Source organism: Pinus tabuliformis, chromosome 4_2 (assembly GCF_031772625.1).
Source record: "Pinus tabuliformis cultivar Carrire ecotype Pingquan chromosome 4_2, CPIR1, whole genome shotgun sequence".
NCBI classification, from domain to species: domain Eukaryota; kingdom Viridiplantae; phylum Streptophyta; class Pinopsida; order Pinales; family Pinaceae; genus Pinus; species Pinus tabuliformis.
This window is the reverse complement of record NC_142304.1, coordinates 1,017,414,099-1,017,558,277: the sequence shown is the minus strand read 5'-3', so window position 1 is coordinate 1,017,558,277 and position 144,179 is coordinate 1,017,414,099.

The following is a 144,179-nucleotide window of genomic DNA, read 5'->3' as shown; positions in this document are numbered from 1 at the left end:
TTCCACATTTTTACCACTTCCCATTTTTCAAAGACATAAAAGATTTCAGTTTGGGGGAGTGTTACATTCATTCATTTATTTATCATAGCCATGCCATTAATATTCTTTATCATCCATAGATATCCTTATTCATTCTCAACACCTCCCTTATTCCATGTTGTTTTACACCAAGCATAGATTTCAACAGATTGTAGCAACCACTTCAATTTTTTTTCTAGTATTACATGAGGGCATGCTAATTCTCGAGTTTGGGGGAGGAATTGCTACACATGATGGATATTTTCTACTTTCTTTCTCGTTTGGGGCATACAATTTCTTTTGTATACAATGCAGAAATTGATTTGTGTATATCTTTAAAACTATGAACTGAATTCTTGTGATTTTTGGACAGCAAAGAGATATCATTAAAATACACAAATCCAGAAAATTTCAGGTTAAATTAATTTGTAAAATTTCAGAAATCATGCACTATCACCTACAGCCATTTTTCTTATATCTCACAATCCATGCATCAAAACGATTTGATTTTTGGATTAGAGAAGCATTAATATAGTAGAAATCTGCTTGCAAAATTTCAGCAAAATGTGATTTGCAGTTTTTGAGAAAATTGTTAATGAAGTTTGTCATTACTTATATCATATTTTGTTGCAACTTTATATACATATAGTTGAAAGTTTGTGAAAATTGTTACTCCTTCATCAACATTGCTAAAATTGAATATTTATTATTCGAGGAAGAAATTATTTGTTCCATCAATTTCATGACTTGGGATGAACATTTTTGTATTATAGCGTGGTTAATACAGAGGCTTTAGGTTGCATGAGGACATGCAACATATTCAATTTGGGGGTATGTTGGGCCACCAATTTGTCATTATTATTATTACTTTTTAATGCCTATTTCATCCATTTCTACCCTTCTTTATCACGTCATTTATCATAATTTATAATATAATTCCATTTTTATAATTATTTATGTTCTTATGGATAAATACTATTTTTCTCCTTTACTTTTAATAAATTGATGATTATTATGCATGATTTTACCAATGATGGTTTATTAATGAATTTGTTGTAACATCATTCACAATTCTAGCCTCCAAGATCTTTTCCAGATTGCAAATTTGATCTGCAGCTCATAATTAACTATTCAAACTCAGAAATTCAATGGAATAAGAAATTACAGTTTTTAATTGGACGTTTCGGACAAACGAAAGAGAATCTAGAAAATCCGAAACATGGGTTTTGTCTAGAACAGACCGAATTAGTTTTGGTTGAGAAGTTTTCCAAAATTTTGTCTGTATTAAGAGAAACATAAGGTTCTTTGAAGACAATTTTCTCAGATTTGTTGTTGCGGTTGTTTTCCAAATTCTTCCAATTGCAATACCAAATTCGACTTGTTCATGTTGAATGTTGATGAAAAGATCTTTTAGATATGATATTGTTGATAAATTTGTTTTGTACAATCCAAATTTGTAATGAAAATCATTTTGTAATCAACTTTGTTGTAATTTCCCTTTGCTCTTTGTGTATTTAAATGAAAACAGAAATCAAAGAGTAGAGGATAATTGAGAGGATAATAGGGGGAAAATGGGGGGATAATTAGGAGATAGGAAATAGACAATTCTTAGATAGTATGTAGGAGAAGAGATAAGAGATGATAGATGGGAGATGAATAATTGTTGAATTTGAGGCAAAGCTAAGAGCTTCATTATGCTGTAATTATTTCTCTCATATGTTTTAATGAAGGAAGTTATCCATTGAGTTATACATCTCTTATTTGTAATATGATCTGAGTTATTTCTCAAGGCAGAACTGAGTCTTAGGCAGTTGGGCCCACTACCTTGGACAAGGTGTTGCCTTGAACATATACAGTGGTTTAGTTGTGTGCTTGTTTCTTTGAATTTCAATTGTTGTTCCTTAAAGTAGATTTCCTTTCTTTTAACTAATTTGTTGTTTGCTACATTTTCCAGATTCATTATTTCATCCAGTTTCTAGATTTCATTTAATTCACTGCTCTAGATTAGCATTTGAATTATGTTGGGTGAAATAGATTAAATTTCCAATTTAGCAATGTGTGGTTTAATATAGCAATGATTCAAGTTGTGTGATTAGCATAATTATTTTTCTTGTCATTTACTTTCTTCTTTTTAATTTTATTTTTATTATTCAAGTCTTACATTTTATTTCTTGTTGAGTGAGCTTGATAGTATAGAACACAATCATATAGAACTAATGTTAGCGGTTGGTATTTGTTCTGCATATTTTTTTCTGATTGTCTTGAAATAAAAATACATTCCTCGGGTTGATAATTAATGTCCAGGTAATTAGTTGTTTTTATTAAGTAAATAATTTTCCCCAACAGTAGCCAGTCGCAGTATTCGAGTACGAAATGCCACTCAGAATCCTTGATACCCAACTTTGTGCGAAGGGTATGAAAAATATTGGTAAGCTCTGACATGTCTTGGTCCCTTCCCTGCCACAACATTGTCCACTTTATGTATTTATCCTCATAGCTCTCGACAGGGTAGTACTGCTCCTTGATGGTGTCCCGAAATGAATTCCAAGTGGGTGTGGCTGAAAACAGTGAGGTACTTTCATCCTTCTCCTCCCAGTATGTTTGCCATGAGTCTTTGACGTGGGGGGAGGCTTTGAGAAGAGAAAAACTAATCTTTTCCTGAATGGAAAAATCATGTACAAAAAAATACCCTTATAGCAGATTTAACCATTTATCTACGACATTTGCATCTATCTGACCCTCGAATATGGGGATTTCAAAGTTAACTTGTACCTTAAAGGGTGTGGCATTTCCAAAGTAACTGTTGAAAGTAAGTATGTCGCCCCTGGGTAGTCGCTGAAGGATTTGGGTAAAGTTGTCCATCATTGCGTTCCTTTGTCTCTTGAGGGCTTCTTTGAGCAAGATTTTGATAGGATCTCCTGCCCCCTCTTCTTTGTTTTCATTTTCTATGGGAGGTCGTTGGGATTTGCGAGGCTAGTCTTACAAAGGTTCAAGCAGTACAAGCCCTAACTCCTTATATCCTAACCTCGTTGGGGAAATGCAAAGAAAAACAGAGAAATAGCAGACCGCTCTGATACCACTAATCCAAATTTAATCAGGAATGCAACAAATTATAGATATAGCCATAAATATACAGATGCATCAGAAATAATACTTCATTTCATTAATGTAAAATACTGAAATATGCTTACAACCAAAAATGGAAATAAACTAGCTCGGACGATGGTAGTTTATCTCTGAGGAGAGATGTGGCAGCTACATGCCTTTGAATTGTGTTACAATGAGGCTCGAAGGCCTATTTGTTTTTGAGAAACAATGGAAAATGTTAAACATCCAAAAACCTAACCCTAGGAGATGAAGCACCAAACTATGGGCCTTGTTTGGGTAAATTTATACATCAAGTTCCTGGGGTCGTAACTTTTGCATATGATCTCCATTTGACGCACACAGTACCTCATTAGAAATATCTATTCGAGGACAACAAATTTTAAGTGACCAACATGGGTCATGGTTCCATGACCCATATTGGTGTTAGTTTTCCCAAAAAAACGTCATTTAGGGCCTCAAAACAGCTCCGAAAGTTCAGGACCTGAAAAACTACCAAAAATAGTAAATTGTGCTACAAGTAAGGAAATTGAAAAACTGAAAGAAACAATGGTGGGGGTCCAAGTTGAATAGGCGGGTGGCCACCAATATCCACCCGAATCATTCATCCCCCCTTAGGAAGTAATGGTCCCCTTTGCATTGAGTTCCTCCATGAGATGAGGAAACTTTTGCTGAACTTGGTCCCTAGTGAGCCACTTTCCCTGGTGAAGGAGTTGACCTGCTTTGACAACTCGATATCATTGGATTCTTTGTTGTCAGGTGTTCTTGATCTCTATGTCCATGCTCCGATCAGTTGTGTCTTGTTTCATGAAATCTACATTTAACTCTGTAGGTGTGAGTTGTTCTGCAATGTCTAATGTGTCCAAAAATGGTGGGAAGTATGGTCGAAGGTGGTGCACATTAAACATTAGGTGCAGGCCAAGGAATGGGGGAATGTTAAGCTCAAATGCATTGTCTCCCACAACCTTGGTAATGGTGTAAGGACCATATCAGAGTGGTCTGAGCTTCCAATGGGCTCTTGTAAGTCGTTCTTTCTGTAGATGCAAACAGACATTGACGCCCAATTAAAACTTGTGTGGCACTTGACGTTGATCATGTCACTGCTTCTACTTGGCATTTCTGGTTGGCCTAATAATACATCAAAAACATCAAGACATGCAACATCACAAAATACCTCATATGTGAAGGGCTTGATGTTGTAGGGAAGGTGACACTGCTGGCGGACTCGGAGATCTCGTCCTTGGTGAAGCCACCCAACGTTTTACGGTTGCGGGTGTGGTATGGTCAGTAGGCCCAGGCACTTCACAACATCTGATGAAATGAGGTTCTTTTGCTTGCCACTCTTGAGAATGAATTGTAGCTGCAAAACCTTCACCCACATTTGTGAGTGGAAAAGACGTTCTCCCTCTTCTGGATTTTCGGGCTCATTCTTCTAGATCTTGTTGGTGGCAACAGTGGCGTTGGGCTTCGCATCAATGATCTGCTTCACTTTTTAATTCCTCTTGTCAAGTTCTGACTCAGGGTTAGAACATCTATTTGATTCTAAAGCCTTCAACTTGACCACCAGCAACTGCTTGGCCCGACACTCACTTGTGTTATGAGGGGCTCTTATGGAACTCACACCACTTTCCTGTGTCCTTTTTTTACTTCATGGTGTTGTTCCTTTCTTTACGGCTTCGATGAGTTGTCTTAGGTAACACCATCTCAGCTTTGTTCCTGGTTCTGTGGTTTGGGGAAGCCTTTCCCTTGCTTCGGATTCGCGAATCCAGAGTCTCGCTTCTTTTGTTTAAACTTTTGCTCTATCTTGACAGCGTATCAGTATGCCATGCTAAGTGAGGAGATGTCCAGGAACTCCATCTTGTCCTGGATGTACCTGTGTGGGCAGCCATGGTATTTGAGTACCAAATACGCTTAGAATCGTTGATACCCAACTTTATGTGAAGGGTATGAAAAATATTGGTAATCTCCAACACGTCTTGGTCCCTTCCCTAATGTAGTGTGGTCCACTTTGTGTATTTATCCTCATAGCTCCCGAGAGGGTAGTATTGCTCTTTGATGGCATCCAGGAATGAATTCCAAGTGGATGTGGCTAAAAATAGTTTGGCCATACTTTTGTCGTTCTGCTCGTAGTAGGTTTCCCACTAGTCCTTGACGTCAAGGCGGCTTTGAGAAGAGAAAAATTAATCTTTTCCTAGCTGGAATAATCATGAATAGAAAAATACCCTTCTAATAGATCTAACCATTTATTTATGACATCTACATGTATCTAACCCTCAAATATGGGGATTTCAAAGTTAACTTGTACCTTAAAGGGTGTGTCGTTTCCAGAGTAGCTGCTAGGAGTAAGTGTGTTGCCCCTGGGTAGTCACTAAAGGATTTGGGAAAAGTTTTCCATCATCGCATTCCTCTCTCACTTAAGGGCTTCTTTGAGCAATATTTTGATAGGATCTCCTGCCCCCTTGTCTTTGTTTTCATCTGCCATGAGAGGCTGTCAAGATTTGTGAGGCTGGTCTTACAAAGCTTTAACCATTTCAAGCCCTAACTCCTTATATCTTGACCTTGTTGGGGAGAAAAACAAAGAAAGAGTAGACTGTGCTAACACCACTGATCTGGATTTAAACGGGAACACAACAAATTATAGATATAACCATAAATACAGAGATGCAGTAGAAATAATACTTCATTTAATTAATGTAAAATACTGAAATATGCTTACAACCAGAAATGGAAATAAACTAGCTTGGGCGATGGTAGCTTATCTCTAAGGAGAGATGTGGCAGCTACATGCCTTTGAACTATGTTACAATGAGGCTCGAAGGCATATTTATTATTGAGAAACAATGGAAAACCCTAAACATCCAAAAATCTAACCCTAGGAGATGAAGCACCAAACTATGGGCCCTGTTTGGGTAAATTGGTAGATCAACTTCTCGAGGTCGTAACTTTGGCATACGATCTCTATTTGACGCACATAGTACCTTGTTAGAAAGATCTATCTGAGGACTACAACTTTTGAATGAACAACCCATGACCCATGTTGTTCCAAGTTTTCCCAAAAAAACGTCATTTAGGACCTCAGAACGGCTCTCGAAGTTCAGGACCCGAAAAGTTGCCAAAAATAGTAAATTGTGCTACAAATAAGGAAATTGAATAGGCGGTTGGCCACCAATATACAATTGGATCAACATGAAGCAACCAAAAATCTTTGCGGTGAAGGGTAAGAAATAACTAGTATCTGGGCTAAAAATATCTTTATATGATTTGAAAAAACCATTAACAATGTGGTATCAAAAATTGATACATATATGGGGACTTCACTTCACAAGGAGAAAAACGGATCGTTGTGTGTATTTTAAAATAATTGGTGATCGTTTTAATTAATTGGGTTGAAAATAACAAAAACATTATCTAGGATTTGAAGGCCCAATTGTCCTCTAAATTTGACATGAAGGATCTTAGTGCTGCAAACTATATTTTTGGCATGGAAATTAAACAAGATTAGGAAAAGAGGAAGCTTTGGTTAAACTAGAGGAAGTATGTTGAGACAATACTGTAGAGGTTTAATATGTAGGATAGCAAACTGATGAAGGTTCCTATTCATGTAGGTGTAAAGTTATCTGTTGAAAAGTGTCGCAAGACACATGAAAAGCATGCCATGCCCTGTGTTTCATATGTGAGTGTCGCTGATAGCTTTGATGTATGCAATGGTCTATACTACACTAGAAATTACACATGCAGTGGGAGCATTCAACAACAATGAAGCGGGTTTTCAGTTATTCCTGTGGCACTCGTGATTATGGTTTGTGCTTGTAATGTTTCCTTCTTTCACATCTACCCACTTTCACTGGCTTACCTGAGGTAAACATGAGATTATGGGTTACTATGATATGAATCAACCTCCTAGATGAAAACAAGGAAATGGAGTCGACACAACTATACCTTACTGACTTCCCTTAGGTTCCATAAGACCTACAGGAATAACCCAACCCCTTGAAGTGTCTAACCCCTAAGACAAATAACCCTTCCCTTGGCCTATATCCCTAGTATCTCCATTTCTAAGGCCTCCATGTGACTATGGGTTCCCATTCACTCCCACAGGCCTCCATCAGTGCGACTGTGGCTTTTTTCAGCCAGTGTTGTTCCAACGACTACAAGAATTAAGTCTACTTTCCAAGGATAGGGCTTAGCCTCTGGCCAGAAAGATATGAAACTTCCAGAACTCATAAAATACATGAAGACAATGCTTATAAAACAAAACTAGAACTAGGACTTGACCTAATCATCCCCAATCAGGACTAATATTCTTTCAAACACTTGGTATATATGCCACCTAGAGGTCATGAATGCAAGTCTGAAAATAAGGGACTAAAAGCTTATTTGTGGTTTAACAAGAAGGGTCACTACCTTCTCTCATTAGCTGTATTAAGAACAATTAGGTCTTGCATTCATTATTTGTTCAGTTATGAGCAAAAACATGAAAATATACATGACTAAGATCTTTCATAAAACCATGCTTATATTCAGTATATAACCAGATGAATAAGAATGAGAGAACAACCATTAAAGCCACACAATAACCAATACATTTCCTTACCAAAAACAAGAGAAACTTAGCTTTTATTAACCATAGGAAATTACAACTGGGTTCATGAATTCTACATTCCACTTGACGATAGATTGGTTGAACCAGAGATTTCAATCAACCAATAACCCCCATTATTCCAAGCATGAATGTGGGATCTCATGGGATAAAACAATCCAAGACAACCAAGGGAATCTAGAGGTTAAACTACCTCCACCCTCTCCATCCCGTGATCACACCTAAACTGGTGCTAAGTTCACAAAAATGATTGAGGAATTTTCCTTTCTCCTCCCTTGGGCTTTACCGTGTATCCTACCATTATCGGTCAAGGGATTCTTAGGCCTTTGGGAATTTTCTTGACACCACCTCACCCTGGATTCCAAAATGATATGGCAATCTAAAGATCAAATCAAGCACAATCCCATCACACTATGGCTATCCAAAAATAGAAACGCTAGGCTAAAATACATTGTCAAATCTAGAAAATATCAATGCCAATGACAAAAAAATAACCATATACCAATATACACATACCATGCATGTCAAAACTAGCTAGGAAATCACACATGCAATCTGTTACCTGAAAGTATTCCCACTAAAGATGCTTCATCCTTGTCTTCCTTTTCTTTCCTTGTCCTTCTTTGGTTTGCCTTTCCTTTCCTTGTTTTTCCTTTCCTTTCATTGTTTTTACTTTCCTTTCCTTGCTTGCTTAGTTTCCTTTTCCTCTTGGTGCTTTCTCCTCTCTAAGACAAATTCTAACACTAAACTGAAAAAAGGCTGAAAAAAATCTACCAACTGGTGCTCTGAGGTACTTTTATTGATGAGTCCTCTATTTTCTTCAATTTTCCATTATTTTCCTTCATTTTCCTCCTCACATGCAACATGTGACCTTTCACCTTCCTTTTCTCCTAATTTTGATTATTTTCATAAATAAAATGGCAAAAATACCTTTTTTCCTTTTCAAATCCTTTGCCATTTCCTTTTCCAATTTCCCCTTAGCCATAAACAAAACAAGTGATGCCCACTAGAATATGTTTCCAATATTTAGCCTAGAATGAGTGTCCCTTTCCCGTGGTCTTATTTTACCTTTATTAAATTTTATTACATGGAATTTTAACTCGAAGATGTTACAGACCCCTCCCCCTTAAGGGAACCCTATGCTCAGTGTTAAACCACACTTAGACCCAGCAAAACCACTAAAGATCAAAAAAATTCCCAAGGAGCTTTATAACCTAGCTCATTGTAGTATTTACAATAACATCTCGCTCAAAACAAAAAACAATCATCTAAAACATGAAAACCATACCTCTTATTAGAGCTTTATAACTTAGCTCATTATGGTACATAGAATAGAAACCATGCATAAACATGTACAAATACCAAGACTCATTTTCCTTCATCGACAAACAATGAAGGATACATAGCCAACATCTAATCAATCATCTCCCATGTAGCTTTATTGGGCCCAAAGTTATTCCACTGCACTTTAACCTACTCGAGTGCTCTTTTCCAGAGCACGAAATGTTTCTGATGTAATATGCATTGACATTTTGGCTGGAAATATCCTTCTTTCTCAACATGAAATACAAAGCAACCAAAGACATGATAAACATCTTATACATATCTTTTAAGCAATGAAACATGAAAAAAATTGTAGACTTTCACTATCGGAGGCAGTGCAAGTTTGTAGGCCACTAGTCCAATCCTCTCAAACATCTCAAAAGGCTCGCAATTTTGTAGTAACAACTTAGCATATGATCCAATCCTTAAAGAGCTCTTCTTGGCTTCATTCGCAGATACAAATGCTCCCCAACCTGAAAATCTTTAAATTCCCTATGTTGGTTTGCATAAATTTTTTGCCTGTCCTAAGTTGCCTTTATATTCCTATATAATCTGCATTTCTTGTTCCATTTCAACCAACATGTCTGGTCCAATAAGTACCCTATTCACTGGATCACCCTAGCTAATGGGAGTGTTACAAATCCACCCATACAGTCCCTCAAACATACTCATCCCCAATGACTCCTTATAATCATTCTTGTATGCAAACTCAACCAATGGAAGGTACTCCTCCTATTAGCACCTAAATCTGCCTCAGGCTGAAGGAAGGCAAAAATTAGGGTAACCACAAACCACGCTCAACCTGGTAGCTAGCCCTACCAGAGCAGGAGAGGGCTCTCTCCGAGTCATGCTCAGTGAATGGATAAGCAAAAATGGTCTGAGATGACTTACAATGCAATATTTACCTTAGGCTAGTAAGTGAAAAGGGATTCTGAAAACAATTTTATGAATGACCGAGCTTCTGGGATGTATATGGGACTGGCGCTCAGCAAAGAACAGAGAATTGAATATGAAGGCACAGATTATTCTGTGAGGCAAGGTAGGCGGAAAGAGTAGCTATTTAGGTTTAAGGTAACGCAAAATGGAAAGATTACTGAAGAATGTGAAAAGGGCATAGTCGCATGAATCCTTTTCAACAGAAGAATAACACTGTACATGAAATTTTCCCACAGGCAGAGCAATATAAATTGAATTCTACCTAATCTCACTTAGAAAACTTCACTGAAATGAAACGTGAATTAAATTATGAAACATAACAAGATACATATGGAACATAAGAACACATTTTCTACACTCACAACCACAATAATCTCATGAAACAGAGGCGCTGCCTTTCATTAATTCTCTGTAAAAAATACACAGTGCAGAAACAAAGTTTCTTTCCCACAGTCTCCCAGAAGTTACAAGCCAGCCAACCCTTTGCAAATAACTTGCATACAATATATAGAATGTGTGAGGAAGAGATAGAATGCCCAGGGGTGGGGAAGTTACTCGAATCATTGCGCAGTGGAGATGGAGAGCCAACCGTCAGCTACAGGTGCAGCGTTGCAAACATGACATTTGGCATTGGGTGACCGTTTGCCTTCCTTCGCCACTTGGATAGAAGCCAATCTAGAGAAAGACTCTTTAAATTCTGCCTTTTGTGCCAAAAAACTGAAGTGTATATGAGCGGGCCCACTTGGAGAAGTCGCGAACCGAAATTTCGCGAAACGGGAGAAAAATTGGCAATTTTTCCTCTGTGCATCGTGCCATTTTCTCTATGCATCATGCTACTTTGGGGCCTGTTTTGGAGCAGTTGTAGGTGTCCAAAATGTGCCCAAGTGGGCTTGTTGGAAAGCCTATCCTGTCTGCTTTCTAACCCCACTAGAATTTTTGAATTTGGTGCTCATTTTCCCCTCCAAATATTCATTCTCCCAAGACTGCTTCTTGTGTGTCAAAAAAGTGGCAGAGAGGCCATTTTTGGGTGTTTTTCGACCTTTTGGAGACTCATACCTTGCCAAAATTTCTTGCCCGAACACCAGTAGTCGTAATTTTCCATGCTGAATCCAGAACTACAAGCCATTCCTCATTTGGAGCTCTAGAATTTTAGCGTCGCGCCAGTGGCACGACGCACAAGGAGAAAATCCCCATTTTTTGCCCAAAAAATTACCATGTGACCAAAAATTCCCCAAATTTTTTGAAATTTTGGGTTGGAGGTTCCCTATGGGGTGCTATGCTGAGCCAAGGAAGCCTCAGCCAAGATTCTAAGCCTATCTTGCTCTTTTGCCTCTTTTGCCCTCCTTGTTGCTTTCCTCAATTTTGCTTTTAAACTCTTTATTCGGGCCTTGGTGCTCATGTTTCGTGCCCTGTAATGAAATGCCATGTGTCTCGACAGAGCAAGGTCTTTGTCGGCCTTGTCTAGCAGCCTCTCCAAATGCATATTGACCCTCTCAAGGTTGGCCTCCCTACCTCTGTTTTAGGAGAAAACACAATCCTTCTGCCTCTTTGATATGTATTGGTCACCTTAGTCCTAGGTGTCTTGGAACCTCATCATTCTTTCTTGATGACCCAACCTCCATTGACTGTGCTGACATAGTTTGGTGCTGGCTTGGTGAAGTAGTTATATGCATGTTCAAATCTGCCTCAATGAAAGTGTCCCATGTCATGTTATTTTTTGTCAACTGATGGAGAACCATAACCTTTATCAAGCTATGATTAAAGAGACTGGGATAATGCACTTTTCCTTTCAATTTCACCTTTTTAGACATCTTGGTTAAGCTCCTATACAAGTAACTACTCAAATTAAGTGACTTGGTTGCTGTAAAGTGCATGAGCAACCTTATGTGATATTGATGCAACCTGGAAAATTTTCCCTCACATGTGAAGAATTTCATGACAGCCTTCATTAATGGTGCATATATCTCCAAAAAATATATGAATGGGAAAACATGTGAGTGAGTTTCTTTATATTATGATTTTAGTTAGGGTTTGTACTCTTCTAGGTCTAGGTTCATGTCTTTGAACCAATTTTCACCATGGTTTGGTATGCCTGTAGCTTGAGAGATGGAATCCACTGAAAACATGAAATCATTCCCTGCAATGGTGATTTTGTCTTCAATCAAGGTGAGGGAAATATACATCTGAGATGCTCATGGTGAAAAACTTGTTCTTGGCCTTTTTCTTGCCACGTGTTCTTCATGGTGCTCAATGTTATCATGGTGCACCAATTCCTTTCCCTTCATCTCTTGTTTCTTGACTTTGAATTGTTCTTTCTCCATCGGTAGATGTTGTGCTTTAAGCTGACTGTTTTCTTGACCAAGGCATGAAATGATAAATTTGGCCCTTATCAAATTGTCCTTGACCTACATGATCTGATAATACTTCTCTTTGATGACTTGTTGTATGGATTTATGCTCATCTTGTGCCTCCAAGTCAACTAGGTCAAAATCATGCTCAATGAGCTCCTGATCATGCAAAGAAGCCTCATGATGTGATGGTGATCCCTGTTCTTGTTTGCTTTCGCCAATAGCTTCTCTAAGTGGATGTGGATCCTCTTGAGCCAAATCTCTCAATCAGCCTCTATCTCCTGCTGAATAGGTGTCTTCTTGTGGTTGTCTTTATGAAATTTGTTGCATTCAATCATAGGAATATAACCACCATATAACTCATAAAATTTGATAAAAAGGTGATGTTATAGAGCCTACCTTGCAATTTTATGGGCTTCACAAGACATTTGAGGCAAAATGGCACAATTTCAGGCCTTTTTTTCCCTGTGCGCCTCGCGAGTGTAAATTTACACTGGAACTTTCCTCCCAGTGCGCCGCGCTCCCTCTGTGCGCTGTGCTCTTTTCCAGGCAACTTTTGGAGGCTTTCCCGGTGTCCAAATTGGGTGCAGGATAGCTTGTTAGAACGGTATTTGAGTCTAATTTCCAACCCAAGTGGAATTTTGGAATTTGGAGTTCATTTTCCCTATCAAAAGTCAAACCTCCCATGACTGGTCAAAATGTTCCCAGTGAGGCTGCCTCAAGGCAGAGTGCTATTACAGTCAACGTTTGAATGCCTTCCTCAACTCCAAATTGAGCTCATTGGAAATATCTTTGTGTCTAATTATCATTTGACTCATCCACCAAGTCATTTGGCCAACTTAGCTAGGAGAAAATTTGATTTTCCCAAGGTCACTTCAAAGGTGCATCAATTCTCCCGAGGCAATTGTTTTTTTTGACATTTCTCCAAAACCATGACACTTGTGTAAAACGTGAAGGAGGTTTTTCTTCCTTGGCATGTTTTTGACAAAAAACTATTTAAGTTTTCAAAAATTCATCTTTTATTTCTCAAAAACATCATTTGAGTGAAACCTATCCTGATGTGTGGAACAAGGGATTTGTCGAAATGAAGCGAAATGAAGGGGATAGGGAGCTTCTAAATTCTTGAGAAAATTTTGGGAAGTGGGGAGGAATGTTAGAAAGTAGGGGAAAGTTGAATCTCAGAAATTGAGTGAGGGGAAGGGGTCCAAAAAGGCAAAACACAGGTCCAACCTAGAAAATTGCTAGGTTGTAGTAAGAAACTAGGGTTTGTGCGAAAATGAGGAATTTGGGGGATCTCAGTGATGGGAAGTGTTTGATAAGGTACTTTAAGGATAGGGGAAGGTGTATGAACATCAGGATACAAGTTTTGCCGATGATTTGGCCGTCCAAGAGAAATTGCCTTCAAAACCCTAGGAGAGGGAAATGACCTTACCTAGGCACAACTGAAGCATGAACAAGGTGTAAAATGACCCAGTGGGACTTGACATGATAATGAAAACTCTCTGAATGATGGTACACTCAGCTGAACGGTGACATGGACCGACATTTGGACAACTTTGACAAGGGTAAAATCAAACCCTAGACCTAATGCCTAGTGACCAAATTTTGCTTGAAGACTCACTGAAATGACAAAATTTGACCTTGACACCTTAAAATCACTTTGTAAGAGAATGTTTGATCACTAGAGGAAGGCTGAAAAGACTGACACTAACACCTCCCATCTCCTTTTCTTATGCATGACATACATCCTGAACATATCCTTCAATATCATGTTAACCCTCTATGTTTGTGGATGATAAGTTGTGCTGAAAGCCAACTCTGTCCTCAATCCTACAAGCAACACCTTCTAAAAATTAGAAGTGAACTTGGCATCCCTTTCTGACACAATCTTCTTTGGAACACCATCCAATCTCACGATCTCCCTCATGAAGACCCGTGGTACCTCACTAGTTGAATATATAGTCTTCACTGTAATGGATTGAGCTACATTGCTAAAACTATCTACCACAACCATGATATAATCATGCCACCTCTATATCCTCGAAATAACTGTAATGAAATCCATGGAAATGACCTCCCTTTTCCACTCTGGAATCAGAATCGACTGAAGCAACCTACTTGGATTATTACACTATGCTTTAACCCACTGGTAGTCCAAACATCTCGCCACGAACTCTACCACTTCATTCTAAAGATTTGGCTAGTAGTAGAACTTCCTCATTATTGTCAATGTATTCAGGTATCTTGGGTGACCTGAATATGGTTTTACATGAAACTACCTATAGATAATCTTCTTGAGCTCACTTTCATCTGACACATAGATCTTATCCCTAAATCTCTCCAAGCCATCTGATCTAAGATGGTAATCCACATCTTGATCACCTGTACCTTGTTGTAACCTGAGCATAAGCTGCATGTACCTATCATCCTGTTATCCTACATGTAAGATCTAATCCTGTAAATATGTCCCATATGAACTCACTGCTGCAGCATGGTTCAACTACACTTTTTTGCTGAGAGCATCTACAACCCTCTTCTCATTTCCCTTAATGTACATGATATAAAAATCAAACTCACTAAGGGTAGCCGACCATCTAGATTTCTTGACATTCAAATTTAGCTGGTCAAATAAATATGTCAACCCATTATGATCGCTCATAAATAAAACCTCCTGCCAAGAAGATACTGTCTCCACATATTGAAGGCATGAATAATAGTTATCAACTTAATATCACTGATTCATGTAGTTCGGTTCATTCTTATTTAGTTTCCTAGACTAATAGCATATCACTTGTCCCTCCCACATAAGGACTCCACAAAGCCCTCTCTTGCAAGCATCTATACATACTACAAACTCTTTATCCAAATCTGTAATCTTTAACATTGGATGATGTAATAGGATATGCAATGTGTGAGAAGTTCCTGATAAACCTCCTCTAGAAACCTACTAAGCCAATGAATGATCTGACTTCCTCCATATTTCTAGGAGCTACCCACTCCATGATAGCCTTTATCTTTTCCAGGTCTACTACTATGTTATTCTTGGAAACAAGATGTCCCAAGTAGCATACCTCTGTCTAAAAGAAACTACACTTTCTAATCTTAGCATACAACTAATGCTCTCTTAGCAATATCAACAATGCTGCTAAATGTTAGGTGTGCTCTTCATGATTCTTAGAATATACCAATATGTCAACAATGAATACAATAACAAAATTGTCGATATAAGGACGCAACACACTATTCATCAAAAACATAAAAGTAGATGGAGCATTAGTCAAACTGAATGGAACTACAACAAATTCATAATGCCCATACCTAGTCTTGAAGGAAGTCTTGTAGATGTATTCTTCTTTGATGCATACGTGATGGTAACTTGATCATAGATCAAGCTTTGAGAACACTATTGCTCCCGTCAAATGATCAAACAAGTGGTAAATCCTCGGAAATGGATACTTGTTCTTGATCTTCACCTTATTCAACTTCCTGTAGTCAATGCATACCAAGAGAGTACCATCTTTCCTCTTTAAGAAAAATATTGGTGCAACCCAAGGAAACACACTTGGCCTAATGTATCCCTTGTTAAGCATTTTCTTCAGCTGCAACTTTGACTCTACTAATTTTTGAGTGCTCATCCTATAAGGTGACTTTTATGTCGGTGTTGCCCCTCGTGCCAACTCAATAGAAAAGTCTAGTTCCTTGTGTGGATGCAACTCAGGAATCTCTATTGGTAACAAATCCTGAAACTGTTGCAATACCTGGTACCTCTTGAATATTTATACACCCTCAACATCCTTACCCTTGTCGCTTGAAATATGAAATACAAACATCACACACTCTTTTTTGCAACAATGCTTAGCCTGCATAGTTGTGACCATCCTCACTGATGTAGGCTTCTTCTTCCCCTACAATATTCTCTTCTCTCAATTATTATCTAGTCACTAAATAGCCCTCTCATAGCAATCTACTTTGGTCCTATGAAGATACAACCAACCCATACCCGAAAGCATACTATACGATCCCAATGGTAGTAAATTCAAATGTGTTGTTGTATGCATACCAACCAACTCAAATGCACAATATCTTACCGAGTGATGAACTCTCCTCTTCATACCTGTGGCCAACTACACCAACCAAGACTCTACATCCACTTCTTTTCTCAAGCCACACTTATCCACTAGGTCAAGATTAACATAAGTATAATTCGATCAGGGATCAATCTAATTAGAAATACCTTGATCGCAAAGATTACCGTCTATCTCAATGTTAAATTCCTGGTGATTCGTCTACCTGTTGTCCATGACCGCATAACTCAGAGGAATACTATGACCAACATCCCCATCTTTCTGCGTCTCCTGAGCACTATATATCTAAGGCCTACCTCCCTGGTGCCATGGAAAATCCTTCTTATGATGATCTTTTCCACATATCCAACACTTCGACATTGCTCTACTATCACCTCTAGTTGGCTGCTCTCCAAGATGTGACACATGTCACTTCACAATTGCATTGAACTTCTTGTAAGGAGCAACATTTTATTTCTCACCTACATCCTAAGTTCTTACCCGCTTCGGTGGCCATTTTCCTTTGAATTTCTCATTTCCTTTCAAGTTATGCTTAGGCTCAAATTTTCACTTTGACTACTCATAACAATGCCTCAATGTCCGGATGGATTCCTCTAATGATCTAGGCTCATCAAACTCAATCTGGTCTCTATATTATACCAGAAATCGACTAATGAATCTTTGAGTCTTAGCCTTCTCCTCCTTGAGATATGACACATACCTCAACAACTCCAAAAATATGCTAGTGTATTCATAATCTTTCATAGAACACATCTATAACTCATAAACATCCTTAGCTCTATCATCATAGTACCTTTTCGATAAGTACTTCTTCTTGAAGAGACTCTCAAACTAATCCCAAATCAAAACATCCTCCTAAATAACTTTGATATTATTCACATCCTCCCACCAAATACCTTCTTTCCCTTTAAGACTGGAAGTGGATAACTTATATTTCATGTTCTTTGAATCGTTGTGCAATCTGAAGAATTTCTCCATCCTATGAAACCATGTCTCTGCATCTTCTGGATTTTTCATCTCTCCATCAAATGTAGGAGGCTTGAATGTCTTGAACTTGTTAGGGAAATAGTCACCCCTCCTATAAGGATGATGATGGTGATAGTTGTAATGATGTCTCCTGGATGAGGAACTAGAATGATGCCCATACATACTAGTCCTCCTATTAGGTGTATCCAATGATCTTCCACCTCGAACTATGTCGCCTTTATCCAACCTGTACCTAGACTGAGACCTTCTACCATAGGCATCATTAGTTTTCTCTTCCTTCTATTAATTGATCCTCAGTTGTCCCTATATCTATAACTCTAGCAAGCTCAGAAGGATTGCTGCATTAACCTCTACTTGCTTCTCGTGATCCATTGTAAGTCTTTCCTGAGCCTCGACCAACCTCTCATTGTCTACTTTGCAGCTTCTTATATATGCCCTCAACCTCCTTAATATATCTTCGATTCCATGAAAATACTCTTCTCCTTGCTTCCCACCTAATCTATAGGGAGAGTCACTGGAACTGTAGTCTACCATTTTTCTTGTCATCTTCAATTATCTTCTTCTTGCAAGTATACCATGTCATATAAACCAAATAGATCCCAAAAAGAAGTGCATACTTTAGTGATGTTTAGGGGAGGCTTATATCATTTGCAATATCAGTCCACAATAGCATGTACATGTATTATCATAAACATATATGTATAATAATATAACATCACAACAACATCATGCATGATCATACCAATTATATATCCTGATCCCATGGATGAAAACCATTACCTTGAAAACATAAAACTTACCTAAAGAGAGTGAAACAATTCTCTGACTCCACCTTGTGGTATCAATGACCCAAAGAGAGTGCAACCCACTCTGATACCACCCTATAACATTGCCTCCTCTCACATATATCCACTTTCACCAGCTTACCCGAGGTAAACATGAGATGAGGGGTTACTATGATTTGACTCAACCTCCTAGATGAACTTAAGGAAATGGATTTGACATAAATATACCTTACTGAGTTCCCTCATGTGCAATAGGACCTCTAGGAGTAACCCAACCCCTCCAAGTGTCAGAACTTAGAGACAACTCACCTTTTCACTAACCTAGAGCCCCAATCACTCCCTTGACAAGGCCTCCATGCAACTATGTTTCCCAATCGCTCCCATAGGACTACATTAGTGTGATTGTGGCCTTTTTTTGCTAGTGTTGTGCTAGTGATTGCGAGAATTATGTCTACTTTACAAGGCTGGGGCTTAGCCTCTGCCCAAAAAGCTATGAAACTTCCCAAACTCATAAAAGACATGAAGACAATGCCTGTAAACCAAAATTGCAACCAAGACTTGACCCGAACATCCCAAACTAGGACTAACATTCTGTCAAACACTTGGTATATATGCAACGTATAGGTCATGATCACAATTCTGAACATAAGGCACTAAAAAATTATCCGATGTTTAACAAGAAGGGTCAATACCTTCTCTCATTAGTTGTCTTAGCACCAATTAGGTGTTGCATTCATTATTTATTTAGTTATGAGTGAAAACATGAAAAGAGCCATGACTGAGATCTGTCATAAAACCATGCTTATAACCAACATATAACCAGATAAATAACAATGAGAGAAAAACCATTAAATCCACATAATAACCAACACATTTCCTTACCAAAAGCAAGAGAAACTTAGCTTTTATCAACCATAGGCAATTACTACTTGGGTTCAAGACTTACACATTCCACCTGACCATAGATTGGCTGAACAAGATATTTCTTTGAGCCAATCATCACTCTGCCATATTCCAAGCATGAGTGTGGGATTTCATGGGATAAACCAATCCAAGACAACTAAGGGAATCCAGAGATTAAACCACCTCCACCCTCCGCATAACGTGATCACACCTAAACCATTGTCAAGATCACAAAACCAAATCGAGCTTGGATGCCTTAGAAATTATTCACCATCCTTGATGAATTTTCTTGTCTCCACCCTCGAGCTTTAGTATGTCCCCCCCCCCCCCCCCCCCCATTACCAGTTAAAGGTTTCCTAGGCCTTTGCAGATTTTTCTGAGACCACCTCATCTTGGATTCCAAAACCATTTGGCAATCCAAAGATCAAACTGAGAACAATCCCATCACACCATGACTATCCAGAAATGACAAGGCTAGGCTAAAATCCACTGTAGAATCCTGAAAAAATCCATGCGAATGAAAAAAAGATAACCATATACCAGCATGAACATACCATGCATGTCAAAACCAGCTAGGAAATCACACATGCAATTTATTACCTGCAAGTATTCTTGTTGAATGTAACAACCCTGACAAAAATATCCATGTAAAAATATATAAGACCACAGTGATGCGACATGTATTCCAAGCTAGATGGTGGGTAAAACATCCTACTGGGTGTTGATTCGGTTTATTATGGCTAAGGAAATTGGCAAAGGCAATGGCATAGGCTTTGGAAAGGCATGAGGCATTATTTGGCATTTATTTATAAAAATTAGAAGAAAAGGAAGTTGAAAGGTCACAAGTTTCAAGTGAGTAGGAAATTGAAGGCAAATAATGTATAATGAAGAAAATAAATGCCTCATTAATAAAAACGCTTCTGAGGATAAGTGGGTAGGCTTGGTTAGTGTAAGCTTGGTTAGTGTAGTTTTGGCGGAGCTCTCTTATATTCTCTCTCATACTCTTGGATACTTAGAGTTTTATTGGAGCACTCTTGGAGAGGGTGGCACACTTGGATTTTTAGAGCAAGAAGGAAAAGGAAGAGTAGGAAAGTGCGTGGGGACATAGGGATCAACATCTACAATGGGTTTTTCTTACAGGTACCGAGTTGCATGTATGTTTTCCTCACTAGTTTTGGCATGCATGTGGTTTCTTGGTTATGATTTGTCAGTGGCATGGAGGATTGCCTTGATTGACAATGTATTTCCTATCCTTTCCATTTCCTGGATAGCCATGGAGATTGTGGGTTTATTTCCTTCTTTTATTTTGGTTGGTTCTCATCTTTCCTTAGCTTGGGTTGAGTTATTAGTTCTTGGGAGCCCTGGTTGGACAAACACTCTAGAAGCACTGTAACAACTTGGGTTGAGTTACTAATCTTGGAAGCCTTTGTTTGAAAAAATATCTAGAAGCCCTTGGTGGGTTGAGTTACTAGTCTTGGAATCCCTGGTTAGACAAACGCTCTGGAAGCTTGACGACTGTTGTGGGTTGAGTTACTAGTCTTCGAAGCCTTGGCTGGAAGAAACACTCTGGAGCCTTGGAAGGCTTGGGTGGAGACCAATATGATGATGGTTTTTTTTATGTTTGACCATGAGGTGGAATCACTATTTGATGGGTTGAGGTGGTTTGGCCTCTGGAAGCCCTGAATGGTTTTTGATTGATGCATTCTATGAGATCCCACATTCATGCTTGGAATATGGCACAGGGGTGAATGGATGAAGAGAGATTTGGCTCATCCATTCTACTCTTGGGTGGAACGTGGAACTCCCATCTCGGGTTTGGATTTTGCATCATTGGTATGAGGTTATTTATCCATGTACTTCTATTAGCAATAGTAGTTATATGTGGATTATATGGCTATTGTATCCGTGGTATTTTTGTTGTTATTATGTTGGTTATGAATATGTATCATGACAGTGGCTATGTATGCTTCCCAACATGTTTTTAGTTGTATATGAATGAACAATGTGTCTATGTCCTAATGGATGAAACTACAACTAAAGTGACAACGAAACAATGCCTCATAGTGAATCTCATATGAGACCCCTATGCTCAGATATGTTATTTACACCTGTACATTACATATTCGTGATATGTTTGACGAAAATATTGCCATGGCTAGTAGGGGTCCAGTCAAGGTATTATTCAAGTAATTTCATTAATACTATGAATTACACGCTATATTAATGTTCTAAAGTGTTGAAAATATAAACAAGAAATGTTAAAAATAGAATCCAAAAATTCCAATTTAATTTTTCCTTGAATTCAATTGTGACTTGAAATTGTAATAATATTTCCATAACAACTTGTAAATAGTGAATTAAGTTTAATTAACTTAATTATCTTAGGAATTTTTATTTGGAAGTATTTTGCAAGACATGTAAGTATACTCCCTAAATTTTAGGGGTCTAGAATGAGTTTAGATAGAGTTGTAACTAGATAACTCTGTTTATTGAGCTATAGTTAGTTAAAATAGTTATAATAGTTTGTTGAACTGGTAGAGGATTAACAATCAATTCGTGCACCGGTACATCCATAGGTGCTACTCCATATAACTGAAGATTATCTCATCAGAAATTCATGCATGTTAGTTCTCAGAAAGACCCAATTGAGACTAGAGTGTAGGGATGGTGTACTATAAATTGTATGGTTTACTGAGTTGTAAATATCATGAATGCAATCAGGAAGAGGACCTAATTAGGATTGTGCAGTTTTGGAAGAATAAATTCCCTTTAAATATGGTCTATTCATCCTAGTAATTGTGCAAGGAAATAGGTATTGGAGAGCTACAAATTGAGCTAAGGATTTGGCTTGAGCTAGCTTGTGGCCTGAGACTTGAGTATACTTGTGCCGGGATTGTTCTTATGAGAACAAGAATTGTATTCTCATCTTGGATTTATGATTAATGTAAAGATAGTAGGGGTTTTGAGCTGTGGCTTTCCCCAAATACATGTTGTGTTATATGCCATTGATTGTCTTCCTCTTGTCGATTACTATTTTCATTGATCTTTATGGGCTTATGTTGTAAAGAGTAGAGTAGATTCTTGTCTTTTGTTTTAGGAAATTACTTGAGATGTGAATCTACATGAAAATCTACATGGTATCAGAGCTAATTACAGTATAGTAGAGGAGATTTCAAAGTTTTTGAGTTTAGGGTTATAGGTGAAATTCGAATTTGCAATACATGCTTTAGGATTGGCAGATGGCATTCTACGATTTGCGGCTTGAGTATGCCTTGGATGGAAACTAGAATTAGATAGCCTGGAAGGATAGGATGAAGGTCATGCTTAAGGATAATGGCCTCAAGGAATTCATTGATCAAGAACTTCCTAAGCCGCCAGCATCAGATGCAAAAGATCTAGCCAAATGGAAGAAGTGTGTGGCAAGAGCGAGGTGAATTATCCTTGAGGTAGTTCGAGACCACATTGTCTCGAGTCTCCATGGAAAGGAAACTCCACATGTTATGTGGAAAGAATTGCCAAACCTGTTTCAGAACAAAAATGTCCATAGGAACTTGGTACTGAAGGACAAACTTCGAAAAATCAAGATGGAGGGAGGCAACTCAATTCCAAATTACTTGACCAGGTTCACTCATTATCAAGATGAGCTTGGAAGTGTTGGAATCAGTGTTGCCAAGGATGATATGGTGAACCTAGCTCTTCTAGGACTCCCCAAGGGTTTTCATAGCTATCAGGACTCTATCAATGGGATGGAGACGCTACAATATTGGGAACAACTGTCGTTAGATTTGGTACAAGAGAAGTTTTGACGAAACACCAGGGATGGCACCTCTTCCAAGGTAGTGGAAGAGGATTTTTCCTTAGTGAGTAAGGAAAATAAGGCCAAGGGAAAGAAGTCCCAAGGCAAGGCAAGCAACAAGAAGATGTAATTGTCGAAAGTCAAGTGTTTTCACTGTCATGAGCACGCGCACTATGCCACAAATTTCCCATAAAAGAAAGCAAGCAAGAAGGATCTTGCAATAGCTGCAGTAGGTGAAGCTCTAGCTTCACAATTCGAATTTTATTTCACTCCAATTGCAAGCATGGCCAACACTATCAGGGGAGGTGTGTGGTATCTTGACAACAGTGCCTCGTTCCATATGATGGGGAATAAAGATCTCTTTAGATATTTTGAGGAGAAAAACCTCAAGAAGAACATAGAGTTTGGCGATGACGAGAGGTATAGTGCTACCAGGTTGGGTACACTTACCTTTTAGAGGGAGTCTGGCTCCCCTCTTTGGATCACAGATGTGATGTATGTTCCAGGACTAAATACAAATATTGTTTGAGTCGGGGTATTGGAACATCGTGGATATGATGTGAGGTTTAGTAAGGGAAAGGTTTTCCTTAGACACATCACCACAGAATAGGTGAAACAAGTTAGTGTGTGGGTCAAGAAACAATATTCTCCTCAGGTACAAGATGAATGTAAAGCCTTGAGAAGCAAGCCAAAGGTTAGAGATTTGGTGGTTAAGAGGGAGAGTGAATTACCTCTCAACATTTAGCCCTAGAAGAAGCCTCAGAAACAACTTCAGGAAATTCTGGAGCAACCACAATTAGAGAAGCTGAGAGGAGACCAAGTGGAGAGATCCACTCAAGTAAATAAGAAGCAGTCTCAAACAATTGTGGAGCAAACACAATTGGAGAAGCAGAGAGGAGACCGAGTGGAGGAATCCACTCATGTAGAGACCTCTAGTAGGGGGAATTTTGAGCCAAGTGGGTAGAGGGATCACATGCATCCATACCTCCAGATATGAGGTGGGGTGATGTGAAGTGATAGTCCCAAGACGGTTGAAACTGGGCAGGATCCATTGAGAGGTTTTATCTCATGGAGCGTACCTTGTTGCGGGAGCCCAAAGCACATAATAGCGGGAGTAATCAATGGTGATTGATGTAGTCAAAGATCAAAGTGATAGAGGCTAGAGAAGTTAGATACTAAAGAGTGTAGAGAATATTTGACAATAATGCAGAAAGGGAGAGTCAGCAGAAGCAAAAAGTTTTTAGTTGACAGAGATAGTAGTAGTCAGAGACTTTGATGACATATGCATCATACTAATTAAGGTTGGATGTTTTTTTTTTGTTTCTCGAGTTGTTATAGCAACATCATTAGAGAGTGTTGGGTGTGGAGCTTGATTATCTTCTTTATTCAAAGGTATCACTGCATTGGACCCTAGTTCGTAATGGGGTGGCAACACCGACCATTTTTGCGCGCTGCCCCCGAAGCTAAAAATAGATGTAAACTTGCCTTGTAAAATGTTGTAATTTCGTAGTCAATCTAGGTCGTTCATTAGGCAGAAATCTGACGATAGAAGTTGTTATGCTTCTATACCAATAGGTGTCATATTTCATGATTGACTTGATTATCTCTACAATATGTACATATCTTTTCTTGTTGCAAAGGTTTTCCATATTCTTAAAGAATCAAAAAAATTTAAAAATGAAAAGAGGGTATACCCTAAAAGAAAAATCAAAAGGTAAAAAGAATAATATGGTCAAAAAAAAGAAAAGAAATGAACCCCAAATGAAAAGGACCAAGAAAGTGTGCAAGTCCAAAATGCCACTACCATCCTATTTTTGCAATAATCTGATGGTTTGCAGCTTGTTGACCTATGTCACCATTGAGGAATGGCCAAATAGCTCAATTTTGGCTAGTTCATGTCTAAATTTACTTGTTTTAGTGATAGAGAATAAAATCTGTCCAAACTGTTTAATCTTGGCAGATAAGTAGTTAGGTAGAGAAGCAAAGGAGCTCAACAGTTAAATCTGAGCCCTTGGAGGTTACAAGTGTTGACTTAGGTAGGCCTACCATGAAAATAAAGAAGATTGAAAAGGGTTTGCCAGTCTAAGTGAACCCAATAAAGAAGAAAAATGTTCGGCAAAGTAGGCTGGGTAGGTAGATTGATGTTGCTGAATGTGACTTATGATGATTGTGTGAATATGCCAAACTTTCACTCCCATCACAAGTACAAGGCAGATAGTTTTGATGTAGTTCAAACAAAGCATGACTAACTCCCCTTCTTTCTTTTCCCCAAATCATTTACTAATTCCCCCCAGAGATATTAAGATCTGCTTAATATCACCGAGAAACTCCTTCCATCCATCTCATTTCATAAAAAGCCTAAGTAAAACCCCTTTTACTTAGGAAAATGCACAAATATCACAAAAACCCCTCTTTTCCCTATAGCCTAAGTTTATCGCTTAGCGCTTCCCATTTCATAAATCATATTAATTAAACTCTAACTTGATTATATAAATCCCTTGTGAAATAGTACCCTTCCCCGTAAATATGTATATATAACAAAAACCCTCATATTTTAATACTCCCGCCCCGGTTTATTATAAAGATAACACTATTAAATCATTATTTAAAAATGGATTAGTGGGTTTATTTGAAGCCTATTAAGAACCATAACCCACCGTGCACAAACCATTGGATTAATTGACCCCACATTAGTTAATAATAAATCACCTCGATAACCAATAAGCATAGCCCCGATATGTTTTATTAATGTTTATTATATCGGGCCCCGCGCATTAACTCTCCACTATCTTCGCAGAGCATCGACCGTCCAATCTCGGCCCTCGCATCCGACGGTCAATATGCATGTCACGACCCCCTACGCCGCTGCATTTTAACACCCGAGAGACTAGCGGTATTGCGCCCGTACCATGGACACGTGTCAACCGCCCGCACTGCTCGTGCCCCCCCGTCCGAAACCACTTTAACCCATAAGCGGTCCGAGGTAAACCACTTACCGCCCTCCCGCTGACCCCTCGCTGACGTCATCTCTCCACATCACCATCTCGTACTCTCCACTAAACGACAAATTGTCATGTCATGCTGATGTCATCCGTCAATAAATTCCAAAAAATTACCCACCAACCCGAAATTTTGTTAAAAAGTGACGAAATGTCATTTTCGCTGTAAAATCTCTGTGTTCACACTCCCATGAAAAATAACAACTAAAGCCATTGTACCTGCTTTCAATCGCCACTCGGCTGAGGAAACAACTAGCAACGTGCTCTGAACTCCGTTATTCGACCTACAGTTGCTCAATTTGCGTCCTTAATCCAGGTATTTACTCGTTTTACCGGCAACCCTGTAAATTCTTCTTTTTCACTAAAAATTCCACCTGTGAAAACCAAATTCAAGTTGAGAACAATCTGTTTAGCGCACAAAAAGACTCCCAGACCTGCTGTTTAGTCCAATTTACCACAGAAAGCCCAAATTCCCATTTGAAAACACAAGAACCAAACATGAAAGCCCCCATAGCCCTGAATGTCGCGCTCGTGAATGCACCTCATAAAATTCCGAATTATCTACCTTTGGTTGACAGAGATTTCCAAATAAAAGACCCATCTGGTGACGGGAATCATCTTCAGATTTTCTGCCAGATAAGGGATAGCTATTTAAGCAACTCTGACATTTTTGGACTATGGGAATCAAACCTTCCCATGTATTTCCTTCCCTCAGTCCATGTTTTCCCAGACATCATTCACCAGTGTTGTGCCAATTATGACCTTGTTCATAGAGCTGTTATGTCTCCTTCCAACACTGTCCTTTTTTACATAATTGTTGAATCCATTAATGAGATGATACATTTCCATTCCACTGAACCCCTCGCTTGTCTTTCTATGGGATTTTTTCTTGAAAAGGCCTCTCAATTGCCCAGCTCAGAAATAACTCATATTGCCCAGATGTTCATGAAACGAAACTGTCAACCCCAAGGCCCACCTCCCTATTTGCATGTCTGGTTCACTGAGACTGGAAAACTAATTCTTGACATGATATCTTTGATCTTGGGATTTAGGTCCAGTGAATATGTGGATGATATCACCCTGGTTCTGTTATCTATATTTACTCCAAGACAGCCCCCTACTATCAAGTATGACTATGCCACTTTCATTGCTGACAAAATCCATGCTCAATTCATGAATTTGGAAAGGGAATGAGTGTTTAAATATACATCTTTCATATACCATCTATTGTTATATTATCACTTAGACAGTTTCCCATTTCCCATCAGGGAATTAGACTCAAAAGGAAATCGGAAGTCTGTGATTTTTTGGATCTCAGTCTGCCATAAATATGACTCCCCTTATACCTATAGTGAATTCATTGATTTGTTTGTACACCCAGCCTCCACTCTGTTGACAGGAGCTCCTCCTCCTAGAATTACTGGTGATATGAAGAAAATTTTACAGCTATCCAAACAGTACAGGATAGGTGACTGGTACCTCTACCAGAATCACACTGAAATCAGAATATATGGATGTGAATTCCGCCCATTCAAGTTGCCTAGGTATGTGCCTATGAGGTTATTTGCATTAGAATATTTCAGGCAGCTCATCTGTTCAGACTTAACCCACTTTTGTAATGTAAAGAAGAAGGCTCAGCTGAGAATCAAAAACCAGTTGGGCCCTTATGTCATCCATTCTAGAGATGCATGAAAAGATGCTGAGAACATATTAGAAAACCACCTTAAATTCAAGAAGAGTTTTGAGTGGGTACCATATGACCCTTGTAGTTTCATAAGTGATAGAAGGGAGAGAAATAGGTTATCAGTGTATGTACATCATAAAATCCTAGGAATTGAGCAGTATGCAAATCAGGAAGAATGGGTAGAAGGGACATTAATAGAGGAAATTAGTGAACAGGAAAAAATGGAAAAAGCTATGAAAAATCTTGAAAAAACCCTTGACCTGCACTCTTTTGGACAAGTATCTTTCAAATGGCCTCAACAATCAGGAGTTGGGACATCCTCTACTGGAACTTCTTAGCTGCCTACACAGAAAACCAGTGCATCAGTCACAGGGACTTCAAAGGGAAAAGAGGTAGAAATTACAGAGTAGCCAATAATGACTGATTAGCTAGGGGGGTCTAGGGAGCAGGGACAAGTACAAATTCCTCCTACCCAATCTAAAGCACCAGAAATTCCAGCACTACAAACCCCTCTAAATGAGGAAAAAAGCAAGAAGAGAGACAGAGAAGAGGCCACACCTATCAGTGGACCTGCTGAACAACCAGGAGCAAAAAGACAAAGATTGGATCCTCTGTCAGAAGAGGAAATCATTGAGGAAACAACAGACAGCCTAAGAGGTGAGAGGTTAGTCAGCTAGCAGACTTCCCCAGTGGTAGATACATCAACTAGCTCACATAGGCAGGAGCTAGAAAGGCAGCACAGTGTTGAAGTATCATCTACCAGGCCACAAAGCAAACAAGCCTCTGACATTAAAAAGACTTTCACAGAAATTAAGGCTAAAAATGAGCCTGTAAGGATTCAAATGTACAATCAGTACTTGAAGATGGCCCCTTCAAACCAGCAAAGATTCATGTCTGCATAAGACATTAAAGAGGGTAAAACGATAATGAGTTATTTTAAACCAAAGGTACAACAACCCCAGTCATCAACAGATTTCATCAGAACAAACTTAGAGGTCCTAGGAAAAGATATTCATCCAATGGACCAAATTGAACTCCACAAGAAGACTGGAGAAATGGTTTATTCTACACTCGCTGACAAAGCAATGTTGGCCCACCAGTTGCAAAGTTCCTTAGACAACACAACAGCTCAATTAGATTGGGAAAAAGCTTCTTCTTTGGCCAAAGACAATAGAATCAAATCATTGGAAGATATTATCATGGAACTGGGACATGACCCCAAAGATGCTAAAGGCATAAAAGCACTAATCAAGAAAAAGGAAGAGGACATTGCTGCCTTGAGGAAACAATTGAAGCTACCTCCTTCAAGACACCCTCAGACTGCAGAAATCATAGAGCAAAAATCAGAGGAGGACATGATGGACCTGCTCATGAAACTCAATGAAAGATTAACTGATACAGAGCAGGCACTTGAAAAAGCATTAAAAGAGAAGTAGGGAGAGTCAACCTCCCAACTACCTGAAGTAATTCCTATAGTTACAAGTGTAGTCCCCTCAACAACTGGATCAGAATTGGCCCCAAATGTCCCAATAGCTACAACTCAAGTAATCACAGGTACAACATCAGCAGGAGCAACACCAGGGAGCAATACTGTTATGAGCACAGAAGAATTGATACAAGCCATGGAAGAATTGAAACTCCAAGTGTCAGAGATGAAGCAAGTAAAGGATAAATTGGCAAAAGTAGAGCAGAGTTATGATAAATCCAAAATTAATTCGGCATCCCAGACAGGACATGCACCATTTTGGATATCAAAAGAGTTCTAACCAAGAAAACTCTAATTCAGAATTTAGAAAAAAGATGCAAGGATATGCAAGTAGAAATCAATACTTTCATGCAAAGATTTACGATTTTGCAGGATAAAGGACTGTCAAGTCTTTTAGGAAATAATGACAGGCTAATGAGACACACAGATTATGTACATAAGTTAAATACATATGCTGTTGATTAGGTTAATTCATCAACAAGTGCTTCAGGAGAGAAAGCACTTCCCTCAGGCCAAAGTCTCTATGATAATTTGGAGAAGGTATTTTATATTGAACATGAAGTAAAACATATGTTTCAGCTCCAGCCTAATTTTGTTAGATATATAGAAGTTGATGAAACACTGAGGAAACTTCAGAGGCATAAATTGCCAGATCAACAATGGTGGGAAGACATGTTGGGAATTTTGTAAAATTCTCTCGGATACAATGGAGATTTCAGGCTATTTTCCATCATAAGATAAACAGAGTTAAATGAGGCTCAAGCAGGTCAAAGCATATCTGATCAAATTCAAAGAATGTCCCGCCAAGGCGGAACAGACAGCACAGAGTAACAGTAGCAGACGGCCATAAACCGACTCGCAACACCTACCTCTGGTACATCCAATAAAGATAGAACGGCCAGCACAGCTTCAATTTATTGTTTTTCTATTTTCGAGACTGTTTGTCTCTATCTTTTGTAAAAGAAGAAATTAGTCATCACTAGATATTATTTCTATCAGATATTTTGTAAGATATTTTCACATTTTATATAAATACCCCCCCCAGACGAAGTATTTGCGGTTGGTGGGTATTCATAGTTACTGACTGTAATACTGAAATTTTCTGGAATAAAAGGCTGTTGGAACCATTTTTGTTTGGCCTACTGGATGAGGAATTAATGCTGAGGACTTGTTACAGAATTCTTGAATCATCTTATGGATCAATAAGTCCCTTCTAACTTGTGTTTTACAGTTTCTACCTTTATTATATCATCTATGTTTCATGATCTAAATAATAAAGAAAAAGAATAATTCAGAATTTTCTTGACTGCACTCTGTTTTCAATCTTTATTATTTTATGTGTTTTCTTCAGAATTAGAATAAACAGTGAATTCTTAATTTCTCCTGTTTCCCCTGATTTTTCCATGTTGAGTATTTGCTGAGGAATTCTTAATTGCTCCTTAACAGTAATCAGCCATTTTCCCTCTGTCAAATATGATGAAGGATTCTTAACTGCCCTTCACCCATTTGACTCCATTCCATCGGATTTTAGCCTTTTAGTTGTTCCATGTTTGAATACCTTGCTCTGTGATGCTATCCTCTATTTAGAAACCAAATCCAGGAAGTTATCCTTCTTTAACTCCTTCATGCCCAATGGACTGAAACTTTTCAATTCTACCTCACTATTCTATTAAATCCTTCCAACCAAACTCAAAACAAAACCCTTGTACTTTATAGCTAGCCTAACACATTTCAAAACAAAGCTAAATCATAAAGAGAGAGCCCTCTCTGGATGCAGATTGGCTAGAATCTGTATCTAAAAGGTTGGGATGTGGTTACCTCGGCTGTATTCCCTTTCTTACAACTTTGGGGAACAACCTGAGTGATAACATCATTGGCGACTCCACTGGGGAACTGAATAGTTTGTTTATTGCAGCTATCTATTTCAAACATGCTTCAAATTCTTGATCAGTCCCTTTTTTACAAAAATCTTTAGGAAAGTTTAAAAGTTTCAATATCTAAAAAATTTCCTAGAAGATACTGTCAAAGTTGTATTGTTAAAACATTCCAAGAAAAAGCCAAAAATATAACCTAGAAACTGGCTCCAAAGAAAAAGATCCGTTACACCAGATCAAATCCTGATCCAAATCCCCCACCTGTGTTTGAGAATCCTAATCTCATTCCTAAAATCCTTAGAAGCCAAGAGAGCCAAGAACATTCTGCTAGTTCACACCTTGACACACATCAGCAGAACCCTATCCAATCTGAGCTTACTTCTGGAAAAGCACCAATCCTTTCTGTCATTACTGTAGCTTCTCCTAGTTCACCATCAGTACCCCAAACCATCCTTCCCACTCCTCCATCCACAGCTTACATTTCCACTGTTATCCCTGCTCTTCCAGCTGTCACACTTATCTCTGCAAATATGGCAAACCGATATGCTCCCCTGCAATTACCTGCAAATCCAGGGGCCATGCCCCAAGATTATCAAAGAAAAATCACCTATTTTGACGATACTGGCACTTACAGAGTTCAACAACACACTAAGAAAATGACAGATTATTTTTAAAATTATGAGATTGATGATGATGATGTCAGAATGAAAGTCTTTGTTCAAAGCTTAACCGGAGACGTTAAGACCTAGTTTAGAGCACTCCCTGCAAGCAATATCAATGACCCAGAAGCTCTTTATCAGACCTTCTTGAACAGATGGGAAAAGAAGAAAGATCCTCTCCACATTTTATCAGAATATGAAAACTTGAAGAGAGGCCCACAAGAAACTGTTCAAGATTACTGTACCAGATTTAATAATGTATACAATGCTATTCCTCAGAATCTCAGACCTCCTCTAGATTTGGCCTTGATAAAATTCCCTGATGCATTTGACTCTGATATGGCATATCAGCTTAGGGAAAGAGCTCCTCGAAGCTTAGAAGACATGCAAAGTATAGATGTTAGTGTTGAGGCCAACCTGATTTCTAAATGAGCTCGAGCTAGAGCTGAAAGGAGGACACCTTTCGAAGAAGAACCTTATGCATTCAAACAAGAATTAGATGCCATAATCAAAGGAATGGATAGACTTGGTGATAGAGTAGAAACAATTGAGAGGAAATCCCCTTGGGATGGTCAACCGAGAAACACTGGAAGTAATCCAAATTTCAGAAAAAACCAAAATCCTAATACTGGAAAGGTTGGGCCTGACCAAAACATTAGGCCCCCATTCCAGGAAAATTATGTTGAAGCTTAAACTTCTAGTGAGCCAACAAAAGATACTCAAATTAACTTAATGGGTCTCAATAGTGAACAACAAATTTTCTTGACCCAAGAAGACTAAGAGGCTCACACTCTTAATCAATTCCAAATTCAATCAGGTGAATCATTTGATTTTAGGGAGGGATATGATACAACCATCTATGAAGTTCAAAAGCAGTACAATCTCAGGAGGAGGAGGATAGATGTCCCTGAAAACAATAAATAGAAAGATACCAAGCAATCAAACAAATCTAAGATCAAGAACCCCCTTGTACAAACCCTTCCTAGAACAAGTCCTAACCCAAATAATCCAACAATTGAAGATGTATCAGACAATCAACAACCTTCAACTTCCACTCCTCCCAAAGGAAAGGTGGAAGAACCTCCAAAAATTGACATAGAAGCAACTTCAGCCCATAACAACACTCCTATAAAAGAGAAAGAAACAGAAAATACAGCAGAAAAAGAAAATCTCAAGGTCCCAAATACAAAATTTCAAACTAAAAATCCTTTCAATCTTGAGACTGAAATAGACAAATTAAAGATAGCCATTCCATTGATAGAATTGGCTAAACATGATGTCTATAGACAACAAATTAACAGATCACTCCAAATTTCCGAGAACAAAGATTTAGTAAATCTCTTTGATGACCAACCAGAATTAATTTTTGGCCCTGAGGTAAACGGAAAATCAGTAGATGGAGGGGTTCCTCCTTTTTATGTAAGTCTAAACGTTTATGATAAAATACTTCATAATGCCATGTTTGATTCCGGTGCTTCTCATAACTTAATGCCTAAATCTGTAATGGAGAAATTGGACCTAGATATTACCAGGCCATATAAAGACGTATTCTCTTTTTTATTCAAGCCAGGTCAGATGTCTAGGATTGATCAAAGATTTATGTGTATCATTAGTTCAATACCCTGCCAAGACCATCTTAATGGATGTGGTGGTAGCTGACATCCCACCAAAATATGGCATGTTGTTGTCTAGATCTTGGGGTGCAAAGCTCCAAGGATCTTTACAATTGGACATGTCCTATGCTACCATTTCAGTATTTGGTCAGCCAAAGAGATTGTATCGAGAAACTCTAATGAAATATGTGGTAAGTAGCCAGGAAAAACCCCAGAATTTTCCCATCTACTCCATGCATTCTGACATGGACTCCTTCATTCTATACAATGCTGAAGTTAATCCTGCAAATAATGTCAAGGTTTTAGCACTTGAACAAGAAAAAGTTATAAACGAAAAGTCTAGTCTTCAAATTCAAGAAATTGTTGAGAACAATGATATATTAGACACTCAGGAGAAATTAGATGAAATTAAAGAAACCTGTCTTCCTATCAAGCAGATTACTGAAACTCTTGATACCAATTATAAACATGAAATTCTCTGGTACTTGGAATTTGATGGTTCAGTCAATAAACTAGGAGTAGGAGCAGGAATTTGGGTACATAATCTAGAAAATGATCATGCTGAAGGACATGCTTACAAGTTGAATTTTAGATGCACTAATAATATGGCTGAATATGAAGCTCTGTTGCTAGGACTTAAATTGATCAAAAGTTTAGGGGCAATTAGGGTATCAGTTTTGGGAGACTCTGATTTAGTCATTCAACAGATAAAAGGCAACTTCCTCACAAATGATTCCAGATTAAGAGCTTACAGAGGAGCAGAAATTGAGATCCTCAATACATTTCTTGAAATACGGCTTGCCAAAATTCCAAGGAAACATAATTTGCATGCTCACAGTTTGGCAACATTTTCCAGCACTTGTAAATTGCCATTTGAACCCAATCATCAATTTACAGCTGAGATTAGACACAGGCCAACTGTACCCGACAATGTAAAGAATTGGCAAGTGTTTGACAATGATATTCAGATTAACAATTTCTTGACCCTAAAGGAAGAATTTTCCAGCACTAATATAGACACGGACACTGTTAGTGAGGTTGATCAAATAGACAAAATTGAAACAGACATTTCAGCAGAAACTGCAACTCAAATACTTCATCCGACAAAATTTACCAAGAAAAAGTTGCAAGAGCTTAAAGAAATAGACATTGATGAGATTATCGGAGGAGAATATGAAGTTATTGATTTAAAAGATAATTATTTGCCCCAAGGATTAACTCCTTTGGAATACTTTTTCGATTCTAATGATATTCAAAAGAATCCCAAGATGCAACCTCCAAAATCAGATATTAAGGACTGTAACATAGGAACTGAAGAAAATCCAAAAATGATAAAATTATTCAAAACTTTGCCTCCTGATCAAAAGGTCAAGTTTGTTGAATTGATCAAAGAATTCTAGGATGTTTTTGCTTGGAGCTATGAAGATATGAAATTTTACGATACCTCTGTTATTCAACATACGATACCCTTTAAAGAAAATAAAAAACCATTCAAGCAAAAGCTCAGAAGAGTTAACCCTGTACTGCTCCCCTTAATTGAAAAGGAAATCAAAAGAATGTATGAAGCATGGATAATTACACCTATCAGATTTTCAAAGTGGGTGTCAAATTTAGTGCCCACTAGGAAGAAAACAGGAGAAATTAGATTTTGTGTTGATTTAAGGAATGTAAATAAGGTTTCTTTGAAAGACCACTACCCCTTACCTAAGATGGACCACATTTTACAAAGGGTAGTAAGTGCTTCTAAGATTTCACTTTTAGATGGTTTCTTAGGCTTCAACCAGATTTTAGTTCATCCTGATGATCAAGAAAAGACTTCTTTTACAACGCCATGGGGAACTTTCAAATATGTTAAAATGCCTTTTGGACTTAAGAATGCAGGGGCAACCTTCCAATGAGCAATGGACATAGATTTTCCAAAAGAAATTCACGATTTTCTGGTCATATATCTAGATGATCTTACTGTGTTTTCTAAATCGGATTAGCAACATTTAGATCATTTGAGACAAGTGTTTTTAACCTGCAGAAAGTATGGTATTTCATTAAATCCTAAGAAGTCCCTGTTTAGTTTAGAGGAAGGTAAACTGTTGGGTCATATCATCTCTAAAGATGGCATCAAGATTGATCCTGATAGAATAGAAGCCATTCTACAAACACCCCATCCTAGAAATGTCAAAGAACTTCAAGCTTTCCTAGGAAAGATTAACTTTTTAAGAAGATTCATACCTAACTTGGCTGAATTAATTAGATTGCTGAACAACATGCTGAGAAAAGATTCCAAGGTTAAATGGACAGTAGAAGCTAAACAAGCATTTGAAGAAATTGAAATGGCTTTGACCAAGACACTAGTCCTCACAAGTCCAAAATTTGACAGAGACTTTATAATATTTTCATTTGCATCAGAACACACTATTTTTGTTGTTTTACTACAGAAAGATGATCAAGGATGTGAAAAACCCATAGCCTTTTTTAGTAAAGCCCTTAGAGATGCACCACTAAAATACCCAATCATGGAAAAACAGGCTTATGCACTTGTGACAGCTATCAAAGACTTCATAGTTTACATATTATATTCCCATATAATAGCCTATGTACCAAATGTTGTTGTCAAAGATATCCTGACCCAAGAGGGGATTGAAGGCAAGAGAGGTAAATGGATTGCTGCTATATTGGAGTATGACATTGAAATAAAACCTACAAAACTTATAAAAGGACAAGGATTAGCTAAACTTATGACTGAAACTAATTGCCAAGCCCTGGATATCAATGAATTGTATAATAAACAGGAGATGGCGACTCCACAAATCAGCCAGGGCTTCTTAGAATCACCTTGGTATGCTGTTATAACTTATGTGTTATTAAACCTGTAGTCTCCTCTAGGGTTATCCAGAACAAAGAAAAGGTTTTTAAAAATGAAAGCTTCAAAGTTTTGTATTTTAGATGGTGCTCTTTTTTGGAAAAATCATGAAGGTGTTCTATTAGATTGTCTAATAAAAGATGAAGCTGACAAGGTACTCAAAGAATTTCATGCAGGGGATTGTGGTGGACATCTTTACTGGAAATCAACTGCAGACAAAATCCTAAGGGTTGGATTTTACTAGCCAACCTTGTTTGTTGATGTCAAAAAGTTTGTCACTGCTTGCCATAAATGTCAAATTTTTAAAGGAAAGAGGAAACTTTTACCTCTACCCCTTAGACCAATTTCCACTAAAAGACCATGCCAACAATGGGGTTTATATTTTATTGGGGAAATCCATCCTCCCTCTTCTAGCCAACATAAATGGATCTTGACTGCCACAGATTGTTTCACCAAATGGATATAAGCCATCCCTTGTAGACAAACCAATGATTCAGTGATCATTCAATTCTTAGAAACCAACATCTTGTCTAGATTTGGCTGTCTTGAAAAGATCATAACTGACAATGCTGTTGCTTTTAAATCCAAGAGAATTATCAGTTTCTGTAACAAGTACCACATTACCTTAGGCCATTCCACAACCTATTACCCTCAAGGTAATGGTCTAGCTGAGTCCTCCAATAAAAGCCTGATCAATATTATTAAGAAAGTATTGGAAGAAAACAAGAAAAACTAGCATAAGAAACTTACTAATGCACTATGGGCAGACAGATTAACTACCAAGAGATCCATTGGAACTAGTCCCTATGAGCTAGTCTATGGTATGGAGGTTGTATTTCCTTCCTCCTTGGGAATCCCTGTAATGAAATTACTGCAAGAAGCTCAGGTGGAACCAAATGACATTCAGAGAAGAATAAATCAGACCATCCATTTGCAGCAGACTAGGGAAGAGGTATACCAAAGATCCCAAGTATTACAAGAAAAGCTCAAGAAGATATTTGATAAGAGGACCAAGGTAGAAGATTTTTACCTAGGGGACAAAGTTTTAAAATGGGATTCCAGGAGAGAAGACAAAGGAAAACATGGGAAGTTTGACTTCCTATGGAAGGGACCTTTTATTATCCAGGCTTCACAAGGCAACAATACTTACTTTCTGAAAAGCCTGGATGGTACAGAAGCAGAAGATGGACCAGTTAATGGTCGAATGCTGAAACACTATTTTGATCCAGTTTGTTGATATATCCTAACTCTAACTTGTACATAGCGAAGTTCAGTTTCTACAGCTTTTTACAACAATAAGAATAGGAAGGAATGGGTAGAAAGTTTTGAGAAACAGTGAAGGAATTTTACTATTTTTGTTTTCAGCTCAAGAGAAATGTATATATGTTACATGGTCCTTTGTACAATTTTGTTTACTTACAACAAAGGAAGATTTCAGAGTGCAGCAAGAATTGTACATAAGGCCATCTGACCTGCTGTTCTTGACTTTTCACCAGGAAAAGCCATCCCCAAGTGGAGCCAGTGTTATGCTCCTATACCAATAGGTGTCATATTTCATGATTGACTTGATTAGCTCTGCAATATGTACATACCTTTTCTTGCTACAAAGGTTTTCCATATTCTTAAATAAACAAAAATTTAAAAAATGAAAAGAGGGTATACCCTAAAAGAAAAATCAAAGGGTAAAAAGAATAAGATGGTCAGAAAAAAGAAAAGAAATGAACCCCAAATGAAAAGGACCAGGAAAGTGTGCAAGTCAAAATTGCCACTACCATCCTATTTTTGCAATGATCTGATGGTGTGCAGCTTGTTGACCTATGTCACCATTAATGAATGGCCAAACAGCTCAATCTTGGCTAGTTCATGTCTGAATTTACTTGTTTTAGTGATAGAGAATAAAATATGTCCAAATTGTTTAATCTTGGCAGATAAATAGTTAGGTAGAGAAGCAAAGGAGCTCAACAGTTAAATCTGAGCCCTTAGATGTTACAAGTGTTGACTTAGGTAGGCCTACCATGAAAAGAAAGAAGATTGAAAAGGGTTTGCCAGTCTAAGTGCACCCAATAAAGAAGAAAAATGTTAGGCAAAGTAGGTTGGGTAGGTAGATTGATGTTGCTGAATGTGACTTATGATGTATTGTGTGAATATGTCAAACTTTCACTCTCATCACAAGTACAAGGCAGATAGTTTTGATGCAGTTCAAACAAAGCATGACTAAATCCCCTTCTTGCTTTTCCCCAAATCATTTACTAATTCCCCCCAGAGATATTAAGATCCACTTAATATCACCGAGCAACTCCTTCCATCCATCCCGTTTCATAAAAAGCCTATGTAAAACCCCTTTTACTTAGGAAAATGCACAAATATCACAAAAACCCATCTTTTCCCTATAGCCTAAGTTTATCGCTTAGCGCTTCCCATTTCATAAATCATATTAACTAAACTCTAACTTGATTCTATAAATCCCTTGTGACATAGTACCATTCCCCATAAATATGTATATATAACAAAAACCCTCATATTTTAATACTCCTGCCCCAGTTTATTATAACCATAAAACTATCAAATCACTGTTTAAAAATGGATTAGCCGGTTTATTTGAAGACTGTTAAGAACCATAACCCACCGCGCACAAACCATGGGATTAATTGACCCCGCATTAGTTAATAACCAATCACCTCGATAACCAATAAGCACAGCCCCAATATGTTTTATTAACGTTTATTATATCGGGCCCCGTGCATTAACTCTCCACTATCTTCACAGAGCGCCGACCGTCCGATCTCGGCACTCGCATCCGACAGTCAATATGAATATCATGACCCCCTCCGTGGCTGCATTTTAACGCTCAGGAGACTGGCGATATTTCACCAGTACCATGGACGCATGTCAACCGCCCGCCCTGCTTGTGGCCCCCCGTCTGAAACCACTTTAACCCATAAGCGATCCAGGGTAAACCACTTACCGCCCTCCCGCTGACCCCTCGCTGATGTCATCTCTCCATGTCACCATCCCGTACTCTCCGCTAAATGACAAACTGTCCCGTCATGCTGACATCATCCGTCAATAAATGCCAAAAATTACCCGCCAACCCGAAATTTCGTTAAAAAGCGACGAAATGTCATTTTCGCTGTAAAATCTCTGTGTTCACACTCCCATGCAAAATAACAACTGAAGCCACTGTACCTGCTTTCAACCGCCACCCGGCCGAGGAAACCACTAGCAACGCACTCTGTACTCTGTTATTCAACCTACAGTTACTCAATTTGCATCCTTAATCCAGGTATTTACTCGTTTTACCAGCAACCCTGTAAATTCCTCTTTTTCACTGAAAATTCCACCTGTGAAAACCAAATTCAAGTTGAGAACAGTCTGTTTAGCCCACAAAAAGACTCCCAGACCTGCTGTTTAGTCCAATTTACCACAGAAAGCCCAAATTCCTGTTTGAAAACACAAGAACCAAACATGGAAGCCCCCATAGCCCTGAATGTCGTGCCCATGAATGCACCTCATAAAGACTTGAATTATCTACCTTTGGCCGACAGAGATTTCCAAATAAAAGACCCATCTGGTGACGGGAATCATCTTCAGACCTTCTGCTAGATAAGGGATAGCTATTTAAGCAACTTTGACATTTTTGGACCGTGGGAATCAAAACTTTCCATGTATTTCCTGCCCTCAGTCCATGTTTTCCCAGACATCATTCACCAGTGTTGTGCCAATTATGACCCTGTTCATAGAGCTATTATGTCTCCTTCCAACACTGTCCTTTTTTACATAACTGTTGAATCCATCAATGAGATGATACATTTCCATTCCACTGAACCCCTCGCTCGTCTTTCCATGGGATTTTTTCTTGAAAAGGCCTCTCAATTGCCCAGCTCAGAAATAACTCGTATTTCCCAGATGTTCATGAAACCAAACTGTCAACCCCAAGGCCCACCTCCCTATTTGCATGTCTGGTTCACTGAGACTGGAAAAATCATTCTTAACATGATATCCTTGATCTTGGGATTTAGGTCCAGTGAATATGTGGATGATATCACCCTGGTTCTGTTATCTATCTTTACTCCAGGACAGCCCCTTGCTGTCAAGTATGACTATGCCACTTTCATTGCTGACAAAATCCATGCTCAATTCATGAATTTGGAAAGGGGTGGAGTGTTTAAATATAGATCTTTCTTATACCATCTGTTGTTATATTATCACCTAGACAGTTTCCCATTTCCCATCAGGAAATTAGACTCAAAAGGAAATCAGAGGTCTGTGATTTTTTGGAGCTCAGTCTTCCATAACTATGACTCCCCTTATACCTATAGTGAATTCATTGATTTGTTTGTACACCCAGCCTCCACTCTGTTGATAGGAGCTCCTCCTCCTAGAATTACTGGTGATATGAAGAAAATTTTACAGCTGTCCAAATAGTACAGGATAGGTGACTGGTACCTCTACCAGAATCACACTGAAATCAGAATATATGGATGTGAATTATGCCCATTCAAGTTGCCTAGGTATGTGCCTATGAGGTTATTTGCATTAGAATATTTCAGGCAGCTCATCTATTCAGACTTAACCCACTTTTGTAATGTAAAGAAGAAGGCTCAGCTGAGAATCAAAAACCAGTTGGGCCCTTATGTCATCCATTCTAGAGATGCATGGAAAGATGCTGAGAACATATTAGAAAACCACCTTAAATTCAAGAAGAGTTTTGAGTGGGTGCCATATGACCCTTGTAGTTTCATAAGTGACATAAGGGTAAGAAATAGGTTATCAATGTATGTACATCATAAAATCCCAGAAATTGAGCAGTATGCAAATCAGGAAGAATGGGTAAAAGGGACATTAATAGAGGAAATTAGTGAATAGGAAAAAATGGAAAAAGCTATGAAAAATCTTGAAAAAACCCTTAACCTGCACTCTTTTGGACAGGTATCTTTCAGGTGGCCTCAACAATCAGTTGTTGGAACATCCTCTGCTGTAACTTCTCAGTAGCCTGCACAGAAAACCAACACATCAATCACAAGGACTTCAAAGGGCAAAGAGGTAGAAACTGCAGAGTAGCCAATAATAACTGATTAGCCAAGGGGGTCCAAGGAGTAGGGACAAGTACAAATTCCTCCTGCCCAATCTAAAGCACTAGAAATTCCAGCACTACAAATCCCTCTAAATGAGGAAAGAAGCAAGAAGAGAGATAGAGAAGAGGCCACACCTATCAGTGGACCTGCTGAACAACCAGGAGAAAAAAGACAAAGATTGGATCCTCTGTTGGAAGAGGAAATCATTGAGGAAACAATAGATAGCCTAAGAGGTGAGAGGTTAGTCAGCCATCAAATTTCCCTAGCGGTAGATACATCAACTAGCTCACATAGGCAGGAGCTAGAAAGGCAGCATAGTGTTGAAGTATCATCTACCAGGCCACAAAGCAAACATGCCTCTGACATTAAAAAGACTTTCACAGAAATTAAGGCTAAAAATGAGCCTGTAAGGATTCAAATGTACAATCAGTGCTTGAAGATGGCCCCTTCAAACCAACAAAGATTAATGTCTGCATATGACATTAAAAAGGGTAAAATGATAATGAGTTATTTTAAACCAAAGGTACAACAACCCCAGTCATTAGCAGATTTCATCAGAACAAACTTGGAGGTCCTAGCCAAAGATATTCATCCAATGGACCAGATTGAACTCCACAAGAAGACTAGAGAAATGGTTTATTCTACACTGGTTGACAAAGAAATGTTGGCCCACCAGTTGCAAAGTTCCTTAGACAACACAACAGCTTAGTTAGATTGGGAAAAAGCTTCTTCTTTGGCCAAAGACAATATAATAAAATCATTGGAATATATTATCATGGAACTGGGACATGACCCCAAATATGCTAAAGGCATAAAAGCACTAATCAAGAAAAAGGAAGAGGACATTGCTGCCTTGAGGAAACAGTTGAAGCTACCTCCTTCAAGACACCCTCAGACTGTAGAAATCATAGAGCAAAAATCAGAGGAGGACATGATAGACCTGCTCATGAAACTCAATGAAAGATTAATTGATACAGAGTAGGCACTTGAAAAAACATTAAAAGAGAAGTAGGGAGAGTCGACCTCCCAACTATCTAAAGTAATTCCTATTGTTACAAGTGCAGTCCCCTCAACAACTAGATCAGCATTGGCCCCAAATGTCCCAGTAGCTACAACTCAAGTAATCACAGGTACAACATCAGCAGGAGAAGCACCAGGTAGTAGTATAGGTATGAGCACAGAAGAATTGATAAAGGCCATAGAAGAATTGAAACTCCAAGTGTCAGAGCTAAAGCAAGTAAAGGAGAAATTGGAAAAAGCATAATAGAGTTATGATAAATCCAAAATTAATGTGGCAGAAAAAACAAGAGAGGTTAAAGCATTGCAGAACAAAGTCAGAACATTAGAAAAGGATCTCACTATGGACAAGCCTCTAGCAGAAGTAAAAGGAATCCTTTGGACCAACATCAATCAATCCCTAAGTGATTTTTGGCCATCTATCCAGGCAATTTATGAGCAGATTGACTTGGTGAATGCAGCACATGGAGAAATTCAAAAAGCAAGAGCTTTATTAGGACAAATGCCTGATCAAGCCAACAGGCTCATTCATTTTTTGAATTATAGAAACAGAGAACAACTAGAACAGCTCGGCATCCCAGACAAGACAGACACCATTTTGGATTTCAAAAAAGTTCTAACCAAGAAAACTCTAATGCAGAATTTAGAAAAATGATGCCAGGATATGCAAGTAGAAATCAATTCTTTCATGCAAAGATTTACGATTTTGCAGGATAAAGGACTACCAAGTATTTTAGGAAATAATGACAGGCTAATGAGACACACAGATTATGTACATAAGTTAAATACATATGCTTTTGAACAGGTTAATTAATCAACAAGTGCTTCAGGAGAAAAAACACTTCCCTCAGGCCAAAGTCTCTATGATAATTTGGAGAACGTATTTTATATTGAACATGAAGTAAAACATCTGTTTCAGCTCCAGCCTAATTTTGTTAGATATACAGAAGCTGATGAAACACTGAGGAAACTTCAGAGGCATAAATTGCCAGATCAACAATGGTGGGAAGACATGTTGGGAATTTTGTAAAATTCTCTTGGATATAATGGAGATTTCGGGCTATTTTCCATCATAAGATAAACAAAGTTAAATGAGGCTCAAGCGAGTCAAAGCATATCTGATCAAAGTCAAAGAATGTCCAGCCAAGGTGGAATAGCCAGCACAGAGTATTAGTAGAAGACGGCCGTAAACCGACTCGCAACACCTACCTCCGATACATCCAATAAAGATAGAATGGCCAACACAGCTTCAATTTATTGTTTCCCTATTTTCGAGATTGTTTGTCTCTATCTTTTGTAAAAGAAGAGATTATTCATCACTAGATATTATTTCTATAAGATATTTTGTAATATATTTTCACATTTTATATGAATACCCCCCCAGACAAAGTATTTGGGGTTGGTGGGTATTCATAGTTACTGACTGTAAAACTAAAATTTTCTGGAATAAAAGGTTGTTGAAACCATTTTTTTCTGGCCTACTGGATGAGGAATTAATGTTGAGGACCTGTTACAAAATTCTTGAATCATCATATGGATCAATAAGTCCCTTCTAACTTGTGTTTTACAGTTTCTACGTTTATTATATCATCTATGTTTCATGATCTAAATAATAAAGAAAAAGAATAATTCAGAATTTGCTTGACTGCACTTTGTTTTCAATCTCTATTATTTTATGTGTTTTCTTCAGAATTAAAATAAACAGTGAATTCTTAATTGCTCCTGTTTCCCCTGATTTTTCCCTGTTGAGTATTTGCTGAGGAATTCTTAATTGCTCCTTAGCATTAATCAGCCATTTTCCCTCTGTCAAATATGATGAAGGATTCTTAACTGCCCTTCACCCATTTGACTCCATTCCATTGGATTTCAGCCTTTCAATTGTTCCATGTTTTAATACCTTGCTCGGTGATGCCATCCTCTATTTAGAAACCAAATCCAGGAAGTTATCCTTCTTTAACTCCTTCATGCCCAATGGACTGAAACTTTTTAGTTCTACCTCACTATTCTATTGAATCCTTCCAACCAAACTCAAAACAAAACCCTTATACCTTATAGCTAGCCTAACACATTTCAAAATAAAGCTAAATCATAAAGAGAGAGCCCTCTCTGGATGCAGATTGGCTAGAATCTGTATCTAAAATATTGATCTGTGGTTACCTCGGCCGTATTCCCTTTTTTACAACTTTGGGGAAAAACCTGAGTGATAACAGAAGTTATGTTTAATTTAGGGTTTTTTCCCCTAGAAGGAAACCCCTATCTATATATGATTGAAGTTTATTACAACTATGTAGATGTGTATTTTGAGCGAGAAAAAGAGAGGATATTGTGCAAGAGCGAAGAGGGAATTACATCAGATCTGTTGTAGTATCTCTTCATTTTGCTGGATAATATAAAAGGAAGGACTAGTTGTTCCTCCATGGACATAGCCCAAATTACGTAAACCACTTATATATGTGTCTCTCTTGTTTTATGTGCTTTCTGTGTTTATATTTCTACAATATTTTTATGTGTTCCATTTCTTTGTAATATATAATTTTCTAATAGAGGGAAGTGTTGCATGCAGAACATTCCAAAGGTTCAGGATCAGGATCAAGTTGAATTACTTTCTTGTTTAGAGGGGGTGTTGAAAATATAAACAAGAAATGTTAAAAATAGAATCCATAAATTCCAATCTAATTTGTCCTTGAATTAATTGTGAATTAAAATTGTAATTCTATTCTCATAGAAAACTTGTAAATAGTTAATTATGTTTAGTTAACTTAATTAGATTAGGAATTTTTAGTTAGAAGACTTTTGGAAGACATGTACGTGTTCTCGCTAAATTTTAGGGGTCCAGTATGAGTTTAGATTGAGTTGTAATTAGATAACTCAGTTTACTGAGTTATAGTCTGTTAAACTAGCTCTAACTGTTTGTTGAACTAGTAGAGGATTAACAGTCAGTTGGTGCACTAGTGCATCCACAAGTGCTACTCCAGATAATTGAATATTCTCTCATTGGAAACGCATGCATGTCAACTCTTAGAAAGACCCGGTTGAGACTAGAGTGTAGGGACAATGTACTATCAGTTGTATGATTTACTCGGTTGTAAATATCACACATGTAATCAGGAAGATGACCTAATTAGGATTGCGAAGTTTTGGAAGCGTGAATTCCCTTTAAATATGGGTTATTCAACCTAGGAGTTTTGTGAGGAAATAGGGCCTTGGAGCGCTGCATAATAGGCAAAGGATATGTCTTGAGCTAGCTTGTGAGATGAGAGTTGATTATACTTGTGGAGGGATTGCTTTTGTGAGAACAAGCATTGTATTTTCATCTTGGATTTTTTATTAATGCAATATAGATAGTAGGGGTTTTGAGTTGTGGTTTTCCCCGCATACATATTGTGTTATGTGCCATTTATTATCTTCCTCTTGTCGATTATTGTTTTCATTGATCTTTGTGGGCTTCTGCTGTAAATAGTAGAGTATATTCTTGTCTTGTGTTTTTGGAAATTACATGAGATGTGAATCTACATGAAGGTGTCATTCAATTATGGGTAGTGACCTGGGCTCTAGGCTTGAAAACATGGCTTAAATCTTGGGGACATTGGCACAGAACTGAGAATAATAGTCCCTAGATACTGGCTTTAGACCTGTGAGAGTGTCTAGAGGTCCTTGGACACTTGCATGCCTATAGCATGGGAGATTCCAGAGGTCAGGTGGTTCAAAATATCAGTGGGACCGAGGGGTTGGTTCGCAGAAAGATTGGGATGTTTCCTGAGGGTCATAATGCTAATGTGGAATGTCTAGATGGCATGTTTTTGTCGGTTCCACTTTATCTAATTCATATCATATTGGCCTCTCGTTGCATGTTTAGTCGGGCTAACTGGTGGCTTGGGTAGATATGGGAGGAGGGTGTTACAAAGGAACATGGATGAACCATCCTAGGTTTGGATTTTTCTTCGTTAATATGATGTTATTTCTCCTTGTACATCTATGAGAAATATATTGGTTATATGTAGATTATATCACTATTGTATCCATTGTATTTCTATTTTTATTATGTTGGTTATGAATATGTATTATGATAGTGGCTATGTGTGACTCCCATCATGTTTTTACTCATATATGAATGAAAAATGTATCTATGGCCTAATGGATGAAGATGCAGCTAAAGTGACAAGGAAACAATGAATCATAGCTAATCTCAGATAAATATGAGACCCTTATGCTCAGATATGTTATTTACACTTGTAGATTACATATTCGTGATATGTTTGACGAAATGCCTTTCATGGCTAGTAGGGGTCCAGTTAATGTCTTATTCTAGTAATTGAATTAGTACTATTATTCCCATGATATCTTATTATTTTGAAGGTGTCATTTTTTTGTTGGCAATGACGTGGGCTCTGGGACTAAAAATGTGGCTTAAATCCTAGGTACACTGGCACAAAACTGTGCAAAATAGCCCCTGAACGTTGGCTTGCACGCCTGTGATAGTGTCCAAAGGTCCCTGGATGTTGGAATGGCCATAACATGAGAGCATCTAGAGGTCAAGTGGTTCAAAATCTCAGGGGGACCCAGGGTCTGGTTGGAAAAAAGGTTGGGATGTTTCTTGAGGGTCCTAATGCTGATGTTGAATGGATGTATGGTTTTTTTCTGTTTGTTCCACTTCCTTAAAGTGCCTTAGGAGGTTGAATCATATCATAGTGGCCTCTCATCGCATGTTTACCCCAACTGGTCGATGGCTTGGGTAGATGTGGGAGGAGGGTGTTACAGAGGAACGTGGAAGTCCCATCCTAGGTTTGGATTTTGCATCATTAATATGAGTTTATTTCTCCTTGTACATATATAGGCAATATATTGGTTATATGTTTATTATATGGATATTTTATCCCTGTTATTTCTATTGTTATTATGCTGGTTATGAGTATGTATTATGACAGTGGCTATATATGGATCCCACATGTTTTTACTTGTATATTAATGAATAATTTATCTATGGCCTAATGGATGAAACAACTAAAGTGACAAGGAAGCAATGCCTCATAGAGAATCTCAAATAAGTATGAGACCCCTATGCTCAGATTGGTTATTTACACCTATAGATTACATATTCATGATATGTTTGACGAAATGCCTGCCATGGCTACTATGGGTCTAGTCAAGGTCTTATTCAAGTAATTGCATTAGTACTATTATTTCCATATTATCTTACTGTTTCGAAGTTGTCATTCAATTTTGGGCAAGGACCTGGGCTCTGGGCCTAAAAATGTGTCTTAAATCCTAGGGACGCTGGAACAGAACTAAGAAAAATAATCCCTCAATATTGGCTTGTAGGTCTATGAGAGAATCCATAGGTCCCTAGATGTTGGCATGCCCATGACATGGAAGTGTCCAAAGGTCAGGTGGTTCAAAATCTTAGTGGGACCCAGGGGCTAGTTGGCAGAAAGGTTGGGATGTATCCTCAAGGTCGTAATACTGATGTTCAATGTCTATATGGTGTGTTTCCATCAGTTTCACTTGCTTAACGTGACTTAGGGGGTCAAATCATATCAGAATGTCCTCTCGTCACATGTTTACCCTAGCTGTTTGGTGGCTTGGGTAGATGTGGGAGGAGGGTGTTATAGAGTGGTATCAATGCATGTTCCACCCCTCATACCAGATGGGCAATATGTTGGTCATGCATTCATGTAGATTACATATGTGTTCCTTATTCTTGTAGTCCATGTGCTTGTTTCATTTTCATGGTGTTGATCATGGTTGTAGTGATGTTGCCATGTGAAGGTTGATGGTGTTGTTATGGAATGTGTCATCATGAGTGTATGATTGTATATGCATTTGTTATGCATGTTAGTTCCTATATGTTGTTAAGCATATGGTTATGCATGTATTGTAGGTCATACATGCATTATGAGGTAATTATATGAAATTAGGTCATCATGATGCTAATGTGTTGGCTGAGATAGAGCAAGAGATTGAGATCATCAAAGTGAAGTTGAAGCATTGGACCTCGAGGCAATAGAATGTCATCATACAAGTTTGTATGTTGGGCATGCAGGTATGTAGGTTAAGGATTATTATATTCATTATGGTTATGTGTATTCCTTTCATTCTATTGATGTTATGGTTAAATACATGATAGATGCTACATAATTAGTGTAGTCATATGAACATGTCTTAGATAGTCATGAATGATAGTATCCTATGGTTGTATTCATTTTTATTTTTGTTTTGTGTTAGATAACTTGATTATTTTGTTATAGGTTGTTCAAGAGTATTTTATAGGTTAACTTGTTGTTGTTATATGATAGTTAGCTTGATAACTAGGTTATATGTTGTTGATAAGAATGATATATAGCTTTAATTAGTATGTCTTGTGGATTAATCACATCTTATAGAATTGGTCGATGTTTTGAACCAACTAATGTGGTTCATCCTCAGGATAAATTGTGAGAAAATTAGACTTAACAAAATTTTAAATAGTAGAGAAGCATCTGGGTCTTGAATTAGCTGTTAGGAACTAACCCTTATAAACTAGCTGTTAGGAAAAAGGGTTAAACAATAGTTAAGGGGAAAATGATATTTAAAAAGGGTGGTTAAAAATTATTTAAGGGAAATTAATATTAAATTATGAAGCAGGGCTACCCCTGCACATACCCATAATATGCATAAACATGCATAGCCACAACTATCCTAGGTAATTTGACTCTCAAAGGAGTCAAATCTTCATAATATCAATGGTTAAGGCCCCTTTATTACTAGTTCCTTTTTATCGGAACCCAATCACCCCCCCAAACCTCCTATCTGGACTATATCAACTCTCAAAGGCATTTTTGATCTAAATCCTTCTATCGGGAATTAAAACCCTCCTATCGGGACTCAATCACTCCTAAAAACCTTAGTTTAAGCTCTTTGACCGCATATATAACCTTCCCCCTTCAGCCATTGGTTATATATGTATTTAACTTACAAAACCCTTCATTCGGCACTATTTCCTTACAAAACCCTTTACAAAGGAAAACGCTCCCAAACATTCCTTTTTACGCCCTTCCGTATAGCTTCGGCACAAATTCTGAGGCTGTACCTCTATCGCAATCGACTATCAGCACTTTTGTGGGTCATACATACATGTATGCCTCATCCCTTCTCTGACTCTGATATGCGACTCTCCCTTTAAAACCAGGAAATACACTATCGGCGCTTAATTCCTCACTATCCCATTTACAAAGGAAAACTTTGTCCGAACACATATAGTGGACTTCAAATTCATTAAACCCGCGCCTATAAATTCGTCGGGTCCACCTCCTTCGAGCCTTCCTGCTTATAACTTCCAATCTCTGCCAGCACCGATATGCAATAAGCAACCAAATCTGGACCATCGATCTGACATCAAATTTGACGGCTATTGCTTAATCGCAATATCGCAATCGCTCTATTACAAAGGCCCATTTCAATGCTTGTCCCAATGTTTTTCACCGACCCGATATGCCTTCAGGATCCAATAAGGGTATATACCAACTTGTATAGATTTTCAAGTCTGGATTTTCATTCTGACAGTGTTTTGCGTCGGTTTTTAGTGTAAATTGGACTTTACACTTGTGGGAGTTAAATTATATAATGGCCTCCGTCGATGCGATATTTCGCCTTTCCGATTCGATCTCAGCCGTTGATCTTCCCAAATCTAATGGTTCCTGAGCATCACTCTTCGGTCCTCTGCTCATTCCTTTTACTTAAAATTTACGCTAAGTCTTCAATTTTACTGTGATTTTGCTCTTCTTCAAAGGTTTCGGCCTGTTGCTATTTCGCTGCAAACTCTTCCTCCCGAGCTTTGGCATTGATCCCCCTATGGATCCAATGATCCATTATGATCCTCCAAATCGTTCTCTCCTCTGTGTAATCATCGAACTTCACCTGCAACTCTGTATTTCACAGAATACATTAACTCATTCTTTCACCTATTTAATATTCGACCACACACTTATGCCAATATGAAATTGAACCTCTGCGCATATATAGATATATATATATATATATATATATATATATATATATATATATATATTAACACATGATTACATGACGATACCCTTTGTCTCTATTTGGTCCGATCTTCTAATTAATGGCCTCTGCTCATTATTTTCCCATAGGCTTACAAACACTCTAATCTGCTATCTATCTCCATATTCAACAACTCTAACCTCTCTTCATGCCTTTTAGGCTTACATTTATACAAAGGGATTCTAAAACCAATTTCTGTTTTAGATCCATAAACTCCTCAACCAAATTCCCAGAATCTCTTCCTCATCCCTAAGGATTCTCTCAAACCCACAAAATCATGAACTAATTCCTAATCTGAGTTTTACAATCAATTCTCAATCCTCTCATGTTCTCCCATATTCGAGAACATTTACAATAAAGCCTCACAAGATTCAATTAATTCTTATTCTCATTAAAATCACTCAAAACATTAAATGATTACATTAATTCAATGCTTAGGAAACCAACTTCCTTGAAACACAAGACCCCCAATATCTACTAGAATACAATGACAATGTTGAGCTGGATGCTCTTGCATCAGACTCCCCATGTAAGAAAATTTATGACCACCTAGTCATAAGTGTGGATAATTGTTTCCTCCTAGATCCCAGACTTTATTTTGTAATCTGTCCTTGCCTGTCAATTGTTATACTATTGCTGTTGTCTGCTGTTGTTCTCTAGGTCTCCATACTTTATGCTGCAATGCTCCACTTGCTCTGCTTTCATAATCTGCTACTGTCTTTCTCTTGTTGTCACTCCTCTTCTTCCTTGTTGTTATCTTCTTCTGAGACACTTTCATCATTAACCCTATTATCAGTTCAATTTTCCTGTCCGGTATATCCTCTGTCTGCTGACTGTTTTCATCTCTTGACTACTGAACTCTCATTCTTGTTTTTTCTTCACTTATTCTGATTGATTCCTTTTCATCCCCCTCTTTACTGTTATTTTGCACCTTTTCTATTGCTGCGATATTGTTTTTCAAAACAATTTCCTGCTTCTATTTCCTGCACCTGTCAACTTCTTCTTATCTTTCATTTATGACAACTTCTTTTTCATCCTTCTTCAGCAATTTATCCTAAACATTTATCCTCTACTCTTCTAACTTCCTCCTTTGAAAGTCCAATTCCCTATATATCTCAATGATTTTACTTGGAGTGAACTTTGGAAATTTCACATAATCTCCCATTGCTTCATTTGCTATTGACCCATCATCACATGGTCCTTCTTCCTCTGCTAAATCTTTCTTGACATCCTTCAGTAGATGTTCTTCCTCTTCTTCTTTCATTTGGTTGTCCACCTATGCCAAATATGTTCCAGCTTCTACAACAACATCTTCAATTATAATAAAATAATTATAATAAAAAATATAAGGTCTATGTGCCTCTTCTTCCTTTGGAAACACTTCATTATGTTTCTCTGATCTCTCTTCTTCTGTCAGCACATCAATATGATGATTCAAACTCAAAGAACTCTTGAGACTATCAGCTAGTCTCTTTTTCCCATCATCGGTTTCAATGATGTCTTCCAACAATTGTCCACTGTAGTGAACTGATTCTTTTCCAGTCTCTTTGTCATATTATGCTTCAAAACTTTCATCTTCTGGAAGGTATTCTTTCACGTCTTTGACAGCTTTAAAAGACAGTCTATCTTCTTCCAAACCTACAATCATACACAAATGATTAGTTTTAAAAATACAAGACCTTCTGGTCTTGCTTGATGCTTTGGTCATCAAGTATTCTAGCTGCTTTGAATCATTCATATGATCCAATTGTTCTGGCTCTTCATCACTTTCAAAAAGTAATGGTCCACTTTCTGGTTCACATATCAAAACTTAAACATCTTCTTCTGCATCTCCCTTTTGTTGTAGCTCAACTCTGTCGAGTTTCTATGTCCTCTAGTTAGCATCTATAATCTATTCAAGTTACCTTAGTTCCTTTATTAAGTGAATGTTAACTTTTTGATTCCTCTTCTCTTGTAGCCTCTGCCACTTCACTTTCTTTCTTATGACATAACCATGTTTCTGGTCTGCTTCACTTCTTTGTAACATCTCCATTAACACTTTAAGCTGAACTTCTATCTTAGCCTTCTCCCTCTCATATTCTTCATCACTCATTCTCATGCCATTTTCCTTGGCATCCTTCTCCTTTTGTCCTCTGTTGTGATCTCTTCAGAACCTCTGCTATGACTATCACTAGTCATCATCCTCTCCATCTCTATGAGTCCCTTACTCACTTCACTATGAGTTCCACAAAAGCCCCTTCAACAGCAAGTCTGCCTTGCTATCAACTACCTCACCAATATCTCCTCACTCAGTCTTTTGGTAAGCAATTGGTTCTATACCTCTGGAACCTCCTTTGAGCAATTCTCTTTGCTCCTTTTAGGCTTCAACTCATCTCTGTTGGAACTCCTCAAGGTTCTACCACATTTCTGCTTCCACTTAGAAACTCTTTCCAACTTCCTTTATCTCTTAGAAATTCTACCCATATCCTTTCTGGAATTGCCTTTGGGAGTTGCAACAATACTTTTGCTTCAATGAAAAGAATAAAACTTTTCAATCTTGAAATCCAATTAAAATAAAAACATATCATCTTACCTTCAAGATCTTTGTCTGATATTGTCCTCCCATCCACCTGTGCTTTTGAATGGACTGTCCTTTTCACTAGCTTTCAACTGTTTCTTGAAACTTTGTTTCTTCAAAAACTTACAAACATCCCTCTTACAGTTTAACTACTATAATTCTGCTCTAAAATTTCTCTCGTTCAATATCTGCTACTCATTAGACAAATTTTCATACCTTCACCTACCTTCAGGATCTCACCATTTTTGCAAATATATTCCAGCAGATCTTTATACTTTCACTGCACAAATCTTCGATATTCAACTTCTATAAATCAAATTTAGAATCTGATTCTCTCGCCCAATCCTCCAGCTTTATCTTGGTAAAGCTTAACTCTCAGTTTTCTTCCACTTAGAATTCCTTAACAATTTATTTCATTACTGCTTCCTAAGGCTTGATCTCCTTCTGTTGAGATACTTCATTAGCTGCAACCATCAATCTTCAATCTATTTCTTTGTCAACAAACTCAAATCAGAATTAACTAAAACAATACCCGCATGATTTCACAAGCAGACTCCATTCACCCTTCACATTTGAGTGAATCTCCAATCTTCAAAACATCGTTGTGGATTCTTCCTATCTCTGCAATCTCTGCTTAATTTTTCCTTACCTACCTCTAAGAACTTAACTGTTCTTCTCCATTCTCCTAGATGTACTCTGGTTGCTTCACTATCAGATTAGAATTTGATCTCCCTTGCCTGCATACACATCTTTCCAAATATCTTTGTTCTGAATTCTTTTAAGACACTTTCACCCATAATTGCTTTCTTCTACCTGATACTAAATAGTTCATTTATAATTCAACTCTGATACCAAAATGATGCAGGGTTACCACCGCACATACCCACAGTATTCATAAACATGCATAACCACAACTGTCCCAGGTAATTTGACTCCCAAAGGAGTAAAATCTTCATAATATAAATGGTTAAGGCCCTTTTATTACCAGTTCCTTTTTATCGAAACCCAATCACCTCGACAAACCTCCTATCAGGACTATATCAACTCTCAAAGGCTTCTTTGATCTAAATCCTTCTATCATGAATTAAAACCCTCCTATTGGGACTCAATCACTCCCAGAAACCTTATTTTAAACTCTTTGGCTGCATATATAACCTTCCCCCTTCCACCATTGGTTATATATGTATTTAACTCACAAAACCCTTCATTCGGTGCTATTTCCTTATAAAACCCTTTACAAAGGAAAACACTCCCAAACATACCTTTTTTCACCTTTTCGTATGGCTTTGGAATAGATTTCGAGGCTGTACCTCTATCACAATTGGCTATCAGCACTTTTGCGGGTCATACATACATGTATGCCTCATCCCTTCTCCGACTCTGATATGCGACTCTCCCTTTAAAACCGAGAAATATGTTATCGGTGCTTAATTCCTCACTATCCAGTTTACAAAGGAAAACTTCATCCAAACACATATAGCGAACTTCAAATTCATTAAACCCATGCCTATAAATGCGTTAGGTCTGCCTCCTTCGAGCCTTCCCGCTTATAACTTCCGATCTCTGCTGGCGCTGATATGGAATAAGCGACCAGATCTGGACCATCGATCTGACGTCAGATCTGACCGCTGTTGCTTAATCACAATATCGTAATCGCTCTATTACAAAGGCCCATTCCAGTCCTCATCCCAATGGTTTTTGTTGACCTGATATGCCTTCCGGAACTGATAAGGGTATAGACCAACTTATATAAATTTTCAAATCTGGATTTTCATTCCGATAGTGTTTTGCACCGGTTTTTGTGTAAATCAGACTTTACACTTGTGGGAGTTAAACTGTATAATGGCCTCCATCGATGCGATATTTTGCCTTTCCGATTCGATCTCAGCCATTTATCTTCCCAGATCTAATGGTTCCTGAGCATCAATCTTTGCTCCTCTCCTCGTTCCTTTTACTTAAAATTTACACTAAGTCTTCAGTTTTGTAGTGATTTTGCTCTTCTTCAAAGGTTTCAGCCTGCTGCTATTTCACTGCAAACTCTTCCTCCCGAGCTTTGGCATTGATCCCTCTATGGATCCAATGATCCATTATGATGCTCCAAATCATTCTCTCCTCTCTGTAATCACCGAACTTCACCTGCAACTCTTTATTTCATAGAATACATTAACTCATTATTTCACCTATTTAATATTTGACCGCACACTTATGCCAATAGGAAATTGAACCTCTTTGCATATATATATATATATATATATATATATATATATATATATATTAGCACATGATTACACAATGAGACCCTCTATTTGCCTTGATCTTCTAATTAATGGCCTCTGCTCATTATCTTCCCATAGGCTTACAAATACTCCAATCTGCTATCTATCTCCCTATTCAACCACTCTAACCTCTCTTCATGCCTTTTAAGCGTACATTTATACAAAGGGATTCTAAAACCAATTTCTATTTTAGATCCATAACTCCTCAACCAAATTCCTAGAATCTCTTCCTCATCCCTAAGGATTCTCTCAAATCCACAAAATCATGAACTAATTCCTAATCTGATGTTTACAATCAATTTTCAATCCTCTCATGTTCTCCCATATTCGAGAACATTTACAATAAAGCCTCACAATATTCAATTAATTCCTATTCTCATTAAAATCACTCAAAACGTTAAATACTTACATTAATTCAATGCTTAGGAAACCAACTTCCTTGAAACACAAGGCCCCCTATATCTACTAGAATACAATGATAATGTTGAGCTGGATGCTCCTGCATCAAATTATATCTTAATTATTTAAATATAAAATGAAATTAGAGTTTATAATAATAAAATATATTCTAAAACTAAAGTAAATTGATAGAAAATTATAAATTACTAATTTATTTTAATATCAAAGTTAAAATTAAAAAGAGATTGTATGTAAAAATAAAAATAAAAAAATAGTAAAAATAATAAAGTTAATAATAATAATAATAAATAAAAGAAAAAAGGAACTATCAAGAGGAGAGGGCAGGAATCCAACTCCTGCTTAATTTCCAACCATCATCTTGATTGAGGTTGATAGAATGCTTCTCAATCTCAATGACTTCTCTAAGCTTCCAATGATGGAAATGATCAACCCTAGCGATGACTTGAGAATTCTCAATGCACACATGGTGCTTCGATTTTGTAGCATGTTCAACTAAGGAAGATGAACAAGAGAAATTGTGCCTAATGTCTGCTGCATGATCTTGGATTCTCCGGTTTATGGAGTGACCCATCTCACCTATTTGTGGAATCCCACACGAGCATGGAATAGGGTAAACCCCCTTCATATCTTTAGGGTTAATCGGGTCTTTGATCGATCTAAGAGAATTTCTAATGGTATTAAGGGGTTTAAAAGACACATAAATTTTATTCTTCTTAAGAATATGAGAAATCTTATTAGTGGTCCTTTGGATGAAGGGAAGCACCACATTGGAAATGGGATCAACAAGAGATGGCTTAACACAAGTTTCTTTACAGGCCCTTCGGAACACTCTGAGGCCGTGATGTCTGTTGCAGCCATTATTTTCAAAAACTTTCAGAAGATGAGATTTTTCTTCTTCTAAGTGATTCTCATCAGAAATCCTAAGGGTGCGGGTGGCAAGAGTGTTAAGCACCCCTACCTTCTGGGATGGAAAATGATGACAAGAGGCATGGAGATATTGTTCTGTGTAAGTTTTCTTACGAAAATCTTGGTGAGAAATGGTACCATCATCATTACGGGAGAGAAGAATGTCAAGAAATGGAAGGCGCCCATTAACTTCAACTTCCATCATGAATTTAAGGTATTCAGATTCAGAATTGAGATGGTGTTGGCATTATGATGCATGTGTTGTACTTGATGGAAACCCACTTGTAGCAGAACATCTCACTTATACATAACTAGATGAATCTATAGAAGAGAGATCAGATGTGACAGAACGCATGGGATGCAGGGCAGCTCAAAGGAATCAGCTCAGATGTAATGTACAATGACAACTCATTAAGTTGACAGTTCTTAGTATGGAAAGTTAGCTTTTCCATCAAGTCCAAAGGGGGAGATTGTTGGCATTATGATACAAGTGTTGTCCTTGATGGAAACTCACATAGATGACAGATCATAGTGCAGCAGGTCAGCAGCAAAGAATTGATTATGAGACTACAAAGAATGAAAAAAGAAAAGTATATACGCAGGTTCACTATATACCAACTCGTGTACACACGCAGGTTCACTATATACCAAGTCGTGTACACACGCAGGTTCACTATATACCAAGTCGTGTATATACACAAGTTCGCTATATACCAAGTAGTGTATACACGTAGGTTCACTATATACAAAGGTGCATATACACGCGGGATTGCTGATCAAAATTCGCGTATGCGTATGCACGCACTTTGATGCACGGAAAAGCACGTACATGTGGGAAAGCTTATTTTTGGGTCCGTGGTATTTAGACCTATGGTTTTGGACCTTGTTATTGCGTCCAAAGTGTTGAACCTAGGTATTGAGTCCCTAGTATTGGTTCTAAATGGTTTTGGACCATGGTTTTGAGTAAGGCCTAAGGCTAGAAAAGGAGAAGAAGATCATTAGGCAAAGGCATTGATAGAAGTCTTGAATATATGATGAAGTATGAGATCTAGTATGTAGGTTATGGGTTCATGATGCTTTGCTTGATCTGAGCTAAGGAGGAATCTCACTAGTTGGTGGAGAACAAGATCTAAGGATAGATCAGGATCCAATGGTTTGGAGTGAATCATCTCTATATGGTTTGATTATGCTTATTCTAGATCTGTATACTGATGCATGTAATGTTCTGATCTGGGTATAACTTAAGTTTGAAATAGCTGCAACTCATGAATGAATATTTACAGATGTATACGCTAGTTGACTTTGATAAAAGCACATACATATGCAGGTTATATACATATAAGTAGCGTATACCATATACACTATCATATATGAAGTTACAAGTGGTTCTGGTAGTTGATGCAAAGTCTGAGTTCTGGTGATTGTTTACTGGTGTCAGTATTCTGCATATTCAGATTGGTTGACTATGTTTAGCTTCAATGTTGTTGGATGAGATCTATAACGGATCAGGATCATAATGACTTATCTTTATGTGATATGATGGACTAGATCTAGTTGCTAACATGCGTATTATCCTTGTATATGTATGATCTGGTTATGTCTAAAGTCAGGAAGTGCAACAAAGACATAAATAAGTAATTAATGACATATATGCTAGTTCACTTTGGTGAAGTTGCGTATACACGCTGGTTCGGCTCCTCCAAGTAGCGTATGCACTATGATGCATGATTTTTGATGATACTGTTAGATCTGAACATTGTTGCAGAGTTCTATTTTCTACTATGTGTTCTGGTGATTGTAGTTTGTTGATAGGGTTTCAGTGATTCAGTATTAGGTGATTCAGATATTGATGATGCTAGTGTTGATTGATTATGTACGTCAATTATATTGATGGGTCCAGTATGAAAATTGGATGAAACGTGGCCTTCAGATTATGGTGTTGTGCTTCAGGAGTATCCAGTTTGAAAATTTATGAAACGTGGTACCTGGAGAAAGAAAGAGAAAGTTGTAGCCTTCTGTAGGTCAGCACCTACGTACTAGTACATCAATTAGTACAAGAGATAAGGGGGTGGTAGCTCCCTTCCAATAGCAGCTGGAAAATGAGTGAAGGTTGGAGCATTCAGTAGGCCGGCACCTACGTACTAGTAAAAGGATCGGCTAGTACAAGAGCTAAGGGGGTTGCAGCTCCCTTCCAGGAGAAGCTGGAAAAGGAGATAAGGTTGTAGCCTTCTGTAGGTAGAATCCTGTGTACTGGTAGAAGACTGCACCAGTACAGAAATATTGTAAAAAGAAGTTTCTTATTAAAGGAAGATAGAAACGACTTGCAACAGGTGGTTTTCACCCACATTGGGTTTCCACCTTACATCATGGTGTTCATGTGTGCTTCTTGTGTGTGATGATTTTTTCTATTTTTACTGCACCTGTTTAATGTTCATATGGTTAATAGAAGTTCTGATGCACTAACTAAAGATCAACGTTTAATGGATTAACTGAATCATAAGTTTACTGGATATACGCTAGTTGCATTAGACACAGTTGCGTGTACATGCGGGTTCCCTTAAATGAAGTAGCGTATATGAATCTGAGTATGGAAATGAAAAGGTTATATTGATTTGATAATATTGATTCAAACCCCCCCCCCCCCCCCCCCCCCCTCTCAGTGTTATTTCCAATAGATATTTGAGAAAAAGATCCAATTTCTCATGACCATGGGGCCATACGACTCAGGTGTCTCAACAAATCTCTTCCATTGTTTGGGGTAGAACAAAGCAGATGCCAAAGCTTTGGTCTCAAAATCTTCCATGAATAAGTTGGCCACTATGGGAGAGAGGGGGGAACCCATCGCCACCCCAAATGTTTGTTCAAAGAACTCTCCTTGGAAGTTAAAAAAAGTGGAGGTAAGGAAAAGACCTACTAAAGAGGTTGTGTCATCATCAATAATCAGATTGACTTCGATAGCCTCTTGAATAGGGATTTTTGTGAAAATGGATACAACATCAAATCTAACTAACAAATCACCTAGGTCAAGCCTCATATCTTTCACTTCATTGATAAAAGAGGTAGTCTTTGACAAAATACAATGCAACCAACAAGAGGTTTGAGCTTCCAAGCCAAGAATTTAGCAAGATGATAAGAGGGACCACATATTGTGTTAACAATAGGTCTCAGGGGGACACTAGTTTTATGGATGTTAGGGAGCCCATAAATCGTGGGGGTAAGAGGATTTCTTTCAATAAGTTGTTTGCTAAAAGTATTAAGAGACTTATTAGATTTTATGGCAAGCGCGATCTCTTTAGAAACTCTTTTAAGGGTATTTTTTTAAGTTTAATGTAATTGCCACTATTATGAAGATGATCGATCATTTTATTAACATAGTCAACCTTATCAAGAATAACAACCACCCCTCCTTTATCAGCTTTCAGGACGACAATATTGTGGTTACCCCTTCAGGATTTAAGGGCAAGAAACTCATTCTTGTTAATGTTGCTTCTTGGAGGTTTTGCTTTCCTAAGCACAATAGTGCAATCTTTCCTTTGTTATATGGTAGTAACTTGATGAATAGGGTTATTACATTAAGGTATTGATGTTATATGTATCATAATAATTTGGATTGGTCTATGCAAATGGTTAGGGTTATGACATTTAGGTATGAGTTGATATGTTGTGATATTATGTATTACTAATCTAGATTAATCATACATATGTGATTGTTATGCATGAACGAAAAAATTTCATGAGATTATGATGTAAATATGTTAGTTAGTTACTGTTATGGATATCATGATGTTATTTGTGTTTGAGCTGATGTGTTGTGAAGTTATATTGTGCTAACTAGATTGATTATGCAAACTAGATAGCCTCCCCTGAGATACATTAAGGTATGAGTTTCCTTATGACATATATTTGGTGCTCGATTGTTTGATTATGTCATCTATTTTTTGTTTGAGTGTTTGGTGTCTATTATGGTGTCTAGTTGATTTATTTAACATGGTATGTTTGCAAGTTGGTTTAATGTTTGATGAATTGCATGAAGGAATGATCTTGTTTTAAGATGGTCGTACTAACACATATGTGTTGAGATAGCGAACATGTACTTGAGTGTAGTAGGTGAGAGTTGTAGCCTTATGTCTAAAGACAATGAGTTTACTATGGATTATGACATGATTGTTAGTCTTGGTAAAGGTTGATTTCAAATTGATAGATATGATTGTCTTGATATTTGGAACATGTGGTTGACATGTGTAAATAGTTGCAGGAAACATGCTTGGTATTAGCATGACAAGGTAACAATTGATGTGTTTATATAACTAATAGTTGGGTGATGTGACAGTGCATAGTAAGCCTCTGTTGCAAGAAGGTAAAAATGTAAAAGAAAGGAACTGGGCGAGAATTCCTTTGGCTTTGTTTGAAACCCTAATTCCAAATGAATGAGTGCTTTGTATACCATAAGTCTTCTTAACCTTAATTTCATCTGACATTGTGTGGGTATGTTCTATATTAATGGACATGTATTTGACAAGTTGTTGTAGCGGCTACAACCACCCTCGAAAATTTTTCCTTAGCTTCTTTTTGGAGCCTCCCTACCAACCATCCTTAGCAACATGTCTTGCACTACCCAAGTACTTATGATTTCAGTTGAGTTTCTTTGTCTTAACAACTTGTGTTTTCTAACTTGTTTGTATTCCACTCGCAAGATGACCTCCCATGAATTTATGTCAAACTGGTTCCTAAACTGACTTGGAAAACTGTGCAACGCTCAATGGAAACCAGCCTTGGTCTCCGGAATCTATAGTGCATCCTGGTAGCTAGTACTGCTCTCCAAGATTGCACAAAGCAGGCAGGCTGCCTACTCCAAGAAAACTGCGTAGAGCATCCCATCACCAGATTTAGTCTAGAAACTGCCAGAGCTTGAGGGGCAATCAGATCCACTCAACCCAGAAACTCCACAGAAGTCATCCCATTTCTTGTTGACCGTCGCAAGTACTCACAAGTTGACCAATCCCCTCTAGGACTGTGCAATCTTGTCTTGCATGCATGGGCAGTTTTCCCAAAAAAAGAAAAAAAGCAAAAAGCCAAAAGAATCCCTAGATTTTAGGGATCTATTTTTAGCAGCTGGGGGTTACATCTAAAATCCATTGTAGAAAACTCCTGCCAAGTGTCACTTTTTCCTAGATTTGTGGCATGCATGTCATAAACCTTAATCCTGTCAATACTATTTATTCAACACCTCAAAGCTCATTCTTCACTTCGATCTTGGAGCTTTGGAATTACCAATACATCTGGGAACCTTTGGCACAGACATCGCAAATTTTTCTGGGTAAGCCCGCTTTTCATGTATTTTTTTGCTTTTCTGTCGCTTTTTACATTTCAATTTGTGCAAATGTTGTTTTCTTGGTTTTATTGAATGCTTGTTGTCATTTCAATGCATGTTAGCTTGTAGAAATGTTGTTTCTAGTTTGTCATTGCATGTCCTTGCTTTCACATGCATGACATTGTTTATGCACTAATGGTCATCATTGTGGCAACTCACTTCACACACTTCATTGTTTTCCCATCTTATTGAATCCACACTTATTGATTTCATGCATGTTTATTCACTCATGTTTATACCCAACTTTGCACATGCATTGAGTCCCTACAGATTTTCAATCGCCTGTCTACAAGTCTGAGATGCCTTGGCCTAGACCTTGCCTTTCCTAGCTTGCACTACACATTTCTGGGATGGAAGGCCTTGCCTTGCTCCCAAGAATTGTGCAAAGCCTGCCTCACACTGGCCTCCCAGGCCATGCTCTATGTAATTTTGAGAGACAATAGCTTATTTGGCCCACAGGATTGTGTAGTTCCATTTCTCTGGTAATAGTCATGCTGATTGAAACTATGCACTGCACAGTTCTAGTCCTTAGCAGGCCAAGATGGATCGTGCTCTACGTAGTTTGAGAATTCAGTCTCCCAGCCTCTCCCAAAGAAAACTGCACAATTTTTAGTAGAAATCACCCAAGTGTGTTGCATGTTAGTCCTCGAGTTGCTTTTGGTTTTCAGCTGACATTTTGCTTGCCATGAGCATTTCTCTGTCTCTAGGTATCACAGATGTTCGTCAGTCTCTCAGTAGTACAGGTATAATGGCTTCCAAGAGAGCAAGGTCAAAGGACACCATAGAGAGCACAACTGAAGATGTGATCGAGCAAGTGTGTGTGATCTTGCCCATCTATGAAGATACTAAGTTGTTCATAGACAAATATATCAAGATCACATGGTAGGACATTAATGGAATCTTTTTAGGCACCTTTTAGGAGAATCTAGAGGACCGCAGAATCTATGTCAACATACACAAGTCAGGCTTGTACTAGGTTGCATGTAGGTATCCCGCATTTCCATTCACGAACATGATCCACTGGATTGTCTCACATACTTATCGCGAGACAATGGTGTTGAGCAGTGTCAGTGGAATAAAAATTGCTACCTTCAGTGCAGAGAAATTTCAGGAGATGTATCACTTTCCACAGCCAGTGAACAAATTGGATACACTCTTCACCAATCCCAACAACAATGTGAACTCAAGAGACATCTTGAAGAGCTGCATAAGAGTCTTGTCTAAATTCAGGATGACACCCAACTAGGTATACAAGACAAAGACATTGTGGAAGGCTTATTAGTTCTTGGTGATCTTTGCATGCCACTTATATAGCCAAGACACTACAGATACATTCCTGCAGAGTTGGGTGATTTTGTTAGATCAGTTGGCGAACGAAGGAAGACCTTTCCACTGGTCTGACTTGTTGGCTCTCCAGCTGAAGGGGAAAGTAACAAACGCCCGACATCCACCCAAGTGTCAGTAAGTGAAACTTTTCATGTCTGACTACTTGCTTGATGTAATCTATGGTTGTCAACAGTTCCCTTGCTTGGGTTGGGCATGGACACCTTCAGAAACCTCTGTGCACATCTATTGCAAGTTGTTCTCCGGGTGCAGTTTCCATGGAGTTACAGTATAGCTATTAGACTGCTTCCTCACCCCAGTGTACATGATGATCTTTAAGGAGGATCTACCTTGCGTGTCATAGGAAGTGATGGAGGAATTGGTTAACGTAGAAGATTGGTATGCCTCACCACTTAGCACCTTCATCCGGATGTACAGTGCGGAGAATGCTCTGCATGTTTTACCAAAGTTTTCCATGGACAAGTGAGTCATGCAAGAGGTTGCATACCACATCTCGATAGAGTTGTCAGCGAGACTACACAGGAAGAAGAAGGCACCTTGGACCACTCTTCCTTTACAGATAAGGTTGTATGAGATCCAAAGTCTCAAGAATGTTGAGGCCGAGACAGAGGAGTTCAAGAGATTCGCATTCGACACCAGAAGTTTCAATCCGTATGACCTGCACTCTGTAGTGAAGGACTATTTTAGGAGAGTGTATCATCCTTGGATCCATGGGGCATGTCATTGGCCTGAGGAAGACCCATGGAGATATTGCTACAAATGTGGAAGGCTCAATGAACTAGTCAGAGTGTCTGTAGAATGGTTAGCAGCACACAAGGCAACAACACTGGACAGAGCAACAACATCAGCAACCACAGAGAGCAACATACCTGCATCGAACAAAGGCAAGAGGAATATTTCCAATAGTGCAGAGGTAGAGCAAAGCTGCAAGTTCAAGGAAGATCCACATGTAGAAAGCTAATCTTTGGGGATTGAAGAAAAGAGGCGACAACACAATAGAAGGATGGAACAAAGATAGAGGGATAAGTACAGACTGGAGGAAGTAGAGAAGAAGTTGTAGGATGTAGATCAACAACTGTAGTATACCTGGGGGGATAGTATGGGGTACAGAGCGAGGTACCCAAGGGAATAATGTAATAATGGGATGGGCCATAGTTAATAAATAAAGTGGTTAACCCACAGCATGTAAGGGACCATAAGTAGTTAGGAATGATGTGATAAGCCCATTGTATTAGATATATGGTATTGAGAGAACCATGGTAATGATCCATGTTATTGTATGTATGAAGCCTATGTAGAGGCTAGAGACTCCCCATTGAGAGATGTCGAGGATTATTGTATTGGCAAGCATATGGCTTGTGGAGTGTTATCCTTCTTTAAGGAGTGATTGTATGGTGTTACCCTACCTCAAGGGTTTTGATATTAATAAAGATCTTAAGTTTATCTATTTATATCTTATTATTTATAGGTATATTTTCTAGTTTCATATATTTTCGGGTCAGATCTATAAGGAAGGAGAACACTCCACAAGCCATATGCTTGACAATACAATAATCCTTAACATCTCTTAATGGGGAGTTTCTAGCCTCTATATAGGCTTCATACATACAATACCATGGGTCATTACCATGGTTCTCTCAATACCATATATCTAACATAATGGGCTTATCACATCATTCCTAACTACTTGTGGTCCCTTACATGCTGCAAGTAAACCACTTTATTTATTAACTATGGCCCATCCATTATTACATTATTCCCTTGGGTACCTCCCTCTGTACCCCATACTACCCCCCCTAGGTATACTACATTTCACCCCCCTTAAACATGTTTCATCCCTGAAACATAAGAAGAACACAAATAATAAGATCTACTCAAAAGAGTAGTCCATTGGTACCATGCACATGCATCTATCCATCCAAGAGAAAGGTGAACCCTCAATTTGTCTCGTGCCTCACTTACTTGAGATGGAAGTTGATCCTGGCAGTTCCTCTGTGCTGATGTGTTGTGGTTGGATCTGTGCACCTTTCTATCTGTCATGTGTGGGTTGTTGTCCTTGTCGCTAGTTTGTTGCCATCTTGTTGGTTTTTTTCTTGCTGGATGATGTGGGTGGTGATATGCTGAAGTTTTAACAAATGGTGTATGTTTATTTAATTCACCACCTAATTGAACTTGATTGGTATCTGGCACATGTTGGGGTACCTATTGTTGTTTCTTATCTTCCAGTATTACTTCAACCACAGATTCCTCATCTGATGTGCCAGTCCCTGGAACATCTTCTGTTTCAGCCTCCTTGGACTCTACCTGTTTATTGATGGAAATATCCTGTAATGTAATTTTCTTCTTTTTATACCAAAGCTTTAGGAATTTCTTCTGCACATTAATATTGATAGTACCAACAGATTCCATCTAAGGGTATCCCAAAACAACATCGACATTAAGCATATCTGAAGCATAAAAATTAGAATGCAATACATACTTATCCATAGAAATCTTCAAATCTTTATAAACTTGCACCTGCTCATTATTAACCTGTGTGTGCTCCCTTTGTTTGGCCGGGATTTGCAATATTTTAGCCAACTGAAGATTAATAAAATTATGCTTGCTATTAGGATTGATAGACACAATTATCTTCTCTTTCTAAATACATCTATGAACCTGTAATAAGGAGATACCAGTGGAAAATAACCCCACATGTTTCTCATTATCTTATTTTCCAACATGAGACCATTTGTCTAAAAAGAATTTTTCAGATTCTTTATGAGTAAGGCTTAACAATTTCTTACTATCAACTGAGCTCCACCATATGGAAGCCTCATCTTTCAAACCAAGAAATACGAAACTTTTCCAATTTATCCCATATGTTGACTTTTCCCTTCTTATGTGTTCTTCAATAGTAGGGCCATCATATTTTCCTGTAAAAAAACATCTTGCTAGAAGCCACAAAGAGAGTTTTGAAAATATCACTTACTTGGCGAAAATTTAAAATGGCCACAGTTAGGTCAATATTGGTCATAATCCTTATGACCTATTTTCGGAAATGGAAAGAACATTATGCATCTTCCCATGTGTCAGAAATCCCGATCTAGGCACTCTGGAATTTCAGATTTGCGCTCTAACTGTCCTGTTGTCACAAAAAATGTTGAAAAAAAAAGAGTTGATTTTAAATCAATGATATCTCCCTGATCTGGACTCCGATTCAATTGATTTTTTTTTTGAAATTTGGTAATTATCAAGAGTTTCTCAGATATGCAATTATTTTCTCAAAATTCTCCCATAAAAACTGCAAAAAATGATTGGAGATCCGCCATCCGCGAATTTTCGTCAGAAAAATTTCTACAACACAACTGATTTTAAATCAGCCATATCTCCCTCATCCAGACTCCGATTCGGCCGATTTTTCTTTTGAATTTAGATATTTTTTCACAAAGAATCCATATGTAAAACTTTTTTCTACAAATATTTCTCCATAAGTTTTAGATCTGATCTGCAAAATCACCACCCCAAAAATGTCCCGCAAAAAATAAAAAAATATATATCTTCACGTTTCCCAAGAAAGTGCTCTAATACCACTTGTAGTATATCTGACCTGAAAATATATGATAATGAAGATATACCAAATAAATTCCAATAATATTAAGAAAATTACAAAAAATATATATATAAATTCTTCTTTATTGATCAAACCCTCGAGGTAGGGTAACACCATACAATCACTCCTTAAGGAAGGAGAACACTCCACAAGCCATATGCTTGTCAATACAATAATCCTTGACATCTCTCAATGGGGAGTCTCTAGCCTCTATATAGGCTTCATACATACAGTACCATGGGTCAATACCATATATCTAATACAATGGGCTTATCACATCATTCCTAACTACTTGTGGTCCCTTACATGTTGCGGGTTAACCACTTTATTTATTAACTTTGGCCCATACAATTATTACATTATTCCCTTGTGTACCTCCCTTTGTACCCCATACTATCCCCCCTAGGCATACTACAGACTCCCCATTGAGAAATTTCAAGGATTATTGTATTGGCAAGCATATGGCTTGTGGAGTGTTCTCCTTAAGCAGTGATTGCATGGTTTTACCCTACCTCAAGGGTTTTGATCAATAAAGAAGCATTTCCATATTTTGTGTTTGTAATTCTCTTGAGATTATTGGAAGTTATTTGGTATATTTTCATTATCATATATTTTTAGGTGAGATATACTACAACAACTAAGGGAAGAGCAAGACCTATGCATAAGGGAGAAGGAAGCACAAAAGGAATAGGGACAACAGGAAGCACAGTGTGCACACATTGATCAAGTTGCACAGATACAGGTTAAAGAAGCAGAATAAATAGTAGATAGAAGATAGGGTGAGAAGTTGCAGGAGGAGGAATTTGCTCAAGAGATTGAACAGATGTTGGAGCATATGGACACAGATATGGTTCAGCTTGAACAAGATCAGGACACAGACCTCATAACCAAGGAACAAGAGGTCACTCCACAAGCTTCACCACATATGGAAGTAGAGCAAGTCTCAAGCGATCAAGGAGACACTTTCATCCTTGAAGACAATCCAGAAGCATATGTGCACAACATATCCTTTGACGAGTCACAACACAGAGTTGTGCAATCACGTAGAGTGCCCACTCCGTATATCCATTCATCTGCTACAAATTTTTAAGAACATGTGATGGTGTCTGATGTTCACAGACATCCAACTACATTGGCCAATGCTACAATGGCATATGTCGAGGCCACCAGCTCAAGCATGAGATTATTGATAGCTGAGAACGAGCGCATGGCTAAGGAATTGCAAGCAGCCAAGAAAAGAGAAGATCAAGATACAACATCCATCTGAGAAGAGTCGAAGTTTAATGAAGTATTGTATCTTGAGACAATCATGCGAAATTTGTACTTCAAGTTCATCAACGTGCATAAGTCAGTTGTCCATCTTAATGTTTGGTAGTAGCGTTGTGCTAGGAGAGAATGCATCTTTAGAGACATACAAACTATTGTCGACTGCATGCACATATAGAAAATGAGGTACAAGGAAGCCACATTGTACTTTCCGAAGATGATGAAGCCAAGGGAAGTAGAGTTGAAAGCACACATCTAGAGTCAGGTTGGGAACTATGAGGAACTCCCGTAGCTCATCACCAATTTGCAGGCTTCACATGCACATGTGTTCAAGAGCATGGATGTCATTTTGTGCATGCATGCGATCCCATCCCTTGGCACACTCACCGAGGTGAAAGAAAAGAGTCAAGTCTGACTAAAGCTAGACATGTACTTTGAGCAGTTGATGTGCATAGCCACCAACAAAGATTTGTAGATGAGTGCAGACACCATGCACAAGTATGTCACTATTCTGACTGCACTCAAGACCATGTTGTGCATGCTACATGACGAGTTGGACAAAGGTGAAAAATTAGTGTACCAAGATGCAACGGACGCAAGAGTTCACTTTCAGAAGGATGTCACCACACCATATGCAGACACCATAATAGACTACCAAATTTGGCATCAGTTCGCCACAAACGATCATCAAGAGGATGTTGATGAATTATTCTTCCCACAACTGTCCGAGTTTTAGTGATGTCTTGTCTGGCTTACTCAAGCCTATTTTTATCTCACATGGGTACATGTGCAGAATGTATTGTAAACATGTTGTAAAGTGAAAGACCAAGTGTCAATAGTAGAATGTAAATAGTCATGTCTAAGTTTAAGTCATGAGGGTAGTCCAAGAATCACAAAGGGGAATGTCAAGGGTCACCCCACGCTTTACTATCTAGAGAGCTTCATACCTCATTGTAGGGGCTTTTGGGAGTCAAGCTTCTGATAGGTATAGCTTAGAGAAAGCTTGGAGTGTATTGTAACGAGCCTTGGCTTCTCCAGAGTACAGAAAGAGTACATCTCTTTGGCGGAGCAGGCGACAATGACTATAATGTTCCACTATTGGGGCTAGTGGTTTTCATGGTTGTATGTATGATTGGATCTTTCAGTCTTTTAATATAACAGATCCAACACATTTCATGCATGTATTATTATTGTAGTTCAACTATTCTAGTTACTCTAACAATGTATGTAGTTGTAACTTACACATGTATGTATGGACTATTTCGTATGTACTTGTATGAATCTTACTGAAGCGCTTTGTTGGTTTAATTCATCACTTTATATTCTCTACTATTATTCTTTCCATATTGTGATGTCTCTCAGCTCGTGTGTTCTCTTTCAGGCTACATACTATTACAGGCTTCTAAGGGACACAATCCTATCCCTTTCTATGTGTTCGAGCCTCTCCATGCATCTCCCTTGATGTTCTTCAAGATCACACCCTTTCTTCCAACAAAGACATCTTGCTTACCTTTGCATGCAATCACAATCAAGGAGATACTGTACTAACCACTGTTGGGACTCCTACTCCAAACAGTCTGAGCTCTACTTGGGACTTCTTACTGGGGAGATCCCTTGACATGTTGGCAGGTCCAGCATGATCAACATTTCTGACATTAGAAGGAGGGCCAGATCACAAGCTGAGCCCTCATAATTAGTTTTGAATCTTCGTACATCTATCATGGATTTTGTTACTGTTCACCCTTCAAAATGTCTATCCAACGGATATATATTTGAAGTCGAGAGGGAGCTCTGGGATGACTCTTCACAAACCACGTATGATGGTGAAGGAAAAGTAGCATGGCATGAGCACTTAGATGACTTACATGACTTACATGGGAGAGCTTAGATGATCTTAATGAAAGTATGGACTGTATGTTGCTCACACACACACTTCGTGACTACCCATTGCTATGGTGTAGCATATTGTCTCATGGCTCCATGCAATCATTAAAACATTTCAGCGAAAAAATAGAATCCGTTTTTCACCATTTTGATCATGAAGCACTTGATAAGAAAATGTTACAACAACGGAAGGCCCTGCATGAATCTATAATGGAATTTTGGGATCACTTCCATCTTCTCTCTTTTGAAGCTCTGAATAGTAAGATGCCTTTCCAATATATTTTTGAAAGATTCAAGTATGTATGTACCATATCGATCAATCCAAGAGAAAAAATAAAGTTCAAACCCCTCTCAGCATACTTCAGTGATGGAGTTGCGCAATCATAGGCGGACAAGGTTGTTGTCACAAGTGACTATCCACCTTCCTCTCTTCAAATAGCTCCATCCCTGCAAAGTGATGTGGGAGAGTGTGCACACAAGTATGTTAAATTTTCATCTCCCCCCACCTCAGCTACTCTCAACTTCTGCGCAGATTTGGTTGGGAAGCCCATTGGTTGTCTTATGCACTTGTTACCTCAACCTTTGTCCCCGTGTTCTACTGATCCTCCGAATTGTACTGTCTTGTGTTCTTTCGTTCCAAACTCCACATTTGTTGTGAACAAGGATCAAGATATCAATGGAGTTGATGTTGCACAACCAACATACCCTATCATTTACGATGAGTATCACTAGGAATCTGCACATGAACCCATTGTGAAGGATTACCTCCTTCTGTTTGCGCCTCCTCCGCTTTTTCTTGACATCTTTGGTGATGCTGCTATCTCTGATTTTTTTGTGAAAATTTATCCCCATATGCATCTACTTTCAATCATTTGCACAACACACCCGATGTCAATCCATCATTTGGCAGTGAAGAGGACAAATATTTCATTCAGAATCCACTCGATATTTCATGTACTGTTTTCAGAAATGCATAGGGTGAGCATTCTTGCTTCTCATCTACCCCTATGTATGATTCATTAGATCATGAGGATGTCAATGAAATCATTGATTTTTATGATCATAGATATCATGATCTCTTTACTCCTATATTCAATCATGATGTTGATTCAATCACTGTTGATCTTTCCAAGCCACCTATTTTTGATGATCTATATATCAATGAAGTCGAAACCTCGCAACCTATCAAGGCACTTCAGCCCGAGTTGATGGTTATGTCGGGCCCTCGCTATCCTGAGGTTAGTTTCACTTTTGATTAGGAAATTGTTGAACCACCCAAGGCTCCTCATCACTCGTAAGTATGCAATGAAGATCAATCTAAGTCACAGATTTTGCTTCCTCCACCCGAATCACATGATCCCATCGCTCATGCAATGGAGGAATAATACACAATGAGAACACTTGTAAAGCATAATTTGTTTAACTTTCTCATGTCTGTCATAGTCAAAAGAGTGTGCATGCTTATCATCTACACATAGTGTGTCACAACACCATGTTAAGTCTACAGAATGCTTGTCTTGTGCTTTCACTCTTTTATTTTTTGTGGACGCATTTAAACTTGGAGTGTGTTGGTCTTCATTGTTATATCTTTAATGTTTGTTGGTTTGAATGACTATCCTTTTGGCGAACCATGCCTTCATGAACATGGGCCAACCAATGCGTCAGTGGCTGCATTGCAAATATCACTTCACGTGATCAGGGCCATGCACCGTTAGATTTGGAGTAGGAGTAGTGTTTTCTTTGTGTCTTGTTTTATTTCATGCATGTTTACCTTCTTACTTTGTTTATTTGTTTTCTTGCCTTATTTCTTTTCTTACTTGATTTTCTTTTGCATTTTCTTCTGCCCTTTTCTTTATTTTTTTGTTTTCTTATTTACGTCCATAGGTTATTTCACATGAAATCATGTGTGACTCTTAAGACAAGAAGGGTAAAGTAGAAGAGAAGTTGTAAAACTACCAATTCTTGTTTATCTGTTGTCATCTCTCTTTATGCATAACTTGTTGTCTTGATTCAATGATACACCAATGGAAAATGTGTTATGTTCGAAGTGAATCTTGGTGAAAACATAACACTTGCACTCTAACTACTACCACCTACTCTAGTGGGTTGTTTTTGGGTTTACCCTTGTCATCTCAGTCAAGTAGTGTAAGGTGAGGGGGGAACCTTAAAAAGTATGTCAGAGGTATATATAACATACTTATCTGAAGGAACAACCTCTTCTTCTATCATTAAGTCAGGATCCCTCATCTGCCTCTGAAATAAATAAGTTCCTATGCATAGTTCTTTGAAAATGAAAAAATAAAAAACAAAAATGAAAAATGAATAAGGTGAAGGAAGAAAAAGGATTGCTGCACAGAGAGGTGATACAAGTAATTCCACCAGGGAACTGACCAAGCTCGGTGGCAGTGGAGCGATGCTTGTGTTCTTGTGTGACTCCGTCGAGGTATTGTTTAGGCCTGCTAGTAGCAAAGCAACACTAGAGATGAAACTTAAACTCTGGTAGCTATATTACTTGTGCACCAATATACCGCTCATTCCCAATTGAAACAACTAATTTGACTTGTCTTGGAATGTGTGTTGACCGACGAAGAGAATGGTAGGTGCTACATGTTTCACTCAAGCTAGTGTGGAAACCACGATGATCAAAGAATCGAACAATACTTCTGGAGGAGTTAGACTTGATTTTCACAAAACAAGGTCCATTCGGAGAGCTGGAGTTCTACTAGTGTGTCGCAAATATTGTAGCAGTTACAAACACCCATCAAAATTTTACCTTAGCTTCATTTTGGAGCCTCCCTACCAACCATCCTTAACAGCATGTCTTGCACTCCCCAAGTACTTATGCTTTCAGTTGAGTTTCTTTGGCTTAACAAATTGTGTTCACTAACTTGCTTATCTTTCACCCACAAGTCGACCTCCCATGACTTGGTCTCAAACTGGTTCTTTTGTCGACTTGGAAAACTATGCAACATTGGAGGGCAATCGACCTTTCTCTTTGGAATTGCGCACTGCATCCTCGAAGCCAGCACTACTCTCAAGGATTAAGCAGAGCAGGAAGGATTCCTTCCCCAAGAAAACCGCACAAAGCATCCCATCATCGGGCTTGCTCTTAGGAATTGCGCAATTCCAGCTGGAAGCATGACTTCAGTCTAGAAACTGTATAGAGTTTGAGAGGTAGCCAAAGCCACTCAACCCAGAAACTATGCAAAAGTCATCCCATGGCTTGTTGACCGTTGCATGTGCTCACAGGTTGACTAGTTCCCTCTAGGGCTGTGTAATCTTTCCTTGCATGCATGAGCAAAAAGCAAAAAAGCATCCCTAGATTTTAGGGATCTATTTTTAGTAATTGGGGGTTACAGGCAAAATCCATTTTAGAAACCTCTCGTCAAGTGTTGCTTTTTCCTAGATTTGTGGCATGCACGTCATAAACCTTGATCCTGTCAAGACTATTTATTCGACACCTCAAAGCTCATTGTTCACTTCAATCTTGGAGCTCTAGCGTTCCCAACACATCTAGGATCCTTCGACACACTCATGACAGATTTTTATGGGTAAATCTTCTTTTCATGTCTTCTTCTTATTTTCTATCGCTTTTTACATTTTGGTTTGTGTGAATATTGTTTGCTTGGTTTTATTGAATTCTTGATGTCATTTTAGTGTGTGTTAGCTTGTAGAAGAAATGTTTCAAGTTTTGCATTACATTTCCTTGTTGTCACACACATGCACTGTTTCTGCACTAATGGTCGCTGTTGCGGCGACTCGCTTCACACACTTCATTGTTTTCCCATCTTACTAAATCAACATAGTTACCGATCAAATGAGAACTATTAACTCAAAACAGGTACTCGAGCCCAAAAATCCAAAAAAAACATGGAAAAACACCTTGAAATCGAAAAGTGTTGATGCCAGAATAATTTATTTATTTATTATTTATTTATTTTTTTCAGAGTAAATTTTCAATATTTTTTAAAAATAACAATAAAAAAACAATAAAATCCATTTTGTTTTGTGCAAAAAACACCTTGAAATTGAAAAGTGTTGATGCCGAAATAACGGTTTTTTATTCATGGTACATTTTCAACACCTTTTAGTAATGACGTTAAAAACAAAATATTGTGGCTCTGAAAAACATTAAATTTCCAATGATTTTCAAGCATGACATTAACGATAAAATATCACATCTTTGAAAACCCTTAAAATTCAAACGATGTTTAATCATGACATTAAATTTAAAATATCACTTCTTTTAAAAACCTTAAAATTCCAAAAAATTTCAAGCATGGTGCTAAGAAAAAATATTTATAATTGTTTTCAGCCATAACATTAAAGATAAAATATCGCAATATTAGAAAAACATTAAAAATCATGACAATTTTTCAACCATGGAATTAAAACCAAAGATTATGACTACAAAACAATCTTAAATTTTCAAAATATTTTAAGCATGACATTATGGAAAAAATTTGACTAAAAATACTATAAAATTGAACACTTGAATGAAAGAGTTATTATACCAAGAGTAACTTTTTTTAAATGCTAAATGTATAGCGATTTTGAAATCTTAGCCTAACACAACTTGATACATTGCGAAAAAAAAATGTAAAAATCAACTATCAAATTCACACGCAGTGTAGGTGAGCTCAACCCATTGTAATGAAAACTTAAAGACCAACCATGAATTTAACACATTGTGGGGCAAACTCGATTCATTATAATGAAAAAATTAAAATCAACTATCAAATTGCACATAATGGGATCAGGTTGCTAGACAAACATCGACACGAACCATATATATCTATATATATATATATATATATATATATATATATATATATATATATATATGAAAAATTCATAAGAAAAAAAAAATTCAAATATTAAAAAAAAAATTAAAAATAATAACAAGTACTAAAACATAAAAAACATGACAACAAAAATCAAATATAAAAAATATATAGAAATAAAAAAATTCAAATATTGAAAAAAAAAATCAAAAAATAATTACTAGTAATAAAAGATAAAAAACATGACAAAAAAATCAAACATAAAAGATATATGGAAATGCAAAAATTCAAATATTAAAGAAAAAACCAATAAAAAAAAACAGAAAAATACAAAAAGAAAAATCAAATATTGGAAAAAAAATAAAAATAAAAAACAATAACAAGTAATAATAATAATAAAAAAAAATGACAAAAAAATCAAATATAAAAATATATAGTAATGACATATTAAAAAAAAAAAAAAGGTAAAAAAAATTAATCATATTATGTAAAAAAATAAAGAAGTAAAATAAAATAAAAACTAAATAAAAATTAAAAATTACAAAAATAAGAAAAAAAAATTACAAAAACAAAATAAAACATTTAAAAAAAGCTAAAAAAAAAAAAGAAAAAGAAAAAGAAAATCCCCGGCCACCCCTAGGCACAACCAGGCAGGGGTGGCAATGGACGATCCATGACAAAAAATAAATTAAATATCATAAAATATAAAAATTAAAATTAAAATAAAAAAATTAAAAACAAAAAAGAACCATAAAAATGTAAAAAGAAAAACAGAATTAACTTGTAAAAATGAAAAATTTAAATAAATAGATAGATAAATAAAAATAAATAAAAAACAAAAAATAAAAATAAAAACAATCTCTCTCTATCTCTCTCTCTGTATATATATATATATATATATATATATAGAGAGAGAGAGAGAGAGAGAGAGAGAGATATGATTTCTGAATAAACAAATAAAAAAAAAAAAAATAAGCATCATTTAAAAAAATGGTTAAATAATTACCCAAAAAATAATAATTAAAAATATCTACTTTTAAAAATTTACAAAAATTATATTATAAAATTTAAATTATAAAATAATAATAATAATAATAATAATAATTTAAAAATTATAAAAACAAAGAAAATAAAAAATTAAAATTAAATTAAAAAACAAACTAAAAAATATTCAAATTTAAATAAAAAAAAAAAAAAAAACAATTAATTTTTATTTTTATTTAATACCCCCCTCATCCCTCGCTCAACCCCACTGCACTGCCCTCCTCCCCTACCCCAACCTCCCTTCCTCCCCTAGCCCTCCCCTCTCCCCTTCCCCGATCTCTGGCCCCCACACCCTCCCTCACCCCCATGCTCTCTCGTTCCCCCTCCCTCACCCCTCGTCCCCTAGATTTTTTTTTTTGTTTAATTTGTTTTTCTTTATGTTATATATATATATATATATATATAGATGAAAATTTTTAATTTTTAATTTTATATTTATTTTATTTATTTTTTGTTTTTTTTTTCTTTAATTTTTTTTCATTTTTATTTTTTATTTTTACAAGTTAATTTTGGTTTTTTTTACATTTCTATAGTTTTTTTGTTTTTGTTTTTTGTTTTTTTATATATTTTATCACATTTGAAATTTTTTTTGTCATATTTTTTTATTTTTATTTTTATGTTTTATTACTAACATAAAAATCACCAACATTTAAAAAAAATTATCCATACTTAATTCATTAGAAAATTTAAAGTGCAAAAACTAAGCCCTCCAAACAAAAATAGTTGATGCTCATTAGCACTTTTCAAAATCAAGATAAAAATCACTAACAAAAAAAAAATGTTCACACTTGATACATTAAAAAATTTAAAGTGTCAAAAATAAGACCTCTAAAAAAATGTGTTGATGTTGCATCAACACTTTTCAAAATCAGCATGAATATCACTAACATTTAAAAAAATCTGTTGATGTTGCAACAACACTTTTCAAAGTCAGCATGAAAATCACTAACATCGAAAAAAATGTTCATACTTGATACATAAGAAAATTTAAAGTGCCAAAAATATGCTAAAAAAAAAAGTGTATTCTGGCATCACCACTTTTCAAAATCGGGTGATTTTTTTCTACCTCAAAAAAAGGGGTACCAGTTCATTTTCTCGTTTGATCGGTATCTATGTTAATTCTACGCTTACTAATTACATGCATGTTCATTCACTCATGTATGCACCCATCTTTGCACATGCATTCAGTCCTTACTGATTTTCAGTAACCCGTAGAAAGGTCTAAGCTGCCTTAGCCCTCACCTTGCCTTTCCTAGCTTGCACTGTGCATTTCTAGGATGGAAGGCCTTGCCTTTCCCCCAGGAAGTGTGTAGAACCTACCTCACACTGGCCTCCCAGGTTTTTCTCTACGCAGTTTAGAGAAACAATGCCTCAGTTGGCCCCCAGGATTGTGGAGTGCAATTTCTCGGGTAGCAATCATGTTGACTGAAACTACACAGTTCTAGTCCTCAAAAAATCAAGCTAGACTTTTCTCTACATAGTTTAAATAGTTAGTCTCCCAGCCTCTCCCAGAGAAACTCCTCAATTTTCCCAAGCAGTCACCCAGGTGTGTTGCATGTGAGCCCTCGAGTTACTTTTGGTTTTCAACTGACATTTTGCTTACCATGAGCATTTCTTTGTCTCTAGAGATCGTAGGTGTTCATAAATCTCTTAGCAGTACAGGTACAATGGATTCCAAAAGAGCGGGTTCAAAGGACACCATAGAGAGCACAACTGGAGATGTGATCGAGCAAGTGTCTGTGAGCTTGCCCATTTATGAAGATACTAAAATGTTCATAGATAAGGAGGTCAAGATCACATGACAGGACATCAATGAAATTTTTTCAGGTAACTTTGAGGAGAATCTGGAGGACTGCAGAGTATATGTCAACATATAAAATTCAGGCTTATACCGGGTTGCATGTAGGTATCCCGCATTTCCATGCGCACACATGTTCTACTGGATTGTGTCTCATAATGATCACGATACAATGATGTTGAGCAGTGTTAGTGGAACATAACTCATTACCTTCAGGGCAGAGAACTCTTAGGAGATGTATCACTTTCCACAGCCAGTGAATAGAATGGATGCACTCTTCACCAATCCCAATAGAAATGTGAACTCAAGAGACATCTTGAAGAGCTGGGTAAGAGAGCCATCTAAGTTTAGGACGAAACCCAACTAGGTATACAAGACAAAGACACTACAGAAGGCTTATCAGTTTTTGATGATATTCGCATGCCACTTATATGGCCAAGAGAGTACAGAGTCCTTCCTACAGAGATGGGAGATTGTGTTGGATCAGTTGGTGAATGAAGGAAGACATTTCAACTGGTCTAACATGTTGGCTCTCCAGTTGAAGGGGCAAGTAACAAATGCCCGACATCCACCCAAGGGTCAGCAAGAGAAACTTTTCATTTCTACCTACTTGCTTGATACGTTCTATGCCCGTCAATAGTTCCCTAGCTTTGGTTGGGCATGGACACCTTTTGAACACTCAGTGCACATCTATTGCAGGTTTTTCTCCTAGTGCAGTTTTCGTGGAGTTATACTACAACTATCAGACCACTTCATCACCCCAGTGTACAGGATGATCTTTGAGTAGGATCTGTCTTGCATGTCAGATGCAACGATGGAGGCATTTGTTAACATAGAGGATTTGTATGCCTCACCCCTTGGCACCTTCATCTAGATGTACAATGGGGAGAAGGCTCCACACGTGTTACCGAAGTTTTCGATGGACAAGCTGGTCATGCAAGAGGTTGCATACCACATCTCGACAGTATTCTCAGCCAAATTGCACAAGAAGAAGAAGGCACCTTGGCCAACTCTCCCTTTTTGGATCGGGTTGTATGAGATCCAGAGTCTCAAGCATGTTGAGGTTGAGATGGAGGAATTCAAGAGATTCACCTTTGACACTAGAAGTTCCAAACCATACGACTGGCACTGTGTAGTGAAGGACCACTGTACGAGAGTGTATCATCCTTGGATCCATAGGGCATGTCATTGGCCTTAGGAAGACCCATGGAGATATTGCTACGACTCCTTAAGGCTCAATGAACCATTCGGAGTGGTTGCAGAATGGTTAGTAGTGCACAAGGCAAGAACACTTGATAGAGCAAAAACATCAACAACAACACAGAGTAGCATACCTGTGCCATACAAAGGAAAAAGGAACATTGTCGATAGCTCAGAGGCAGAGTAAAGCTGCAAGTTCAAGGAATATCCACTTATAGAAAGAGCATCTTTGGAGATTGAATCAAAGAGGTGATAGTGCAACAGAAGGATGGCACAAAGCCAGACAGAGAAGCAGAGACTAGAGGAATCAACGAAGAAGTTGCAGGAGGTAGAGCAAGAAGTAATGGAAGAAAAAGAGTTGCGTAGAAGGGCCAAGGAAGCACAATACGAATAGGGACAACAGGAAGCACAATGTGCACATGTTGATGAAACTTTACAGAAACAAGTTAAAGAAGCAGAATAACTAGCAAACAACAAACAGGTTGAGCAGTCGTAGGAATAGGACTTTATGCAGGAGATTGAATAGATTTTGGAGCAGATGGACACGGATATGGCTCAACAGGAACAAGATCAAGACATAGACGTCATGCCCAAGGAATAAGAGGTCACTCCATAGGCTTCAACACATCCGAAAGCATAGCAAGTCGCAAGTGATCAAGGAAACACTGTCATCCTTGAAGACAATGTGGAAACAGATGTGCACAACATATCCTTTGATGAGTTACAAAACAAAGTTGTGTAATCGTGCATAGTTACCACTCTAGATTTCCATGCATCTCCTGCGCATTTTCAAGAATGAGTGATCACGTCCAATGTGCATAGCCATCCAATTGCATTGGCTGATGCTACAAAGGCATATTTCGAGGCCACTAGCTCAAGTGTGATATTCTTGATAGTTAAGAATGAGCACATGGCTAAGGTGTTATCACTCTACTGGGATAGGTTAGGTTGTATCAACCTTCAACCAAATGTAACTATTTCAAACCAACTTTAGACTGGAAGTTAGTCCTTCCAATCTGAGAGGGCTCTCTCAAAATGTTTATAAAATGACTTGTGATAAACTCAAAATTTAGATGACTAACTCTGATCTCTTTTTATGATTTTTGTAGGTGAATAAAAATGTGATGACTACCACCATTGGGTATGGAGTCAAATTAAAACAAAAAATGATCAACAATAGTGTTTAATGGAAGTTGAGGCATCTATGGCTTTAAAACTAATACAAATGAACACCCACAGTGATACACAATAAATGAAGGAAATTGGAGTTGTATGATAGATTTCCAAGTAATCAAGATACTATGTAAAACTAATAACAACAGAATAAAAACTCATAAAATCCATAATAAGAATCTCAGGTACAAAAACAAAGTGCTGCATATTTTCTATTACAAAAAGAAAATATTATAGAACACTAGTTTCTCACATTCCAAATCAACCCTTCTCATATTTGGAAATCTACTTATTTATAGAGAAAGATCTCTTTACATATTTTTCCAATTGGTCTTGATTCAATCCATTGTTCTAGAGACCTATTTCTATTTGATTAATAAAAATTTTAGACTTCATTGGGATTTTTGTTACAACAGAGTTTGAATTCAAATGGGAGTCATATGGACTATTACAATAATTTAAAGCACGACATTGTATTGGTGGAAACTCGAACATCTGGCTCTTCGAAATTACTATGTTGTTTGCTACTAAAACATGTTGAAAATGCCATTACTGTTCCACTGTGTCCCTTTGATGACCATGCTGCTGAAGAAAAGATGAAAAACACTCATGTTGTCTCATGGAGGGGAAGAATTCGATGATCAATAAAGAAATGACAGTATGGTATAAATTAACAATGAAAACTAGGGGGACTGATTCTCTTTAACTGTGAATGGATGCACATGGAGGGGCCACGTGGCAGCTGGGGATTGGAGGGAATGAATATAATATCGGGACAAGAGTGGACGTCCATGGCTGAGTTGATGCATTGTGGATGGAAATCGGGAGTTGACGTGAAGGTGGGGTCAGGACCGTTGGTGGGAAGTGATAGGAAGAAGAAGCTACGTCGCAGTAGGGGAGTGGAGGTGAAGTAGAAGTGAAGGGTGATGTGAAGCACAAAGGCAGGTTATGACGGGAGCAGAGAAAACTGATTTCGGAGACGGGTCAGAACGGTTTATGGTATTAAGGGTGTGTGTGAAATTACGAGGGGAGGACATGTAGCGGCAGGGAAACCACCTTTTCCTACCCCCCCCCCCCCCCCCCCCCCCAACCACCGTTAGCAGGGGGTCCGAAAATGCCTTAGAGCCATTGGATGAAAACAGGATCATGATTAGGAGTGGGAACTTGTGCAATGTTTAACCATGGTGGACCCGACATCTTATTAGATGCATTTTATGCCATTTTTCATCTAGGAGTGGGTTTCGGTTTATTGCATCGGGGGTAGTGCAGGTTTCATGTTTGGGATTTTTAAATAAACAGAGGGAAAATGGATTTAAGGCTAGAGTTAGAAAAACAAAGGGTTATCATAGATAACAATGGCTCCAATGGGGATGTTGCACCCCTGTGGTGCAGTAAAGAACCAGTAGACCAGTTGCCTTATTGAAAACTGAAAATGACGACATAATCTCCAAGTTTTTATGGCCTTCACTTCAGGCTCAAACTTGTCAAATATATCATCCACACCTGCAAATGAGAAAAACAAAAAAAGGAAAAATATATACAATGGTATTTCTTTCAACTGGATCAAGAGATATAATGTTTGAGAAACCTGCCATTAACAGGTCCTCCTGCATATAGTTGACCATCCATCTCTTGCAATATAAATGTATTATTCCCATGGTAAGCTGAAATTTTATATGGCCCCTTCCAGAGATTCTCGAACTTGCCATGTTTTCCTTTATCTTCAATCTTAGCTTCCCACTTCAAAACTACGTCTTGAGGACTGAAATTTTCTTCTTTGGTCTTTTTGTCAAAAGTCTTTTTAATTCTATTATGAGATTGCTAATGATTTTTGTAGACCTCTTCTCGTTTTCCTATAGAGAAATTAGTTGGTTGATCCTCCTTTGGATAGCATTTGGTTATTCTTCTAGTCCCTGCAACAGTTTCATGACCGGAACTCCAAGAGAACTAGGAAAAACAACTTCAGTTCCATAAACTAACTCATAAGGAGAAACTCCTATAGATCTTTTAGTACAAATTCTGTCAACCCATAGAGAAAAATTGAGCTTTAAATGCCATGATATTTAATTTTCCTTCAAAATCTTCTTAATGATTCTTATTATAATTTTGTTTGATGATTCAGCTAAGCCTTTACCCTGGGGGTAATAAGTTGTAGAATGGCCAAGAGTGATATTATACTGGTTACAGAAACTTACCAGCCTCTTTGATTTGAAAGCTTGGGAATTACCAGTGATGATCTTCATTGGGTAGCCAAATCTTGACATGATGTTAATTTCCATAAATTGAATAATGACTGCATCTATAGCTTTCCTTGTGGGAATAGCTTCAATCCACTTTGTGAAGTAATCAGTGGGAGATAGGATGCACCGATGCTAGACTGAAGATCTAGGATGTATTTTTCCAATAAAATCTAGCCCCCACTACTGGAAAGGGGCTTCAACAAAAATGGGCTTCAAAGGCAATGAGAGTAACTTCCTTTTTCCTTCAAATATTTGACATTCATGACAAGCAACAACCTTTCTGTATACATCTCTGAACATTGAAGGCCAATAAAATCCTGCTCTGAGTATCTTATTCACTGTTGCTCTCTAGTAATGATGTCCTCCACAATCACCTTTATGAAACTCTTCGATCACCTTTTCAGCTTCATCTTCCAATAGACAATTAAGAGGTATTCCACTTGAATATTTCCAATACAAACATTTATTCATAACATAATATCTGACTAATTTCAACTTAACAACTCTAGATTTTGACATTGTCAGTTCAAGAAGAGATCTATGTTTTTGTAGTACAAAGATAACATCTTTATACCAATCTAACATTGTAAACTTTTCTTCAATAGGGATTAGCTCTTCATCTTCAATTGTATCTGAATTTTCTGCTACAAAATTAATATCTAGAGAGTCAAAATTTGATTAAGTTATCAACTTTTCCAACCCTTGTCATTTTACCAATTTTGTAGGCCTGATTTCCGAATCATAATCTAGCAGATTAGCAATCCATTTTCTCCTTTTACCATTTTTATCAGGTTGAGTTAATATGTCCTTTATTACAACATTAGGTACATAGGCAATAATGTGTGAATGAATAACATACACTCTGAAATCTTTAAGAGATTTCACTAAAGCATAAGCTTGCTTCTCCATGATGTTATATTTCATTTCAGAATTTCCAAGTGCTCTACTGAAAAATAAAATAGGTTTTTCATAACTTTTCTGTCCTTTCTGCAACAATACTCCAACAATTGTGTGTTTTGAAGCAAAAGTAAAAACCAGAAATTGCTTTGAAAAATCAGGATTTATAAGGATTGGAGCCTGAGTAAGAGCCTTTTTGATTTCTTCAAATGAATGTTTAGCCTCTATTGTCCATTTAATATCACAATATTTCCTAAGCATCTTTGTGATGTGTTTCACAATTTCTGCAAAGTTAGGAACAAATCTTCTCACAAAATTCACTTTGCCTAAAAAATATTGAATTTCTTTTCTATTTCTGGGCAGACCAATTTTCTGGATAGTAGAAACCCTACTTGGATCAATCTTAATTCCTTCCTTTGATATAATATGACCCAACAACTTTCCCTTTTTCAAAGAAAAAATACTCTTAGTAGGATTTAGAGAAATACCGAATTTTCTGCATTTTTGAAAGACTCTCTCCAAGTGTTTGAGATGTTCTTCTTATTTTTTAGAAAACACAGTAATATCATCCAAATATACTACTACAGACCTGTTTATCTCATTTTCAAATGCAATTACAATACCTCTCTAGAAAGTTTCTCCTGCATTCATAAGTCTAAAAGGTATCTTTTCATACATAAATGTTCCCCAGGGTGTGATAAAAGTTGTCTTCTCTTGATCATCATGATGTACCAATATCTGATTATAACGTGAGAAACCATCTAGCATCGATATCCTCTGTGATCCTACAATGTTTTCCAAAATATGATCCATTTTGGGAAGTGGATAATTATCTTTTAAAGCTTTATTCAAGATTCAAAAATCAATGAATATCCTAATTTCCCCATTCTTCTTTCTCACGAGCACCAAGTTAGCCAGCCACTTGGAAAATATCAATGGTACTATGATCTTTAATTCAAACAACTTTTTGATTTTCTTTTCAATTAATGGAAAAAACAATGGATTTATCTTTCTCATTTTTTGCTTGAAAGGTTTTTCATTTTCTTTTATTGGTATGATATGTTGAATAACATTTGGATCGTAGCCTTTCAAATCAGCGTAACTCCATGCAAAAATATCTACGTATTTCTTCATGAAAACTAGATATTTTTGTTTTTCCTTAAGAGAAAGAAATTTGGACAACTTGATATTCTTTGGATTTTCTGCAGTACCAAGATTATAAGTCTCAACCTCCTCATCATTAGATTTCATCTTCGGATTTTGGGCCACATCATTTTGGTCAAATAACTTTTGAAGAGGAATCAATAACTTTGGAATACAATTTTTTTTGAGCTGAACAACTTCGGTATTGTCTTTTTGTTTAAGCAATGATGTTTTGCTGGTCAACTTGAATAAATTCAAATTCTTCTTTCAATTCCAAGAAATAGCTGACTTGTTGATCATTATCAAACACTTTCCAATTTATTATATTATCAAGTATAGTAGGTCTATGCCTAATTTCAACTTCATATTTATTGTTGGAATGAATTGGAATTGAAAATAAACTTGCTAAAACAGCCAAAGAATATGCAACACTATTATGTTCTCTAGCCTTGATGGTGAAATTATACTCTTCAAAATTTTCCAGTAATTCAAGAAATAGATTTTTGTATGCTCTCATTCTAACATCCTTGGTTTGAAAGGTGTTGTTAAATTTTTTGATTCTCAATTTAGAATCACCAAAAAAAGAGATTTTCTTTGCATCTAAATTCTTCAAGACTTCTAAACTGAAAACCAATGCTTCATATTCTACCATATTATTTGTGCAATCAAAATTGAGTTTATAAGAGCGAAACTTACTTTCATATCCTGGGATAATTATCCATATGCCTGCACCAACTCCATCTCTTCCTGAAACACCATCAAATCTCATGTGCCACCACCCTTTCCTATAAATTTCTTCAACTTGCTTCTCCTTTTCTACATGTTGATTTTTTGTCTTGTTGGTGATTTCATTGAAGAGTATAGATGAGCCAAATTCAATCTCCATTGCATATAATAGAAATTTTTGAGGTTTTTATTTTCTTCTAACAATATATTTCATCCTATATTCTCTATATAGTCTCCTTTGTTCACCAAAAATTGGGATAGTAGCATAGGACATATCTATCTGAATGGTTCCTTTGACTTTGGCAGCCCATGATCTTGATAGCAATATGCCAAACTTTGGTGGAATATTAGCCACAATAATATCCATCAATATAGTGTTAGCAGGAATTTGACTTAAAGAAACAACCACATCTTTGATTAGACTTATACATTTCACCCTTTTTGAATAAAATGAAAATAAGTCTTTGTATGGCCTAGTTATGTCTAAACCCAATCTTTCCATGATGACCTGTTGGGTCCCTATAATACTAGTGATTACCCCATTACTATTGTAGTTGTACCCCTTATTAATATTGTTGTGCCCTTATTATCCCCATATTGTTATTAATGTGCCCCATAGAATCCCTCTATTGTTATTTTTGTGGCTTTATATTATTATTGTTAGGTCGGCTGGGTTATATTGTGACTCCTTATACTCCTATATATAGAAAGGAGGTTTTGTCATTTGAATCATCCAAGAATTGTTCATTTATGTAATGTAAAGGAGGTTTCCCCCTTGAAGAGGCTGAATTCGAAGGCGTTGATCTGTCTTTTCTATCTTTTTCTTGAGCTGGTTCCATAACATTTGGTATTAGAGCTTTGGATTCTAGGGTTTCGCTGCTCCAAACAGGTCATCGTGGCATTTTCGCTAGAACTTTTTTTCTACAATGTTTCAGAAGCTAAAAAAAAACCCATTTGAGAAGACGTCGCGCTGAATCTCGGGTCCGAATGTCAGAGCTTTTCGCGCTATATTTGTAGAATATGATCTGAGGAAGTTGGTCTTTTTGCAGACTCCTGAATTACATTCCAAACAGGTGACCTGGGGAAATCATCATAACTTTCTCTCTCAGCATCGGACTGAAATTTTGTAAGAAGCTAAAGAGAGATAGGATGGACTGTAGTTTCTTGTATATCATTTTCAGAGCCAAAGTTCGAAACAAGGACATGTGGCACGTCATACAAGTTCACTCTACTGAGCTAGTCTATAATCAGGTAACTGTGGGAGATTTGACATAGCTCTTCCTTGGAGAATCCAATTGGGATCAAACTAGTGGCATTGGAAAGAGGACACAGAGGGCTACTATAGATCGCAATTTCAGAACTGGATGATCAGAAATTACAAAGATACATCAGAGGCAATATCGAGCTCCTACAAAGTGAAAAAAGGTGTGTAGATTTTTTTAAATTTTTGCTTAAGCTTGGTTTGAAAAATTATTTTGAAGGAATTCAAAGGGCATAGTAGAGCATTGTTATCGGTAACTGATGCCCAGAGGAAAGAAAATGCAAACACCTAGTAATCAACATGAAAGTAGTAGCATGACTCATGAAGAAGAGGAAGAAATGCTACATGATATATCAAAATTACAAGACCAAGTGCAACAAATGTCAGTCTCACAAAAGCTAACAGAAGCTAAGATAAATGGCATGGAATCTAAGATAAAGGGTGTGGAAGCTAAGATGAATGGCATGGAAGCTATGATGGACGATTGGAAAACATATTTGAAGACAGACATGGAAGAATTGAAGATAAATATGAATAAGTTGCTACAACAAATGGTCACTAATGGTGAAAGGGTGGTAAAAGAAACTCATGATGAGAACAAAAAAAATGTTAATCATGATTTCATAGACCCTAATGTTGGATCGAAGACCCACCATATTCCAAAAATCGATATGAGGAAGTTTGATGCCAAGGATCCCGCAACATGGATATTACAAATGGAGCAATTTTTTGATCTCAATAATGTGCAAAACACACAAAAGGTACGTATTGCAACTTTATATTTGGAACCAAATCAGTTTGTATGCTATCAATGGCTTTTCTCTCGTCAAAAAATTATCACTTGGGCAATTTTTACGGAAGAATTGATAGCACATTATGAGGATACAAAAAGCAACACTTTTTTTAGCCAATTGATAAGTCTCAAACAAAAGGGTTCAATAATGGAGCACATTGAGGAGTTCCAAAAATTGAACATAAGGGTAAAAAATATTCCAGAGGAGCATAGGATTGATGTGTTCATAGGGACTATAAAGGGTAATATCCAACATGTTGTTCGCCTTTGGGAACCTGATTCATTAGAGAAGGCATTCAGGTTAGCAAGGAAAATGGAAAGCAAAATTATGGCAACCAGGAAGCACACCACTCACAACTATAAAGATGGAAGTGTTGTTGCCCCTAGTCTTCCACAACCTTTAAGGTTGACACCACAACAATTGGAAGAAAAAAGAGCAAAAGGGCTTTGTTACAATTGTGATAGCAAATACACTAAAGGTCATAAGTGTGTTGAGAAGAAATTATTCTACATGGATTGTGAAGAGGAAGAATAAAAGGAGCAAGAAAGGTCAACAAAAGAGGATATACTCCAGGAACAAAGCCTAGATAAAGAAGAAATGAATCCGACCATATCTTGTAATGCATTGGCGGGAATTACCACTCCTCGAACCATCAAGATAGAAGGACAAATCAAGAAGAAAAAGGTAATAGTGTTGATTGATTCAGGAAGTACCCACAATTTTATTCATTGTAAGGTAGCAAAAGAATTGAATTGCTTCTTATATCCAGCACCAGAGTGTCAAATGATGGTTGCAAATGGAGGAACAATAAATTGCTTGGGAAAGTGCCATAATATCAAGCTATCCATGGGAGAATATGTATTGACTAGCCCAATTCTTTCCATTCCAATGGGAGGTGCTGATGTTGTACTAGGAGTCCAATGGCTACAATCCTTGGGTACAATAGCTTTTAATTTTCAAGAAATTTTCATGAAATTTTCTGTGGAAGGAAAGGAAGTTGAATTAAGCAGTATTGCAGGGAAACCGAGAAAGATAATCCACTCTAACGGTATGACAAAGCTTCTAAAAAAGGAACAAAGAGGTGTAATTGCACAATTATGTTCGCTAGATGTTTCCACATTGGAATCATCTATTTCTCCAGATCTCCAAAAAGTCTTGGATAATCATTCCAAGGTATTTGAGGCTCCCAAAGGTCTCCCACCTATTCGTGATCATGATCATGCTATTCATCTGATTCCAGGAAGTGTTCCTCCAAACATCAGGCCGTACAGATATCCATATGCCCAAAAGAGTGAAATTGAACGTATGGTTGCAGAAATGCTAGAGGCTGGTATAATTCAACCGAGTCAAAAGTTCTTTCTCTGCTCCAGTAGTATTGGTGCACAAGAAGGATGGATCATGGCGCATGTGTCCGGATTACAGGGAGCTCAACAAGATCACTATTAAAGATAAGTTTCCCATTCCTATCATTGATGAATTACTGGATGAATTGCATGGATCAATTTACTTCACTAAGTTGGATCTTCATTCAGGATATCATCAAATTAGAATGAAGACTGAAGACATTCCGAAAACAACATTTAGAACTCATGAGGGTCATTATGAATTTTTCGTCATGCCTTTTGGCCTTACCAATGCACCTTCAACATTTCAAGGTTTGATGAATTCAATTTTCAAACCATTCCTTAGAAAATTTGTGTTAGTATTTTTTGATGATATACTAATCTATAGAAAGTCTTGGAAGGATCATGTTGAACACGTTGACATGGTTCTACAACTATTGGAGGAGAAACAATTATATGCAAAAATATCCAAATGTTTCTTTGGAGTACAAGAGGTGGAGTATCTGGGTCATATTGTATCTCATGAAGGAGTTAAGGCAGACCCTAGCAAAATTAAAGCCATTAAGGAATGGAAAATTCCCACATCCATAAAGCATGTGCGAGGATTTCTCGGGTTGACAGGGTATTATCGCAAGTTTGTTAAGAATTATGGGAGAATAGCAACACCTCTAACAACATTATTGAAGAAAGATGCATTTTCATGGACTCCAGAAGCAAGAAAGGCATTCGAACATCTTAAAGAGACAATGTGCCAAGCACCGGTCTTAGCTACACTGGACTTCACAAAAACCTTTATTGTGGAATGTGATGCTTCAGGAAATGGAATTGGTGTTGTTTTAATGCAAGATGAAAGACCCATTTCTTTTGAAAGTAGTCCAATCAAGGGAAAGTTTTTACACAAAGCTATTTATGAGAAGGAAATGTTGGCAATACTCCATGCACTTAAGAAATGGCGACCCTACCTAATGGGAAGACACTTCAAGGTAAAGACGGATCATGATAGCCTTAAATACGTTTTAGAACAAAGATTATCCTCTGAAGAGCAACAAAAGTGGGTCACAAAGATGTTGGGTTATGACTTTGAAATCATCTACAAAAAAGGGAAGCAAAATGTGGTGGCAGATGCACTCTCAAGAAAGGATGAGGATGTGGAAGCATTGTTGTGCGCCATTTCTATTATCCAACCAAATTGGATAAATGAAGCAAGGGAGGAATGGAAGAATGACGAAGAAGTGTGGGCACTTATTCGAAAGTTACAACAAGATTCCAGTATGTCTGATACATTTAGCTGGCAAAATGATTCGTTATGGTACAAAGATCGCTTATACCTCTGTAAGAATTCCTAGCTAAAACAAAAGATTCTTATGGAATTGCACACCTCTCCCTTACGAGGGCACTCAGGATTTTTAAAAACTTACCACAGGGTTAAGAAGGAATTTTTTTGGGATGGCCTTAAATTAGATATTCAAAAGTTTGTGGCGAAATGTTTCGTTTTCCAACAAAATAAAGTTGAAACAATTAAGACACCAGGTCTATTACAACCTTTATCCATTCCAAGCCAACGTTGGGAGGAGGTTTCAATGGATTTTATCACAGGGTTACCCAAGTCTAAGGGAAAGATCATCATGGTGGTAGTTGACAGACTTACCAAGTATGCAAAATTTTGTGCATTATCACATCCATTTAAAGCCAGTACAGTTTCTACTGCATTTATGGAAACAATTCAAAAGCTACATGGAAACCCAAAGATTATTGTAAGTGACAGAGATCCCATTTTCACTGGAAATTTTTGGACAGAATTATTTTCTTGTCTTGGTACTCAGTTAGCTCATAGCTCATCTTATCATTCTCAATCTGATGGGAAAACTGAGGTAGTAAACAAATGTTTGGAAGGATATCTTCGTTACTTTGTATCTGATAAAAAGACACAATGGGTCAAATGGTTTCCTCTGGCTGAATGGTGGTATAACACTTCCTTCCATACATCAACAAAAATGACCCCATTTATGGCACTTTATGGGTATCAGCCACCATCCATCACATCATATTTAAGAGAGAATTCTAAGGTTCAAGCAGTGGAACATCACATCGAACATCAACAACAAGTCCTCCAACTCTTAAAGGATAACCTCGTGTTGGCAGAGAATAGAATGAAACAACAGGCAGATCAACATCGTAGCGAAAGAAGTTTTGATGTAGGTGATTGGGTATTCCTACAGCTACTACCATATAAGAAAATGTCCCTCAAGCAAGCTAAGAAGGATAATAAATTATCACCAAAGTATTATAGTCCATACAAGGTGTTGCAAAATATTGGTACTATAGCATACAAATTGGAGCTTCCTGCAGCTTCTCGATTGAACCCAGTTTTCCATGCTTCATGCTTAAATAAGGTTTAGGTGACAAGCTCCCAGTTCAAACAATATTGCTAGAACTTGATGAGGAAGGAAAAATTATATTAGAACCGGAAGCAGTCACAAAAACAAGAACTCGACAGCTACAAAATCGATCAATTTCAGAGTATCTTATCATGTGGAAGTACTTATCCGCTGAATATTCCACATGGGAGGGTGAGAATTTTATACATAAGCATCCAGAACTTCTTAAGCGTTGAGGACAACACTTTTTTGAAGGAGAGGGGCATGTTGGGTCCCTATAATACTAGTGATTACCCCATTACTATCGTAGTTGTACCCCTTATTAATATTGTTGTCCCCCTATTATCCCCATATTGTTATTATTGTGCCCCATAGAATCCCTATATTGTTATTTTTGTGGCTTTATATTATTATTGTTAGGTCGACTGGGTTATATTGTGACTCCTTATACTCCTATATATAGAAAAGAGGTTTTGTCATTTGAATCATTCAAGAATTGTTCATTTATGTAATGTAAAGGAGGTTGCCCCCTTAAAGAGGCTGAATTCTAAGGCATTGATCTATCTTTTCTATCTTTTTCTTGAGCTGGTTCCATAACATGACCTTAGGCATTAAATTGTGTGATGCCCCTGAATCTAACATATAATTATGTAATATCATGTCATGGATGTTTAAACTTACATATAAAGGTGGTACCTCTTCATTCTACTCATGTTCTTCTCTAGGCCCTAGGAACACAGTAGAATGAGCTTGTTGCAAATTCAAAATATCAGATGATCAAGCTTCAACATTAAGCATTCTAACAATTTTATTTCTGTATTTTGTAACTCTTATTACTTCTCCAAAGGGGACAGCAATCTTTATCCTTGAGATTTCATTTTCCAAGTTGAAAAGTGGTTATGTCTTCTCAACTTCTTTTGCAAGGGTTTCTTTCTTTTGTTCTGTAACCTTTGGAGCATCCTTCTTAGGCTAATTTTTATTTTCAACAATAGGAACATTTATGTTTCTCAAATTATACTGATTTTGCATCACTAGAATAGCATGCCAATAGCCTTCTAAGTATTTTGATTGTGGCTCAGTTTCATCACCATCAAAGTCATTATAAGACTCATCATGTTCTTCCTTGGTTAAAAACATTCCTTTCTTATCTTCATCCAGACAATGAATGGTATCTTCTTGGACTTCTGGTGGCATTTCCTCATCATCTACTAGGTTTTGATGGAAATGAGGCCTAACTTGTTGGTCAGGTCAATTTCTCTATTCTCTTTGCCTCTGTTAGATTTGAACTCTTCTGAAGTTTGGATTTATAACTTGTGTCTGAGGTTGTGCAGCAGGAGGATTATTTCCAAGGCTAATCTATCCATGAGTCTTTCCATTGTTCTCATCATGGTATCAAATTTAACATCAAAAGTGGTGGATGGTTGTTCTTCCTCCCTTAATTTTCCTTTAGCCACTTTAGATATTTTTGCTGCAACCATATCAACATTTTTCATGTCAGCTAAGGTAACAGATTCTCTCTCTCTTAGTAGGATGGAAAACTCATAATCATAGGCTTTAACATAGTGTAACTGAGCAGCTCCCAGGGGTGGCTTAATTTGAGAAGGAATGAAATTTTAGACATTATTGAATCTTTTTGAAAAATCATGCACGAATTCATGGCTGGCCTTCTTCAAATTATTATATTTAGTCAAGGCTTGTACATGATTAACTTTACTTCCCCATTTCCTTAAGAAGGCATCTTATAATTCATTATAATCATGTAAACTCCCATGGGTTAAAGCTTTGAACCATTTTTTCACCCCACCAATGAAAGTTGGTACAAACAATCTCATTCAACATCCTCATAATCTACCTCTTCCAGGTATCTATAGTCATTGATCTGGTCAACATGTTGTTCCGCAGTTATCCCCTCTTCACTTCCAAAAGTTTTTATTCTAGTGGAGTACCCTTGAGGTAAGTCATGAAGTATGGCTGGTAAAACAAGAGGAGCATATCTAACAGGGGCTTCCATAGTAGAAACACTAATATAAATTCCAACAGGAGGGGTAAAAATGAAACTAGTAGGGGTAGTGATGAAAGCAGATGTACTTGAAGGGGCTTGAGTGACAGGGACTTTTGTTTTCTAAGTAAAGGTACTTCTTTCAGGTAAAGGCAAACCAATTTATTTTCTTGACAAAAGTTCAAAAGGTTCAAATTATTTTATTTTCCCTAAAGACTCTTGTTCAAGTGACAACTCTGATGCAACAATTTGCTAAAACCTATCTTGAACTTCTTTTGGAACCTCAAAAGTAGAATCTAACCCTAGTTTTGGTAAATCATTCTCTGATTTAGATCTAAGAAATATAGTATTATACCCTTCATCAAATCTAATACCTTAAATATCTTGAATATCTCCAAAGTGTAATGAGGTAGATCTTGAGAGAAATGAAGTACCTGATTTTGATGAGCTGACATCTTTTCTCAGAATTTTTTTTGGATCATCAACTATTTCTGGTGGATTAGGGTCTAGCTTTCTCCTCGTATGAATATTCTTAGAAGCCAAATTTAGGTTGAAATTACCAGTGGAGTCACCAAGGTAGAAATGCGGCCTCAAACAATCTGATCTCCTACTACCTTCAAGAGCTCAACTTTTGAAATGAAACATCCAGGATGATATAACTTTCGAACTCCCGACAAACACACCAAAATGTTATCACTCAGCTGGAACAGGTTGGGTTATATCAACCTTCAACCAAATGTAACTATTTCAAACCAACTTTAGATGGGAACTTAGTCCTTCTAATTTGAGAGGGCTCTCTCAAAATGTTTATAAAATGACTCGTGATAAACTCAAAATTCAGATGACTAACTTTGATCTATTTTTATGATTTTTTTAGGTTAAGAAAAATGTGATAACTACCACCATTGGGTATGGAGTCAAACTAAAACAAGAAATTATCAACAATAGTGTTTAATGGAATTTGAGGCATCTATGGCTTTAAAACTGATACAAATGAACACCCACAGTGAGACACAATATATAATGGAAATTGGAGTTGTATGGAAAATTTCCAAGTAATCAAGATACTATGTAAAACTAATAACAGCAAAATAAAAACTCATAAAATCCATAATAAGAATCCCAGGTACAAAAATAGAGTGTTGTATATTTTATATTACAAGAACAAAATATTACAATAGGCTAGTTTCTCGCAATCCAAATCAACCCTTCTCAGATTCGTAAATATACTTATTTATAGGGAAAGATCTCTTTACATATCTTTCCACCTGGGCCTGATTCAATCCATTGTTCTAGAGACCTGTTTCTATTTGATTAATAAAACTTTGAGAATTCATCAGGATTTCTATTACAATGAAGTCTGAATTCAAATGGGATTCATATGGAATGTTACAATAACTTAAAGCAAGACACTATATTGGTGGAAACTCGAACATATGGCTATTCGAAACTGTTGTGATGTTTGCTACTAAAACATGTTGAGAATGCCATTATTGTTATGTTGTGTCTCTTTAATGATGATTCTACTGAAGAAACACTGCAAAACACTCATGTTGTCTCACGAAGCGGAAGCGTTTGTTGATCAATCAGGAAATCCCATTGTGGTCTAATTTAACAATGAAAACCAGGGGGACTGATTTTCTTGAACTGTGAATGGATGCACATGGAGGGGCCACGTGGTAGCTGGGGTTTGGAGCAAATGCATATACTATCGAGATGGGAGTCGACGTCCATGGCTGAGTTAGCGCATTGTCGATGGAGGTCGAGAGATGACGTGAAGGTGGGGTCAGGAATGTTTGTGGGAAGTGATATACAGAAGAAGCTATGTGGCAGTAGGGGAGTGGAGGTGAAGTTGAAGTGGAGGGTAACATGAAACAAAAAAGTGGGTTATGGCGGGAGCAATGATGATCACTAGTATTGCGGCAAGAATGTTGCAACTCTGCGGGCTACCAACTTTACTTTATCAACCCAGGGTTCGTACAAACTTGGAGGTGACAGTGCTGTATACACAAGCATATCCAATGGGTCCACTCTTTGTCAATGTTGAGCTGGCGATAGACCACTATGGTTTCTCAAACTAGCCTTCTATTGATTAAGAAGAATCTTTATTACCAATGAGGGAAGGGAAAATATATACTAAATGAAATCTTGTCTGTTGTAGTAAGGAAAGACTGAAATCAGATGCTTAAATACACCACTCATATAACTAATTTCTAAGAGGCTTTGCTTCAAAATAATTTTGAGCTAACATGTGTGTAATCCTACTTTCTTAGGCATTCAATCTAAAGAAACCAAAAATTCTACTGTTGTGCATGCAAATGAACACAATAACTCCTTTTTTAGTTTTTGTCCTTATTGTGTGAAAAATGTGAGTGCTAAATTCTCTTGGTGATGTGGGAGGTAGGTTAGAGATGGTGGTGGAAGGTCAGTTGGCTTGGGAGGCAAGTAGCGGTCTTCTCTTGTCTTCCTGGATGCTTTTTCCACAATTCGGCCTCAAAACAAGCCACTAATGGTGCTTCCTACAGGATGTCCTAATGCTCCTACAGGATCCCATGCATTCCTATGGGATCTGGTTGAGAGCAATAGGAGTGATTTGGAAGGTGGTGTAGGGCTTAGGGAAGGTGAATGGTGGGAGAAATAAGGCAAGGGAGTGACCAAGACTTCTTCAGAGCTCAAAATAGAGTTTGTAAGATGGTTGGATTTGTTCAACAAATCTAGAAAGTTGTTCTTATGAAAGGATGAATTGTTTGAGGGACTTCATGGGAAAAGTGATGATCATGGATGGATGAGGTTAGGATGGGGTTTCTGGTCGTCAAACCCCCTGCACTGTTGGAACTCCTGCACTGCATCAATCACTAGCATTTATCCGTGAATCATGTCAAATAAGAAAGATTTTCAATCAACTAAAGAAAACAAAATTTCATTATCTAGTTGTAGGAATTTTAAGTTCCTGAGATAGAACACCAAAGGACACTACTCACAAATAGATCACATATCAATACACCAGTATTCTTGACATGGTTAAAACCATCAAAGAGGGAAACAGTCCATGACCTGAGCCAACGCGACCACTTCAGGAAATTTATTAATAAAAGAAAGAAAATTTACATAAGCTTCTCTCATGAACGGTCACCTTACAAATGACCCTCCATGCTCTTTACATAGAGATCATGGACCAATCGGGTGTTAAGCCATAGATCAAGTGTCGATAATACTGAGGAGAGAATGAATCGTCGGATCACTTCATGTCTAGAACATATCGCGACCGTCGGATTGTATGTTACAAATGTACATAGTAAAGAAACACACTTTACCTAACTCTACACCAGACCAAGTTATACTTAACTATTTCCTATGTGTCAGATTATCCTAACACCCCCCCTTAATAACAACTTGCAATTGGATTGAAGGATGTACAAATATGACACAATGGGAGAAGGAAGGAGGTGTTAGAAGCTATCCCCCCTTAGTGACAACTTCCTGAACTCCAACCATAAATCAAAGTTTAGTAAACTTTGCCTCTGTGAGAACCTTTGTAAAGATGTTTGCAACTTGATCACCAGTTGAACAATATTGCACTTCAATAACATGGTCATGAATAAGATTTCTGATGAAGTGAAAGTGTAGTTGAATGTGTTTGCTATGCTCCTGTTGGATTGGATCTTTGCATAGTTGAATGGCACTTTGAGTATCACACCATAGTGTAGTCGGATGATGCTACTAAAAGCCAAACTCTGATAGGATCTGACGAAGCCACAGGGCTTCCTTACTAGCATTGATGGTGCCACGAGACTCTGCTTCTACTGAAGAAAGAGAAATGGCACTTTGTTTCTTGCAAGCCCATGTAATAGGTCCAAAACCAAGAGTGAAGACATAACCTATAGTAGAATTCCAATCATCAAGATCACCAGCCCAATCGGAATCAGTGAAACCAACCAATAAAGGAGATGCTTCTGTACTATAATTAATCCCAAACTAAACTATACCTCAAACATAACGAAGTATTATTTTGGCTTCTTTCCAATGACTTTCATGTGGGTTTTGCATAAACCGAGCAATAAGGCCAACAACAAAGGAAAGGTCAGGATGGGTATGGGTCAGATACAAACGTTTCCCTACAAGCTGATGGTATAAGCTAGCATCAACTTTAGGGGAAGTGCAAGTGACTAAAATTTTGGCTCCAGGCTAAAAGGGAGAAGGGGCTGGCGTAAAGCATTCCATGTGAAAGTGGCAGAGAAGATCACAGGCATACTTGGACTGGGAAAGGGAAATACCTTCCTTGGATTGCAAGAATTGAAGACCAAGAAAATAATGCAAGTGTCCTAAGTCTTTCATTTCAAACTGATTTTTAATTTTGGACTTCACATGGTTTATAAGGTTGGGATCGCTACCAGTAAGGATAAGATCATCAACATAAATAACAAGAATGATAGGAGACTTACCCACTTTCTTGGTGTAGACAGTATTGTCAGAATGACACCTAGAAAACCTAGTATCTAAGAGAAAGCTATCCATTTTTACATACCAAGCCCTAGGGGCTTCCTTGAGACCATAAACAAATTTCTTAAGCCGATATATAAGGCTGGAGTCTGTTTGTATAAAGCCAGGAGGTTGCTCCATATAGATTTCTTCATGCAAGTCACCATGAAAAATGGCAGATTTAACATCTATCTGATGGACTTCCCATTTGAAAGAGGCAACAAGGAAAATAACAAGGTGGATAGAGTTAATTTTGGCAACAGGGGAGAAGGTTTCAGTATATTCAATGCCTTAAACTTGTGAAAAACCCTTAGCAGCAAGACGAGCTTTATGTTTATCAACTTTTCCATCTGGTCCATACTTGGTTCTGTAAACCCATTTGCATCTAACAAGTTTTCGTCCCTTTGGAAAAGGAACAAGATCCCACGTATCATTTTCCAATAATGAACAATATTCTTCATTCATGGTTGCATCCCAATTTGGATGGCCTAAAGTTTCTGAAAAGGTGTCAGGATCATAATTCACTGAAGCTTGATCCAGTAAAGAAGAGGCTCTATCAAACTGGGAACATGTACATCGCTGATCTGTAGGATCACCTGCAAGAGCACCTACTACATCTTGAGTAGCACAGACCCATTTGGGCACTGAAGAGCTGAAGAAGGATCCTGAGAAGGTGGGGGAGGATTGTCATCCTCACTGTCATCATCTGAAGAAGAAATATTTTCAGAAGTAGAAGGGATAGAGAGAGGTGGCACATTTTCCGAACTAGGCTCGTAGGCCAATATATTTTCAGCAAAGTTTACATCTCTTCTAATGATAACATTTTTGGAATTAAGTAGAATAAGTCTATATCCTTTGACATCTTCATAATATCTAACAAAAATACATTTTTCACTCTTAGGTTCTAAGGCTTTATGTTTCTCATCGGGAATATGGGCCCATGCTTCACTTCCAAAAACATGAAAGTGACTTACATCTCTTTTAATTGAGCTCCATGCTTCCTATGGAGTGATAGTATTTAAAACCTTAGTAGGAGTGTGATTTACTATTTAATTAGCACAGTTAATTGCTTCTACCCAAAAATTAAGACTAAGTCCTTTAGATTGAAGCATACAATTAGCCATTTCCTTTAAGGTTTGATTCTTCCTTTCAGCTACACCATTTCATTGTGGAGTATATGGAACAGTACGTTGCATTTGAATTCCATGCTTAGTGCAAAAGTTGATGAATTTGTTGTTAAGATATTATCCGCCATTATCAGATCTTAGCTTAATAATTTGATGTTCAGATTGTTTCTCAACAAAGGCCTTAAAGGCCAAGAACATGTTAAATACTTCACTCTTGAGTTTTAAGAAGTATACCCAAGTGCGTCTAGAGAAATCATCAATGAAGTTAAGAAATACTTGTAGTCAGAGAATGAAACAAATGGAAGTGGACCACATAAATCACTATGCACAAGCTGTAAAGGGGTTGAGGCATGCCAAGAGGCACATTTTTCAAAACTATCATCATGATGTTTTCCGAGTACACATCCAAAACAAACATCATCTTTGCAAGATACCATAGGAAGACATGTCACCATATTTTATTTACATAGATTTTGAAGGGATCGATAGTTTAAGTGACCAAATCGCTCATGCCAAAGTTTTCTCACTTCATCATTATGAGAAACAAATACTGAGGGAAGAGTTGATGACACAAAGTTGTTAAACTTATACAAACTTGTAGAATCATTAGCAATGCCAGTAGCTAAAATCTGTCTAGGATCTCTTAGGTCCTTAATTACCACATCATGAGTTAAAAATTCGACAATTTTACCTTCACTTGAATGAGTTATCTGATATACAGATAGAAGGTTGCAGGATAAGGTTGGAACACATAATCCATCATTAAATTGACCATTGTCTAGATGAATAGTTCTAGTCCATACAACACTGAGAGATCTATCATCACCAACATATATATTTTTGGTGTTACAATCATTTAAATAAGAAAACATGGATTTGTTTTTGGCCATGTAATTAGAAGCTCCAGAATCAATGAGCCACTCATGAGAATGAGAAGAAGAAGATACATTTAGTGGATAACTAGACCAAGATGCTTGACAACCACATGCAAAAAGTATTATTCCTGAATATGAAGTTAAAGTTGAAGAATGCTCCAAATGGATGTTATGCTTCTTCATTGTTGCTTCCAAGGCTTCCATCTTCTTAAAGCATTTGGATTCTAAGTGGCCGTCCCGATTTCAAAAGTTGCAATGTCTCTTAGTCTTCTTCCCTTTGTTTTTATTTGCCTTATCATTTTCTTGAATTGATTTTTCATTTTGAGACTGAAATTGCTTAGGACCCTTGTTTTGTTTAGGACCATTCTTTTTAGGATACTACTTCTTAGGATTCTTTGAATTTGGTTGTTGATGGGTGGCTAAGGATTTCTTAGAAGAGTTTCCAAGATTAAGAAGACCAAGATGTAAGAGTCTTTCTTGTTCTGTTATTAAAGAATAACAAAAGGCATCAAAAGAGGGGGACTTGTAGTCTTGTCCTTGAGAAATGAAGGCTTCTCTAGTAGAATGGAAGGTGAAAACAAACATAGAGTATGCTGGTCCCAACTTAGTAAGAATGGAATAGATAAGGCTACCATCTTCTTTCTTAACCTTAACACCTTCCAAGAGAAGTCTAAGGGTCTTGAATTTGGACAAAAAATATTCAATTGAAGAAACATTATTGGGGTCCAACGTAAGCAACTCATTTTTGAGTTGATGGGCTCTAATTTCATTTTTAATTCCAAAAACTTTAGTGAGATGTTTCATTGCTTCATTAGGGGTATCAAGTTCTGTGATATGGAATCTAAGGTCTAGAGAAATAGACATCCCTATTAACCCACGTGCTTCATCTTTCCTATTTTCCCATTTGGGTGCCTTATCTTCATCTTTAGGTTTAGTTTCTTGGTCTGAGGCTATTCTATAAAGACCTTTACTTCTAAGTAAATCCACAATGTAAGACCACCATTAGAAGTAGTTGGCACTGTCAAGAATAATTTGGCATGGACTTTCCATTTTAATAGAAACTGAAGTTGTAGATGCAGAAACTAAGTGTTCCAATGGAAATATCTCGAAAAATTAGGCCAATTAAGAAAAATGGCTCTGAAAACAACTTTTGGATGAAGAAGTTATGGCTTTTTGAAGAAAAGTTGTTGAAGATACCGAAGAAGTGCGTGAATGTGCGGAAGTGAATGATAATGTTATATTTAAAAAAATCCCCCCCTTTCCATACTTAATCTAATTAGCTCAATTTAAAAAGATTTTATGTGATCTACTTTTATAAATAAGTGAAATTCACTTTTACAATGGTACTTTATGAGCTACTCACTAAATTGTAACTTATAAAAAAGATAAAAGAGAGTTTAGAATTATAAGTGACTCACGTTTCATAATGGGTGAAAACACTTTTACATGAAATAATTTTAAAACATAAGTTACATGTGCTTTTTGAAAAAGTAACTCAACAAAAAGAAAGACTTGAACCCAAGACCTCTATTCTCATGAAGTAACTTTGGACCAACTGAGCTAGCTTAAAAGGTTAGTGATTTTTGGAAAAGATGAATGGTTTTTTTTTTTTTGTAGTCACTGAAGCTTTGGGGTGCGTGCTTACTTGAAAAAGATCTTTTTCCCTGCAAAATAAAAAACCACACAACCCAACACGTACATGCAAAAAAAACCAAACCTTATGGCTTGAAGTTAGCTTTTTCCGAAAACTAAATATTTTCTTGAATCAGAAAATTTGGATTAGTTTGCTTTCGTTTGTGCCTTTCTATTTCTGATTTTCCCAGATCACACAGAGTTGCGGGGAAAAGAGCATGCGTAGAAATGAAAGGTATATATCTGGTAATAAAAAATAGAGAGCTAAATAAACAAAAATAAACTGAGAGATGAATAACTAGAACTCCAAATAGAGACTGTATACCTCCAGATCTTAAAAATGACATAGCTAGGGGTATTAGAGAATTTTTCACGTGAAATGAAAGGGGTTCCTCACTAGAAAATATGCTCCTAACACAATAGATTAGTCTTCTTGGCCCGAAAGTAGTCAGAAACAATAGATATAGGAAACGACAGTCAAATGCGGTTGTATCTGCTTTGAATTTGGATCACCAACGAATGTGGCCCTCAAATAGCTCCGGTACCATGTAAAAATTTATAGGGTAACTTCCTCAGATATAAGACCAAAGGAAACCACTCACAAACAGATCACAGATCAATACACCAGTATTCTTGACGTGGTTAAAACCCTCGAAGAGAGAAACAGTCCATGGCTTGAGCCAACGCGGCCACTTTAGGCAATTTATTAATAAAAGAAAAAAATTTACATAAGCTTCTCTCATGAACTGTCACCGTACAAAAGACCCTCCATGTTCTTTAAATAGAGATGATGGACCAATCAGGTTTTAAGCCATGGATCAAGTTTCAGTAATATCGACGAGAGAATGAACCGTCAGATCACTTCATGTCTAGAACATATCGTGATCATTAGATTGAAGTTACAAATATACATAGTAAAGAAACATACTTTACCTAACTCTACACTAGACCATGTTATACTTAACTATTTCCTATGTGTCGGAATATCCTAACACTATTTGCCTAATTTATGCATGGAAATACTTGCAAAATAATGTGAAACACTAGGAGATATAATACCAGGATGAAGATATCAGAAATGACAATTGAATCCTATTCTTGAAACTGAAAAGATGCTGGCCTAAGTAGTAGAAAACCCTAAATTCCATGATAAATCAAAATTCTGTCATTTTGGGGCTACATAGGACTTCTTTCCTCAAACCATGGTCCCTAAAGGGAGGAGTGAGGCCAAATCCACCTCATAACAACTTTTTGGTATTCCTTTATCTTTATAAGCTACTTCTAAAGTAAGGCACAAACGAAAGCAAACTAATCCAAATTCAAAACTACTTGCAATGAAATAATGCTAAAAACAATTCAACCATTAATCTATGAAATCAACTAAGCATACAAATACAAGAAGAGGAGGCTTTCCTTCTAGGATTGGGCCCTAACCCAAGAGCTTCAAACCTTTGAGTCAACTCAATGTTGCATCAAGGAAATGCTCATTCTCATTACCATATCAGAAAAGTTACATAACAATGTCTTCCACAAGTTTTGAACTCAAAAATGCTTAGTTCTCTTACATAAAAAATTTAAATCCTAATGAGGCTCTAGGCCTCCTTATTTATACAACTGAAGTCTCCAACGACTTCCTTAAATCTAGGTAGGCTTGGCTCCCAAACTCAAGATGAACTGGCTCTTAACTGTCACTGGCTCGGCTGCCTTCGATCTTCATGACTCGGCTGCTTGCAACTTCGAACTAGTGTGATTTGATGGAGGAATATTAAATGAGTGAGGATTAAATGAGGAGGATCTATCTCCTACAATCTCTCCTCCTTGTCTCATTCAATTTTCTTCCCTTAATTGGCTAAAATTGCTATGGTTTTCTCTCAAAACCCTGCAATCAATGCACATTAGTCCACTAGACATAACATCTTACTTTTACCCATCTCATTAAGAAAAATATAATCAAAATATGTAAGGAATCATGAGAAGAGTTTATTTAAATAAGCTTGGAGGTGTATTAATATTCATATAGTTACCCAATGATTAGGCTCATCATCACCCCCCTACTGAAAGTGTTTCTCATCCTCTAAGCAACTCAATCTATATCCATGTCCTTCATTGCTCTAGTGGCTTCCCTGTCATCCCATGCTTCTGCTGTAGTTTCCTCTTCCTGTGAATAGAATCCTGCCTTCCTCTCTATCTCTTCCCACTACTTTCTTTCTTCCTCTTCCTTCCTCCCTTCAAACATTCCTACGAGTAGCAGTGGACTGAATCTCAAGCCAATCCAGTTGACTTTGAGTCTTTGTAGAGCTTTCTTGTACATGGGTGTTCTATTTAGTGCCTCTCTCATTCTTTGAGGAGAATGGTATTCTCTGACTTTCAGGCTATAGGGCAAGGTGTTCCATCTCCTTTGGAAAGATTTCATGTTGACATCTCCTAACAACCTAAACATTTCTTCAAAGTATGCTTGCTCTTTGGCAGCAAGGTACCTAGGTGCAAGCTTAGGATCATTTGCAATTAGGTTGTGGGTGTTGATGATAGCCATTGGGTTAGATTTCTTAGCTCTTATCATGAGGGTTTCTATCTCTTCTCTTGCCATTACCTTCTTCATCTCTATATCTCTTTCCTCCTCATGATTCATCCATGATGTTAAGGCTATCAATTGCAAGTCCCCTAGTTTTTAATTTGGGTCCCACACATTCAAATCTGTCAAGGCCAAGTTGTGTAGGTAAAACTCAGACATTTTTTCTCTATCTTCCAGGGTGCTTTGATCATAGAGATCAATGAATTTTTTTTAGTCATGGAAAGGAATAATCCCTGTATGTTCTAAAATCTTAATTTGGAACTGTAGCCATTGTTCCTTAAGATACAAGACATAATACTTTGTTGTCATCCTGCACTGGATTGCCTCTAAGATAAACTGGCCATAGCTTCCAACTGACTTTCCTTTTCTTGTAACTATCCCCTTACCCATGCATTATCTGCTTCCAACTGAGCTTTCATCATTTTCTCTTTGTAACCTCAAAAAACGTATGAATAAATTCTTTGAAATTTGTGACTACCACCCTAGAAAAGATATAAGGGGCATTCTTAAGTCCAAAGGGCATAACTGTATACTGAAAATAACCCCATTCTGTAGGTAAGGTAGTCTTACTCCGATCCTCCAGTGCGATTTTGATCTAATGATATCTTGAGAACCCATCTGTAAACAAATAGGCTTCCCGACCTCCAACATTCTCCAATACTTCATTTGTGAATGGTGTAGGGAATGGATCATGGACACAAGCATCATTCAACTTTATTAAATCTACAGAGATATGGATTTCACCCTCTTTCTTCTTCTCCTGAACCACCATAGGAATAACCCAGTCTAATTCCTTGACAGGCTGAATCATCTCAACTGCCAGCATCTTATCTTATTATTCACACACTTTTTCCTTGTACTTAGGATTCAATCGGTATGGGCACTGCTTCTCTGGCTTTGCATCTGGATTCAGAGTGATCTTCATGACACCTAGATCACCTACTATCCATTTCAGATCAGATAACTTAGTTGGAAACAAGTCCTCATACTCTCATATTAACTCCGTGATTTTTTCCACTATGTCCTCATCCCAGTAATCACCTATATTTTCAAACATCAGCTGCACTTTCAACCCAATGTTCACTTGCTTAATTTTCAATGGTTTTGAGATGTCAGGAACTTCTTCCTTAGGCCCTATGACTTCACACTATCCTGCTGACTCAAGAATACTGATGTTCCTGGGATCTTCCCCACCTTCATCTATGGTCACATTATAACATTCTAGAGCATGGCACAACTACGTACTCCAGTCTAGTTGTATCTGTTAGCTTCGCTGACAAAGGGATCAAAACTGGATCCAAAACACTCCCAAAGTCTACAAATCTGCTTAAAAAACACACCAAGGGATCCGTTCATGCTCTTGAGATCTTCATTTTTGTCAAAGGTTATCCACTGATCGAAATAGTCGTGGTTGGAAAGCCCTTGGAAGGGTGGCAACACACTATTGGGAGGCTTAAACACGTCAAAAGCTACAAAAAATCCTTTCCATAGGTGTAAACCCAACAATGCATAGCCACCATCCGATCTGGCCAATCAATGGCCCAGATCTAATCGGCGGATCACAGATCAGGAAGACCAAGGGGTAGGGCCTTTACATATAGTGATATGCGATTGCGATCAAATCGCATCACTGTATCGCATCGGTAGAGGTAAGACGGTGGGGTAAAACGTAGACCAAGTGGGATTGCGATTTGCGATCGGTGATAAAGGATCACTATCAGATGGTAATCAGCACCATACCAAGGGTTAGAGGGCCCACTTCGCATCACAGGATCACAAATCAGCGTATCGCAGCACCACTTCACCAACGTTCAGGGCCTTTCGCACATACGTATTTGCGATGTGGTAACCGGACCCGACGGTTATATAACACTCTATTGCATATTATTTCAGGTTTGCGCTCAGGTCGTTTTCAGTGGTTTTTGGTGTATTTTCATTGCATGAGTGAAATACAAAGGGAAGCTTGGTTTGTGATATACGATAAGACACGGACCCGGAAGGGTTCGGGAAGCAATATTTTATTAAGATTGAGGTCCACAAGGGATGATTTTTCCTGCTTTTTAATTTATTTCCCACATGGCGAAATCCACAGAAAATACACAGGAGCGAGCTTTGTGTGACTGGCGATGGTAGCAAGGGCTGACTCGAGAAAAGAATGAACCATTTTTCTAAGACTTTTGAGGGTCGAAAGGGATAGTGATGGGCGGGCTTTAGCAGTATTGCATCGTTTTCGCTTTTTATGACCCGAACAGCCACAACAATAGAAAAACATTCATGGCTATCATTTGAAAGGGATAGGTGCAGGGATTGCATAGGCACCATAGCCACTCCATTGTAGGTTCAGGCAGCCAGCCATCCTTAGAGGAGTCTTGTAGTCATGTTACATGCTAGAATAAGGATTTGGCGGAGAGACAGCGGCTGGAAAACAGAGCCTGGAAAGGGAAGGAGAATGGCCACTGCATGCCACAACCCAAATCTAATGAAATCATGGGGCATTAACGGTCCTACCAGTGCAACAGTCATACTAACAAACATGATGGGGCATCTCTAGCATGAGAGAGCTCCCAGAAATCATAACAGGCTGCCAAAAATATCTAAATATGGTTATTCCTCTGTCAGAAGAGGAAAACCTCTGAGCCATGCCTACCTATTAAGGGAATCAAATAGTTAAGGGACAGATCAGACAAGGTTAAGACTCCGAGCCTTCTAGAGAGCTCAGGAGCATTGTAAAGGGCTTATAAAAATGCACAAAAATAAATGTAACAAGGGTTCAACTTTTGGAGATTATTCCTCCTCTATTCCTTCAAGCTTCTCATCTGCGTTCTTTAGTAATACAAGCTTCTTTTGCTGTTATATGTTCAATGTCCATTTCTCTTCTGTTCTATGCTTGCACTTGAACAATTTATTCAGGTTTTCTTTGTGTTTAAGGCTAGATAACTGTCATCTTATCTCTGATTTGATATATTAGATTTGCAAGCTTCTTTGCTGCCTGTAGCTAGCCATTTATATGTGTTATTATATATGCATCTATTAGCATAGTCAATAAGCTCATTTGCTGCCTGTAGTCGGCCATTCATATATGTTCATGTATGCAATATGCTAGTACTGTCAATATTCTCCCTCTATCCATTAAATCTACAAACTATTGAGCATTGGTGGCCTAAAGCCTTGTGTTGTTGAGAGTGTTCATGCATGTCTTGAGTGGAAATAGAGCTGAAATGGTCATCTGACTTGTTCCAAACCATCATCCATTCCAATAGTTCTGATAACAATATTGAAGATTATTGTTACCAGGCATCTCTGAGATACAACCATAGGAGAGTTTCCTAGAGTGATAACATAATTGGCGTCGTTGTCGGGGAGAGGAAACTAAAGCTCAGCTTCGTTGGGAAACGACATAGACCCAGCTTTGATGATAGACAAAGTCTAGGCACATTTTTGGTTGTAATCATCTATCTGGAAACTCTACTGGAGGCCGAACCTCTTGGCGACTCCACTTCATAATTTTGGCTCAGTTTGTGAGGCATACTTAGAGAAATCCTCAGAAACAAGCTGACCCAGTACCTGACCCTAAAAACACCATCAAAGAGAAGAAAGTGTTACAGAAAGGATCATCAGGTTCAGGTAAACCTAAACAATATTCTATATCTCTTCAAGAAAATCCTGCAATAGAACAAATACATGTTGAGAGTACAGATTCTAATACTAGCAGTGAAGAAAAACTCTCAGAAATTCATAAAGCTCCTTATTCTTTAGTTTCTCCTTTTGTTGAAAGCCCAAAGGAAACCTCACCTCCTATCCATCATACTCCTTTAGTCTCATTAGTCACTTCTCAGCCCTCTGTCATTCAGACTTCCAGTACCCTTTTAGCCACCACAGCTATGGCAGGTCCACAAGCACCTACCAAAATGGAAAGAATCATAGCTGCTAGGTACGGACCTCTAATACTGCCCACTCCTTTGAATGCTATGCCTACTGGAGAATACCAGAAGTATATGCCTAAGTTCACCAGGACTGAAGGTGTTACTGCTGAAGAACATCTTGAGTCATTTTATAGCTATGCTGATAATCTGGACATTAGTGAAGATGATGTGTGGATGAGAGTTTTTGTCCAAAGCCTAGATGGGGAGGCTAGAAAATGGTTCAGAGAACTAGCCCCAAGATCTATAGCAGATATTGAAGCCTTAGATGATGCATTCCTAAAACATTGGGGGGATAAGAAGGATCTCCTCTACTACCACACTAAGTTTGGAAACTTGAAGAGGGAAAATGGGGAGCTGCTGTCCGGTTTTAATAAGAGATTTTATTGCATGTACAATAAGATACCGGCGGAAGTAAAGCCTATTACTACCTCTGCTAAACTTACCTATGCTAATGCTTTTGACTCTGACTTTTGCCTACTATTGAGATAGAGGTGATGTGCTACTTTGGCTGACATGTAGGATGCAGCCTTGGAAGTAGAATCAAATATCATGGCTGTAGAAGAGCTCAAGGGGAATGTTGATAGAAGAAGACAAAGGGGGGAGTCTTCATCACCCTCTGACCGTAAAATAGATAAAATGACCAAAATGATCGAGTCATCAGCCTTTGAAATCTCCAAATTAAAGAGTGAGCAGCAGCTAGGGAAAGTAAGAATGCCTAATACGTTTTCCCATAGAAATGCAAACCCAAATCCATATAGAAGAAATAATGAGTAGTTGCAGATTTTGCAATGAAATGAAGATGCAAATGAAGACCAAAGGGTAAAGGCTCCTTCTCAAAATGCAGTCATGGAAGAAGAGCAGTTTGAAGATGATGAGATCCATTGTCTGGAAGACAAGGGCAATGCTTCCTTTTTTACCTCAGCTGCCTATGAAAAGTCATTATGCAATGACCAGACTAACCAAAAATGGGATGATGAAGCTATCCTACAAATTGAAGATCGGTGCAAATATAATCTGCGGTCAAAGATGAATAATGCTAAGGAAACTCCTATTCAGAAAACTGCTACCCCCGTAGTACAACAAGATAATAAGCAGAAACAACCATTAGTTGATCCCATCACCCTCAAAGCTCTAGCTCATGAGGCAAGAGGCCTTGACAAGTCCCCTTCCCCTTTCATTTTTTAATTAGAAATTCAGAAGCTAAGAATACCTATGCCTCTGATTGAATTAGTGAAAAACGATTCCTTTAAAATATCCATCCTCAAGGCTCTTGAGCCTAAAGCCATCCAAGCCTCCAATGATTGTGTAAATCTACAAGAAGACAAGCCAGCTGTTATTCTCAGCCCAATCATCAAAAATGGTGAGAACAGCTCCCCACCATCCTATGTCTCTCTGACTATTCATGATAAAATCCTTCACAACTGCCTTTTGGACACTGGAGTGAGCCATAACCTAATGCCCAAGGCTGTTATGGATGAGCTGGGCCTAGACATTACGAAGCCTTACCATGACCTATTTTCTTTTGACTCTAGAAAAGTGAAATGTCTAGGATTAATCAAGGACCTAGCCATCACTTTGTCTCAACTACCCATGAAAATCATGATGATGGATATTGTGGTAGCAGATGTACCGCCCAAGTTTGGCATGTTACTTTCCAGAGGTTGGATCAAGAGACTAGGTGGATCATTACAAAATGATCTATCCTATGCTACTATCCCAGTTTTCGGAGTTGAAAGTAAGAGATTATACAGAGAGGCGCAATTGGCTTATATCATCAGCGATGAGAAGAACCCTAAGAATCATCCCATCTATGCTGTGGATACTAATTTTGGAGCATGTATTGTTCATATTGAAGAATCTCAGTTAGCCTCCATGTAGCTCAAGAAACCAGTTTCCCAGATCACAAAGGATGGAAACCCACAGATTTGGGATATGTTCATTGGTGGGGCTTGCTCTAAAGAAGCTGCAAGGTCAGGTGTCGTCCTTGTGTCCCCAACAAAGGAATACATTCATTTGTCTTTCAAATTAACCTTTCAAGTCACAAATAACATAGCAAAGTATGAAGCTTTGATTTTGGGCTTAAGCACTGCTAAAGAGATGGGTATCAAAGATTTGCAAGTGTTTGGAGATGCAGACCTCATCGTTCAGTAGGTAAATAAAACGTTCCAAGAAAAACATCCAAGACTGAATGCATACAAGGATGAGGTATGGAGCCTCAAAGATTCTTTCAAATATTTCAGCATTTCTTATATTCCAAGAATAAAGAACCAGCTTGCCGACTCCCTTGTTGTCTCTGCTAGCATGTTTGTTCCTCCTTTGCCTCCTAAATTGACATATGAAGTTCAGGTAAAATACAGACCGTCCCTACCAGACAATGTCAAATATTGGAGAGTTTTTGAAGATGATGAGAAATTAACAGGTTTTTACAAGTCATTGAGGAATTTGCTGAAACGCACATCGACCAAGAAAATGAAAACATGGAAGAATTTGGCCAATCCAAGCTAAAAAGTGAAATCGGTTGAGAAAGCATCATCCAGCTACCCAGTAATCACATACTAAAAGGATTGGTGCCTCTAGAGAAGCTTTTCGATCATAATGACGTGCCCTACAAGTCGGCCAAAACAGAGAATGAGTCTGCTATTTGTAAACATAATATAGGGAGCCCAGCCCATCTGAAATTCATCAATCTGTCTACTCATTTGTCTTCTACCCAGAATTCCAAGTATTGCACCCTCATGAAGCAATTCACTGATATTTTTTCCTAGGAATACAATGATCTTAAAACCTATGACCCAAACATTATTCAACATAGGATCCCACTGGAAAAGAACACCACCCCTTTTAAGCAGAAATTAAGACATTTCAGCCCTCTCTTACTGCCTTTAATCGAGAAAGAAATAAAGAAGCTGTTGAATGCCAAAATCATAATTCCCCTAGGGTATTCAAAGTGGATAGCAAACCTTGTGGTGGTAAGGAAGAAAAATGGAGAAATTAGGCTTTGCGTCGACTTCAAAAATCTGAACAAGTGCTCTAAAAGAGATAACTATCCCCTGCCCAAGATGGAACACTTGCTGCAAAACGTTTTAGGGGCTAGAGTCATGTCTTTCTTAGATGGATTTTCAGGTTACAATCAGATTGTTGTACATCCTGAAGATCAGGAAAAGACCACCTTGACTACTCCTTGGGGTACTTTCATGTACTCCAAGATGCCTTTCGGACTGATTAATGTTTGGGCTATGTTTTAGAGGGCCATGCACATAGCCTTCGTGGGGTAGAAGGATAAGTTTATCCTTATTTATCTTGATTACATAACAGTCTTCTCCAATAGCCACAAATACCATTTACAGCATTTGAAGAAGGTCTTCCTAAAGCACAGACAGTTCGAAATCTCAGAAAACCCAAAGAAATCACTATTTTCTCTAGGAGAAGGAAAACTTCTGGGACATATTGTTTCTACTGAGGGTGTGAAGATTGATCCCACAAAGGTTCAAGCCATTCAGACACTGTCCATCCCAAGGTTGAAAAGGGACATCCAATCCTTTCTGGGTAAGATCAACTTTGTAAGGAGGTTCATTCCAAACTTTGCAGAGTTAGTAAAGCACATCACTTCCATGCTAAAGAAAGGATCAGAGATAAAATGGTCAGCTTCTTCAAGAAGCTCTTCTGAAGCTATCAAGCAAGCTACCATGGAAGCTCCCACTCTAATCAGCCCATATTGCACTAAGGATTTTTGTATATTCTCTTTTTCCTCTTATGACACACTGGTAGCAGTTTTGTTGCAGAAAAATGATGAAGGCATAGAGCACCCAGTGGCCTTTTTCAGCAAAACTCTAAGGGATGCTGAACTAAGGTATGACCTTATTGAGAAGCAAGATTATGCTCTCATAAAGTCTTTGAAAGCATTCAGGATTTATATTCTACATTCCAAAGTAATTGCATATGTGCCCTCAGCCTCAGTGAAAGATGTCTTAACTCAGCTAGATATTGATGGAAAGAGGGAAAAATGGATTGAAAAATTCATAGAATTTGACCTAGAGGTGAATCCCACTAAGCTTGTCAAAGGCCAGGGCTTAGCTAAGCTCATGGCTGAAGAAAATTGCAGCTTGTTAGACATAAATTGCATGGGTCTAAATGCAGATGATGAGAAAACAAAGGGAGCATCAGAAGAGCAAAAGCAGAATCAGTCCTTGGCTGAAAATCTAGCCACATGCGAATGGTATTCTAGCATAGTTCATTTCTTGCAGAAGTTGGAAGTTCCTCCAGGGCTTAGCTCAAGTCAAGCTCGTACCATTAAACTCAGATCAGCCAAATTCTACATTGACAAAAATGTGCTTTATTGGAAAGACCAATTAGGAATCCTCTTGAGGTGTCTAGATAAAGAAACAGTCTGTAGAGGTCATGCACCAGTTCCATTCTAGCAACTGTGGTGGGCATTATTATTGGAAAACCATAGCTCACAAAATCTTGAGGGCTGGGTATTATTGGCCTACATTTTTCTCTACCTTTGAAGCCAATACATGTCAATGGTCCCTTCCAACAGTAAGGCTTGGACTTTATAGGTGAGATTAACCCACATTCCAGTGGCCAACACAAATGGATCTTAGTAGCCATTAATTATTTCACCAAGTGGATTGAGGCTATACCCACTAAGAACGCCAATCATCAAGTTGTCATCAAGTTCTTAAATGCGAATATTTTCACTAGATTTGGTTGCCCAACCAAACTAGTTATTGATAATGCAGCAACTTTTAAGGCAAAAGAATTGATGGACATGACTGAATCCATGGGCATTCAAGTGGTGCATTCTACCTCATATTATCCTCAAGGCAATGGCCTAGCAGAATCATCTAACAAGAGTCTGGTAAGGATAATCAAAAAACTGTTAGAAGACAAAAAAAAGAGCTGGGACTCCAAATTGAAGTTTGCGCTATGGGCTGACAAAGTTACCATCAAAAAGTCCATAGGGAATTCTCCATTCAAACTGGTTTATGGCACTGATGCAGTTTTCCCCATCCAGTTAATTCTCCCTGTGGCTAAATTCTTTCAAGAAGAACATGATGAAGAGAATGACATGGTAAGAAGAATCAATAGCCTGGTGGAACTACAGTAGATCAGAGAGCAGCTGGTTGAGAGGTCCAACGCTTATCAGAAGAAAATCAAAGAAACCTTTGATAGGAAGGCAAAAGTGGACAATTTCCAAGTTGGCGATTTGGTGCTAAAATGGGATGCATTGAAGGAAAAGAAAGGTAACCATGCAAGTTTGACTACATATGGACAGGTCCATTTGTGATCGCTCAAATTCAGCAAAACAATACATTCATCCTACACAATCTGGAAGGAAGAGATACTTTTGGTAGCCTAGTAAATGGGCGGTTCTTGAAACTTTATTTCATTTGAGGCTTTAAAGCCTTGTCATTGTAAATATGTTTTTCTAGTTTTTATTTTTTCTTTTGCAAAATAGACTCCATGCCCAATGGAACACTAGGGCGAAGACTTAATTTTGTTTTCACAGGAAAGGCATTGATCTGTGATTCTTGAAACCTCACAGGGAGGCTTTCATCCCCAGAAGGAGCCAGTGTTAGCTCTGCTGACAAAGGGATAAAAAATGGATCCAAAACACTCCCAAAGTCTGTAAATATGCTTAAAAAACACACCAAGGGATCCATTCATGCTCTTGAGATCTTCATTTTTGTCAAAGGTCATCCACCGATCGAAATAGTCACAACTGGAAAGCCCTTGGAAGGGTGGAAACACACTATCGGGAGGCTTAAACACTTCAAAAGCTACAAAAAAGCCTTTCCGCAGGCGTAAACCCAACAATGCACAACCACCGTCCGATTTGGCTAATCAATGGCCTAGATCTAATTGGCGGATCGCATATCAGGAAGACCAAGGGGCAGGGCCTTTACATATAGCGATATGCGATTGCGATCAAATTGCATTACTTTATCGCATTGGTTGAGGTAAGCTGGTGGGGTAAAACGTGGACCAAGTGGGACTGTGATTTGCGATCAGTGATGAAGGATTGCTATTGGATGGTAATTGGTGCCATACCAAGGGTCGGAGGGCCCACTTCGCATCACAGGATCGCAAATCGGTGTATCACAGTGGCACTTCACCAAGGGTCGGGGCCTTTCACACATACGTATTTGCGATGTGATAACCAGACCTGACGGTTATATAACACTCTATTGCATATTATTTTAGGTCTGCACTAAGGCCGTTTTCAGTGGTTTTTGGTGTATTTTTGTTGCATGAGTGAAATACAAAGGGAAGCCAGGTTTGCGATATACGATAAGACACAGATCCGAAAGGGTTTGGGAAGCAATATTTTATGAAGATTGAGGTCTGCAAGGGCCACTTTTTCCCGTTTTTTAATGTTTTTCCCACATGGCGAAATCCATGGAAAATACACAGGAGCGGGCTTTGTGTGACTGGCGATGGCAGCAAGGGCAGACCCGAGAAAAGAATGAACCATTTTTCTAAGACTTTTGAGGCCTGAAAGGGACAGTGATGGGTGGGATTCAGAAGTATTACGTTGTTTTCGCTGTTTATGCTCGAACAGCCACAACAACAGAAAAACATTCATGGCTATCATCTAAAAGGGACCGGTGCAGGGATTGCATAGGCACGATAGCCACTCCATTGCAGGTTCAGGCAGACAGCCATCCTTAAAGGAGTCTTGCAGTCATGTTACATGCCAGAAGAAGGATTCAGAAGAGAGACAACAACCGGCAAACAGAGCCCAGAAAGGGAAGGAGAAGGGCCACTGCACGCCACAACCCAAATCTAAAGAAGCCATGGGGCATTAACAGTCCTGCCAGCACAACAACCATCCTAAAAAACATGATGGGGCATCTCTGGCACGAGAGAGCTCCCAGGCATCATAGCAGGCTGCCAAAAATATCTAAATATGGTTATTCCTCTGTCAGAAGAGGAAAACCTCCAAACCATGCCTGCTTATTGAGGGAATCAAATGGTTAGGGGACAAATCAGACAAGGTTAAGACTCCAAGCCTTCTAGAGAGCTTGGGAGCATTGTAAAGGGCCTATAAAAGGTAGAAAATGAGATGTAAAAAGGGTTCAACTTTTGGAGATTATTCCTCCTCTGTTCCTTCAAGCTTCTCATTTGTATTCTTTAGTAATACAAGCTTCTTTTGTTGTTATATGTTCAATGTCCATTTCTCTTCTATTCTATGCTTGCACTTGAACAATTTATTCAGGTTTTCTTTGTGTTTAAGGCTAGATAACTGTCATCTTATCTCTGCTTTGATATATTAGATTTGCAAGCTTCTTTTCTGCATGTAGCTAGCCATTTATATGTGTTATTATATATGCATCTGTCAGTATAGTTAGTAAGCTCATTTGCTGCCTGTAGTCAGCCATTCATATATGTTCATGTATGCAATTTGCTGGTACTGTCAATATTCTCCATCTATCCTTTAAATCTATGAACTATTGAGGATTAGTGGCCTAAAGCCTTGTGTTTTTGAGAGTGTTCATGCATGTCTTGAGAGGAAATAGAGCTGAAATGGTCATCTGACTTGTTCCAAACCATCATCCATTCCAATAGTTCTGAGAACAATATTGAAGATTATATGTTACCACGCATCTCTGAGCTACAACCATAGGAGAGTTTCCTGGAGTGATAACAGTATCCATGTGACAGGTTCTTCAACCATTCTAAATATTGCATCTTTGACCTCTCATAATGCTTCATTAATACACTCAAATCCATCCTCAAAACTAAAGTTAATAGAAAAATTTTCTTCAGAACATCCCACTCTGTGGTTCCATGTCGCAGCTATGTTTCTAGATACGAGTTCATCTGAATAGTATCCAAAGTGTGGAAAAATATGTGAACCAATTTTGGTTGTGGTTCTTCTCCCCATGATTTCCTCCATCGAGCTAGATTCTCGTGTTGTTGGCTTAGGGGGTCTTGAACGATGTTTAGAGTTAGTTGTGCCAACCAACAAAACCTTACACTACTGACCCTTTTGGCAACAACCTCTGTAGCATAAGCTGCAGGCTCACCCGAAGTAGTATGGGGGGATGCTGGAACCAAGTTTCCACATCCAAATATCAGTGTGATGTCTTTTAGGGCCCTAGATATGCCTTCACGCAGATCTATAATCAATTTAGGGCAGAGTACAAAAACTCTATCCGAATAGCCTTTAGACCTTCGCAAAGGTCTATGATTGGTATTTGCAGACCCTTAATAGTCTATTCATCCACTTACGCATGCCAAAAAACAACCCCAGATCACAGCTTGTGCATATCTACTTAAGTATTTAATAAAAATAACATAATTTATCACAATCTTCGTGAAAGTACTTAACATGCATTGCGTACAGTTATTAAGACTTATTCCATAGAGTTGCGCATTATTAGATCAATATTTCATAAATACATTATTCATCAGTAGCATATATCGTAAGCATAAATAAATAGAGATAACCAATATACACAAGGATTCTTCAATAATCTTCTTTATTAATCTTTAGTTCAGGTTTACAGACTCAAAACCACCCTACGCACTCAGCTGCAGGGGTCCGCGCACTTAACTGCGGACGCTACCTAGGCCTTTATGCACTTAGTTGTAGAGCCTTTCTCTCCTATCTGACACACTTCTCCGCATTAAGACTTCACTTCTATCGACCCATTACATCCATGATTATTTTCTCCCTTCCCTTAGACTCGCTAAGACACACCTACTTATAGCTTTTCACATCTAATCCCATGGTCTGCGAACCATGGGTGGATCTCAAAACTGACTCCACTTTTACATAAACAAGGGGCTAAAACCCCTTTGACTCCTAACCATCTACGCCCTCTGCATCCACAAATCATGGAGATTTTACATTACTTACAAAAAATACATCAAACCTGGGTTATCTTAACACCAAAACTGATCTAGGGGACCCCATCCCAATAGGCCCCTAACACAAAGATCGTGACTCACCCTCAAGTCACTTGGCTAGCACTGCGATATTGCTGCGAAGATTCCCCAGCTCCATGTGAACTAAAGAAACTTCGGCAACGCTTTGAGTGGCTGCCTGCTTGATCTCTTCCACTAGATTCTCTATAGTTGGTCCTTCTGCGTCCAGCCTCATCGTCTGTTGTGTTTGCTGCAAGCCCTTCAACTTATCTGGGATTATGGTTGAGATTTAATAAGATTCTTCCAACCAAGGCTCTAGCCTGGCCTTAAGCAAGGCCTCCTTCTTCTATGCTTCTTCTACCTGCACGAGGAGCTGCTTCCCCTCCTGCAACTTGGCTAGGTGTTGCGCTGGTGTAATGGAGTGTGTAGTTTCCCTAACTTCATCATATTGCTTCTACAGCTCCCTGATCTTAGTATTCATTGTCTACAAGTTTGAATCCTCTAACAGGTTTGTGACCATCTCCATGGCTTGCTCAAATACTGTTGTGAAGTCTACAACTGTGGCATCCAGAGTAGCCAGACCTTCCTTGATTACAGCTCTGCGCTACTCCCAGACCTCTAGTGGATTCGATGGATGCATCTTCAATTGCAGCTCAGTGATCTTCATGTCGAGTTCAAATTGAACTAGATTAACCTCTACCTTTGATTCACACACACCAACGGCTAACTTCCTGATATTTGCTTCTGGATGTGCATCTTTAGGAATATGAAGCTCTATTACTATTCTACATGCCTCTGCGACTATTGAATCCAGTAGTGAACTATGCACCTAGAGCACCTCCTTTTCCTACAGAACCTGTGTCTTCTCAGTGAATAGTTGCTGATTATTAATCTTTATTTCGCTGACAGGACTGAGTGCTCGCTGTTCTCGAATGCGAAGTTCCTCCACGACTCCCTGTATTAGTGCATGCAATGACTCCAGTTGCATCGTAAAAAGATTTAGGCCCATCTTGGGGATTCTATCAAGGAGGGCATGTTGTTCCTTGGTGTTAGCATGGACTGAACCTGTAGGCAAGGGGAAGACTCACACATCCTGCGATGGCCACGAAATTATCTCTATGGTTGTACTTTTACCTCACGCCGAATTGCCTACTGCACTACTCACTTTCCTAACATTTTCTTAGATCTGGGTTTCTTGGAGCTGCAACTCTCACAGATCCTTTTGAACTCTACCCAATGTTTGCAAGTATTGATTTTCCATCTACTGCAATACTTTTTTTTTGGCGTCATGGACTTTGTCACCGATCTCTTTCTCTGAGCACCATGGGCTCGACTTGTGTTTTCTGGGATTTCTGCTTCTTCTACGATTTAGCTTGTTGCTCCAGCTCACGCCTTTTCAGAAGGAAGGGGGTGTGATGTCCTTTCTCACCTCTGCCTCCTTGCCCTGTTTCTGTTTTTGTTGCTGGTGAAGGTGACTTGTCATCTTTCTAGGTCTCGTGCTGCTCCTGCTCTGCCTTCTCCTTGGCAACACGTTCCTTCTCGACCCGAGCCTTTTCTCCAACATATTTTTTTCTACGCAGCCTGCTTGGCTGCCTCCTTCCTATTCTTCACGACCACACTCTTTGCACATATACTTGGCCCAACTACTAGATCTGAAGGGGCGAGCCACTCGGTAGGCCAATGTGCCACTACCTCCTGCACATCGGTCTCTATTACCAAGTATGGAAAATCATGCCACTTCTATGCGGGATCCTTCCGCGCCTAGATATATACCCGATGAAAGTCAGCCTTGAAGGTTGCTTAGGCTGACAGCTGCATGTACAAGGTTGGGGACAACCTTGGCCGCTAGTTAACTGCCATGCAGAGACTTGCTTCCATCAGGACCCAAAAAATCTTAGTCTCCATGGTTCACGCGGGGTCCTTTGTGGCCCATAGGGATGCAAACCGTGTTGCTTCTGGTAATCCTTCTTCCAACGGAGGAATTTGGCTATCCTCTAGTAGTTCCCATGCAACCAACACAATGGAGAGCAACAACCAACCATAATGAAATAGCTTGGTTTCATCCTAGCCTCGCGACAATTTGCGAGGAATTCTTAACATAGGTACTTGGACCAATTGAACATTACACCTTTCATGCATTGAGTCACTAGAGGCACTACAGGCGTCGGAACTTCATCCGTGTGGAATTTCCTCATCACCTTTCTGGCCAATATCTACGTGGCCAATTGAACTGTGGGATCTGAGATGGGAAAAATAGAATACCCGCATGACTTTTTCACAAGTTCAAACTATTTCTTTATTCTTTCTACATGGTCCTTTTCCCCCATTTTTCCACCAAACGCCTTGACTGGGCTCAAACCTTCATGCGACAGGTGTGTAATCCTATGAATAATCATATCTATGATGGGTATAGGCCCCCTAGCCAAAGACAACCATCATGCACCAGAGTGAGTAGCTGACTTATGCAAATTATGTTAATTGGGGTGCGGTGGTAATGTGGCACCCAAAGCAAGTTGATTAGCCCAGATTGCTCAAAATTGTGGACCCATTCCTCCATTTCCAGCACTGTCACAACCGTGTCTTCATAGTATACACTCTTCATGAAGCTATCCATCGCTAAGTGTGGGAACTTAGTGTGATCTGCTAGGTCCCAGTCCTCCATCTTCAAGAACAGGACTCGCACAAACCGCGGACCTTCAAAAGGCACTTGCTCAAGTAGCAGGGGCGTGGAGATGGTGAATTTGTCTGAGTTGTGGTCTTTAGTGATATTTTCCTTCCCCTTTCTCAGAGGGATATACCGAGGGAGATTTGTGATGGTCTCTGCGCCTTCAGCATCAATATCCTCCGTTCCTTGGCCTTCTTCCGTCTCCAAGTATACAACCTTCTGCTTGCCTTTTGCTGGTTGTTTATCTTTCTTCTGGGCTGGTGTCGTAGTATGCTTCCTGGGGGAAGCGCATATCTGAATTGGCTTCTTCTACTTCTCCTTTGCTGGAGGTTGATTTTCCTTCGCCATGGATTGTTTTGACCTTGGCAACCTCAGCGCCATGAGCACCGTAGGCATAGCTTCAACACTAGATATTTTAGGGCCTGGGGTGTCGGATAGAGCGGCTTCCAAACTCAAAGCTTTTGCAAGGTTGGTGGCAGTCATCCTCTCCATAAGTAGCTCACGGGCTTTTAGGGAAACATCTGTGTGGCAAAGAATTCCTCCCAAAACTCTCGGCTCATATGCGACAGACAACAAGTTTCAGCAAAAACTCCAAGTGTGCAAAGTGTTCTTTGTTGGACTGGCACGCATAATTTATAGGGGTTTTTGAATTCAAATCCGACCGTTCCCCCCAAATTTTGATCATTAATGCTATTTTTGTGGCAAATCTTCAAAGATTTTGGCCTTAAATGCCACTAGCATGCTTGTCTCAACCATCTTCTGGCCTTCAAGTCATGAACAATGAATCCAACGGTCACTTTTCTACTGTGTTGTGCAGCACCTCCCTCCATAGTGCAGCTTCCTGCATGCAACTTCATATATTGCAACTTCACCATTTTCGAAGTAGCCCACCTACTGCGTAGTCCTCCGACCCTGGCAGTATAGTTTATAGTCCTGCTCTCCCTTGCAACTGCCTGAAGCACTAAAACTATCCTGCCACCATATATTCATTACGCAGGATCCCCTGTATACAGCGTTAATCAACTTCCATTCACTCTTCCCGAAAAAGGCTCTCCATTTAGCTTCGTGAGCTAAACTACACCTCCATCTGTAATTTCTTTGATAATATATGGTCCCAGCCAATGCATTTGAAATTTACCGGGTAATTTCGTAAACTTACTATATGTGTCGATCATGCCATGATTTTTCACGTTCCTTCTGGACTTGCTGATGGAATCTAGCCAAGAATTGGTCCTCTTCAAGCTCCATCAATTAGCGAGCTGATCCTCCAAGGCTTCGCGATCTTCCATACATGTGAGAGCCGCTATATGCAGACTAAGCACAATATACTCCATTGTCATCACAACTTCTACACCATAGACCAACCTGACTCACGTTTGTCCTGTCAGCTTGTTGCAAGTAGTCATATACACCCATAGTACTACAAGTACATGCACATCCCAATCATTTCACTGCATGTTGTAGATATTCGTCAGCATGTTCTCCAAAATCTTGTTAAAGGGCTCAACAGTTCCATTCGCTTATAGGTGATACGATGTACTCTTTTGAACCATCTGTTGGCTTAAGGGGTCCTGACCCAGGTTCAGAGTTAGTTTCGCCAACCAACAACTCTACACTACTGGCCTTTTCGGCAATAATCTGTGTAGTGCAGATTGCAATCTCACTCGAAGTAGTATGGGGGGATGCTAGAACCAGGTTTCTGCATCCAGAGACTAGTGTGATGTCATTTAGGGCCCTAGATCTGCCTTCCCACAGATCTATAATCCCTTTAGGGATTGGTACTACAACTCTATCCCAATAGCCTTTAGACCTTTGCGAAGATCTACAATTGGTCTTTGTGGACCCTTAACAGTCTATTCATCCACTTACGCGTGCCAGAAAAAAACCCTAGCTCAGATCTTGCGTAGATTTACGTAAGTATTTAAACATAATAGAATTTATCACAGTCTTCTCAAAAGTACTTAAGATGCATTGCATACAGTTACTAAGACTTATTCCATAGAGTCGCGCATTATTAGATCAATATTTCATAAATACATTATTCATCAGCATCATATATTGCAAGCATAAATAAATAGAGATAACCGATATACACAAGAATTCTTCAATAATCTTCTTTAATGATCTTTAGTTCAGGTTTACAGACTCAAAACTACCATGTGCACTGTTGAGCCCCAAAACTACCTCTCTTCCAAGCATTTTCTTAAACCCTTTCTCTTCTATTTTCCCATGTCAATGCATCCTAAGCTATCAAAAGTTGTTACATGTTGATTTCAGGAGTTTATTTGAGCGATTTCCAAATTATATCATTATGTGTGCTATTTGATCTAGGTTTTGTTTAACAACTATAGAATGTGGCCACTTTCCATAGCTAACTGGCAAATTAGTAGCTATTTCCATTGTTTTGTAGGTTACAGGTTTCAGTAGGAGGAATGAGACACATGGGCAGCTCAGGAATTGTCCACACATGGATGAGGTCCTATTTACTTAGCTAGATTCGGAAGGAAAGGTCCCGGTCAAAGGGAGGTCAACAGAGAGTTCTATGCCAGCTAGAACTCTGTTCCTGCACGTAAAAGAAGCCCGAAGACATTCTTGAACTCATGGATCCATTTTTGCCACTGCATGCCATCTACATAATGCAATCCAACATCCACCTCGCATAGATTTACTACTCATGGCAACCGAGAGGCTGAATCCTCAGATTTTGACCTGTTCACATGTCTATCGTTGAAGAACTTCCTCTGAGATACAGTTATCCGTTTTCTCTATAAATATAACTGTTTGCAATGCAGATAGGACATTCTTAATATTGTTGTTATAGTGTTATTTTGTTTTTCTGTAATTGAGAGACATATTACTCTGTTTCATAATACAAAACTCTATTTTTCACATGGCTGTTTGAGCGTGTTTTGAAGTAACAACGTGCTAATCCAAAGTTGTGTAGACGGCCCCTGCGTAGCTGAGGTCCTTCTTTTATTTTTGTATAGTTTTCATGTATATTTTCTCTCATTTGAATTGTATATTTCTCATGTTTTGTTTATGATCTGAATCATTCTAACCTTGTACATGTTTTCGAAGCTTGTCACATTTCTTACTAACACTGATAGGTGCACTTCAAAATAGGTCTTTAAGTATGGTTATGCTTGAGCTTATTAGTGTAATTTTTGCATCAAGTGGTGTTATTGAGGCTTACTTCCTCTGCTGAAACTTCGTTTTCAATTTCAGTTTTTTATGCTTTTACTTTGTGAGATTTGTTTACTATTCAAGATAGTTTAGATGTTAGCTCTCTCATGCTATATGATGATATTTCCGAAGCCTCTAGATTAACCCCGTCTTAGAAGTTAATTGGCGAAATATTGTGATTATAGATGAAGTAAGTGGCTTTTCTTTCATTAGTGTGCAATTAGATAATTTAGATGTCAGTTCTTTCATGCTATATGATGATATTTCCGAAGCCTTTAGCTTAACCCTGTTTTAGAAGTTAATTGGCGAAATATTGTGATTATAGATGAAGTAATTGGCTTTGCTTTCATTAGTGTGCAATTAGATAATTTAGATGTCATTTCTTTCATGCCATATGATGATGTTTCCGGAGCCTTTATCTTAACCCCATTTTAGAATTTAATTGGCGAAATGTTGTGATTATGGATGAAATCATTGACTAATCATTAGTTTCCAGTTTCTTTACTTTTTGGTTTAAGTTGCAGCAGTTTATTAGATTTCAATTTTGCAATTAGGATGAACAACAGAGATAGTAATCTCATTTTCAGTACTTCATTTTTAGTTTGGTTTATATAGCTGCATATTCACACTCTCATTCAAGTTCTGATTTTATAGACAACATGTTTAAGATCTCCTAAGTTCAACGTTTGGAAATTATCACAAGAAGCAAGAGGATAAACCTTGTCTTCAACTCTACATCCACACTTGATCTTTCAAAAGTATTCTTAAACTTTTTCTTTAACAACAAATTAGGATTTCCATTGCATTAAACCACTTTAGGAGACCAACAGAACACAACCCAAAAAGAACATAAAACTGAAAATAGTGAGGTAAGAAAAGGGTTGTCTAGCACATACAGTGCACTACACTTCATCAGTTTACGACTCCCAGATTGATAACTTATGTAGCAATTTAGGACACACTAAATTGACTAAAGATTTTGGCGTCGTTTCCAGGGAAGTGTAACTAGGTAGCCTATCTCTTACATTCAAAAAAAAAAGAATGGAAAATTAATAATTTCTTGAGTATGCTCTCCTCTTGCACCTAGTGTGATCTGGAGGATCAGAAAAAGAATTATTAGTCCAATAATTTCTTGAGTATGCTCTCTTCTTGCACCTAGTGTGATCTGGAGGATCAGAAAAAGAATTATTAGCCCAATTAAAATCACCAAAAAAAAGAAAAAAAGATGACATGCATAGAGAAAGAGATTCTAGGGGAAGATTTATAGCTAGGGGCAAAAGTTCAATTTTTACAACTCCAACTACTTCAAGGAATAGAGAAGATACACCTCCATCCTAGACTCATACTCCTAGCCTTAGGATTCCTAGAATTCAAGGGGCAACAACTGAATTAGAAGATTCTCCCACTCCATCTACTAAATCTAACCTAGGAGAAGAACCCTTCTTCACCTCCATAAGGGAGCCTATTGCAGTTGAAGAAGTAGAATTACCTAGAGAAGAAGAGGAGGTAGAAACTCTCTCTCATTAGCCATTAATAGAAGAGCCAGAAGATTCTAAGGAAACTATCATGGCAGAAGAAGAGAAAGATGGAGAATTTTCACTATTTGGAGGAGGGGGTAGAGGCAGAGGTAGAGGAAATAATGGAGGAGGGAGAGGTAAAAATGGAGGAGGTAGAGGTAACAATGGGGGAAATAGGGAAGGAGATAACTCATTTGGATTCCCTATAGTAGATGAGGAAACCCATACAACACTGAAAAACATTTCATCATCTGTCCTCCCAAACGTTTATGGGTTGAGAAGTGAGGATCCTGAAACATTTTTGTTTGAGTTTGAATTCTTATGCCGAACCTATGACTATATAGAAGACTCTCAAAAAATCAAATTGTTCCCTTAAACATTGAAAGGGGCTACTCTGAAATGGTTTATGGGATTAGTCACCCAATCTATTAGGACTTGGAATGATATGATGCAGGTATTTTTGGATAGATACTTGGATTATTGTATGCCTACTAATCATAAGGATAAGGTATTCAAAATGATGCAAAAAGAAGATGAGAACTTAGAGGATTTGCTTGAAAGGTTTCAATACAACTTAAAGAGAGAAAAAAATGAACAATTTAGATGAGGAAACCTTGAAAGCCATTAGAGATGAATGGATAGATATTTTAAACATGATGGGGAAAGGAGACATCTCTCAACTTCCATTAAGTGACGTAGCAGAACTATGTGTCCATCTCTCAGGAGGAAAATCTAAAACTGGAAAAGGGCCTAGAGATCATTCTCTTATTAGAGCAAACAAATCTGCAACTAGGATGGTAAGTAGGGCAAAAATTGGAAATATTCTTGATGAATTCAAAATTGACATTCTAGAGAGCCTTAGTGAACAGCTAGACACCCTCAAAATTCAAAACAAGCAGAAAACAGAAGTTGATGCCCTAGGCATATTTTGCCCAAAATGTAGAAAGAAATATGCTCTAAGAGAATGTCCCTTAGATGCAAAAGTTGTAGAAGCATGTATGATTTGCTCCGAAAATTATGAGACCAAGGATTTTCCTTCAATCCCAGGTCTTAAAGCTGTCTTTCAGGAGGAAGTAGCTCCAAATTCTGTATAACCTCTTTGCCTTGTTTCAAGAAGACCTTGGCAAGGGCAACAAAATCAAGGATTTAACAATCCAATGAATTTTCAGCCCTCACCAAATTGGAATTCTTGGCAACAACTTTGGCCTCAACCTCAAAATCAGTATCAATCTCAATCATGGGCACAAGGGGTAAAAAATCTTTATGGGAGATTTTCTCAATATTATCAATATCCTCCATATTATCAGAGCTATCCTCCCCCACAAAACCAACAAAAAAGTCAACAACCACAACTTCCAAATCAAATCCCTCACCTTTCATTACCATTTCCACAACAACAACCTCCTCAAAAAAATAAAAATCCTCAACTCTTGCTTCCATTTCAACAGAAGCAAAATCAACTACCAACCCAATCATTACCAAATCAAAACAATAAAAATCCTCAGAATGCTTACATGGTATAAGGACGACCATTTCCTACCTACATGATTGTTCCTCTAGATATTAATGATGTTCAACTTAGATCTGGTAGGATTTTAGAGAAGGAAAAACCTTCTATAGATATTCAAGAGCAAGATGCTTCTGAGGGGGATTCTCTGAAAGTCAATAAAAGTTTTGAAGAAGTATCCCTTCAAAACCCAACCATTCAAAAGGAAAACCAAAATTAGTCAATCCACACAACTCCTATAGTTGAGCAACCTGTATCCACATACACACCTCCTTTTCTTGAGAGATTACAAATTCAAGGGGGTGGAAAACAAATAATGTTGCCTGAATATGATTTCCTAGATGAATTAAAGAATGTCTATATCAAGATTCCCTTGCTACAAGCTATTAGAGAAATTCCTATTCTAGCAAAAACAATAAAGGGGTTGAGTATCAAAAGACTAGGTAGGAAACCAAGAGACAAAAAGAATCCACCTGGTAGGAAAAATAGCAGATATTATGATGGGAAAGATTACCATGCAGAAATATGTGGATCCAGGAAGTCCAATTGTCAAAACACAGATAAATGGAATGGAAATTCCAAATACATTGATTGACTTAGAAGCTACTATAAACATTATGAGTAGAAAAACTATGGAACAGCTTAAACTTCCTAATATTCTTTTCACACCTACCTTACTGTAACTTGCAGATAGATTAGTAATCAAACCAGATGGTGTACGAGAAGATATTTCAGTCTCCTTGTATTCTTGGAAATATCCGGTGGATTTCATGATTTTGACTCCCAAGAATAATCTAGGAGGACACCCACTCATCTTAGGAAGACCTTGGCTAGCCACACTTGATGCTTTTATCAGTTGTAGATCTAGTGACATGTACATTTTTTATGGTAGTTCAACAAAGAAATTTACTTTGCTGGAAATTTACTTTGTATCCTCCAGCAAAATAAATTACAGAAGTAGGAGACAATGAATGGGTCGATGATGAAGATGCTATACAACCTATCTTTACTCTCTCAGAAGTTAGTGAAGATAGTCAAATCCTGAACACATTAGAAAATTTTGAAACATCTTCAGAATATGATCACACACAATTTCAGTTAGATTCTGATATTGAATACTTCTCATCTAGGCAAATGTCTCTCTACTATATGGAAGAGTTTGGCAGTTCTATAGTTGAAATTTTTCCAGGTAGAACATTGAATATCAACAAAAATTTGGAAAAGTTACAACAAGAAGAGCTAACCAAGATCTTACAAAAACACTCTGCTGCATTTGCATGGGAGTATACTGATATGAAAGGTATTGACCCTAAGACTTGCATCCATCATATATATATTGAGGAAAACAGTAGACCAATCAGACAACCTCAGAGAAGGATGAATCCAAATCTTAGGGAGATTGTAAAAGAACAGCTCCAAAAATTACTCAATATAAACTTCATTTACCCAATCTCAGATAGCCAATGGGTTTCTCCCTTGGTGATAGTGCCCTAAAAGAATGGTACATGGAGGGTGTGCATTGATTATAGGGAATTCAATAAAGAAACCTTGAAGAATCACTTTCCTTTGCCCTTTATAGATCAAGTATTAGATACATTAGTAGGCAAAAAGTACTTTTCATTTTTGGATGGTTTTAGTGGTTATAATCAAATTCAGGTAGCACCTGAAGATCAGGATAAAACCACATTTACTTGTCAATGGGGAACTTTTGCTTACCGAGTGCTTCTTTTTGGATTATGTAATGCACCCGCAACATTCCAAAGAGCAGTATTAGGAATTGTTTTTGATCTAATCCATGATTGTGTAGAGGCATATATGAATGATTTTGCAATCTATGGTAATACATTTGAAGAAGCCTTGGAAAATTTGGAAAAATTCTTTAAAAGATGTAAAGAAACAAACCTTTCATTAAGCCATGAAAAATGCTTTATGATGTTTACTGAAGGTATTGTTTTAGGACATCACATTTCAGGGGATGGGATTAAAGTAGACAAATCCAAAGTTGAAGTCATCTCCAAGTTACCTATTCCAAATTGTCAAAAAGATGTTAGAAGTTTTCTAGGATTTACTGTATATTATAGAAGATTTATAGAAAACTTTACCAATATAGCATCTCCACTCTTCAAGCTGCTTACAAAAGAGTATGAATTCAAGTGGAATCTTGATTGCCAATAAACATTTGAAGCCTTTAAAACAAGAATATCTGAAGCACCTATCTTAAAAGGACCAAATTGGAAACTTCCTTTCCATATTTCTACCGATGCTTCAAATACAACTCTAGGAGTTGTACTGGGACAGAAAGACTTGATTCCTTATGCCATTTACTATACAAGTAAAAATTTGAATCCCACTGAGTTAAATTATACTGTGACTGAAAAAGAGTTCTTAGCTGTTGTTTATGCAATTAATAAGTTCAGACATTATATTATAGGCTATGAAACTTTTATTCATACTGATCATTCTGCAATTAGATATTTGATGAACAAACCTATTACTAATGGCAGAGTTACAAGATGGCTTCTACTTTTACAGGAATTCAATATTATTGTGTTAAATAGACCTGGGAATCAAAACATAGTTGTTGATTTCTTGTCTAGGATTTAGAATATCAAAGAAGACTCTCCTGTGGAGGATAAGTTTCCTGAAAAATACTTATTTGCAATAACTACTAAAACTCCTTGGTTTGTAGATATGGCTAACTATTTGGTTACAGGAAAATTACCTCCACATTTATTTCCTAGTGAAAGAAGAAAGATTATTCAGGATAGTTCAACATATTCATGGACTTCTAACGAATTGTATAAAACAGGGCTAGACTTTGTGATCAGAAGATGTGTCAAGGAAGATGAAATTCTTGATATTCTCAAAGCATGTCATGATGACAAGAGAACAACTTATAAAATCCTTTCTTTAGGATATTATTGGCTGTCCCTCTTCAAAGATGAAAAACAATATGTCAAAAGGTGTGACAGCTACCAAAGGGTAGGGAAATCAACCCCCTCAAATGAGATGCCATTACAACCTTAGGTACTCATCAAACCCTTTGAAAAATGGGCTTTAGACTTAATTGGACCTATTAATCCTCCATCCAAGCAGAAAAAAGTATATATTGGTAGGTACTGATTATGTCACTAAATGGGTAGAAGCCAAAGAATTATTTTCTACTAATGAAAATACAGTAGTTAATTTTGTTTATGAGGATATTTTTACTCACTTTGGTGTTCCAAGGGAAATTGTGACAAATCAGATAAGTCAATTCACATCCAGAATGATGGAGAAGCTTATGGAAGAGTACAAGGTCAAGCATAGGAAATCCACTCCTTATCGTCCGTAAGCATATGGTCATGTGGAGTCCACAAATAAAGTAATTGAAGGAATCATTACCAAGACTATGCATCTACATAGAAGAGATTTGGCAAAAAGGCTTCGTGAAGCCTTATGGGCCTACATAAATACATGGAAGAACACAACGGGACACTCCCTATGAACTTGTTTATAGGAAGGAAGTTCTGCTCCCCATTGAGTTCCAAGTTAAAACCTTGAAGATGGAAGTTCAGTTGGTAATGGATCTATCAGAAGCTCAAAAGCATAGACTGGAGTAGTTGAATGAACTAGATGAGATCAGACAAGAAGCAGTTCAAAGAACTGATCTAGCTCAGCAGCAGAGAGCTAAGTGGCATGACAAATACATCAAGGTCAACAGGTTTCAAGAAGGAGATTGGGCATTGCTATTTGATTCAAAGTTCAAAGATTTTCAAGGTAAATTTCAGACTCATTGGCTTGAGCCATATGAGATTGAAAAAAAAATTAGCAATGGAGCAGTAAGAATCAGAACAATTGATGAACAACAAACTCCTCTCCTTGTGAATGGTCATAGATTGGAGATCTATCAAAAGCCAATCTCAAAGGAGGAGTTTATCAAAATCCTTCAAGACAAATCTGCAATGACGTTGGTGAAGAATAATCATTCTTCTCCACCAACCTAGTCTTTTTTTTTCCATCATCATCTAAAAAAAATAAAAAATTAAAAAAATAATCTATAAGCTTGAAAACCAATCACTGATTAGCATTCTTATACAGAAAATAAAGGGTGAAAATCAGAAGATTCTGATGCCCTATATTTTCCAAAAAAAAAAAAAATCTCTCATTTCACTCATAGTTTGTCTCATTCCATTTCATTTCATTTCGCTCCATCTCGCCACTGCATTCCATCAATAAAATTTCTTGCAGTTTCTCTTCATATTCACCTTTCCATGTATCATCCATACAGTCATTTTTCATTTCCATTCATTTGCCAAGTCATATGTTATTCACAATGTCATTTTCTGCAGCTAAATTCTGATTCCGCAGCTGAATTCTGATTCCGAAACTAATCTTGTTACTCTGCAGTGATAGTCAAGTGATTAGCCAAAAAAAAGAAGCAAGATGCATGTATGGAAGGAGAAGATATTTGAAAATATCAACACCTGAACAACACCTACAGAGGCAGGTAATTAAAAATTAGCAAAACAAAAGAGGTATGATTCCAAGGTATGGACAAAACCATTTCAAATAGCATTTCAAAAGTGTAATTTGTATAGTTTGTAAATCACAGCTCCTTAACGTGTAATGAATTGACTTGATGGCTACCTTAACTCCACCATATCCTCCGCATTAATCCTAACGGTATCATAATCTATTTCTGAGTTTAACTCGTACTTAGTCGTACACCCTCATTACATATTTTAAAACGGCTAATCATGCAGACATGAGCTGATTGAATATGGCTCTCTTCCATCGACGTTCCACTCTTCAACTTTTTTATGAATTCAAAATCATCAACTCCATTCAGTCTTGCAAATTTTCACGAGTGACACTCTGCCTCCACACTTACACACTAGGTTTTACAGTCATCGGTTCATTTTTCATTTACACCAATTTCTACTCTGTAAACCCTCTTTCATTTCATGCTCAGTACTCTCCACATTTCGTAACCACCAATTTTTCTCCACGGCCCTCTTCTATTTTCCACTCATATAATCATTCTAATTCTTTAAAACCGTCATTTACAGAGGTGTCTTCACAGTGAGAAGGAAGAATGGGTCTTATAGTGAGAACAGAGCCTGAATTAGTTAAATTCATGGAAGGATACCCGCAGCTTAAGAGCACATTGAAGAAGGCAGGATGGTTGCAGTTCATTAAGAAGTTTAAGGGTCATCACAAGGAGGTTACAAAAACGTTTGCAAGATCTTTCAATGGTGTAGAAGTTGAAATTGGAGACATCAAATTTCCAGTGACAAAATCATCAATTGCAGCAGCCACAGAGCTTCCACAAGAAGGAGAGAGATGGTTTAAGAACAAGGATTTTGATGAAAAGGTCTGGAGGGTCATTCTTCATAATCCAGGTATGGACATATGAATCTTCAAATGAGGGATTCCTATTTCAGCCTTAAAATATAAGTGGAGTAGTATGCTTTTAGTCATTCAGAAATTCATTACATGCGAGGGTAGGTATGGCTCCATGTATATGTATCATATCATATTATTAATGAATTTCTTGGAGAATGAAACTATCAACCTCCCTTACTTCTTGTTGAATAGTTTGAGAAAAATATCTACTACTGTGCAAAATAATATAGATGATGTGGAACCTCATCTCTACCACCATGGCCTTATCAATATCTTGGTTGAAAATCATTTGAGACAGAGGGAAGATACATGGGAAAAATTCCTAGTTAGAAACTTCTTCTAAGACCCTCCTAAAGTGCCTAAGGGGAGTTTAGCAAAGAAAAGTAGGAGGAAAAGAACAACTTTAACAATCCAAGATACTCCTACTAGTGTGACCAAGGAAAACAATGAAGAAAAATTGCCTTCTGAAACATTGACTGAAATTAGAAAACAAGCAAGACAGAAAGGAAAGAGGAAAATTGAAGACATTTACCAGAATCCTGAGCCTTCTTTAGAGGAAGAACAAGTGCTTTCTGAAAGATTATTTCATCTTAAGGAACAGTCAACTAAAGAAAAACAAAAAGGAAAGGAGAAACAGATCATAGAAAAGGGAGACATAAGCTCATAAGGTCTAAGAAGAAGCTCTAGATTAAAGGGTAAGTTGAAGAAAACGTAAATCAAAAGAGCTCAATTCATAGACCTGGGAGGTGAAACTCCAGATCAGTCACCAGAAAACACTCCACCTGATCAATGTCCATAGTATTCTCCTTCTCCTCAGTTAGATTTTGAAACTAGTCCAAGGAAAAAAACTCCAGAATTTGATCAATCCCAGCAGCAGATGTATGATTTCGTTGAATCATTGCAACAGCAAAAAACTACAGCAGAACAAGGAACTTCATCCAATCAACTAGGTACAACTCAGGAAACTTTGATTCAGTCATTGAAGTAAGAAATTTATGAGCTGGAAGTCTTAAACAGACATATCCAAAGGGAGAATGAAACCTTAAAAGAGCAAAACAAATTGGACAAAGTTATCCATGACAATACCATGCTGCATTTAGGATTATGGCATAAGAAAAATAGAAAATTGAATAAGAAGAATAGGAGGTTGAGTAGAGCCCTCATCAATCTCAAGTATAGATGTCTTATGATGAAGCTTAGAATGACAATGACAGCAAGAAAGAAGAAGAGGAGGTTGGATGTCTTAACAGAAGTTTCAGAGCAGATGCATTGAAGGGAGGATAGTTACAATTTTGGTTGCATGAGGACATGCAACATCTTCATAGTGTGGGTATGTTGAGCCCCAAAACTATGTCTCTTCCAAGCATTTTCTTAAACCCTTTCTCTTCTATTTTCAAATGTCAGTGCATCCTAAGCTATCAAAAGCTGTTACATGTTGATTTCGGGAGTGTATTTGAGTGATTTTCAAATTATACCATTGTGTGTGCTATTTGATCTAGGTTTTGTTTAACAACTACAGAATGTGGCTACTTTCCGCATCTAATTGGCAATTTCGTAGCTATTTCCATTGTTTTGTAGGTTACAAGTGTCAGTAGAAGGAATGAGACACATGGGCAGCTCAGGAATTGTCCACACATGGATGAGGTCCTATTTACTTAGCCAGATTCAGAAGGAAAGGTCCCAGTCAAAGGGAGGTCAACGAAGAGTTCTATGCCAGCTAGAACTTTGTTCCTGCACATAAAAGAAGCCCGAATCCATTCTTGAACTCGTGGATCCGTTTTTGCCACCTGCATGTCATCTACATAACGCAATCCAACATCCACCTCGCATAGATTTACTGCTCATGGCAACCGAGAGGCTGAATCCTCAGATTTTGACATGTTCACATGTCTATCGTTGAAGAAATTCCTCTGAGATACAATTATCCATTTTCTCTATAAATATAAGCATTTGCAACGCAGATAGGACATTCTTAATATTGTTGTTATAGTGTTATTTTGTTGTTCTGTAATCGAGAGACATATTACTCTGTTTCATAATACAAAACTCTATTTTTCACATGGTTGTTTCAGCATGTTTTGAAGTAACATCATGCTAGTCCAAAGTTGTGTAGAGGGCCCCTGCGTAGCTAAGGTCCTTCTTTTGTTTTTTTATAGTTTTCATGTATATTTTCTCTCATTCGAATTGTATATTTCTCATGTTTTGTTTATGATCTTAATCATTCTAACCTTGTACATGTTTTTGCAGCTTGTCACATTTCTTACTAACACTGATAGGTGCACTTCAGAATAGGTCTTTAAGTCTGGTTATGCTCGAGCTTCTTAGCGTAATTTTTGCATCAAGTGGTGCTATTGAGACTTAATTCTTCTGCTGAAACTTAGTTTTCAATTTTAGTTGTTTATGCTTTTACTTTGTGAGATTTGTTTAAAGTTCAAGATAGTTTAGATGTGAGTTCTTTCATGCTATATGATGATATTTCTGGAGCCTTTAGCTTAACCCCATCTTAGAAGTTAATTGGTGAAATATTGTGATTATAGATGAAGTAATTGGCTTTGCTTTCATTACGGTGAAATTAGATAATTTAGATGTCAATTCTTTCATGCTATATGATGATATTTCCGGAGCCTTTAGCTTAACCCCAATTTAGAGGTTAATTAGCGAAATGTTGTGATTATAGATGAAGTAATTGGCTTTGCTTTCATTAGTGTGCAATTAGATAATTTAGATATCATTTCTCTCATTCCATATGATGATATTTTTGAAGCCTTTAGCTTAACCCCGTTTTAGAAGTTAATTGGCAAAATGCTGTGATTATGGATGAAATCATTGACTAATCATTAGTTTCCAGTTTCTTTACCTTTTGGTTTAAGTTGCAGCAGTTTATTAGATTTCAATTTTGCAATTAGGATGAACAGCAGAGATAGTAATCTCATTTTCAGTACTTCATTTCTAGTTTGGTTTATATAGCTACATATTCACACTCTCATTCAAGTTCTAATTTTGTAGATAGCATGTTTAAGATCTCCTAAGTTCAAAGTTTGGAAATTATCACAAGAAGCAAGAGGATAAACCTTGTCTTAAACTCTACATCCACACTTGATATTTGAAAAGTATTCTTAAACTTTTGCTTTAACAACAAATTAGGATTTCCATTGCATTAAACCACTTTAGGACACCAACAGAACAAAACCCCAAAACAAAATAAAACTGAAAACAATGAGGTAAGAAAAGGGTTGTCTAGCACATACAGTGCACTACACTTCATCAGTTTACGGCTCCCAGATTGATAACTTATGTAGCAATTTAGTACACACTAAATTGACTAAACATGCACTCAGCTGCAGGGGTCTACGCACTCAGATGCGAACTCTTCCTAGGCCTCTGTGAACTCAACTGCAGAGACTTTCTCTACTATCTGACCCACTTCTCTGCTCTAAGACTTCTCTTCTATTGACCCATTACATCCATGATTATTTTCTCCATCCCCTTAGAGTTGCTAAGACACACCTACTTATAGCTTTTTAGTTATAGATTTTAAGACACACCTACTCAACTTTTACATAGACAAGGGGCTAAAACCCCTTTGAATCTCCATCTACACGCTCCACATCCACAAATATCGGAGATTTTACATTTCTTATAAAAGAATACATCAAACTTGAGTTATCTTAACCCCAAAACTAACCCAGGGGACCCCATCCCAACACATGCAGATCATCATTTCCTTTATATTTCTGCACAATGCATGTATTGGCATATCCAAAACACAACTTCATCATCCTTCGGTACTCCTTCGAGTCTGCAAAGTTGTTCTTGTGTGTACCCCACCATCTAGTAGGTGTAGCTCTCAGTGCGATGTCTAATGCCTGGAACCGATGTTCCTTTGGCACATCCCTTTAAAATTTATCTAGACATAGATTTACATCTTCTAAGCCATCATAATATGGTAAGTTGCATACCTCAGTAGATATACATTAGAGTGACTTAGTAAGCCAGTTGCATCCCAACGTCAATACCTCATGAAATATGTTTTGCCAGTGCTCAATCTCATTTGAATCCGAATTGCAAGAGCTATCCTTCTCCCAAGTAATTTGCCCATTCGTCGTAGTGTTAATCCAATCCTCATCCCGCATAGTAAGATTATATGTTTTCTCAATATCGTCTTCCTCATAATAATCTTGGACTGGTTCAATATATCACGTGCCCTCCGAATCAAATGGTACAATAACCCTCAATTCATTTTTCTCAGATGTCACGTTGTGTTTCTTTAGATTGATGACTACATTCATATCAAATGCCTAATCAATGCGACGCAGCACCGAGTATGGATTGTTGTCATCCACTATTTCGATCACTTCAAAATCATATATGGCACGCGCCCCTTCAATATCCATAGTTACTCCATGTAGCTGCCCCATAGGAATAATCTTTTGCTAATTCGCCATTCGCAGTTGGATCAAAGACCACTGCAGCACTAGTTTTCCCATTCTTTCCCAGGTTTGTTTCGGAAAAACATTTGCATCAGATCCAAAATCAAGGATCACCTGGTCCATTTCAAATTCTCAAATCTGGGTAGTCAATCTCATCTCCCAACCAGTACATTTATTACCTTTATCCACCTTATCCATAGCGCATTGTTCAGGTAGTGGCTTACCCTTGCCAATGAGTTGTCTATCAACTCTTACAGTCCCTCTATAGCTTTTTGGTCCCTTAAGAGCTTCATACAGGTCTGTAAGAAAGACTTTAACAATGAAGGATCCATTTCTTTTGCAGTACTGACTTCTTCAAACTTCTTCGTGCGTGTACTCTGAGCCTTTGATGTAGAAGCTCCTACATCTGCAAAGCTCTTTTTCGCCTCCATAAAAGTCTCTTTCCTTATTCAAATCGAATCTAGCCTCCTTGTCAGCAGCCTTTCATATCCATACATTTTCCTCTGGTTGTTTCCCTTTATCCTCCATGTTAGCTCTTTCACTTTGTGTAACAATATTAACATTGGGCCCATCTTTGCGCAGTTCCGATCTCATCATCTGGATGTTCTGAGTAGGTTGTTGGGTCTGGGTTTTCTTTTATTGCATCTTTGTGATGAGCACAGGAAAATATTCTATGACATGATCAAACTGTCGACAATATTGACAAGAGGGGTGCATTGGATTCTGAAAATCTCGCACAAAGTGACCTGGTTCTCCATAATTGTAACAAATGATCTGTCCTCAACCTCTTCTAGCTCCTCCCCCTCGTCCTCTTCAATGTCCCTCGAATCCTCTGTGCATTCCAGTTGCGCCTTGATCCCGCTGAGGACTTGCCTCCATCTATACTCTATGTGTTGGTGTTTTTTCCATCATTAATTCATAACTTTGACAGTTGCGCTTGTCATGTCCTACAGACTTACAAAAATTGAAAAACAATTGTTGGGGAGTCTTTACAAACTTCTGAAGAAAAAGACAATTGTCCGTAGTATGTTTTCCTGTGATCTGACAGATATCGCACCATGGTACTACACCAGTGCTCATCCTAGCAGTATTTTATAGCTTCAAGGGGACAAGACCTCCCCCAGCTAGATAATTCTGATGCACCGGGAAATGGTCCTTTTAACAACCATGGCCTTTGCACTTTAAACACCCTACTTATGCGTGGGTCTCATTTTGGACTTATTTTCCATTTTTGAGACTCTACAACTCCATATGCAGGCTATCCAATTGTTACTGAATCTATTGCACTCCCAGATTCATATCTCGAATAAGTGAGGCCTCCAACTTCATAGCAATCTCCAGTGCCTCAGCCTGCATTCCAATCTTCTACTATGACAATGGTAATCTCAAATGAGATAATAGTGAAGCAATATACCAATATTTATTTTTCTCATCCGATATCTGCATATTAGCATGTTGTAGCAGATATTAGAACCTTTGATCAAAATCCCATGCAGACTCATTTACCTTTTGCTTAATTTCGTTAACCTCAGTTACAGATTGAGCTTGAGACTTAGGCTTCTTGAATTCATTATTTAGCGCATCCTTTGTACCTTTCAATTTCGCAGCTGGATGAGTCATACTATACGTAATATACCAGCTCAGCGCCCTATTCTGTAATGCTATGACCAACTGCTCTTTCTTTAGGTCATCATCTGTTCTCTCATGTGACTTCCACACAACATCTGCTATGAACCAAAACTATTTAGGGTCTTTTCTCCCTAGACCCTTGAATATGGGCATCTTCATAGCATTCTCCATACTAAATAGTGGAGGTGGAGGCAAAGGTGGAGATGTACATGTAGGGTTGTGAGGTGGAGGTGAAGGCGAAGGTGGAGTGGATAGATGTGGTATTCCCACAATACCGTGATTTACTGTCTACTGTGCACCTTGAGATGTCTTCAGACTACTACTTTCTTTGTCACTATCAAATTCTCCTAACAAAGGACTGTACTCAGTGTTATCACTCAGGTTGTTCCCAAATGTTGTAAGAAAGGGAATACCGCTGAGGTAACCATAGACCAATCTTTTAGATATAGATTCTAGCCCATCTGTATCCAGAGAGGGCTCCCTCTTTCTGATTTAGCTTTGTTTTCTGAAGGTGTTAGGCTAGTTATGAAGTACAAGGGTTTTGTTTTGAGTTTGGGTGGTGAGATTCAATAGAATAGTGAGGTAAAACAGAAGCGTTTCAATCCATTGGGCACCATGGAGTCAAAGAATGATGGCTTGCTGGATTTGGTTTTTTTCAAAGGATGGCATCACAGAGCAAGGTAGTCAAACATGAAACAATTTAAAGGCTGGAATTAGATGGAATGGAATCAAATGGGTGAAGGGCAGTTAAGAATCCTTCAACATATTGAAAGAGAGAATATGTATGATTCTGATAAGGAGCAGTTAAGAATTCCTTAGCAAATACTCAATGTGAGAGAATCAGGAAACATGAGCAATTAAGAATTCACTGTTTATGCTAATTCTGAAGAAAACACAGAGAATAATAAAGACTGAAAACAGAGTGTAGTCAAGCAAATTCTGAATTAATCTTTTGCTTTATCATTCAAATTTATGAAACACAGATGATATAACAAACAAGAAACTGTAAAACACAAGGTAGAAAGTACTCATTGATCCATGGGTTGATTCAAGAATTCTGTGACAAGTCCTCTGCATCAATTCTTCTTCCAGTAGGCCAGACAAGAGTTTGATTCCAACAGCTCTTTATTCCAAAGTTCAGTATTACAGCAAAGTCTAAGAAATATACACATACCCAACCTTTTCAAAACTCTGATGAAGGGGGTATTTATACAACAAAATATGTACAACAGATATCTCATAAAAGCTATGAGATAATATCTAAGTTTGACCTGAAGTAATTTACAAACAAAGTAGAAACAACTAACTTATGTCGTGCTGGAGGCTGGCTCTTTAGGGTTCGGCCTGCAACTGTCTTATGCAATAACTGTGTGCATCTGATAGTCTTTACTGTGCTTTTAAATTCTGATCTGCTTCTCTATGTTGACTCTGATACTCTTTAATTCTGACCTAATTTGCCTTTAATTCTGCACTGATACACTTTGACTTGTGATCTTATACACTTTAATGCTTGAACTGATACTCTTTATTGCTAATCTGACCCCTGCTCACCGCTTTTCTAGCAAAAACAAGACTGCAACATGTCTTCTCACCACCTTTCCTGTGGTAAATCATGTCTCTGATGGTCCACTGGCTGGAGTAACAAAATATCCCTGTTCATCCCTTTATTTCTTTTACTGCGGGCTAGGAAGTCCTTCGGTGCTGGCTCGAACTGTATTAAAGAGTAAGAAAACTGTAAAATGGCAGGTTTATTGAAGCTACGAGCTCATTGTTTAGAGCTTTACTGGTCGAGAGATGGTCGAGAACCTAAAACTGCATTGGTCCCTTTTACGCCTGGAGCATTGTTTTGCAGCAAAAATATAACAAAATGACTTTGTTACCATATATTGAACAAAAATGATTTTGGCGGGAAATTTTGGTTCAAAGTATGGACGACATCAGCATGAGGTCAGCAGGGGGTACAAGACAAATGATGTGGCAGGTGACATGGCAGGTGATGTCAGTGAAGGGTGATGTGGCAGGATGATGCCAGCGAGGATCAGCGGGAGGGTGGTAAGCTGTTTAGCCCGCACCGCTTTTGGGGCTGGGCAGTTTCGGGCAGAGGGTCAGCGAACAACGCGGGAGAGAGACGCATGTCCATGGTACAGGCGCAATACCACCGGTTCCCCGAGAGTTAAAAAGCGGCAGAAAGATGGTTTGAAAAATGGTTATCAGCCGTCTGATGATGGAGTGGTGATCGGACGGTGGGCGCTCTACGGAGATGGCGGGGAGTTAACTTGCGGAACAAAGTTTTATAATGGTATCGGGGCGGATTTGATTGGTTTATAGGGGTTATTGGTTATTAATTAAAGTGGGGTTAATTAATCAAATGGTTTTGCGTGCGATGGGTTATTAATCGGCTCCAAATAAACCATTAATCCCCTAACTTTAAAATAGTGAATATGGTAGTATTTCGACCGGGGAGGGGATATTAAAATATCGGGGTTTAGTATATATACATAATTCAGGATTGGGAAACAATGTAAAGGGAGTTATATAATAAACATGTTAGAAATTAATATGGTTTTATGAAATGGAAAGCGCTAAGCCATAATGTTTAAAAACTTAGGCTAAAGGGGCAAAAAGAGTTTATACAAGAAATATGGCTAATCCCTAAGTAGAACAGATTTTTACTTAGGCAATCATTATGGAATGAGATGAGTGATTTATGAGTGATATTAAGTGGATCTTAATACCATTGGGGGAGATTAGTAAGTGATTGGGGAGAAGAGTGAAGGGGAGTTAGTCATGCCTCGCTTGAGCTGCTCCAAGAGTAATGTTTGTCATAGTACTTATGATAGAAGTGTAAGTTAACACATTTTAAAAGACAAAATTTATCACAAGTCTCATTCTGCAATTTTATCTACCTACCCAGCCTACTTTGCCTAACATTTTTTCTTCTTTCTTTTGGGTGCCCTTGGACTGGCAAACCCTTTTCAATCTTCTTTTCTTTACATGATAAGGCTATCTAAGTCTGCACTTATTTCTTCCAAGGGCTCAGATTAAACATTTGAGCTCCTTTGATTCTCTACCTATCTACTTGTCTATCAATATTAAACATTTTGGACTGATTCTTATTCTCTATCTCTAAAACATGAAATTCAAACATTTACTCGCCAAGATTGAGCTGTTTGGCCATTCATCAATTGTGGCAAAATTTAACAAGTTGCGCACAATGCTTTATTTACAGAAAATGAAATAGTAGTGGCATTTGGACTTGCACACTTTCCTGGTCTTTTTATTTGGGGTTCATTTCTTTTCATTTTTCTTTTGACCATTTATTATTTTACCCTTTGATTTTTCTTTTAGGGTATACCCTCTTTACATTTTTTAATTTTTTTTATTTTTTCGATAATATGGAAACCTTTACAGCAAGGAAAGGTATGAACATATTGCAGAGCTCAACCAGTCAATCATGAAATATGACACCTATAACTATAGGAGTATAACACTGGCTCCACTTGGGGATGGCTTTCCCTGGTGGAAAGTCAAGAATAGCAGGTCAGATGGCCTTATGAATACCTTTTTCTGTGCTCTGAAATTTCCCTTTGTTGAATCTAAAAACTGTACAGAAGGATCACATAAAATATATTCACTATTCTTCAGCTGATTCAAACAGCTGTACATCTGTTTTGGATGGTCTACCTGGATTATTCGATCTTATGTTCTTGCTGCCAAGTCGTCTTCTGCAATCTTTGATAAACTAAAATGAGGCAAAACAAAAATGATAAAGTTACTTCGCCGCTTTCAAAATTTTCTACACTTTCGTTCTCATTCTTGTTGATGCAATAAACAAGCTGATCGCTTCTTTCAAGTTGTTGAATCTGAATTTTCTTATGTAGATGTTAGAGTTAGAATATATCAAAAAATTGGATCAAAGTAGTGTTTCAGCATTCGACCATTCACTGGTCCTTCTTCTGTTTTTGTACCATCCAGGCTCTTTAGAAAGTAAGTATTGTTGCCTCGTAATGCCTAGATGATAAATGGCCCTTTCCACAAGAAATCAAACTTCCCATGCTTTCCTTTGTCTTCTCTTCTGGAGTCTCACCTTAGAACTTTGTCTCAAATATAGAATTTTTCTGCTTTGGTCCTTTTATCAAATATCTTCTTGAGTTTTTCTTTTAACACTTAGGATCTTTGGTGCACTTCTTCTCTGGTCTGCTGCAAATGGATGGTCTGATTTATTCTCCTTTGGATGGCATTGGGTTCCACCTGAGCTTCTTGCAGCAATTTCATTACAGGTATTCCTAAAGATGAAGGAAACACAGCCTCCATGCCATAAACTAGCTCATAAGGGTTGGTTCCAATTTATTTTTTTGTAGTAAGTCTGTCTGCCCATAGTGCATTTGTGAGTTTCTTGTGCCAGCTTTTCTTGGTCTCTTCCAGCAGTTTCTTAATAATATTGATTAGGCTTTTATTGGAGGACTCAGCTAGACCATTACCTTGAGGGTAATAGGCTGTGGAATGGCCTAAAGTGATACAATATTTTCTGCAGAAATTTATCAGTTTCTTGGATTTGAAGGCAGTAGCATTGTCGGTTATGATCTTTTTAGGACAGCCAAATCTAGACAAGATGTTGGTTTCTAGGAATCTTATAATCACTATATCATTGGCTTGTCTAGCAGGAATGGCTTCCATCCACTTGGTGAAATAGTCTATGGTAGTAAGGATCCATTTATGTTGGCTAGAAGATGGAGGATGGATTCCTCCAATGAAGTCCAAACCCCATTGTTGAAAGGGTCTTTCAGTGGAAATTGGTCTCAAGGGTAAGGGTAATAGTTTCCTTTTGCCTTCAAAAACTTGACATTTGTGGCAAGTAGTGACAAACTTTTTTACATCAGCAAACGAGGTTGGCCAGTAAAATCCACCCCTTAGGATTTGTCTGCAGTTGATTTCCAGTACAGGTGTCCACCAGAGTACCTTGCATGAAATTCCTTTAGAATTTTGTTAACTTCTTCTTTTATTAAACAATTCAATAAAATACATTCACGATTTTTCCAAAAAAGAGCACCATCTAAAATACAGAATTTTGAAGCTTTCATTTTTAAAAACCTTTTCTTTGTTTTGGACAAACCTGTAGGAGCCTGCAGGTTTAATAACACACGAATTATATCAGCATACCAAGGTGATTATAAGAAGGCCTAGCTAATTTGTGTAGTCACCATCTCCTGTTCGTTATCCAGTTCATTAACATCTAGGGCTTGAAAGTTTGTTTTAGTCATGAGTTTAGCTAATCCCTGTCCTTTTATCAGCTTTGTGGGTTTTATTTCGATGTCATACTCCAATATTTTAGTTATCCACTTTCCTCGTTTGCCTTCAATTCCATCCTGAGTCAGGATATCTTTAACAACAGCGTTTGGCACATAATCTACTATGTGGGAGTATAGTGTATAGACTCTGAAGTCTTGAATGGCTTTCACAAGTGCATAAGCCTGTTTTTCCATGATTTTTTATTTCAGAAGTGCATCTCTAAGTGCTTTAATAAAAAAGGCTATGGGTTTTTCACATCCTTGATCATATTTTTGGAGCAGAGCAGCTGCTATGGTGTGTTCTGATACAAATGAAAAAATTATGAAGTCTCTATCGAATTTTGGACTTGTAAGCACTGGTGTTTGGGTCAAAGCCATTTTAATTTCTTCAAATGCTTGCTTGGATTCTTCTGTCCATTTAAACTTTGAATCCTTTTTTAACATGTTGTTCAGCAATCTTATTAATTCAGCCAAATTAGGTATGAATCTTCTTAGAAAGATAATTTTCCCTAGGAAAGCTTGAAGTTCTTTGACATTTCTGGGGTGAGGTATTTGCAGAATAGCTTCTATCATAGCAGGATCAATTCGAATGCCATCTTTGAAGATTATATGGCCTAACAGTTTGCCTTCTTCTAGACCAAACATAGATTTTTTAGGATTTAATGAAATACCATATTTTCTGCATGTTAGAAACACTTGTCTCAAATGATTTAGATGTTGCTGATCAGATTTGGAAATCACAGTGAGGTCATGTGATATATAACCAGAAAATCGTGAATCTCTTTAGCAAAATCTATGTCCATTGCTCGTTGAAAGGTTTCCCCTGCATTCTTAAGTCCGAATGGCATTTTAACATATTTGAATGTACCCCATGGTGTTATAAATGCAGTGTTTTCTTGGTCATCAGGATGAACTAGAATCTGATTAAAACCTGAAAATCCGTCCAATAGTGAAATTCTAGAAGCGCCTACTACCCTTTGTAAAATGTGATCCATCTTAGGTAAAGGATAATTTTCCTTCAAAGAAACCTTGTTTAAGTTTCTTAAGTCAACACATAACTTGATTTCTCTTGTTTTCTTCCTTGTGGGCACTAAATTAGATACCCACTCTAAAAATCTGATTGGGGCAATTATCCCTGCATCATGCATTCGTCTAATTTCTTTTTCAATTAAAGGAAGCAATACAAGGTTGATTCTTCTGAGTCTCTGTTTCAATGGTTTTTTATTTTCCTTGAGGGGTATTGTATGCTGAATTACCAAGGTATCATAAGATTTCAGGTCTTCATAGCTCCAGGCAAAAATGTCCTGGAATTAATTGATCAGTTCAACATACTTAAGCTTTTGATCAAAGGTCAAAGATTTGGATAATTTTATCATTTTTAGATTCTGTTCAGTTCCTATGTTGTAGTCTTCAATCTCTTCTTTTGGAGGTTCCATTTGGGGTTTTTTTGGAATGTCAATAAAATCAAAGAGATCTTCCAAAGGAGTCAATCCCTTGGGCAAATGATTGTCTTTCAAATTGATGATTTCATATTCTCCTTCAATAATTTCATCAACATTTGTTTCTTTCAGCACCTGTATTTCCTCTTTGGTAAATTTTGTTGGATGAGACATTTGATTTGTGTTTTCTACTGAAATGTCTGTTTCTATTTGATTTGTTTGATCAAGCTTATTGAATGTATCTCCATCAACATTAGTGCGGGAAAATTCTTCTTCTAGGGTCAAAAATTTGTTGATCTGTTTATCATTGTCAAATGCTTTCCAGTTCTTCACATTATCAGGTATGGCTGGCTTGTGTCTAATTTCTGCTGTGAATTGATGATTTGGTTCGAATGGCAATTTACAGGTGCTGGAAAACATTGCTAAGCTGTGAGCTTGCAAGTTATGTTTTCTTGGGATTTTGGCAGGCTGAGTTTCCAAAAACATATTTAAGATCTCTATGGTTGTCCCTCTGTATTCTTTTAATCTGGGATTATTTGTCAAGAAGTTCCCTTTTATCTATTGAATGATTAAATCAGAATCTCCCATCATTGACAATCTATTTGCTCCCAATTTCTTTAGTAGTTTAAGACCTAGCAACAGAGCTTCATATTTAGCCATATTATTAGTGCCTCTAAAGTTTAATCTGTAGGCATGACCTTCAGCATGATTGTTTTCAAGATTGTGCACCCAAACTCCTGCTCCAGCTCCTAATTTGTTCACAAAACCATCAAATTCTAAGTACCAAAGGATTTCCTATTTATAATTACTATCTGGTTTTGCAAAGATCTTTTCAGCAAGGAGATCTGGTTTCTTAGTTTCTTTTGATTTTTCTGATGTTTCCTGATTCTCAAAAATTTCTTGGATTCGAGCACTCGACCTTTCATTTGCAATTTTTTCTGTTTCATCTGCCAGAACTTTTATTTCATGTGGGGGATCAATTTCAGCATTGTAAAGGATAAAAGAATCCATATCTGAATGTATAAAGTAGAAAGGGAAATTTTGAAGTTTCTCTTGGCTACT